Raw genomic sequence first — 144,179 nt, 5'->3', positions numbered from 1 at the left:
TGTGTGCTGATATTGGAGATAGTAGTAGTTGTTTTGGTTGTTTTAAAATTGAATGAAACATTTAATTTCATTGTAAATATTCTTTTATGGTTGCCTTTAGTTTAAAAACTACTCTGAAGTGTCTTTTATCTATGTAATTTATGTATAATATATTCATAGCCTGCTTTTACCAAGATGAGATCTCATTTGAAAAAAAAATAATAATAAAAAAAAAAAAAATAAAAGAAATTGCCTGTCAATGTCACAGGGGCCTGAACATGGAAACCCGTTTCTGATCAATAACTTGAGGACCACTTGGCCCAGAATGTTGAAACTTCATAGGAAAACAGTTTCCAACCAATAACTTTAGAATCATTTGACCCAGAACCTTCAATCACGATGATAGGAATTACAAAGCCGGTGACCCTTAATGTTCTGGGGTCACTTGACTTAAGGGAAAGGTCACAGAGGCATGAAGATGGAAACACTCTTTCTGGATCAATAACTTGAGAATCACTTGACCCAGAATGTTGAAACTTCATAGGATAATTGGACATGCAGAGTAGATGACCCCTGTTGATTTTGGACTCACTCGATCAAAGATCACGGTCACAGGGGCCTGAACATGGAACACGGTTTACTTGAGAACCATTTGACCCAGAATTTTGTAATTAAATAGGGTGATTGGACATGCCAAGTAGATGATCTCTATTGCAGCCAAACATTAGTGTCTCTTTGTCTTTCGCTCCTATCCTCTATTGACTTCTTGCCTTTTACGACTATGCATTGGGGGACTAGGGAGACTAGGGAGACATGGGCTTCTTCTAATTTGAAATTTAATTGCCCTCATTCGAAGGAGGAGGGGTATATTGTAAATATTAATGTTTGATGATGGATGTTGGTAGGTCTGTAGACAAATCAGTTTCCGGACGATAACTGGAGAACGCTTGGGCTTAGGATCATGAGATCGGGAGATTTGTCATGACCAGCAAATGACCCCTATTCGTTTGAGTTCAGTAGGTCAAAGGTCAATATCACATTGACAATAGAACTTTTTTGCCAGAAAACTAGATTATGCTTTGGTCTAAGATCACATTTGATACGGAAGTCATTTAAGACTGGTAAATGACCCATGATTATTGATTTAAGATCAATACGTAAATGTCCAGTAGGCAATGACCAAATAATTTCTCTTCCTTGTCTGTTAAATCATGCAAGTGTTCTACAAGCTCTTGTTATAACTAGAATCTCCAAACAAAACATAACTATCAATTAGTCCATGACCTTTGCTCACATTTACTGTTATTCCCGTTGTTCCAGTAAAAGCAGGGTGTTTCCCATTGATTTGTTAAAAAAAAATGCTTATAATTCAAAAAAGGTTTTGAGCAAAATTAACCAAACCTTACAAAATTTTCAATAAGCACACGAGCTTTGCTCATATATTATTTTATCCCCTTTGACAGAGTAAAAGTTTTACCCCTTGATTTGATAAAAGAAAGGTATGAAAATGCTTATTAATCAAAAGTAGTTTAACCAGAATCACCAAACTTAAGCTAACTGTTCATGCCCATTACCAGAAGCTGTCGACCGCTGCCCACATCAGTCCTCTCAGTGCTTTGCTTAATTTTTCCTTACCTACTGATTTAAGTTTTCAAACCACTCAAATCCCTTTGAACGTGTTTTGTAGAGGTCAATGCAAGACAGATTCTGACAAGGAAATTCATTGATGCAAGCATCAAAGACGCCGCCACGTGTTGTATCTGAAGTACATTTATTGCAATATGAGAAATCACCTAATCATTACTTTATTAGTCTGACTGGCTACAAGTTATCAACATTAGCACATAAAATATGTTATAAACTGTTTAAAACATGAAGAATAAACATGATAGAAAAGTTTTACCATGCAATACAAATCCTCTACCTGCAATGACATTAACATTGCGAGTACGGGGTCCCTTTACATACAAAATTAAAGTAATTATTTCACTAACTAAGGTCACCTCCTGTGAAAAGTTCTTATATGCAGGAGCGTGTGAGTTTCACAGAAATGCAATTTGTTGGAAAATGAGGAAATGTTGAAATTATTTTAAATTTGTGGTTCACAGAAACCATTATTTTTATTATCATGTAATGTAATGAGTGTTTTCTATTTACTGATGAAGTTTTATGGACCTTAGTCACCTACATTATAGATTTCAGAATGCAGATTATACACAGCAATTTTACTGTTTCCGTTGCCAAAAACAACCAAAAATTTTGTCCAAGAAAAGACTGATATAACATAAATAATCTCTATATTGCCCCTGTTCACAAAGCATGAATCTTTCTTATATACTTTTGAATATCATAGAATTCATTTTTTTTCCGGATGAACGATAAACTTGAAGTCCTCGTTGAACTGTAAGGTTACTAGGAGTATGTCAGTGTCTAGATTCAAATCTAATATTACAAGAAATTTAGCAAGCATAATAACCCACTGCTAAAGTGTAGAAAATATTTCAATGAAAATGTTTTTTGTTTTTTGTTTTTTTTTGGTCAGGAATGGACAAATACAAAAACTATCTATCACATTAAAAACAAAAAAGAAAAAAAAGAAGCAAGTAACAAGATATAATAAAACCAGAGCAACTGACAAGTCATATAAGATCAATGAACATATAAATTCAACAAGGAATTCTATTTTAAAGTCACTGATGCTTTGATAAGTTATGGTCCCATGGCTTTTGATATTTCGATCTAACCACATTTAAAGAAGTATAAACTTGTCACTGACAAATCCAGCCAAATGCTCTTAAGCCTATTGCACACCTTAGTTGACAGTGTATATTTGTAAACAATGAGTAGATCTATATGACACATAAGCAAAAAAAAAAAAAGAAAGAAAAAAATAGAAATAGGAATTTGCAAAAGTGTGCGCATTCTGAAATTACATCACTGTACCTATCAACAAAGAAAATAAGACAAAAGGTTAAAAATAAGTTAACAGCGGCACTTCCTTCGTTCATTTCAACATATCTATGCTTATTGATTCCTGTATAATTACGTTTTTTTTCCCAAGGAATTTTTATGCAGGCAAATTGTAATTTTCCATATTTTTTTTTTAATATTCTCTTCGAAGTTTACTGCAAGATTATTGTAAAGTACACGAACGCTCCCTTGTCCAGGCGATTCATGGTATATCTGCGGTGTATTCTATTTATAGAAAATGAGATAGGTAAGTAGGTCATTCTAAGAATAGAAATAGAAAACTTGACTTACAGAGTAACCTCCCTTATCAATAAATCGGATCAACATTTTTGACGAAATTGTAAATAAAAAAAATATGTTCTGCTCTACAAATAAGGAGAGGAAAGACAGATAGCATTGTTTTAAATCACATAATAAGTTGCATTACATACATTTTTTATGTTTTCTTTTTGCCATTTTTTTGTTTATTCACTAAAATGTATTGTGCAATATCGTTGATCCTTTTACAAAGTATTCACTGTGTTCAGTTTATCACTCCGAAACTATTCATAACCATCTTTACAGGGTCCGAATTAAAAGTGTATCCCATATACTCGACACCGCCTTCAGGGCGGCGTCGAACAAAGTTTATTCAAATTTTGACCTTTGATGTACAATATGTTTTGTTTACGAAATTGCTGACAGAAAAAGAACGGTTGGCAAACGATAGCTCATCCTAATATGGTAAGAGGTGTTTACATGATGCATATTTTCGATTCATTTTGATCCCACAATGAAAGGAAATATATTATACTACGCATGTGAAAATCCGATAACACGGCGACCATATTGCCAATATGCCAATATTATCAATGCCAAGGCCATAAAGAATGCATAAGCGTAATTTGATTTCATTTTGCTTTTGGTTTATTCATTCTGACAAAACTTGATTTGGGCTACCAAACAAAACCAGTTTGTCTGTCCAAATGACTGGTTAAAAGTTTAGCGATATCTGACATGCTGATGTTTTCATATTATTTATTTTTTTGAAATAATAATTAAATTCTGATTTTTCGATATTTCCAGTCCTGGAGCTTGGTGTTTTCTTAGTCTTTACTTTCTCCACAAGTGACCTAAATCCTCTCTTCTCTATTCTGAAAAACAGGCTTGCGGCAAAATATGGAGTGGAGTCTTGGAGTGGAGTCATATTTAAAACGTTCTAACCAGAAGTCTTTTTAAAGTCCCCATTATATACATATAGGGAAAATAGACCAGGCTCTCTGGCGGCCATGTTTTCTGAGGAATCAGAATAATTTGAATAAACTTGGTAGTAGGTCACCCAAGCTTGTCAATATCTTTATCCAGTCCTTGTTGATGTATTTTTTCGCTCCGTAGTGTATTTTGTAGAAACAGGATAAATCGAAAACACGGTTTCTGTCGAGATGAAGGAAGTTTATCCGGTTCGGCAAGCCTGACCGGACTGACGTCCTGCATCTCAGCAGGAATCATGTATCTCTATATCTTTGATATTTAATGAATATGCATGTATTGCGAAACAATGCTGAATCATGGAAAACTCTTTATCTTTCTTTCATCTGCTATGGACATTTCTTATTTTACGTACATTTCAAAGAAAAAAATTACAAATGTATCATAATTTCCATGAAACGTAAATTTCTGAGACTTTTATATCTATTTTTTAAGTCTGCTCGAATTTAAAAGCAGTCAAGTCTAAACTTAGGATTGAATGTGAAGCTAACTTTTGAAACAACTGAATTACGATCGTCCACGAGCCTACTCGACATTTAGAAAATGTAGCACTGCAAGTCGAACCAGCTAAAACATCAAAATTCAAATTTTCAGTTTGTTTATCGAGCACGTATTGAATTTAAACAAGAAATTCATACTAGCTCGAAATATTTGAATTTCAATCTTCCAGTTGGCTCTATTTTCAATTCTAGCCCGAATATGGTTTTTTCTTTTGATTTTAATTTCGATCTTCGAGTTTGCTCGAAATTCAATGTCAGTGAAACTCAATGTAATCCTTTCGAAAATTTGAATTTCAATCTTCTAACTTGCACGAAATACTAGTATGCCACCTCAAAAACTTGTGATTTCTTTTTTCTTACAGGCTTAATTTTATTTCAAGCTCGAATTCAATTACTTAGATTTTCATTTTCGACAGACTCTAAGTTCAAACCTGACACGAATTTAACACTGAAAATTTTAGTTTCGAGCTTCCATTCAGGTCCAAAGTCGACGTGAGCTCGAAATTCTTTTTTCTGAAAATTTAAATTTTGATCCTTATAAGCTGTTTAAAACTGACTTTTGACTGTTAACGAAATCAGATGATGGAGCGTCCACTCATTGCTTAATCCGTACATTTGTGCAGTTTAGCGGATGAGAAGAAATCAGTTTTTACCGTTAGGGAACCTAATCAGATTCTGTTAGAATTGACGAGAATATTCGAGTCTTGCCGATAACGAAATATTACCTATATTCATCTGCAAAATGCTAACTAAAGACCATATTCTTCTTCACATAGAAAACTGAAATTAATATGAATTCTAACACGACTCTCATTATTTGCTATAATTTTAAAGATATAGCAAACAGCATATATATGCATCTTCGATAAGATATGACTGGCTGATACATTTTACCCCCAATGATTTCTAATTATGTTCCATTACATATAAATTATTCCAGGGCAAAACTACGGTGTTCCGTTAGTATGGTGTTCCGTTAGGGCCAGCGCCTGCTCCCTGTGAACGCGAAACGCGAAGGTACGACGGTGCGATGGTGACAACACAGTGCGATGACAAAGTGCGACAGTACAATGGTGACAGTCCGTCGTACTGTCGCGCTTCGCCATCGTACTGACGCGCTTCGCCATCGCACTGTCGCGCTTCACCATCGTAGTGTCACCATCGTACTGTCGCGCTTCGCCATCGCAGTGTCGCACTTCACCATCGTAGTGTCACCAACGTACTGTCGCGCTTCGCCATCGTACTGTCACTCTTCACCATCGTACTGTCGCGCTTCGCCATCGCACTATCGTGCTTCATCATCATAGTGTCACCATCGTACTGTCGCGCTTCGCCATCGTACTGTCGCGCTTCAACAACTTTTCTCTGTTTCTTTCTCTGGACCTTTCTAAAGTTTTACGGTTATCTAGCTTTTGAGGTATGTATAATGATGTATACATTTCTCTCGATACGACATCGTTTATGAACATGACAGAATAATTAATTGTAGTATGGTTATGTATAATTATGTGACTATGTAGATGCCACACTTGCTATTAGAATTTTATGTTTAGCAAAATTACATGTAACTTTTTCCGGCTATTTAGAACAGTTGTTATTAAGCTTCGAATAATGTTTGTTAATATCATTGTTCGTCATATTATTATCATACAATGCTTGTCTTGACGGGCTTCTTAGTCTAATGGAATGAAATATGATAAACTCAAGAATTATTTTCACTCGTGCGAAAAATAGATGTGTCTAATTTTCCCATATGGACACATATCACACAAATGTGTTTTTCTGTATGTTCCATCAATATGACATATTTACCAGGACCAGAAGTACGTAAGTGACAATAGGTCAATAAAAATGTTCAGTATAATGAGAAATGGGCATACATCGTAGTAAAGTAACACAAGGTAACTTTAATCAATGAAAATATTATTTTGTTCATATACCCATGCGCAATATTTTCTTCATGAAAACTATCCCCGGTACAGTGTACGGCTATCCACGTTACAGAATGGTAACATTTTGGTCAGTTTAAAAGTTACAAGGTCATTTTTTCAACAAGAAGTTTGGCCGTTGCACGTGATATTGTACGTTTCTTCAAAATATTTCTCATCAATATTTTTACAGCTATACCCTGCCTCTCTAGATGAACAAAAAATGACGGCAGGTCTGTTTGTTTATGTATCATTTTGGGCTATAACCAGTGTATATTTCCCAACCGTGATAATAGAGCTTTTTCCTGCCCTCGGCACCTTTCTTTGTAGTAAATTGGATCTTTATTCCAGTGATTACACGAAAGAATGTTTTATCGAAGGTATCCTTCGTTTTATTCACATCAACAGCGCCGTTCGACTCATTGAATTGTATCAGACCTCACAGAAAACTTCGAAGCAAAATGAATGTAGATAACAAGTGTATGTTCTAACAGTCTTTCTAATAAAACTTTCGTAGATGTCTCCTTTTTTCAGACTGTAGTATTTTTATACATTTTAAAAGATTACAAGCAAATTAAATCATTATCATAAGAAATTTCTATGTGATGTTTATAGGTTTTGTCTTAGAATTCTTAACCATAAAGCCAACGTAACTAAGATTACAATATATTTACATTAACTATATGTTTTGCATGAAAAGAAAACAAGAGATCACAGAGTGATCTTGGCACCCACCATTGAGCCATTTTTGAATGTTCCAAATTTCAAGACTAGCTCAAAATCAAGGTCAAAGTTCATTTCGGTACACAAAATTGTGCATGTGGTCCATGCATGTGGTCCAAATTTGAAAGCTGTTGCTTGAGAAATGTTAAAGTAGGTCAATAGATCAATTTCAAGGTCAAAGTTCATTTCGGTACATAAAACTATGTATGTGCTTCAAATTTGAAGGGCGTAGTTTGAGAAATGTGAAAGTAGGTACTAGGTAAAAATCAAGGTCAAATTGCAATTCAGAACACAAAATTATGCATGCGGTCAAAATTTGAAGCCTGTGGCTTGAGGAATGTTAAAGTAGGTTACTATGTCAATCTCAAGGTCAAAGATCATTTCTGTACACAAAACTATTCATGTAGTCCAAATTTGAAGCCTGTAGCTTCAAAAATGTGAAAGTAGGTCATCAGGTCAATGTCAAGGTCAAAGTTTATTTCGGTACACAAACCTATGCATGTGGTCCAAATTTGAAGCCTGTACATAGCTTGAGAAATGTGAAAGTAGGTCATTAGGTCAATCTCAAGGTCAAAGTTCATTTCGGTACACAAAACTATGCATGTGGTCCACATTTGAAAGCTGTAGCTTGAGAAATTTGAAAGTAGGTCACTAGGTCAAAGTTAACTTTCATTTCAGAACTCAAAACTATGCATGTGGTCCAAATTTGAAGCCTGTACCTTCAAAAATGTGAAAGTAGATCACTAGGTCAATGTCAAGGTCAAAGTTTATTTCGGTACACAAACCTATGCATGTGGTCCCAATTTGAAGGCTGTGGCTACAGAAATGTGAATGTAGGACACTAGGTCAAGATCAAGGTCAACTCATGTCAAGGTTCATCTAGCCACTCAAAACTATACATGTGGTCTAAATTTGAATGTTGTAGGTTATTTTAAAAAAATTTTCCTATATAAGTCTATATAAACCATGTGACCCCCGGGGCGGGGCCATATTTGATCCTAGGGGGATAATTTGAATAAACTTGGTAGAGAACCACAAGATCATGCTATATTACAAATATCAATCTAGGCTTTGTGGTTTTGGACAAGAAGATTTTCAAAGTTTTTCCCAATATTTGACCCTAGGGGAATAATTTGAACAATCTTGGTAGAGGAGCACTAGATGTTGTCACATACAAAATATCAAAGCCCTAGGCCCTGTGGTTTTGGACATATTTCCCTATATAAAATCTGAAATGTAGATCCCTCGGAAGCACTGAGAACAAGGCAAACAATGAAAATTGCAGACTCGGTTTGGTTGAGTCTGTTCATGAGCAGTAATGGAAAATGCAACACTGCCCACGCCCCCTAGCACCGGCTTAAGCAGTATTCAATCTTCAAATCTAAACCAGTTGAAATCAATGATCCCGAAGGACCAGAAAATAAGTCTATATAAACCATGTGACCCCCGGGGCGGGGTCATATTTTACCCTAGGGAAATAATTTTGAACAATCTTGGTAGAGGACCACTAGATGATGCTACATAGCAAATATCAAAGCCCTAGGCCCTGTGGTTTTGCACAATAAGATTTTCAAAAAAATTTCTTATATAAATCTATGTAAATTATAAAAATAAACAAAGGGCCATAACTCACTCAAAAATTGTTGAACTAGTCTGATTTTCAGGGGGACACAACTAGGGTACCAATACATCATTCTGACAAAGTTTGGTCAAATTCCCCCAGCAGTTTCTAAGGAGATGCGATAACGAGAAATTGTTAACGGAAGGACGGAAGGACGACGGACCATGGACGCAGAGTGATTTGAAACTTTATTTTCATATGATAATATCAAGTGTGACCTTTTTCGTGAGATTATACGCGCCATCTGACGTCATTCATAAACAAACAAACAAAAAACATGAAAAATGGCGCCGGTTCGAAAAAATATTTCAAAATTGGACATCAAAATTTCAAAAAGAATATTGTATTATAGCTAAAACTTACTTTTCAGACGGTAAAGTTCATAACTGATACAACAAAACTATTAGAAAACTAAAAGATTTTCCTGAATTTAAGGATATTATAATAAAAATAAAAGGCAGAAACTGTATTTTCATCGGAAGGCGAATTATAATTTGGTTTAAACATATTTATTCCCAACAATACACATAATTGTATTTATATACTAACATTACAAGTACAGTTTGTGGAAAGGATTAGTTCTCCTAGAATTTAAAGTGAACTGTTCTATTTTGATGTTGAAAGATCCATATCCTGACATTTATTTTGATTTTCTAATACTCAATAATAAGGAATGAATGATGTTTTTGTGCGTTTAGACGATTTAGAGATTTTTTTACTTGTGTGGACTAATTAAGATGTTTTTGTCAGAAAAATTTTAAGCGACAAAGCAAAAATATATGCTTATAGATAAAATAAACAATTTTAACAGTCTCGAGAAAATTAAAAACCAGACCAATTTATTTCTTGGAAAGCTATCTTTGAGTACCTCGATAGATACGAGTCAAATAATACTTACCTAAACTGATCCGAGGAGGATAAGGCATTTAAGAAACCATTACAATTACAGCTTATTAAAAGTAGCTGTTTGATAAAGGTTTTCAAGTTTTTGATGTTTGTTTTCTGTCTGACGTAATTGTTAGAAAATAAAAAGACAAAAGCCGTAAGATCGGGGCATTAAAACTATCAAACGCGTTTATTTTTGTATCATTGCTCTTAATAGTCGCCTTCCACGTGCTCTTGCAATAGGTTTTGTAAAGATTCTAACTACTTAACTTATAATGGGGAGTGAGCCATTTTTGTCTTCAAATCAAACCCGTTAACGTTAATACGGTCTTTTTTGAATGCTTTATGTATTAACACCTGTGTTACACTCTTGAGATAATTGTTTCTCTCTCAATCCACCGTAAATAAGCCGCAAAATTAAACTTTAACAAATTGTTTTATTTACGATCATCAAAAGCTGCGTGCGGTAGGTAGAAAATCGGGATGGTAGAAAAATGCCTATATTGAAAAGCCTGAATTACATTACGGTCAAAGTATTAAAGTACCATAATAGAGTCTAACCGCTGTATGTTGCCCTTCAATGTCTTCATATATTTTTATGAGCCTTACGTATGAATCATGACGTATTTTGGAGTATGTGATGGTTGGACAATGGACTGATATGCATGTGTTGAATTGGTCCTCTGCATGACTAACAGATTTAATCTTGCATAGTGAGCTAAAATATTAACTGTTACAACATTACTGGTATTTTGAAATTTATGACTGGTCCAAGTGCTTAGTTACCCTGATTCATTGTATCTCAATAATACGTTAACAAATTTATCATTATATATGTTTTACAGCTATATTGCTTTTCTCCGTAAAATTCCCTATCACAATATTATTATATTTTATTGATCATAAATTTTAATGTAAACTTGCCATTGTCTGTCACAATAATAAGGTACAAAGTTCATTTTTGATAGATAATTTTCATTGTCAGTCACAATAATATGGTACAATGTTCATTATTATGATGTAAACTTGTTTTTCTCTGTTACAGTAATCACAATCTTTGGGTAAATCTTTCATTCTCAGTCACAATTATTTGGTAAAAGGTACATTATTTAAGAAATAAAATATAGCATGACCATTTTCTAACATAACGACACAATACGATGAGATTATATGCTTGCGGAATAATTTCACGAGGGCCTAGCCCAAGAATTATACAGGCGTTGTATAACCGATTTTGTTGAGATGTTCTGCTGTATATCATTTCGATTCTAATAAGCAAGTAGATGAAGTAGAAATAAGGAGGCACTATTTCATATATGGCGCCAAATAGAATGGGTCGACGTGACGTCAACGCATTAGGCCAGAGACCACTAATACAAAAAAGTATACTTACTTGGAATAAGGTAGCCGTATACCTTAGTAAAAGGTAAAGTTCAGTCAGTTCTGATTGGTCAGCAATGTAAACAAACCCAAGAGTGATTTATTTTTCGAAACTGAGACCTTTTCGTGCGTTTAGAGTATTTTAATAAATGAAAATATTTGCAACATTTGATTCGTACTGAAAAAAGTTTCATGAAACGGTTTTCTACCTCCATGCCAACGATATAAACAGGGGGTCATATCATTTACAAGAAAAATACTCGAATAAAGTATCACTATTCATTTTGTATATATTTTTCATCTGTTATTTTGGTGGAACTAAAGTAGTGTGATGTTAAAGATTTAAATGTTTCGGTTTATGCAAGGCCATACACGCCATAATATTATAATGAAAGTATATGAGAAAACAACTGGTAGTCTCTTACTTATATAAGAGCTAAACCATGACTTTTGTCGAAAGCCATCACAAAGGTGTAATTGTTCACAAATGTGTTGCAAATTATGTAAAAAGGCGTTTCATGCAAAAAATATGCTGAAATTTGAATACATTTTTAATGACCCCTTTTTGTGACAAGTATGCTTATTTTAAACTTTTTTACTAAGTCAAAATAATATGATACAAGATTCATAATTTTGATGTAGAGTTGTCATTGTCAGTGATAAAACTATGATACCAGATTCATAACATTGATGTACACTTGTCAATGTCAGTTACAATACTATGATACAAGATTCATACCTTTGATGTAAACTTGTCATTGTCAGTCACACAGCTATGATACAAGATTCATAATTTTGATGATACAATATTCATATTTTGAAGTAAATATGTCAGTCAGTCACAATACTATGATACAAGATTCATAACGTTTTATGTAGACTTGTCACTGTCGGTCATAATACTATGATACAAGATTAATACATTGATGTAAACTTGCCACTGTAAGTTACAATACTATGATACAAGATTCTTATTTTGATGTAAACTTGACAGTCAATCAAACAACTGTGATTCAATATTCATAATGTTGATGTAAACTTATCACTGTCAGTCACAATACTATGATACAAAATTCATAATTTTGATGTAAACTTGTCATTGTCAGTCACAGTACTATGATACAAGATTCATAACGTTAATGTAAACTTGTCACTGTCAGTCACTATACTATGATACAAGATTCATAATTTGATGTAAACTTGTCACTGTCAGTCACAATACAATAAAACAAGATTCATAACTTTGATGTAGACCTGTCACTCTCGGTCACAATACTATAATACTAGATTCATAACGTTGATGTAAAATTGTCATTGTTAGTCACAATGCTATGATACAAGATTCATACCTTTGATGTAGACTTGTCACTCTCGTTCACAATACCATAATACAAGATTCATAACGTTGATGTAAACTTGTCACTGTCAGTCACAATGCTACGATACAAGATTCATACCTTTGATGTAGACTTGTCACTTTCGGTCACAATACTATGATACAAGATTCATAATGTTGATGTAAACTTGTCATTGTCATTCACAATACTATGATACAAGATCCATAGCTGTGATATAAAATTGTCATTGGCAGTAACAATACTAGGATACAATATTCATAACGTTAATGTAAACTTGTCACTGTTAGTCATAATACTATGATACAAGATTCATAACTTTGATGTAAAGTTGTCATTGTCAATCACAATACAATAACACAAGATTCATAACTTTGATGTAGACCTGTCACTCTCGGTCAAAATACTATGATACAAGATTCATAACGTTGATGTAAAATTGTCATTGTCAGTCACAATACTATGATACAAGATTCATAACTTTGATGTAGACTTGTCACTCTCGGTCACAATACTATAATACAAGATTCATAACTTTGATGTAAACTTGTCACTGTCAGTCACAATACTATAATACAAGATTCATAACGTTGATGTAAACTTGTCACTGTCAGTCACAATACTGTGGTACAAGGTTCATAACTTTGATGTAGACTTGTCACTTTCGGTCACAATACTATGATACAAGATTCATAATGTTGATGTAAACTTCTCATTGTCATTCACAATACTATGATACAAGATTCATAGCTGTGATGTAAAATTGTCATTGGCAGTCACAATACTAGGATACAATATTCATAACGTTGATGTAAACTTGTTACTGTCAGTTACAATACTATGATACAAGATTCATAACTTTGATGTAGACTTGTCACTGACAGTCACAATAAGTACTGTCAATCCGCATAAGGATTTTACATGCCTGCTTTTGTAAGACAGTGCGTCCCCTACCCGATGGACAGTGTGGAATGAAAAAAAAACGAGCGTTAGCAGGGTTTTTTTTATCCAAACAGTCCCGAGGGATGAGAAAACAGCTGTCTTACACAGGCAGACGTTCAAAATAGATCGTGGAGATAAATAGATTTGGGTATTTCCTGGCTTTATATATATGTATATAGAATATGATGTCATTATAGTGTCAGTACTGTGTGACGTCGCCTTAGTGCACACTATTTTAGACAAAACTTTCCGTAGCGAAGACATGAATATCTATCCCTGGCTCGTGTTCGGACAAATGTTTACTTTCCCCGCTAGGTAGGCAAGAAAATACTATCATACAAGATTCATGATTTTGATGTAAACATGTCATTGTCAGTCACAAAACTATGATACAAGATTCATAATTCTGATGTCAGCTTGTCAGTCAGTCACAAAACAATGATACAAGATTCATACATTGATGACAACTTGTCACTGCCAGTCACAATACCATGATAAAAGATGCATGACTTTGATGTAGACTTGTCACTGTCAGTAACATTAAGTACTGTCAATCACTATAAAGAATTTTCATGTCTGTCTGTGTAAGTCGGTGTTTTCCCTACCCGAGGGAAAGTGGGGAAAGAAAAACATAGCATTAGCGAGGTTTTATTCTTTTCTTTTTTTTATATCCAAGCTACCACGAGGGATTAGAAAACAGCTGTCTTACACAGGCAGACATGTTAGATCATTTTTCTTGCCTATCACGTTTAAAATAGACCATAAAGACAAGTAGATTTGGGTGTTTCCAGGTATATTTATATATTTTATGACGTCATAATAGTGTCCGTACAATGTGACGTCACCTAAGTGCACGGTAGTTTAGACAAACATTTCCCTAGGGAAAGACATGAATATCTATCCCTGGTGCGTGCAAGAAAATACTATGATACAAGATTCATAATTTCGATGTAACTTGTAATTATCAATCACAATACTATGATACAGGATTCAAAATTTTGATGTAAACTTGTCACTGTCAATCACAATACTATGATACAGGATTCAAAATGTTGATATCAACTTGTCACTGTCAATCACAATACTATGATACAAGATTCATAAATTTGATGTAAACTTGGTCTGTCAGTCGCAATACTACGATACAAGATTAACATTTTTCATGTAAACATGTCTCTGTCAGTCACAATACTACGGTACAAAATTCATCATTTTGATGTAAACATGTCATTGTCAGTCACACTACAATGATAAAGATTCAGAAAATTGATGTAAACTAGTCATTGTCCGTCACACGCCTATGATATAGGATTCATAACGTTGATGTAAACTTATCACTGTCAGTCACAAAACAATGATAAAAATTCATAACTTTGATGTAAACTTGTCACAGTCAGTCACACAGCTAGGATACAAGATTCATAACTTTCATCTAGACTTGCCACTCTCGGTCACAATACTATAATACAAGATTCATAACGTTGATGTAAACTTGTAACAGTCAGTCACAGTACTATGATACAAGATTCATAATTTTAATGTAGACTTGTCACTCTGGGTCACAAAATTATGATACAAGATTCATAACGTTGATGTAAACTTGTCACTGTCAGTCACAATACTATGATACAAGATTCATACATTTGATGTAGACTTGTCACTCTCGATCACAATACTATGATAAAAGATTCATAACTTTGATGTAAACTTGTCACTGTCAGTCACAATACTATGATACAAGATTTATATCCTTGATGTAGACTTGTCACTCTTTGTCACCATACTATGATACAAGATTCATAACGTTGATGTAAACTTGTCATGGTCAGTCACAATAATATGATACAATATTCATGATTTTGATGTAAAATTGTCACTGTCTGTCACAAGACTATGATCGAGACTCATAGCTTTCATGTAAAATTGTCATTATCAGTCACAATACCATGATACAAGATTCATAAGGTTGATGTAGACTTGTCACACTCGGTCACAATACAATGATACAAGATTAATTACTTTGATGTAGACTAGTTACTCTCGGTCACAATACTATGATACGAAATCATAACGTTGAGGTAAAATTGCCATTGTCAGTCAAAATACTATGATACCAGATTCATAACGTTGATGTAGACTTGTCACTGTCAGGACCAATACTAAGACACAAGGTTCATAACGTTGACGCAACTTGTCACTGTCAGGCACAATACAAAGATGCAAGATTCATAACGTTGATGTCGACTTGTTAATATCAGTCACAATACTATTGAACAAGATTCATAACTTTGATGTAGACGTGTCACTCTTAGTCACAATACTAAGATACAAGATTCATAACGTTGATGTAAACTTGTCATTCTCAGTCACAGTACAATGGTTGAAGGCTCATAGTTTTGTAATTTTGATGTAAAATTGTCTCTGTCAGTCATAATACTATGATACAAGATTCATACATTGATGTAAACTTGTCACTGTAAGTCACAATACTATGATACAAGATTCATAATTTTGATGTGAACTTGACAGCCAGTCACACGCCTATGATACAGGATTCATTACGTTGATGTAAACTTATCAAAGTCAATCACAATACTTTGATACAAAATTCATAACGTTGATGTATACTTGTCATTGTCAGTCACAGTACAATGATACAAGATTCATAACGTTGATGTACACTTGTCACAGTCAGTCACACAGCTATGATACAAGATTCATAACGTTGATGTAAAATTGTCACTGTTAGTCATAATACTATGATACAAGATTCATAACTTTGATGTATAACTTGTCACTCTCGGTCACAATATTATGATACAATATTCATAACGTTCATGTAAACTTGTCACTGTCAGTCACAAAACTCTGGTACAAGGTTTATATTTTTGATGGAGACTGAAACACTCTCGGTCACAATACTATGATAAAAGATTCATAACTTTGATGTGCACTTGTCACAGTCAGTTAAAGTACTACGATACAAGATTCATAACGTTGATGTAAAATTGTCACTGTCAGTCACAATACTATGATACAAGATTCATAACTTTGATGTAGACTTGTAACTCTCGGTAACAATATTATGAAACAATATTCATAACGTTCATGTAAACTTGTCACTGTCAGTCACAATACTATGATAAAAGGTTTATATCTTTGATGTAGACTGAAACACTCTCGGTCACAATACTATGATAAAAGATTCATAACTTTGATGTGAACTTGTTACTGTCAGTCACAATACTATGATACAAGATTCATAACGTTGATGTAAACTTGACATTGTCAGTCACAATACTATGATATAAGATTCATGATTTTGATTTAAAATTATCACTGTCAGTCACCATACAATGATACAAGACTCATAGCTTTGGTGTAAAATTGTCATTATCAGTCACAATACAATGATACAAGATTCATAACATTGGTGTAGACGTGTCACTTTCGGTCACAATACAATGATACAAGATAAAATTCTTTGATGAAGACTAGTCACTCTCGGTCACAATACTTTGATACAAATTCATAACGTTGATGTAAAATTCCCATTGTTAGTCACAATACTATGATACCACATTCATAACTTTGTTGTTGATTTGTCACTGTCAGACACAGAACTAAGACACAAGCTTCATAACGTTGATGTCTACTTGTTACTGTCAGTCATAATACTATGGCAAAAGATTCATAACTTTGATGTAGACTTGTCACTCTTAGTCAAAATACAAAGATTCAAGATTCATAACGTTGATGTAAACTTGTCACTGTGAGTCACAATACTATAGTTCAAGATTCATAATTTTGATGTAAACTTGTCTCTGTCGGTCATAACACTACGATACATGATTCATACATTGATGTAAACTTGTCAATGTCAGTCACAATTCTGTGAAAAAAAATTCATAACTTTGATGTAAACTTGTCATTGTCAGTCACAGTACTATGATACAAGATTCATAACGTTGATGTAAACTTCTCACCATCAGTCACCCAGCTATGATAAAAGATTCATAACTTTGATGTAGACTTGTCACTCTCGGTCACAATACTATAATACAAGATTCATAACGTTCATGCAAACATGTCACTGTCAGTCCCAGTACTATGATACAAAATTCAAAACGTAGATGTAAACTTATCACTGTCAGTCACAATACTATGATAAAAGATTCATAACTTTGATGTAGATTTGTCACTCTCGGACACAATACTATAGTTCAAGATTTCTAACGTTGATGTAAACTTGTAACTGTCAGACACAATACTATGATACAAGATTCATAACTTTGATGTAGGCTTGTCATAATACTATGATACAAGATTCATAACTTTATGTAAACTTGTCACTGTCAGTCACAATACAAAGATACAAGATTCAGAACTTTGATGTAGACTTGTTACTCTCGGACACAATACTATAATACAAGATTCATAACTTTGATGTAAACTTGTCACTGTCAGTCACAATGGTAAGATACAAGATTCATAACTTTGATGTAGACTTGTCACTGTCAGTCACAATACTAAGATATAAGATTAATAACGTTGTTGTAAACGTATCATTGTCAGTCACAATACTATGATACAAGTTTCATACTTTTGATGTAAGCTTGTCAGTCAGTCACAAAACAATGATACAAGATTCTTGACGCTGACGTAAACTTGTCACTGTCAGTCAAAATACTATCATACAAGATTCATAATGTTGATGTAAACTTGTCATAGTCAGTCACAATACTATGATACAAGATTCATATTTATGATATTAACTTGTCATTGTCAGTCACAATACTATGATACAAATTACATTACTTTGATGTAAACCTGTCATTGTCAGTCACAATGCTATGTTACAAGATTCATTCATTGACGAAAACAACTTGTCACTGCCAGACACAATACTACGATAAACGATCTATGACTTTGATGTAGACTTGTAACTGTCAGTAGCAAAAAATACTGTCAGTCACTATAAAGATTCTTTCATACCTGTTTGTGTAAGACAGTGTTTTCCCTACCCGAGGGAAACTGGGGAAAGAAAACCAGTGCATTGTCGAGATTTTATTCTTCCTTGTTTTAATATCAAAGCTGACACGAGGGATTAGAAAACACCTGTTTTACTCAGGAAGACATGTTACATCATTTTTCTTGCCTATCAAGTTCAAAATAGATCGAAAAGACAAATAGATTTGGGTGTTTCCAGGAATATTTATATAGTTTATGACGTTATAATAGTGCCAGTACTATGTGACGTCACCTAAGTGCACGCTAGTTTGGACAAACATTTCCCTAGGGAAAGACATGAATATTTATCCCTGGAGCGTGCAAGAAAATACTATGATACTAGATCCATAATTTTGATGTAACCTGTAATTATCAATCACAATAAAATGATACAGGATTCAAAATTTTGATGTAAACTTGTCTGTGTCAATCACCATACCATTATACAGGATTCAAAATGTTGATGTAAACTTGTCACTGTCAATCAAAATACTATGATGCAATATTCATAAATTTGATGTAAACTTGTCTCTGTCAGTCGCAATACTACGATACCAGATTCACAGTTTTGATATAAACTTGCCTCTGTCAGTCACAATACTCTCAAGATTCATAACTTTGATATAAACTTGTCACTGTCAGTCACAATACTATGATACAAAATTCATAACTTGTCATTATAAGTCGAACTCCCATGATACAATATTCATAATGTGGATGCAACCTTGTCAAAGACAGTCACACAGCTATGCTACAAGATTCATCACTTTGATATAGACTTGTCACTCTCGGTCACAATACTATAATGCAAGATTCATAAATTTGATGGAAACTTGTCGCTGTCAGTCCCGATACAATGATACAAGATTCATAACGTTGATGTAAACTTGTCACTGTCAGTCACAATACTATGATAGAAGATTCATAACTTTGATGTAAACTGGTCACTGTCAGTAACATTACTATGATACAAGATTCATAACTTTGATGTAAACTTGTCACTGTCAGTCACAATACTATGATACAAGATTCATAACTTTGATACTGACTTGTCACTCTCGGTCACAATACTATGATAGAATATTCATAACGTTGATGTAAACTTGTCATTGTCAATCTCTATTCTATGATACAAGATATATGATTTTGATGTAAACTTCTCACTTCAGTCACATTCTATGATACAAGGTTCGTAAGTTTGATGTAGACTTGTCAATGTCAGTCACAATAAAAAGATACAAGATTCATAACGTTGATTTAAACTTGTCACTGTCAGTCACAATACTATGGTAGTTGATTCAAGAATTTGATATAGATTTCACACTCTCGGACACAATACTAAGATACAAGATTCATTAAGTTGATGTAAACTTGTCATTGTCAGTCACAATACTATTGTACAAGATTCATAACTTTGATGTAGTCTTGTCACTGTTGGTCATAATAAAATGATACAAGATTCATACATTTATGTAAACTTGTCAAAGTCAGTCACAATACTATGATATAAGATTCATACATTTGATTTAGACTTTTCACTCTCGGTCACAATACTATAATGCAAGATTCATAAATTTGATGTAAACTTGTCGCTGTCAGTCACAATACAATTATTCAAGATTCATAACGTCGATGTAAACTTGTCACTGTCAGTAACAATACTATGATACAAGATTCATAACGTTGATGTAAACTTGTCACTGTCAGTCACAATACTATTATACAAGATTCATATCTTAGATGCAGACTTGTCACTCTCGGTCACAATACTATGATAGAAAATTCATAACGTTGATGTAAACTTGTCATTGTCAGTCTCAATTCTATGATACAAGATATATGATTTTGATGTAAACTTCTCACTTCAGTCACATTCTATGATACAAGATTCGTAAGTTTGATGTAGACTTGTCAATGTCAGTCACAGTACAAAGATACAAGATTCATAACGTTGATTTAAACTTGTCACTGTCAGTCACAATACTATGGTAGTATTGATATCAAGAAATTTATAAGATACAAGTTCAGGATTGAGAACTTTCACACTACAGATACAGATTCATAAAGTTGATGTAAATTGTCATGTCAGTCACAAACTATTGTACAAGATTATAACTTTTGATGTAGACTTGTCACTGTAGGTCACAATAAACATAATACAAGATTCATACATGTTGATGTAAACTTGTCACGTCAGTCACAATACTATGATATAAGATTCATACATTTGATTTAGACTTTTCACTCTCGGTCACAATACTATAATACAAGATTCATAACTTTGATGTAAACTTGTCGCTGTCAGTCACAATACAATTATTCAAGATTCATAACGTCGATGTAAACTTGTCACTGTCAGTGACAATACTATGATACAAGATTCATAACGTTGATGTAACTTGTCAACTCAGTCACAAAACTATATACAAGATTCATATCTTAGATGCAGACGTTGTCCTCTCAGTCACAATACTATGATAAAATTCATAACGTTGATGTAAACTTGTCATTGTCAGTCCAAATCTATGATACAAGATATATATATGTTGATGTAAACTTTCACTTACAGTCACATTCTATGATACAAGATTCGTAACGTTTGATGATAGACTTGTCATGTCATACAGTCACAAAGATACAAGATTCATAACGTTGATTATAAACTTGTCACTGTCAGTCACAATACTATGGTAAAAGATTCATAAATTTGATGTAAACTTCACACTCTCGGACACAATACTAAGATACAAGATTCATAAGGTTGATGTAAACTTGTCACTGTCAGTGACAGTACTATGATACAAGATTCATAAAGTTGATGTAAACTTGTCACTGTCAGTCACAAAACTTTGATACAAGATTAATAATTTTGATGTAGACTTTTCACTCTAGGTCACAATACCATAATACAAGATTCATAACGTTGATGTAAACTTGTCACTGTCAGTCACAATACTATGTTATAAGATTCATACATTTGATATAGACTTTTCAATCTCGATCACAATACTATAATACAAGATTCATAACTTTGATGTAAACTTGTCGCTGTCAGTCACAATACAATGATACAAGATTCATAACGTTGATATAAACTTGTCACTGTCAGTAACAATACTATGATACAAGATTCATAACGTTGATGTAGACTTGTCACACTCAGTCACAAAACTATGATACAAGATTCATAACTTTGATGTAAAGTTGTCGCTCTCAGTCACAATACTATGATACAAGATTGCTATCTTTGATATAGACCTGTCACACTCAGTGACAAAACTATGATACAAGATTCATAACGTTGATGTAAACTTGTCATTGACAGTCACAATACAGTGATACAAGATTCATAACTGTGATATAGACTTGTCGTTATAAGTCACAATACTATGATACAAGCTTCATAACTTTGATATAAACCTGTCACTCTTGGTCACAATACTATTATACATGATTCATCAATCAGATAGAAACTTTTCACTGTCTGTCACAATACAATGATAAAAGATTCATAACTTTGATCTAGACTTGTCACTCTCGGACACAATACTATCATAGAAGATTCATAACTTTGATGTAAACCTGTCACAGTCAGTCACAATACTAAGATACACGATTGATAACTTTGATGTAGACTTGTCACTCTCGGACACAATACTATCATAGAAGATTCATAACTTTGATGTAAACTTGTCACAGTCAGTCACAATACTAAGATACAAGATTCATAACTTTGATGTAGACTTGTCACTGTCAGTCACAATACTAAGTTACAAAATTCATATCGTTGTTGTAAACGTGTCATTGTCAGTCACAATACTATTATACAAGTTTCATAATTTTGATGAAAGCTTGTCAGTCAGTCACAAAACAATGATACAAGATTCATGACGTTGATGTAAACTTGTCACTGTCAGTCAAAATACTATCATGCAAGATTCATAATGTTGATGTAAACTTGTCAATGTCAGTCAAAATGCTATGATACAAAATTCATAATTTTGATATTAACATGTCATTGTCAGTCACAATGCTATGATACTAAATTCATAACTTTGAAGTAAACTTGTCACTGTAAATCACAATACTGTGTTACAATATTCATTACTTTGATGTAAACTTGCCATTGTCAATCAGAATGCTATGATACAGGATTCATTCATTGATGAAAGCTTGTCACTGCCAGTCACAATACTATGATAAAAGATCCATGACTTTCATGTAGACTTGTCGCTGTCAGTAACAATAAGTACTGTCAGTCACTATAAAGATTCTTCATACCTTTCCGTGTAAGTCGGTGTTTTCCCCAGCCCGAGGGAAAGTGGGGAAAGAAAATCAGAGCATTAGCGAGGTTTTATTCTGCCTTGTTTTGATATCCAAGCTGTCACGAGGGATTAGAAAACACCTGTTTTACACAGGAATACATGTAAGGTCATCTTTCTTGCCTATCAAGTTCAAACAAGATCGAAAAGACAAATAGATTTGGGTGTTTCCAGGAATATTTATATAGTTTATGACGTCATAATAGTGCCAATAGTATGTAACGTAACCTAAGTGGACGCTAGTTTAGACAAACATTTCCCTATGGAAAGACATGAATATCTATCCATGGAGCGTAAAAGAAAACACTATGATACAAGATTCATAATGTTGATGTAACTTGTAATTATCAATCACAGTAAAATCTTACAGGATTCAAAATTTTGATTTAAACTTGTCAGCGTCCATCACAATACTATTATACAGGATCCAAAATGTTGATTTAAACTTGTCTCTGTCAGTCGCAATAGTACGATACAAGATTCACAGTTTTGATGTAAACTTGGCTATGTCAGTCATAATACTATGATACAAGATTTATGGTTTTGATGTGAACTTGTCATTGTCAGTCACAATACTAAGATTCAATGTTCATAACGTTGATGTCAACTTATCACTGTCAGTCACAATACTATGATGCAAAATTCATAACTTTGATGTAAACTTGTGATTATTAGTCACACTACCATGATTCAATATTCATATCGTTGATGTAACCTTGTCAAAGACAGTCATACAGCTATGCTACAAGATTCATAACTTTGATATAGACTTTTCACTCTCGGTCACAATACTAAGATACAAGATACATAACGTTGATGTAAACCTGTCACTGTCAGTCACAATACAATGATACAAGATTCATAAAGTTAATGTAAACTTGTCATTGTCAGTCACAATACTATGACACAAGATTCATAACTTTGATATAAACTTTCACTGTCAGTCACAATACTATGATAAAAGATTCATAACTTTGATGTAGACCTGTCACTCTCGGTCGCTATACTATAATGCAAGATTCATAACTTTGATATAAACTTGTCACTGTCAGTCACAATACTAAGATACAAGATACATAACGTTGATGTAATTTTGTCACTGTCAGTCACAATACAATGAAACAAGATTCATAACGTTGATGTAAACTTTTCAATGTCAGTCACAGTGTTCATAATACAAGATTCATAACGTTGATGTAAACCTGTCACTGTCAGTCACAATACAATGATACAAGATTCATAAAGTTGATGTAAACTTGTCACTGTCAGTCACAATACTATGAAACAAGATTCATAGCTTTGATATAAACTTGTCACTGTCAGTCACAATACTAAGATACAAGATACATAACGTTGATATAATTTTGTCACTGTCAGTCACAATACAATGATACAAGATTCATAACGTTGATGTAAACTTTTCACTGTCAGTCACAGTGCTATGATACAAGATTCATAACGTTGATGTAAACCTGTCACTGTCAGTAACTATACTATGATACAAGATGCATAACTTTGATATAGACTTGTCACTCTCGGTCACAATACTATCATGCAAGATTCATAACTTTAATATAAAGTTGTCGCTCTCAGTCACAATATTATGATACAAGATTCCTATCTTTGATGTAGACTTGTCACACTTAGTCACAAAACTAGAAAGAAGATTCAAAACGTTGAGGTAAACTTGTCATTGTCAGTCACAATACAATGATACAAGGTTCATAGGGTTGATGTAGACGTGTCACTATCGTTCACAATACATACAAGATTCATAACTTTCATGTAGACTAGTCGCTCTCGGTCAGAATACTATGATATAAGATTCATAACCTTGATGTAAACTTGTCACTGTCAGTCACAATACTATTATACAAGATTCATATCTTAGATGCAGACTTGTCACTCTCGGTCACAATACTATGATAGAAAATTCATAACGTTGATGTAAACTTGTCATTGTCAGTCTCAATTCTATGATACAAGATATATGATTTTGATGTAAACTTCTCACTTCAGTCACATTCTATGATACAAGATTCGTAAGTTTGATGTAGGCTTGTCAATGTCAGTCACAATACAAAGATACAAGATTCATAACGTTGATTTAAACTTGTCACTGTCAGTCACAATACTATGGTAGTAGATTCATAAATTTGATGTAGACTTCAAACTCTCGGACACAATACTAAGATACAAGATTCATAAGGTTGATGTAAACTTGTCACTGTCAGTCACAGTACTATGATACAAGATTCATAACGTTGATGTAAACTTGTCACTGTCAGTCAAAAAACTTTGATACAAGATTCATAATTTTGATGTAGACTTTTCACTCTGGGTCACAATACTATGATACAAGATTCATAATGTTGATATAAACTTGTCACTGTCAGTCACAATACTATGATACAAGATTCATAATTTTGATGTAGACTTTTCACTCTGGGTCACAATACTATGTTACAAGATTCATAACGTTGATATAAACTTGTCACTGTCAGTCACAACACTATGATACAAGATTCATACATTTGATATAGACTTTTCTCTCTCGGTCACAATACTATAATACAAGAGTCATAACTTTGATGTAAACTTGTCCCTGTCAGTCACAATACAATGATACAAGATTCATAACGTTGATGTAAACTTGTCACTGTCAGTCACAATACTAAGATACAAGATACATAACGTTGATGTAAACCTGTCACTGTCAGTAACAATACAATGATACAAGATTCGTAAAGTTGATGTAAATTTGTCACTGTCAGTCACAATACTATGACACAAGATTCATAACTTTGATGTAAACTTGTCACTATCAGTCACAATACTATGATAGAAGATTCATAACTTTGATGTAGACCTGACACTCTCGGTCGCTATACTATAATGCAAGATTCATAACTTTGATATAAACTTGTCACTGTCAGTCACAATACTAAGATACAAGATACATATCTTGTAGTGTGAAATGTCATTGTCAGTCACAATACTATGATACAAGATTCCTATCTTTGATGTAGACTTGTCACACTTAGTCACAAAACTAGAATACAAGATTCATGACGTTGATGTAATTTTGTCACTGTCAGTCACAATACAATGATACAAGATTCATAACGTTGATGTAAACTTCTCACGGTCAGTCACAGTGCTATGATAAAGATTCATAACTTGATGTAGACTGTCACTCGTACATAATACTATCTATGACAGATTCCAAATGTTGATTTAAATTTGCTCTCAGTCCAATATAGATACAAGATTCACATTTTTGATGTAAACTTGTCATCTAGTCACAAACTAGAATACAAGATTATGGTTTGATGTAAACTTGTCATTGTCAGTCACAATACAATGATTACAAGTGTTCATAGGGTATGTAGATGTCACTACGTTCAATCATGTCATCATCATTACTATGATTGGCAAAATTCATAACTATTGATGATAAACTTGTGATTATTAGTCACACTACTCCAAAACTATCAATATTCATACGTTGATGTCACCTCTGTCAAAGTACAGTCATACAGTAATGCTACAAGATTCATAACTTTGTATTAGACTTTTCAATCTCATGTCTAGTAACTTAAGCTCAAATATCATTACAGTTGAAGTGATGTAACTTGTCACTGTCAGTCACAATACAATGATACAAGATTCATAACGTTAATGTAAACTTGTCATTGTCAGTCACAATACTATGACAAGATTCATAACTTTGATATAAACTTTCACTGTCAGTCACAATACTATGATAAAAGATTCATAACTTTGATGTAGACTGTCACTTCGGTCACAATACTATAATGCAAGATTCATAACTTTGATATAACTTGTCACTGTCAGTCACAATACTAGATAAAGATACATAACGTTGATGTAACTTTTTCACTGTCAGTCACAATACAATGAACAAGATTCATAACTTGATGTAACTTTTCATTCAGTCACAGTATATGATACAAGATTCATAACTTTGATGTAAACTTTTCACTGTCAGTCACAATACTATGATACAAGATTCATAAAGTTGATGTAAACTTGTCACTGTCAGTCACAATACTATGAAACAAGATTCATAATTTGATTAATCTTGTCACTGTCAGTCAAATACTAAGATACAAGATACATAACGTTGATATAATTTTGTCACTGTCAGTCACAATACTATGATACAAGATTCATAACTTTGATGTAAACTTTTCATTCAGTCACAATGCTATGATACAAGATTCATAACGTTGATGTAAACTGTCACTGTCAGTCACAATATACTATGATACAAGATCATAACTTTGATAAACTTGTCATCTCGGTCACAATACTATCATGCAAGATTCATAACTTATTAAACGTTGTCGTTCAGTCACAATCTATGATACAAGATTCCTATCTTTGATGTAGACTTGTCACACTTCGTCACAAAACTAGACAAAGATTCATAACTTTGATGTAAACTTGTCATTGTCAGTCACAATACTATGATACAAAGTTCATAAGTTGATGTAGACGTGTCACAATCGTCACAATACATGATACAAGATTCATAACTTTATGTAGACTGTCGCTCTCGGTCAAATACTATGATACAAGATTCATAACTTGATGTAAACTTGTCACTGTCAGTCACAATACTAATATACAAGATCATAAATTTGATGAGACTTGTCACTGTCAGTCACAATACTAGATAAAATTCATAACTTTGATGTAAACTTGTCACTGTCAGTCACAAATCTATGATACAAGATTCATAGATTTTGATGTAAGCTTGTCACTTCAACACATCTTTGTACAAATTCGTAATTTGATGTAGACTTGTCATGTCAGTCACAATACAAGATACAAGATTCATAACTTTGAGTTGTCACTTGTCACTGACTAGTCAAGATACATAATGGTATAGTAGTCAAAACTTTAGATGTAACTTCAAACTGCTCGGAACAATACTAAGATACAAGATTCATAACGTTGATGTAAACTTGTAACAGTCAGTCACAGTACTATGATACAAGATTCATAATTTTAATGTAGACTTGTCACTGTCAGTCAAAACTTGATACAAGATTCATAATTTTGATGTAGACTTTTCACTCATGGTCACAATACTATGATACAAGATTCATACTTTGATATAAACTTGTCACTGTCAGTCACAATACTATGATACAAGATTCATAATTTGATGTAACTTTTCACTCTGGGTCACAATACTATGATACAAGATTCATAACGTTTGATGTAACTTGTCACTGTCGTCACAATACTATGATACAAGATTCAACTTTGATTAGACTTTCTCTCTCAGTCACAATACTATAATACAAGAGTTCATAACTTTGATGTAACTTGTCCTCGTCAAAAATACAATGATACAAGATTCATAAAAGTTGATGTAAACTTGTCACTGTCAGTCACAATACTAAGATACAAGATCATAACTTGATGTAACTGTCACTGTCGTACAATACAATATACAAGATTCGTAATACTTGATGTAAATTGTCACTCTTCGAGTCACAATACTATGACAAAGATTCATAACTTTGATGTAAAATTGTCACTTTCAGTCACAATACTATGATCAGAGATTATAACTTTGATGTAGACTGACACTCTCGGTCGCTATACTATAATACAAGATTCATAACTTTGATTAAACTTGTCACTGTCAGTCACAATACTAAGATACAAGATTACATATACTTGAGTGTAACTGTCATTGTCAGTCACAATACTATGATACAAGATTCCTAACTTTGATGTAAACTTGTCACTTAGTCACATACTAGAATACAAGATTCATGACGTTGATGTAATTTGTCACTGTCAGTCACAATACAATGATACAAGATTCATAACGTTGATGTAAACTTTCACTTCGTCACAGCTATATACAAGATTCATAACGTTGATGTAAACTTGTCATGTCAGTCAACAACTATGATACAGATTCATACTTTGATGTAGAACTTGTCACTTCGGTCATAATATATCATGCAAGATTCATAACTTTAATAAGTTGTCAGCTCTCAGTCACAATACTATGATACAAGATTCCTATCTTTGATGTAGACTTGTCACACTTAGTCACAAAACTAGAAATCACAAGATTCTGACGTTGATTGAACTTGTTGTCTCCTACCACTGATACAGTGATATAAAGGGCGTTAACGAGTTTTTCGATCCAATACAGTCCTAAGGATGAAAACTGCAGTTAACTAGCGCATCGTCAAAACAGATTAGATTAAACTGATTTGTATTTCCTGCTGTCACATACTATATAGAATATTATCTTATATGTAACTGTCGCTCCTCAGTAGTCACATACTTGTAGCAAATTATAAGATTAGCATGTACTTTGGTCTTTAAAATAAGTTTACTTGTCACTTGTCAGTCAGTACAATACTATGATACAAGATTCATGATTTTGATGTAAACTTCACTGTCAGTCACAATACTGTGATACAAGATTCATAATTTGATGTAACTTGTCAGTCAGTCACAATAACAATGAATACAAGATTCATAACGTTGATGTAAACTTTCTTGTCAGTCACATACTATCATACAAGATTCATAATGTGATATAACTTGTCATGTCAGTCACATACTAGATACAAGATTCGTAATTTTATATAACTTGTCATGTCAGTCACAATACTATGATACAAGATTCATAACTTTGATGTAAACTTGTCATTGTCAGTCACAATACTATGATACAAGATTCATAATTTGATGTAGACTGGTCACTTTCATTCGCAATATTATTATATAAGATACATAACTTTGTTGTAAACATTTCATTATCAGTCACAATACTATGATACAAGATTCATAACTTTGAAGTAGACTTGTCACTTCAGGTACAATACTATGTCAGATCCTATAAACTTTGCTGTTTGTACACTGTTTCACCAAATAAAGATAATACAAGATTTCATAAGTTATGTATCTTTGTATTTTATGTCCAACTAATATATTGAATACAGTAGTTCTAACTTTGAAAGAAAAAGTTTGCATGTTGTCCAGTCAATTATATGTATACAGATCATAATTTGATGTAACTGTGTCACTTCAGTCGCAATACTATGTATATAGACATATTTTTGTAAACATGATTCTATCGCACAATACTATGATACAAGATTCATAATTTGATGTAAACTTGTCACTGTCAGTCACAATACTAGATACAAGATTCTAATTTGATGTAAACTTGTCATTGTCAGTCACAATACTATGATATAATGATTCAAATGTTGAGTAAACTTGTCATTGTCAGTCACATACAGTATACAAGATTCATAATTTTGATGTAACTTGTCACTTGTCAGTCACAGTACTTGATACAAGATTCATAATTTGATGTAACTTGTCACTGTCAGTCACATACTATGATACAGGATTCATAATTTTGATGTAGACTTTTCATTATCAGTCACAATACTATTATACAAGATTCATAACTTTGTTGTAGACTTGTCACTCTCAGTCACAATACTATGATACAAGATTCATAACTTTGATGTAAACTTGTCACTGTCAGTCACAATACTAAGATATACAAGAATCATAACTTTCATGTAGACTTGTCATTGTCAGTCACAATACTACGATACAAGATTCATAACTTTGATGTAAACTTGTCACTGTCAGTCACAAAACTATGATACAAGATTCATAAATTTGATGTAAGCTTGTCACTGTCAAACACCATACTATAATACAAAATTCATAATTTTGATGTAGACTTTTCATTATCAGTCACAATACTATGATACAAGATTCATAACTTTGAAGTAGACTTGTCACTCTCGGTCACAATACTATGATACAAGATCCATAACTTTGATGTAAACTTGTCACTGTCAGTCACAATACTAAGAAATACAAGAATCATAACTTTGATGTAGACTTATCATTGTCAGTCACAATACTAAGATATACAAGAATCATAACTTTCATGTAGACTTGTCATTGTCAGTCACAATACTACGATACAAGATTCATAACTTTGATGTAAACTTGTCACTGTCAGTCACAAAACTATGATACAAGATTCATAAATTTGATGTAAGCTTGTCACTGTCAAACACCATACTATAATACAAAATTCATAATTTTGATGTAGACTTTTCATTATCAGTCACAATACTATGATACAAGATTCATAACTTTGATGTAAACTTGTCACCGTCAGTCACAAAACTATGATACAAGATTCATAAATTTGATGTAAGCTTGTCACTGTCAAACACCATACTATAATACAAAATTCATAATTTTGATGTAGACTTTTCATTATCAGTCACAATACTACGATACAAGATTCATAACTTTGATGTAAACTTGTCACCGTCAGTCACAAAACTATGATACAAGATTCATAAATTTGATGTAAGCTTGTCACTGTCAAACACCATACATAATACAAATTCATAATTTGATGTAACTTTCATACAGTCACAATACTATGATACAAGATCATAACTTTTGATGTGACTGGTCACTCTCTGTCACAATACTATGATACAAGATTCATATCTGATATTGTCAGTCACAATACAATGATAGAAGATTGATAACTTTCATGTAGACCTGTCACTCTCGGTTACAATTATATGATACAAGATTCATAACGTTGATGTAAAATTGTCCTTATCAGTCACAATACAATAATACAAGATTTATAAGTTTGATGTAGACTTGTCAATCTCGGTCACAATACTATGATACAAGATTCATAATTTTGATGTGAACTTGTCAATGTCATTCACAGTATAATGATAGAAGATTCATCACTTTGATGTAGACTTGTCATTCTCGTTCAAAATACTATAATACAAGATTCATAACTTTGATGTAAACTTGTCACTCTCGGTCACAATACTATGATACAAGATTCACAACTTTGATGTAGACTTGTCACTCTCGGTCACAATTATATGATACAAGGTTCATAACGTTTATGTAAAATTGTCCTTATCAGTTACAATACTATCATACAAGATTCATAACTTTGATGTAGACTTGTCACTCTCGGTCAAAATACTATGATACTAGATTCATAAATTTGATGTAAACTTGTCACTGTCAGTCACAATACAATGATACAAGATTCATAACTTTAATGTAGACTTGTCACTCTCGTTCACAATACTATAATACAAGATACATATCTTTGATGTAAACTGGTCACTCTCTTGATCGCAATACTATGATACAAAATCCATTACGTTGACGGAAAATTGTGTTAGACTGTGTGTCTCCTACCCGACGGAGAGCGTGAATGAAAAGACCGAGCGTTAACGAGGTTTTTTATCCAAACAGTCCCTAGGGATGAGAAAACTGCAGTCTTACACAGGCAGACGTTCAAAACAGATCGTGGAGATAAATAGATTTTGGTATTTCCTCGCTTTATATATATATAGAATATTACGTCCTTATAGTAACGTCGCCTAAGTGCACACTATTTTAGACAAACTTTTCAGGAGAAAAGCATGAATATCTATCCCTGGCTCGTGTTCGGACAAATGTTTACTTTCCCCGCTAGGTAGGCAAGAAAATACTATGATACAAGATTCATGATTTTGATATAAACGTGTCATTGTCAGTCACAATACTTTGGTACAAGATTCATAAATTTGATGTAAGCTTGTCAGTCAATCACAAAACAATGAAACAAGATTCATGACGTTGATGTAAACTTCTCACTGTCAGTCACAATACTATCATACAAGATTCATAATGTTGATATTAACTTGTCATTGTCAGTCACAATACTAAGATACAAGATTCATAATTTTTATATTAACTTGTCATTGTCAGTCACAATACTATGATACAAGATTCATAACTTTGATGTCAAGTTGTCACTGTCAGTCACGATACTATGATACAAGAGTCGTTACTTTGATGTAAACTTGTCACTGTCTGTCACAATACTATGATACAAGATTCATTACTTTGATGTAAAATTGTCATTGTCAGTCACAATGCTATGGTACAAGATTCATGACTTTGATGTAAACTTGTCACTGTCAGTAACAATAAGTACTGTCAATCCCTATAAAGGTCTTTAATGCCTGTCTGTGTAAGTCGGTGTTTTCCCTACCCGAGGGAAAGTGGGGAAAGAAAAACAGAGCATTTAAGGTTTTATTCTTCCTTGTTTTTATATCCAAGCTGTCATGAGAGATTAGAAAACAGCTGTTTTACACAGGCTGACAAGACAAACAGATTTGGATGTTTCCAGTCATATTTATATAGTTTATGACGTCATAATAGTGCCAGTACTATGTGTGACCTTACTGCACGGTAGTTTAGACAAATATTTTCCTAGGGAAAGACATGAATATCTATCCCTGGCGAGAGCAAGAAAATAATATGATACAAGATTCATAAATTTGATGTAAACTTGTCTCTGCCAGTCACAATACTACGATACAAGATTTTTGATTTTGATGTAAACGTGTCATTGTCAGTCACTATACTATGATATAATGTTCACAATGTTGACGTAAACATGTCATTGTCAGTCACACTACAGTAATAAAGATTCATAATGTTTATGTAAACTAGTCATTGTCAGTCACTCGCCTATGATACAAGATTCATGATTTTGATGTTAACTTGTCATTGTCAGTCACATTACTATGATACAGGATTCATAATTTTGCTGTGACTTTGTCACTTTCAATCACAATACAATAACACAAGATTGATAAATTTGATGTAAACTTGTCTCTGTCAGTCACAATACTATGATACAAGATTCATGATTTTGGTGTAAAGTTGTCATTGTCAGTCACACTACAATGATACAAGATTCAAAATGTAGATGTAAATTTGTCATTGTCAGTCACACTACACTGATAGTAGATTCACAATATTGATTTAAACTAGGCATTGTCAGTCACACTGCTATGATACAAGATTCATGATTTTGATGTAAACGTGTCATTGTCAGTCACAATACTATGATACAAGATTCATAACTTTGATGTAAACTTGTCACTGTCAGTCACACTGCTATGATACAAGATTCACAATGTTGATGTAAACTTGTCATTGTAAGTCACACTAGTACGATACAAGATTCACAATGTTGATGTAAACTTGTCATTGTCAGTCACACTACTATGATACAAGATTCACAATATTGATGTAAACTTGTCATTGTAAGTCACACTACTATGATACAAGATTCACAATGTTGATGTAAACTTGTCATTGTCAGTCACAATACTATGATACAAGATTCATAACTTTGATGTAAACTTGTCACTGTCAGTCACTCTACTATGATACAAGATTCACAATGTTGATGTAAACTTGTCATTGTAAGTCACACTAGTATGATACAAGATTCACAATGTTGATGTAAAGTTGTCATTGTCAGTCACACTACTATGATACAAGATTCACAATATTGATGTAAACTTGTCATTGTAAGTCACACTACTATGATACAAGATTCACAATGTTGATGTAAACTTGTCATTGTCAGTCACACTAATATGATACAAGATTCATGATTTTGATGTAAACCTTTCATTGTCCGTCACACTACTTGATACAAGATTCACAATGTTGTTGTCAACTTGTCATTGTCAGTCACACTACTATGATAGAAGATTCATGATTTTGTGAAAACTTGGCATTGTTAGTCACAATACTATGATACAAGATTCACAATGTGGAGTTAAACTTGTCATTGTCAGTCACAATTCTATGATACAAGATTCATGATTTTGATGTAAACTTGTCATTGTCAGTCACAATACTACGATACAAGATTCCTATCTTTGATGTAAACTTGTTACTGTCAGTCACAATACTATGATACAAGATTCGCAATTGTAATGTAAACTTATGACTCAGTCACAAAACTATGATACACAATTCAAAACTTTATGTAAACTTGTTACTGTCCGTCACACTATGATACAAGATTAATACTTTTGATGTAAACTTGTCATTGTTGTCAGTTATAATACTATGATACAATATTCACAATGTTGATGTAAACCTGTCTCTATCAGTCACAATACTATGATACAAGATTCATATTTCTGATGAAAAATTGTCATTGTAAGTCACAATACTATGATACAAGATTCAAAATGTTGATTGTCAGTCACACTACTATGATAGAAAATTCATACATTGATGTAAACTTGTCACTGTTAGTCACAATACTATGATACAAGATATATGATTTTGATGAAAACTTGCCATTGTCAGTCACAATAATAAGATAAAAGATCCACAATTTTTCTATAAATTGTCAGTTACAATACTATAATACTATATTCATGACTTTGATGTAAAACTGTTACTGTCAGTCACAATACTAGGGTTGGAGATTCATAATTTTGATGAAAACTTGTCACTGTCACTCACAACAATATGATACAATGGTGAACTTGTCATTGTCAGTCACAATAATATGGTACAATGTTCATTATTTTTATGAAGGATGTTACCAATATTTACTAATGACATATTTTTCAGTCATTATGGAAAAATCTTAGGAGCGTTACATACTTACACTTGAAGTATTTCGAACATTGAAATAGGAACTGAAATTGAAGCAAAATGTTAATAAATTCAAGCAAAATGTTGGTAAATTTCTTGACTAACAAAGAAATAAACAACTGACAAACATAATAATTTATTTATTGACTATTCTTGAAAACAATGATCAACTGATACATAAACATGGCAATGAGGAAATGAACCCCTTTTTAATTCGTTTAATCATTAATAAATCTATGTTTATCATGGATCCAAATGTGAATAAATTCATGTGTTTCTGTTTTGATCTCATGATACATCTGTTATACAATTGCAGAAATTGCATGAACATATTATTTCACAACAAAAATATACAAGGACATGATTTGCTAAAATATTCAGTTTGAACAATGATGACGATGCAATGCATGAGACGACTATTATTCTACAACAGCTAGTTTTAATGACAATGTTTAGCTTTAAATTGCAGACCTGAAATATTTACCAGATTAATCGTGCAATTAAAAATGATACTGGATAACTATTGATTTCTTTTTTACAAAATGAAAATAGATATTGCGAATTTTACAGAAGTAGTAAAGAATAATTCCAAATTATTTTCAAAATAATATAAGGCAACAGATAAATGATATCCGACATTTTCAAATTCGTTTTGTATAATCATTAAAAGCCTTTTAAACGTTTCAAACCTAATTCCTAATGAAGACTGAAATACGAATAGTTTAAATTCAAATCATCTAGTATTTAAATGTATTGACTTCAATATAACCTTTGACAAACAAAATTATCAATGTTTTTATTGCTTCTTTTGGTGCTTTTTACACGATTGTTTTAAATAAGTCAGGTAATATGGACATAAGTCAATACATTTAGCTTTTTTTAAATATTGCACCTCAATTTTATGCATATGTATACTAGTAAGCGATAAAACTATTTTCCTATGTTTTAGCCCACCAAACTAGCGACTGCTGCCAGTGGTGTTTTTCATTTAATTAGGTAAAACATGGTATAAGAAGACCAAAATTCCTGAAATAGTTTATACTTTGAGTAATTACTCCGGTGTAAACACAAATTATGTCTATCATAACAATAAACAATATGTTCATATTTTGAACAGCCATCCTTTATATCGTTTCTTCACAGAGAATCCCAGTCTTAAACAGCCAAGCTCTGTGGAGTCTTCATCGCGAACTTTTAATGTTAACCCGTAATCACCCTGAAAGTAAACAAAAACTAACAAATAGAGTAAATAAATGAGGTTTAAACATATCTTTTTTATTAAAAGGTATGTTGAATACTGACAATCATATTAAGTTATACACATATGCGTGATCGACTTAAAGTACGGGCTCTTAATTCTATAGGTATGCCTTTGTCTATAACAGCTTGCTTCGATATCAGATAACAAATGAACATAATGTAAACGAGCAAGGAATTGTACATTATGCAAAATATAGGTATCTTGTAGGTATTGTTAACATATATCTAGCTTGCAGTTTCAACAACTGTTTTAATTTTGAACTGCATAAAAGATACTTTTTTTGGATAAATAGCTGCCATTCAACAATTGATCTCTCATAATATCAAAAACAATACCAGTTTTGTTTATGTTGAACGCTTTAAAATCTTAATCTAAAACGCAAACCAGTATTCAATAAGAGTACAAAAAAGCCATGCGAACTTGTTTTAAATGACAGTATGATTAGAAGGAACTGGCTCAGTTTTGGGTCAGTGGCATTTTACATAGTATTTTTTGCATATTTTAAGTACTTGTGATTTTAAATTGCAACATCAAAGGGAAGTTTTGGACAAATAAAGGATAAAGGCACAATAGTGTTCGTACAGAGAAAACATCTTTACAAAAACGTTAACAAAAGTGCGATGCATCAAACCGTGGCCAAGCTATACTACCGCATTAAACCTATCAACGCCGGTGGTCCAATTAGTTTACAATAAATGTTTGGCAAAATTAAATACTACAATGTCAAAATTGTCACTACTTGAACCATCAGCGGGACGGAGATCTATGTTGACGCTTAGAGTGACATCCTCGCTAGTGCGTCAATTGGTGTTTTGTAGGGTTATTACTTGGATAATCACAATGTCAATAAAACGTTAATATATGATCAACTGGTTCAGTTGAGGCACGTGTAGGGAGAAAAGCAAGCGTGGCTTTTTTTTAACCATACATTTTGACTAAAATGAAAAACAGATATTGTTATTTGTATTGACTTGTATTTATCATTGATGTTCAGTTTGAGTATGGGTGTACCACTATGCCCTTCGCAAAAACATTTCATATTTTAGTGAGGTTCTTTGACTGAAAATATTTGAATAAATTAAATAATTTAGGGATATGTTATTTTATTTGGCTCATAGTGATATTTGTGTATAATATATAAAATTTTATTAATTGTAAGAAATGCATGTACATCCAGTTGGCGTTCTATGGGCCCTACTTATGGTAACATAGAAAAAAAATCAATTAGAACTAATGGCTAAAATAATAAATTAGATAAATATTGGATGAAAATAATCTAGTAATTATACATTGCTCACGCACATTAAGAAATAAAAAGCAACTTACACATGATTATTTGTATGAAATGTTTTTTTTTCAAAGGGGTATGAAATGAATATTTTGGTTTTCACTCATTGTCTATTTTACATTTATCATGTATTATGAGAAAACAGCTTGTATGTTATTCAACATGATAAAGAAATATAATGTAAATAGCTTACTCTTACACGAATAAATGCACGTGCGAAACCTCGAACTTTAGGAATATTCAAAGGAAGATTGCGGACGTTAAATTCCCCCGCTTTGAATGGACAACTGCATTGCACACCATATTGTTTTACTGTCTTTGGACACCCGAGTAATTCATACTTTTGTAGATTATCACACATATTATAGTACGAACTGAAATAAAAAGAAAACATGTCGACATTAAATTTGACAACTCACTAAGTGAATAAACATGATTATTTGACTATTGCAAATAACGATACAGAGAAATCAGTCGTCAATTTACATGCATCTATCAACTTGTAGATAATTGTGAGCAATGTTTTAAATTTAGCTTCCATTCTTATATGAATATTGTATTTTTGTGATTTTATAGAAGATTAGTTAGATCTAAATCTTTAACAAAAGTTTAGGCTTTCGTTTATATTAGTTAGCCGCTGAAATTGCTGAAAAAAGGAATTTTATTATGAGCGAAAACATGCAAATGACATAGTTTACAAGTTTCAAATTTATACAATTGTAAAAATCCAATTACCCATTGTCATCAACGATGTGAACGTATCACCGAATGACATGTTTCATTGAAGGAAGCTAATGTCACAACTGATGAGTAAATGTTTCATTTTCAAGCAAATCAATAAAGTAATAAATATAGTTCAAGAACTTGTATAAAACCCGGACGCATTCATGGGTAGTAAATACAATTTTCCATGGGACATGACTGCCGGAGCACTGTACAACTGCCGTTTCGTAGTATCCGTTTACATTCAAATATTGCAACAAAAATAGATTTTTCAATACGGCAGAGCAATAACGCCGTAAGCTTAATTTAATTAGAACTGGCTGACATTTTCAACAAATTTGAAAGCTGTTCGTATGTTACTTTTCATTATTTCTGTTCATAGGAAAAAAAGTACGTGTAATACTTTATACAAAATTTCTTTACTCATTGCTTAGGTAAAAGTTGAACAGTTTTACGTAAGATATAAGATTTTTCCAAGTATAGTTTCAGTCTCGCGTTATACTCAGAAAATGGCAATGCTTCATTCATATATTTATGGCTTGTTCTAATACGTATATTGATACAAATAAACATTAAGTCATCAAGCAGATGTAAAAATGATTAAACTCAAGAAACACTTCCTTGGTTCACTGGGGTCTGAGGAAATATGTGATTTTAACAAACATGTCCTATTTTAATGTCGTACATATGATGAATTAAGGCAACAAATGTTTTAACCAAAGCATCAGATATAAATTCAAATGTTGTTAATTTAACAGAAGATCAAAATCTGGTCTTTATACTCTCCAACAAATATAGGCAAAAACCTGCTACAGTATTCTACAACTTAGATTCAATATTCTGTATAAATTTACATATGAGAAATATTTGGATGTAGTAGACAGTGTGTCTGTGAGAAAAGACATGTCACGTTTTAGATTGTCATCTCATAATCTAGAAATTTAAAGTGGTAGATTTGCAGGTATTGATAGAAATGGTCGAATATGTAAACTATGTACTAAAAATGTCGAATCTGAGTATCACTTTTTATTGTGCTGTCCAATTTATCATGAGCTACATCAGAAATATAACATTGTTTCTTCTTTTCCTACTGTTAATAGATTTGCTAATTTGTTATCTAGTAAGAGTATCAAAACTATTAGAAATTTGTCTAAATTTGTTTCCATTGCTATGAAATTTCGTTTGGAAAAACTTGCTACTATTGCTGCGTCTTAATGTAATATTGAATGTATTACTTTTAGTGTTTGTATGTTGATGAATGTATGCTTTATATGATGTTTAATCATGTATGATTTGTATGTAGATTGTATGTCTTGGCCAAGATATTGTAAAAGGCATGTTACAATGCCGATTGCCTAATGAACTTGTTGTATAAACTTGTTGTTATAGATAGGTTTAATGTTTTAACAATACATATAAAAACATTGATGTTAGATATCATTACAAATTATGTCTGATATAACATTTTTGTTTTATTAAGATCCGAGTGTTTTGACGATTCTAAGAAGCAGCTTTTAATTAGTTCATACTAGATCTGACCCAGGATGATAACTGATTTTTAAAACCATTTGAAACTGAATAATTTGATTAAACGCCTATTTCTATACAATGACATATTCAATGGCGTTGTACATTATAATAATAATAATAATAATAATAATAATAATTAATAATAATAATAATGATGATGATGATGATGATGATAATAATAATAATAATAATAACTTTATTTAAAAAGACAGTCATGACCGTACCCTGCCCCTGAGGCAATTTTACCCCTATTGCCGATTACCAGTGATTAAAGCCTTCGTTCTGACCATATTACTTTTCAGATTCGTATTACCTTTAGTTTGGTTTTACAGCTTTTTAAACTTTTAATAAGTAATTGCTCCTCAGTTTTATCATAAAAATAGGAGTCGACATAAAAAGGCATGTGATGTATAAATTATCTGTGATAAGAATTCTTTTATAATTCAAAAAGTTATACAATTATTGTACAATGATGAGACATGAAATAAAGAATGAAATAGGTGTCTTATTTTCTTACAAAATCGGTGATTGAATTTGTTACCTTATTTCATGTTTAGAATATTTTGAATAAATTCCATATATGTAAATCCACAATTTTTCTGAACTTCCAAAGGTGAGCTTTTCAAATGATACTGAAGAAGCAATATACTTACCATGAACCTAGTCTGTTGTCAAAACATGGTAATGGAAATGGAATACCAACAAAATATTTGACAAGACCCAGTTCTATTGCTACAGACCGTGGCAGCTCCCTGCTAATATTGCCTTTAAATGAAAGGTAAAGCGTGCCTGGAGTTATTATAGGAATAGGATGTGCCTTCACGTCGTCAAATCGAAGTGGTCTGTCCGGATCAGCGCCTATAATGTAAAAACAGAACCACATGAACGATTTATAAGTAGTATGTGCGGATCTGCGCCTAAAATATAAAATACAGGTTCGCATGAACGATTTATAAATAGTCTGTGCTGATTTGCGCCCGGAAAGTAAAATACAGGCTCGAAAGAACGATTCATAAGTAGACTGTGCGAATCTGCGCCTGAAATGTAAAAACAGAACCGCATGAACGATTCATAAGAAGTATGTGCAGATCTTAACCTGAAATGTAACAAGCTCGCATGAGCAATCTATAAGTAGTCTGTATGGATCTGCGCCTGAACTGTAAAAAAACCCAGAACCGCATGAACGATTCATAAGTAGTCTGTGCGGATCTGCGCCTGAAATGTAAAATACTGGCTCGCATGAACGATTTATAAATAGTCTAAGCGGATTTGCGCCTGAAATGTGAAACACAGAACCGCATAAACAATCTAAAGGTAGTTTGTGTGGATCTGCGTCTGAAATTAAAAAAAATAACAGAACAGCATGAACGATTCATTAGTAGTCTCTGCAGATCTGCACATAAAATGTAAAATACAGCTTGCATGAACAATCTATAGGTAGTCTGTGTGGATCTGCGCCTGAAATGTAAAATACTGGCTCGCAGGAACGATTTATAAGTAGTCTGTGCGGATCAGCGCCTGAAATGTAAAATATTGGCTCGCAGGAACGATTTATAAGTAGTCTAAGTGGATCTGCGTCTGTGCAGATCTTGGCCTGAAATGTTAAACACAGCTCGCATGAACAATCTATGGGTAGTCTGTGTGGTTCTGTGCCTAAAAAGTTAAAAAAAACATAGAACGGCATGAACGATTCATAAGTAGCCTGTGCGGATCTGCGCCTTAAATGTAAAATAAAAAGAACCGCATGAACTATTCATAAGTAGTCTGTGCGGATCAGCGCCTGAAATGTAAAATACTGGCTCGTATGAACGATTCATAAGTAGTTTGTACGGATCTGCGCCTGAAATGTAAAATACAGCTTACATGAACGATTTAAAAGTAGTCTGTGCGGATCTGCGCCTGAAATGTAACAAGAGATCACAGAGTGATCTTGGCACCCACCATTGAGCCATTTTTGAATGTTCCAAATTTCAAGACAAGCTCAAGGTCAAAATCAAGCTCAAAATTATTTCGGTATACAAAACTGTGCATGTGGTCCAAATTTGAAGGCTGTAGCTTGAGAAATGTGGAAGTAGGTCACTAGATCAATTTCAAGGTCAAAGTTCATTTCGGTACACAAAACTATGCATGTGCGAAGCCTGTAGCTTGAGAAATGTGAAAGTAGGTCACTAGATCAATCTCAAGATCAAAATTCTTTTCGGTACACAAAACTATGCATGTGATCCAAATTTGAAGGCTGTAGCTTGACAATGTGAAAGTAAGTCACTAGGTCAAAATCAAGATCAAATTTCATTTCGGGACGAAAAACTATGCTTGTGGTTTAAATTTGAAGCCTGTACCTTCAAAAATGTGAAAGTAGGTCACTGGGTCAATGTCAAGGTCAAAGTTTATTTCGTTACACAAACCTATGCACGTGGTCAAAATTTGAAGGCTGTAGCTAGAGAAATGTGAAATTAGGTCACTAGATCATGATCAAGGTCAAAGTTCATTTCGGTACAAAAAACTATGCATGTGCTTAAATTTGAAGCCTGTAGCTTGAGAAATGTGAAAGTAAGTCACTAGATCAATCTCAAGATCAAAATTCTTTTCGGTACACAAAACTATGCATGTGATCCAAATTTGAAGGATTGTAGCTTGAGAATGTGAAAGTAAGTGACTAGGTCAAAATCAAGATCAAATTTCATTTTGGAACAAAAAACTATGCTTGTGGTCCAAATTTGAAGCCTGTACCTTCAAAAATGTGAAAGTAGGTCACAAGGTCAATGTCAATGCCAAAGTTTATTTCGGTATACAAACCTATGCACGTGGTCAAAATTTGAAGGCTGTAGCTAGAGAAATGTGAAAGTAGGTCACTAGGTCATGATCAAGGTCAAAGTTCATTTTAGTGCACAAAACTATGCATATGGTCCAAATTTGAAGGATGTAGCTACAGAAATGTGAAAGTAGGTCACTAGGTCAAGATCAAGGTCAACTCATGTCAAGGTTCATCTTGCCACTCAAAACTAAACATGTGGTCAAAATTTGAAAGTTGCAGGTTATGGACAAGAAGATTTTTAAAGTTTTTCCTTAAATAAGTCTATATAAACCATGTGACCCCCGGGGCGGGGCCATATTTGACCTTAGGGGGATAATTTGAACAAACTTGGTAAAGAAAAACTAGATGATGCTTGATTACAAATATCAAAGCCCTAAGCTTTGTGGTTTTGTATGTGACGATTTTCCCTATATAAGTCTATGTGAACCATGTGAGCCCAAGGGCGGGGCCATATTTGACCCTAGGGGAATAATTTGAACAATATTAGTAGAGGACCACTAAATGATGTCACATATAAAATATACAAAGCCCTAGGCCCTGTGGTTTTGGAAAAGAAGATTTTCAAAGTTTTTCCCTATATAAGTCTATATAAACCATGTGACCCCTGGGGCGGGGCCATATTTGACCCTAGGGAAATAAATAGGATAATCATGGTAGAGGACCACTAGATGCTACATACCAAATATTAAAGCCCTAGGTCCTGTGATTTGGAGCAAGAAGATTTTCAAAGTTTTTCCCTATATAAATCTATGTAAATTATAAAAATAAACAAAGGGCCATAACTCACTCAAACATAGCTATATCAGTCTGATTTTCAGGGGGACACAACTAGGGTACCAATACATAATTCTGACAAAGTTTGGTAAAAATCCCCCTGGTAGTTTCTGAGGAGATGCGATAACGAGAAATTGTTAACGGACGGAAGGACGGAATGACGACGGACCACGGACGCAGAGTGATTTGAATAGCCCACCATCTGATGATGGTGGGCTAAAAACAGAACCGCATGAACGATCTAAAAGTAGTCTGTCTGTGCGGTTCTGCGCCTGAAAAGTAAAATACCGGCTCGCAAGAACAATTCATAAGTAGTCTGGGTAGATCTGAGCCTGAAATTTACCCACAGAGCCGCAAAAACGATTTAAAGGTGGCAAAAAAGTGAAATACAGACCACCTACGATTCAAAATGTCCGCTATAAATACAGTCATCATTATTCCAGTGTATACATATACGGTACACAACGGAATCCTAAAGGTGTCAGCCTATTTTTCAAGACCCAAGTACAGGTCACATAATGCAAGATATGACAACAATGTACATAATGTTGAATAGCAAGACAAAATACACGATTTTTTCTTATAAACAAGAGATCACAGAGTGATCTTGGCGCCCACCAATGTGCCATTTTTGTGTGTTCCAAATTTCAAGACTTATTGACTAGCTCAAGGTCAAATTTCATTTCCGTACACAACACTGTGCATGTGGTCTGAATTCGAAAGCTGTAGCTTGAGAAATGTGAAAGTAGGTCACTAGATCAATTTCAAGGACAAAGTTCTTTGTACACAAAACTATGCATGTGCATCAAGTTTGAAGACTGTAGTTTGAGAAATCTGAAAGTAGTTCACTAGGTCAATCTTAAGGTCAAAGTTTATTTCGGTACACAAAACTAAGCAAGTGGTCCAAATTTGAAGGCTGTAGCTTGAGAAATGTGAAAGTAGGTCACTAGGTCAAAATCAAGGTCAAATTTCACTTCAGAACACAAATCTATGCATGAGGTCCAAATTTGAAGCCTGTACCTTCAAAAATGTGGACGTTGGTCACTAGGTCAATGTCAAGGTCAAAGTTTGTTTCGGTACACAATCCTATTCATGTGGTCTAAATTTGAAACCTGTGGCTACAGAAATGTGTAAGTAGGTCACTAGGTCAATCTTAAGGTCAAAGTTCATTTTGGTACACAAAACTATGCAAGTGGTCCAAATTTGAAGGCTGTAGCTTGAGAAATGTGAAAATAGGTCACTAGGTCAAAATCAAGGTCAAATTTTATTTAGGAAAAAACAAACACTATGTATGTGGTCCAAATTTGAAGCCTGTACCTTCAAAAATGTGAAAGTAGGTCACTAGGTCAATGTCAAGGTCAAAGTTTGTTTCGGTACACAAAACCATGCATGTGGTCCAAATTTGAAGGCTGTAGCTTGAGAAATGTGAAAGTAGGTCACTAGGTCAAAATCAAGGTCAAATTTTATTTCGGAATACAGAACTATGCATGTGGTCCAAATTTGAAGCCTGTACCTTCAAAAATGTGAAAGTAGGTCACTCGGTCAATGTAAAGGTCAAAGTTTGTTTCGGTACGTAAAACCATGCATGTGGTCCAAATTTGAAGGCTCTGTAGCTTGAGAAATGTGAAAGTAGGTCACTGGGTCAAAATCAAGGTCAAATTTCATTTCGGAACACGAAATTATGCATGTGGTCCAAATTTGAAGCCTGTACCTTCAAAAATGTGAAATTAGGTCACTAGGTCAATGTCAAGGTCAAAGTTTATTTCAGTGCACAAAACTATGCATGTGGTCCAAATTTGAAGGTTGTAGCTACAGAAATGTGAAAGTAGGTCACTAGGTCAAAATCAAGGTCAACTCATGTCAAGGTTCATCTTGCCACTCAAAACCATACATGTGGTCCAAATTTGAATGTTGTAGGTTATTGACAAGAAGTTTTTAAAAGCTTTTCCCTATATAAGTCTATATGAACCATGTGAGCCCCAGGGCGGGGCCATATTTGACCCTAGGGGGATAATTTTAACAAACCTGGTAGAGAACCACTAGATGATGCTACATTACAAATATCAAAGCCCTAGGCTTTGTGGTTTGGACAAGAAGATTTTCAAAGTTTTTCCCTATATAAGTCTATGAAAACCATGTGACCCCCGGGGCGGGGCCATGTTTGACCCTAGGGGGATAATTTGAACAATCTTAGTAGAAGACCACTAGATGATGTCACATACAAAATATCAAAGCCCTAGGCCCTGTGGTTTTGGACAAGAGGTTTTTCAAAGTTTTTCCCTATATAAGTCTATATAAACCATGTGACACCCGGGGCGGGGCCATATTAGACCCCAGGGAAATAATTTGAATCATCTTGGTAGAGGACCACTAGATGATGCTTCATACCAAATATCAGAGCCCTAGGCTCTGTGGTTTTGGGCAAGAAGATTTTCAAAGTTTTTCCCTAAATAAATCTATGTAAATTATAGAAATAAACAAAGGGCCATAACGTACTAAAAAATTGTTAAACCAGTCTGATTTTCAGGGGGACACAACTTGGGTACCAATACATCATTCTGACAAAGTTTGGTCAAAATCCCCCTGGTAGTTTCTGAGGAGATGCGATAACGAGAAATTGTTAACGGAAGGACGGACGGAATGACGGACGGACGGAAGGACGACGGACCACGGACGCAGAGTGATTTGAATAGCCCCCCATCTGATGATGGTGGGCTAAAACTAGATAGACTTTAAGCAATCTTCAGACCTTAGAACTGATGCATTCAGTAACTGTACAAGGAACAGAAATTATTTGGTCACTGTGCACTGGATGTTTGACGTACTGACCTGAAATCAATAATTATGGGTCATTTACCAGTCATAAGTGACTTCCGTACCAATTGTGATCTGAGATCAAAGCATTCTCTAGTTATTTGGCAAAAAATGTTCTACTGTTCTGGGTCAATGTGACCTTGACCTTTGACCTACTGATCTCAAAATCAATAGGGGTCATTTGCTGGTCATGATCAGCAAAATAATATACCCCTCCTTCTTCGAAGGGGGGCATCAAAATACCTTGTGACATAATTCATAACCTCAGCGCAAAAAGTGGATGAGTGTATTAAGTTTCGCTAAGGTGACAAATACTATGATCTTAAAGAAGGTATTACCAAGATATGCATAATTTTGTTACAGTAATAATTGCGTCCCAAAGTTTAAGAATTTGCTTAACAGACTCGCGTGTGTCAGGTTAGGATATTAATTCAACATATGATGAATTCTTACGTGTGATTAACACCAGCTGTATCGAAATTAAGAAATAATAAGAAATACTAAATATGTCCCTATATTTTATCAGTAAATAAAATATAGGCAGCAGAAGCGCAATAATTAAATCACGAGTGTGTAGCACGAGTCGTTTAATTTTCGCATCCGAACGACTGCCCATATTTTATTAACTGATAAAATTATTGGTATATATTTATTATTTCGATTCTAACCACGCAAATACTTCGCAATTAACAGCATTACATTTTATCCCGATAGTCATTCGGCGAGCCATATCACGGGCTGGATCCCTCTCTTTATGGAGATGTGTTAAAAAAAGAGCCAGTGATACTTCCGGAATGACCGGAAAAATACGAGAAATGTAAACAAAGAAAGAGGGCGAGTTTATTTTTCACTTTATGTAACAGATTTAAGACCTTATTTCAAAAAAAAGGCAATGTTATTCCACTCAGAATTAGTTGAACTATTTATGTATGCAGGTTGATCTGCACAGCGAAGGCATTTCTTGACGTGAGAATTTTTGAAAGTTGTGAAATAGAACTTCATATTTCGCTCTAATTTACACAAGTTAGATATTTCAAAGTCACCGTACTTATGTTGCTAAAAAGAATGTCTTATAACTGTATAACCTGTGTGATTTGTTAACGGGTTATATCCGTCTATGTGTATTTTTGGCCAAGAAGAGGAGCCAGTGCCGCAGAGGAGGCGCTAGAACCAGATTGGGAGCCAATGCACATTTAATATCAGGGCGTTTAACGCTTTTAAGTTATTAGCAAACGATCTGCTTTCCTTAAACAGTATTGAGATATATATGCTCCCCTTGACTCTATTGTAACATGTGTAATGTCGAACATAGTGGCATTAGTTGTATAAATTTGATACTGCAAGGGCACTTTCCCATACGACAACAGTCTTCATGACCAACGAGCTTTAGAATTTAACTGAGTGTGAAAACTTTTTGGCAATCAATATGATTACAAATTTTATTACAATATTTTCAATAATTTTCAATTTTTGGTTTGTTTAAGAAATAACATATCTCATTTAGTGTTTTGTCGCTGAATAAATCATTGTTTGGAGTTCAGATGCGAAGGAATTATATCACGAGGGCGCAGCCGTCGTGATATAATAATACGCATTTGAACGACAAACAATGATTTTATTCAAGAGCAAATCACTAAATGAGATATATTATTTTGATTCTAACACGTTACCAAGGACTTTAAAGTACATCCTTGACAGCATTCATTAAATATTTGCCCGTTTTCAATCGGTTTCTTTTCCAGCGCGCCGCTATGCCGTTTGGCACTATGACGTCAGAACAGTGAATTGTTGTATAATTATTCACTGTTTTCAGCCTTCTTTGTTTAATAGGAAAATGAATCGGGTCGTGTTAAAATGTGTGTTTAATCATGCTTTTAAACTTAAAAGATTTACTGAAAGTTTTACTAAAGAACTTGTGAAAAGCCTTGATTTAAATAACATTTCTAAATTTTACAGCTAAAAGTTATTATCTCACATATTCGAAAGGTAACAAACAAACAGAAAACGGCATGTTTTGGATATATTTATTCCCTGATTAAAATCGAAGGGATGTTGTCTTGTCATTGTCCGTGTCCGTGTCCGTGTCCGTTTGTTTTGTCTGTCCTTCTGAAGCCATAGCTGTGTATTAAAAGTCATACTGGGTTTAAAAAATTATTATCGTATTTATATACAGCTTTAGAACGACAGAGAAATGTGCACGGACTATGTCAAAACAATCTCCCTCCAATTCAAATACCTCAAAAACATGACATTTTCAATTTGATAGTTATCTTTTTTTTTATATAATTCATTTTTTCTCTTTTATGACATACATCATACAAACACGTTACACTTGTTTTTGTACAATTCTGCAGACCTATTAAATAATAATAAAACAGAAATAATATCTTTGAGATACATAAAACAATTGCAATTATTTCCCGTTCAGCTTTGTTTATAAAATCGTTTTGTATGTCAAAAAAAGATAAATAAATGTATCCACTTTGCATGATAAGACGCTTAAATTGAGAAGAAAGTTAACACTATATAAGATATAAGTAGAGAAAAAAATAGAGTATACCCATGTGCGCTCTTGATTACCTTTAAATAGATTATTTCAAATATTTTTTCATGTGTCTCAGTGATGTACTTGGTAAGGATGCATACTAAAGATTTAAGAAAGACCATTTCTTTAAATGATAATCAATTTTATTTTGCATGATTGCTATTTCTTTTTCTAGACAAATTCGGATATTTAAATAGGATAAAAACTGGTTGAATACGGGAACCTTTTGTCTATTTTTGATTTGAAAAATAAAATATTTCATCAAAAAAAATCATGAAATTTAAGATATTGCTTTTTAACCCCGTTTGCACAATGCCAAAACTTATACATTCTAGATTGAACAGGCACGATATTCCATTTTCTGCAAGAAAGTTACTAAGTCTATTCCACAAAATTTGAACATGATTACATTCCCAAAATAGATGTTCTATACTTTCCACTTACATGTTACAAAAATCACATAAGTTTGTTCTAGACAATTTCATTTTGTACAAGTACTTATTTGTTGGAACTATTCGCATTAAAAATTTATATTGGAACTTTCTAATTTTTGTGTCTATCGTTGCTTTAAAAATTTGTCCATAAATTGTTCCATTTTATGTTATTGTTTTCAACAGTAGATCCCCATTTATTTTCTGATTTTGTTTCTGGTTTAAGTTTTACGTTTAATTGTTTGGTGTATAGTAATTTGTTTGGTGCTTTTGCTGCCTGAATTTTATTAAGCAGGTTGTCTGTAGTAGTGTATATAATGTTTTCTTTTTTAAGTGATTCTTTTAGGTCCGGCTTAATGCTGGTTATAATTTGATAATATTTTAGGAATTCATTATCTTCCAGACTGTATAAGTACTTGAATTGTTCATAAGAATAAAAATCTTTTTTCCTGTAATCAAATAAGTGTTCTAAATATTTTATTCCTTTTTCATACCATTCTTTGTAATAAAATGTTTTATTCCCATTCCTTATGTCAGAGTTGTTCCAGATTATCTGTTTTCCACTTATGTCATTTAATTCAACCTTCTTAATGGTATGCCATGCAATCAGAACATCTTTAAGAAATGCGTTGTTTTTACATATGTTTCAATGTCTTTATCATTTAAATTACATTCAAATACTAACTTCCTCCCTGCTGTTTTGAGAATTGCATTATAGAAAGTACCCCAAATCACACTTTCACTGTTATCCAACAGGCTTTTATCGAGTTCAAAAAACACTTAATATTTATCATTTTTAGTCCTCCTCTCTCGTAATCAAGTTGTAGTACATCTCTTTTTATTTTTTATTTTTTGATAGTTATCTTTTAAAACATATGTGGTTTTAACTTTAGCGGTAATTTTAGTAATTTATTTTCTTTATTCAAACTGTACTAGGCTACTGTAATAAGCATGTCCATCCGTAAGACTTTCTGTAAAACTTATAAGTGACTTTACACACAACAATGCAAATATTCAAAACAAAAATAGTAATTTCAAGAACAAATATAATTTATAAACAAAACCACTGCCATATAGTATATACACTACTCAATGGGAGACTTTGGTCAGTTATCTCCCTTTCATACTCTCTAAAGTAAGTAGGTCCTTTCACTTGGAATACTTTGTTGTTATCGCTATGTTATTTGTAACAATATGATGTAAATGAAGCTAAGATATTGATCATCATGTCTATTGATTTAATAATGCCTTTAGCTACATATTCTATAAACACACATGTATCTTAATTTTGACATTTCAGACATTTAATTTAAGAAATATGCAAGATATCTCACACCTTAGAACTGATATCTCACAGACAAAACAACGATAAAGTCAGAGGATTCCAAATGATGGGACCAACAAACAATTTTATTATATTGGACATAATCCAATAAGGGAGACAATTTGAAACCCACTAAAGTCCCTCATTCTATTTCAAAATGCATTGGCCATGGAAACTTTTGTCGAATAGGAAAATCCTTTTACATTGAAAATATAATATACAACTATAACCCTATGTTCGATGGCTATTAGACATGTAACAATAAAGATAAGAAGAACAACTGTCAAGAAAAACGAATACCTTGGTGAAAGCTTAAAAGAGTTAAACACCCTGAAATTGAAATGTGTATTGGCAACCACTCTGGTTCTTAACGCCCCCCTCTGCAGTGCTGGCTCCTCCTCTTGGTCACAAATGCACACAGGTGGGTGAGATCCGAAGGTTATACAGTAATAAGATATTCTTTTCAACAAGATCCATACGATGCCGTTGAAATCTCTGTCTTGTGTAAATTAGGGCGAAATATCTAGACATATGTCCATTTTCGGTTTTGAACAAGTTCTATTTCACAACTTTCAAAACTTCTCACGTCAGGAAAAAACCTTCACTGTGCAGATCGACCTGCATACATAAAAAGTCTAACCAATTCTGATTGGAATAGCATTGCCCCTTTTTTAAAATAAGGCTTTTAATTTGTTAAAGAAAGTAAAAAATAAACTCACCCTCTTTCTTTGTTTACATTTCTCGTGTAGTTCGGGTCATTAGCGCCTCCTTGGAAGTATCTCTGACTCTGTTTTAACTCACCTCCATAAAGAGACTGAAGAGGGAGCCAGTGTTTACAGCCCGTGCTGTTATAAACACCTCCACATGGTTGGAAAATGTTGCATATGGGAATTTTCTAATATTTACTAATTTTTTTATTAAAGTATGAAGTAGTAACAACTGCAAAAATATTACCGTCAATAACATTTCAAGTCTGATTTGTAAGAAAACAGAAGTAAGTTTGTGATCTAAAAATAGTACACGTCACTTATGACGACACTACACTTGAATATACAAATATTGAAAACACCAGGTTATTTTGGCATACAAACTTCAGGACGATTGAAACATGGGTGATAAATTATTGACTGTTATATTCGATTTCTATTTGATATTCATCGTGTCTGCATTCAATGCACTGGGGAAATTGTAAAATACACAGCCAGATAGATTGCACTGATGTTGAAATGGCAGTCCAGACCTGTAAACGTTTTTCCACAGTAAAAATTGCTTCTCAGTAATACATGAATATCCGAGTAAAAAAAAAATTGTTTCAGAAAATTTGATGTTCTTTGTATTGCTACTATTTTGCACTGAAAAAAAAAATGCATTAATATAAACGGCATAGAATGGAAGCAGAGTAGAATCTCTTGAGTTATTATTCATGTAATTTCGCTGTACGTTTATATAGCAATTGCTGCGGATCGTGTTAGAATATTTACTACATACTGAATAATATTCAGATATCGACCCTAATAGCTGATTATTTATTGTTCAAGTGACTCGTTTTATTTTGCCATTAGTTCATTTTAATAAAAAAATCTAATGGATATTTCCCTTTTACATAGTCCAAAATATGACTAAGACATATAATCTAATAATATTCACAAGTACACGGGAATCTAACACTTAAATTATGATTGCAAATAAACGGAAGTAAGGAATATTCAGAAAAAATAATTGTTACCATAATACATAAAACTTCCTTAAATTCTTTGAAAATGAAATTGCTTCGTTATAATCGTCAGGAAAATAACTCCCGATGTTTGAAACGTTTTCAAACGGAGTTTAAGTTTTGTCTGTGTAAATGATAATAATATATCCATTTATCTAAGTTGTTCCTTTGAGCGCAGCTTCTGAGGGAAATTATACATTACTTGATATAAAATGGAAATCTTTATTCAACGTTTTCCGACTTATGAAGATCGTGTTTCAAATATCTTATATGTGATGTCATAGATTTGTTTTTTGGTATACAACTTTCTGTTTTGTAACGTTTTTATCTATTTGTGAAAACTGTTTGTCTTACTTTCCCCATATATTGTATATCACCACTGTTCGTTTATATTATGTATATTGTGCCACCGTGGGCTTATAGCCCAGTGGAATATATTTGAATAAACTTCTTATATTTTTGTGTATTTTCACATTTTAAAGACAATATGCAAACATTTAAAACTGTAACGATTACTGAATGCATAAAGGGAAGTAATTCCATTAATATGCAAATTTGTAAACCTGAGCTAGCTTTTCACCGACGGGATTTGTGTGGCACTAAAACGTTACAAAACCATCATTGTGATGGGTAATTACCTATGTTTCACATTTTCTTTGACGCAAGCTTTTAACAGCAAAAAGTGATATGTTATGTATGGTGATGTGAGCGAATACAGGTACGTAAGCCCAAAAAATGATTACCATTTTACTATGAATCAGCAAACGTTACAAAAATAATAAGTGGCAAGTACAGATATGGACCTTGTTTTTATTCTCTGTATCTGGTCTGTCATTTTTTCCAATCATAATGTGGCAGGTACTCATCTTCTGAACTATGTGAAAGAGTCACCAAATCATAAAATAAAGTGAGTTTAGCGCCGTATGGGCTTTTCATATGTTAAGTTACATTAAAGAAAGTTATATTTTCAGGTAAAATATTATGGTGTTTTTTTTTTGTAATATCAGACACGCTTGTGAGGATTGTACAATGAAAATTTTATTTTAAATTATCATTATTGAATAACTTAGATAAACTGATTAGCAAAATTTACTTTCACATCATAACAGATGTGCAGTCTGTCTTCGGGAAAGGCTAATCTGCAGTCTGAGGGATATTTTATGTAATATGTGTTTAATACGTGAAAATGTAGCCATGGTCGGTAGTTTTGAGTCAATTGTTGGAAACCGTTTATTGTTAAAGTTCTAAAAATGCAGACATAGGCAGATTCGAAGTAATAAGACACGTGTTGTTTTCGCCTCTGTTCACTGTTTTTAAAATTTAGGATTGTTGTATCCTTGTTTTAAAACTAATTGAAAATACTATCAATTTCACCTCTCCAAAACAACAACCTCTACATAACAGTCAATATTTGTATCTCCGTATCTCCCAAAGGGTGTTGCTCTACAGAGGTTGCACTGTACATATAAAACATAATGTACCAATCACTTGAAATTTGACATACATACAAATCACATTTATAATGCAAAAACAGTACAAATATAACATTACGATTCTAAAATTGTTCCTATAACACCAGATCTTAATGCAAATGCTTTCTCTATAAATTTACATAGTTGCAATATTTTACCTTTATTTTTCGTTGACATTATATGGCAGAACTTATTCAATGTTGGAAAAGATACAGGTTTTATAAATGATTTTCTTAGCTCTGAATATACAGCATAATAAAAAGTCGTATTCCGATTCAACGTTCTTTTGTGTACACATTTTACAAAGTCTTTTGACCCACTGATCTCAAAATCAATACGGGTCATCTGCTGGTTATGACCAACCATCCTATCAACTTTCATGATCCTAGACCCAAGCATTCTTGAGTTATCATCTGGAAACGGATTGGTCTACATAGAGTCATTTTACCTATGCTCGACCAGCCAAGTGCTCGATCACTATTTATAAATGTACATGTTTATTGAAAAACACATTACAATTTACCAGGTGTTGGCAAAATTTGTCATTTTTGTGCACATGCCTTTACACAAGAAAGAAGTCCGAACTATAGGTATGGTGTGCGAAAAGGGCCTGGGCGCTTACGTAGTGCTCATTTACAGGGATTGAACTGCTGAGATAAATATATTTATAACTTTATCATATGTCCGCAAAGTGCAACAAAAGAAATAGCAGTATTAATTTTGTAATAATATTATTTATTTACAAGGTATGTCTGACAAATGACCTCGAGAATTCTAACTGACCTTTTAGAAAGCTGCATTTTCAAGTACCTGAAATTTTCCACTTTGGTTAAAAAAGATTTTTTTACAATAGATAATGACTGACTACAGAAGGTATAAAAATACCCTTGACCTAAAGAATGCTACAACCTACTAAACTTCAAAGTTTAAGTTTAAAATTATATTGAACACGTTTGCTTTAATTTAAGGTAAAAAATAAACTAGAACTCTATGATAAAAACCGAATAGATAATTTCGGACATGTTAGACAGTGAGAAAGGTAAAGGTAATGGTAAGTTTTATTTACCGTCGCTTGGTGAAACAATTAACATAAGCTCTATAGAGCTTTTCTGCGACCCTATATTAAGAACAGTTAAAACTAATTATACCTCACCCCCAGCAATTTGCTGGTACCCATTTACAGCTGGGTCGACTGAGGCAATCGTGATAAAGTGCCTTGCCCAAGGACACACCGCAATGGGAGAAGCCAGGATTCGAACCAGGGGCCTTCACCTCCGTAGGAAAGCGTCTTAGCCCTCTCGACCAATGCGTCCACATAAAATAGGAAATATATCGTACGTATTATTTAGCATGGATGATTTGCACTGTGAATATATACCTTTTACACTTAACATTTAATTCCACGAATACACACACACATATACATATATATTTACCTTTACCCTTTATACATTAGGAATATGTTTGTTTTACATGTAATATGAAAGCATTAACCCCTCGTGAAAATATAATGCATGTGGCGTTCACTGTTGATATATAATTGTAATATTATATTTTGACGTTACACTGAAACGAAAAAACCCTTTTTGCATATTCATTTATATAAAAATATAAACAACAAACAAACAAAAACGGGAAGAATGCTTGAGAGTAACACCGAAACGACACAATGAACTTTTCCCAGGTTTTGTTGGTGGGGGAAAGGCTCCAGGTGCCCCTCCGGACTTTTTTTGGGGGCTCAGACTAGTACCTAGATCGAGACACTAACCTCAGTCGGATGGCTTCCTTGCGTGAAAAGTTTTACACCTCAAGTGAGTTTTTGATCCCACGTCGGTGATGGGCGAGGAATTCGAAGCCAGCGACCCTTCAATTAAATTTCGTAAACATAACTGATACTCTCAACGACATTTACCACGTCGGAAATTATAAATAGTTTACCGAATACACCCTACTTTTAATTACAAAAGTTTACACACAATGTGGGTCGGAAAGCACGAAATTTACGTTCTTTAACGTATGTGAATCGTCATGTTTGAAATGTAAACAAAGGCATAAAAGTAACTGTTTTCATGTTCGTGGTAAGGATCGACTTGTGATTGTCAATGTTCCTGATACGGAATATATATGAATGTATAAACACGAGCCGTTTCATCTTACAGGACTTACAAGAACATAGTAAGCGGTTGTTTATTTATTGTATTTATGTTCTAGTAACCTTTGACACTGATTTCGATGACAGGCCGGGTTTGTGACATATACATGTCTGTTGTTGGGCTGGAAAAAGATAGGTCCAAAATTTAAACTAAAAGCTATATTGCATAAATTTTTCGTTATTTCTGTGCATACAATTCGGTTGTTTAAAGGTTAGAATATCAGAAAAATTACAGGAAATAAAACATATCTTTGAAAAAGTCCCGATCTTTCATCAAATGTTTGGTTGGCGCATGATTACAATGTTAGTAGGCCGTGCAATCTGACTAAAGTACTTGATCTTCTAAACGAAGATCTGAGAACGACCCATTCACATTCGTCTTCTGTATATTTTGGATTTCCAGTATTGCTATTTTTATTTTATCCAATCAGACGACATGTTCGAATGTCAAAGAGTAAGAAAAATGTGCAGTTATTCCAGGGCTCGAACCCAGGACCCCTCGCTTACAAAGCAAGTGGCCTACCGACTGAGCTAACCGGCTATCTGATACATTATGACATAAGAATTGTAAATATCAAAAGTCAAGGCTACAGGTAGATTTGCAAGATGTTGTAAGTTAGGCTCTGATTGGCTAGCGAAAGGGTCGTCAGAACGAGGCAATGAATAGGTCGTTCTCAGATCCTATGCGTAGCGTAATAGGATATGTACTTTAGTCAGATTGGTAGGCCGTGATGTCCATGAAGCCGTGTAAAGTGATAATTTTGATGACGCGTTGGTTTTATTTTGTAATTGTGAGTGATCGTTAGGTGATCATCAAGATCGGACAGTGGGATGTTATAAAAACGTGATGCTTTATTTAGATTAGAAAGTCAATCATACCCTACAATAAGGAAATCTAAGGTAAAATACTCCTTTTATTTCGTCCACTGAAGAAAACATGGCGGACATATTTTTGTAAAAGAGCGGTGCACGTGTGATTCGTGTATAACAGTTTTTCGACGTTTTCTTAGAAAACTAACGCTCAGCTCATTTACACTGACATATCCTTGATTGAAGAATATATATATTGTATATATATGAGAGACTTACGGTATCAAATACTTACCCTGAAAATTTCTATGCATTTTCTACTAGTGCACTGTTGGGACATGCTTTTGAGTGTCAGTGATACTTTATAATTATTCGGAGATACATTTTTTTTTATTATTATAAGTTTCTTTTTGATCCCCGTGCATTTCTCGCGTTGTTACGACAATCTCAGCTTTACACAGGAATTTTGCATTCGCAAAATAGCATAGGCCTTAAGATAGAGTGAAAGTGCATCAAAATTTTAACCTGAAATTCTTAGTAAAAAGGGGGGGGGGGGGGGGGGGGGGGGAGATAATTCATGAAATATTGGTGTGACAGTTATTGCCCTTGTAAAGCTTCGAATTTCAGTCTTTGCGTTCATTTTACAATGTGACATGTAAATAGGTCAATGTATATGACTGCATGTATTCAGTTTTAAATATCTCGGTCATTTGAAAAGCAATTTGCACGAAATAAACGGATATCGTTAGCTATTGGTTACACCATTCAAGTGCAATGAAGCGTTTTAAAAATACATGGGATAAAACTACGGAAGCCCATTATTGACAGAACTTTTTGCAGGACCCTCGTACAGTTGTCCGAAGATAATTACATCACCGATACTATTGCGCGCAGGTAATTATATCACAATGTGTTGTTCATGTAGACCGATTGTGTTGCGTGTGGATAATTATATCATGATGAGGTAATGTTCACCGATACTGGTAGGCACAAATAATTATATCACAATGAGGTGATGTACGGCGATACTGTTTCACGTAGATAATTTTATCACAATGACCTGATGTATGCTAGTTGTGTTGCACAAAGAAGGGTGTTTTTATGTAACATGTGTTTAATACTTGTTAACGTAGTTATGGTGATTGTGAAAAATGTTTTGAGTCAATTGATGATAGAAAAAAATGAAATTATCGGATCAATGTAAGAGTCAGTGCGAACTGTTCTAAAATTGCTGACATAGCCAGGATTGCAGTAGGGAGACACCTGTCTCGTTCGCCTCTGTTCAATTTCCTATTTCTAAGATTTAGGATTGTAACTTGATATGGCTTTGCGCGCAGGTAATTATATCACAATGAGGTAATGTACGCCATCTGTGTTTTGCGCATATAATTATACAACAATGATGTGATGTACGCAAATATACTAGTAGTTTTACACGGGTAATTATATAACTATGAGGTGAGGTATCACAGCTGGTGTTACGCGTAGATAATTGCATTACAAACAGGTTCTGTACGCAGATGGTGCTGGGCGCAGATAATTATATCACAATGACTTGATGTACGCCGATATAATTGCGTGCAGGTAGTTATATCATGATGAGATGGTGTACGCCGATGGTGTTGCGCGCACATAAATACATGTACCCCATTTGTGTTGAACGCATATAATTTACATCACAATGAGGTGATGAACGCCAACTGTGTTGAGCGCAGGTAATTTACATCTAAATTGGGTGATATATGCCGATGTGTTCAGCGCAGATAATTACATCATTATGAGGTACTTTACGTCAATACTATGTTGATCGCAGATAATTACATCGCAATGAGGTGATGTACGCCGACAGTGTTGAGCGCAGATGATAACACCAAGATGGGAAGATGTACGCCGATGGTGTTGTATTGTGCGCAGATAAAAATATTACGATGTACTCCGATATAATGCGTACATGTAATTATATCATAATAAGGTGATGTACGCCGATTGTGTTGTGTGCGGATAATTACATTAGGATGAGGTGATGTACGCAAATATTGTTGAGTGCAGAAAATTGTACCACAATGATGTGATGTACACCGATTGTGTTGCGCGCATCACAATGAGGTGATAATTATACGCCAATTATGTTGCCCTAAGAAAATGATATCATAATGATGTGATGTATGCAAATTGTGTTGCGCGCAGATCATTACATCACAATGACCTGATGTACGCCAATTATGTTGCGCGCAGATAATTATGTCACAATGAGGTGATGTACACCAATTGTAAGTCAGTAAATTGTTTATTATAACAGTAATATGTGTAATCAGTTTTTCAAAACTAGGTCATACAAATACATACAAAATACACCTGGCCAAATGTGCCTATAAGTCACCTTGAAATTACAATACGGTATTTACATGAAGTCACAAATGAATACAAATACATACAATGTAGCAAGAGCTCTGACTTCAAAATGAAACATGTAATAGTGATGTAATATGTTTGTTAAAACTTGGAACTCATATTTACGTAATAATATGATAAAGGTAATATTATCTCTACCGTTTTATCAAGTTATGAGAGTCAAATTATCTATATAAACTATGACGCCTGCACAAGTATGCTTTGACGATGTACTTAGCAAGTGTGCGAGGTTTGTTTTTAAGCAAACATATCAATTTTCCAGAATCAGTCTTTGAATCGAAGTCAGTAGTATCATATAGTTCTCTAAAATATCCATGACATATGTGTCTATAGAATAAGCAACATATCACAAAATGTGTCTCGTTTCCAATAAACTGATCATTGCATTGTCTTCTTCTCGTTCCCCAATATATCGACCAGTCTCAACACGTAGTGGTTGAATACCACATCTTAGCTGAGCAAGAAGTGATCGTTCATGTAACATAGTTTTCTGTCTCAAATTTGGTTTTGAATTAAATATAAGGTCTCAATTTGCACACACTGTCAATTACGTTTTTCCAAACACAGCTATAAGAATGGTTAATCTTTGAAAGTGCTAAGACTAGATTGATACCAGTTTTGTTGTTGAAAGATTCTTCTAAATTACTGCATCAGTTATTTGTGCACAAATTATAAGCCATATCTAATACGTCCCTTGACAATCGGTTCTCACTAAACGATAATTGCCTGTGCCAATAACGGATAATATTCCCGGGAGCCATGCGACGTCTCCTGTGATGGCAAGTATAGGTGCGAAACGATGGACGCCTAGGTAAGTATCTGATTGTCCGGTGCTGAATGCTTTCGAGACATCGAAATTTGGTATCCCCAAACACCAGAACAGTAATCTAATATTGGGACTACACACGGAAAATATAGTTTTTCAAAGGTTTTGATACCGAGAGAATTTAAAGGGTGAATTTTAGAAATATTTATTTTCCAAGTGTGTCAGCGTTGTACATGAAGTATCCGCTTCTGTTGAATACTACACCCAGATATTTATATGTTTGAACAGTTTCTATGACATTGTTTCCTATTTTGAAAACATGATTCGTCTGTAATGTTCTACCTTTCCGGAGATGAATACATTTCGATTTTTCAGTGTTAATTAGGACATGCAGTCGCTTAAACCAATTGTGTAAGGTATCGAACAACTGTGTTGCCCGCAGAAAATTATATCACAAAAAATACGCCGAATGTGTTGCGCACAGATAATTACATCACATTGAGGTGATGTACACCAATTGTGTTGCCCCAAGAAAATTATATCACAATGAGGTGATGCATGCAAACTGTAATGCAAGCAGATATTTACACCTCCATGAGGTGATGTACGGCGATGGTGTTGCGTGCAGCCGATTATATCCGGATGACATGATATACGACGATGGTGTTGCGCGCATATAATTACATCACAATGAGGTGATGTACGCCGGTTGTGTTGCACGCACATAATTATATGTTATCAACATGATGTACGCCGTCTGTGCTATCAATTTCAGATTATGACCCAGATAAATGAAAATGGTCTCATCAGTATAAGATATGATATTTTGCTATTTTGATATTATGACAATGCTGCTTGCCATAGGCTATGGTAGCCTGGAAAACCTGGGATGGGCTCGTGGGATGGGCTCATGGGATGGGATGGGATGGGCTGAAGGTCATGGGATCGTGGGCCCAAGGTCAGAGATATATATAGTGAGAAACATGAATTAAAAGTTCAACTGGGCAATTAAGAGGTCAGCTAAGGATAACAGGGACACAGCCAGTAATTACAATTCCCAGAGTGAGACTCACACTGTATTGGCTGCCAAGAAGGGAAACAAAGAAGGAAAATACAAACACTTAGTCTTCTAACTTGTTAGAATGTACTTCTACGGTTCCAATATAAGTGATGAAAAATTTATGGACTGTATTTTTTATCATAAGTAAAGCAAAAGAGCAATTATTTTGAACAAAATATGACCATTTATTGTCCATTTGGTGTTAATATAAACATCATTTTTTATTATATTTAAAGCAAAAAAAAAGCAATTAATTTGGATAAAATATAATCATTTATTGTCCACTTGGTGTTAATGTAAACATCAAAATCTATTACCAATAAATTGAAAACTGTGAGAATCCCCCTTTTCATATGTTATAATATGTCTAATATATTAAATTCATTTCTGTCATCTTTTTATTCTGAAATTTGTCAATTATTGTTTTCTTTTCAGTAACTTTTTTTTCAGAACTGATTTATCATAAGTTCCATTTCATATTTTCTCTCAAAATGAATTTTCATCAAACATTAATGTTGTAGGTTCATTCTCTTACTTGGGTTAGAGGTCAACTGCTGAATTCATCATTTTTCTCCCTGTGACATATATACATGTAATTCTACCCTTTATCTTCGTAATTCTTCATTATATCAAATTGTTTTGTTTTGATATTCAACTTCTTCTGCTATAATAATAAGTCTACTTTTATTTCATAAAGGTATCAATTATAAATACACATGCAAGAAGTATATATTTTTTAATTTTCATAATATTACTTTAAAATTATTACTGTCCTACGTGTTTTTATTTTTCATAATATTACTTTAAAATTATTACTGTTTTATAAAGTGTACTACTGACTGAATCAAGAGAATTAACAATAATAATGATAACAATATACTGTTATTAGCCTACAGAATAAGACATTAACCCATTTTGTTACTCTCGGCCAGATCTTATTGACAGTATGGCATGAATTCCCAGGAGTATCATTTATTTTATAGAGAACTGTTCACCTTAAGAAACCTTCGAGAATCTGAGAAAATTTTAGGGGCAAATAAGTTCAGCCCATGTCCTTGAGCCTATCCCATCCCATCCCAAGAGCCCATCCCATGAGCCCATCCCAGGTTTTCCAGGATCCCATAGGCTATGTAGGTTGGCAGAATTAAAAGAATGATTAAGTGCGGTTTGTTACTACATTAAAGTTTATTTCGCTATGAGTTATAGCGAATAAACAACGAGTGAAATTGTTGCGATACACAAAATAAAAGTACAATCTGCCACATTAGTTTGGCACATTAGTTCCTTGTGCCGTTAGACTGAAATAATTGTTATCTCTTCTTTTGTCAGTTATTGCCCATTTAACAATCGCGATAAGCAAATAATGAGAAAATAACTTAAAATATCTCCAAATCGCAACGTATAATAATCATATCAAACGATACAAGCGCTACAAAACTCCCATTTCATTAATGAAATGTGCCATTTTACTTGGGAGGTCCGAGATTCTATTCTCTAAATTACCTGTAACTAGATCAACTTTCAATTCAATACAGTGTTCAGTATAAATAGAAATTTCTATAGAAAAGAATATCCCTCCGTAGTCACCTATTGAATGGGCTGATAGCTTCTTTCTACGGCAACAATGATTTGTGTTTATTCCGCAAACACTAATGTTTCAAAGGAAGATGTCAATCGTACATAAGCATTGTCGCTAACACCAAGCTGGTTGTATCCTTTATATTGAATTTGACTCTTGACAGATACTTGAAAAATTGCCCCCGTTGTAGAGACAAATTAATAGTGTATAATACGGTTTCACACTTCTTTGTGAGCATAAATATTTGATTTATCATTTTAAAGATAAAGAAGTGCCTTAAGAACACTAGCAATATGCGGTTAACCGATAAAGGTGTAATAGGAAAATACATTAAACAGACATCTGACAGAGCGAGAGTTGGTTGATGTCTTTTAAACGGCCCATGTTTCTGTTATCAAGAAGGTCTTCGATTTATCATATCAAAACATGCACATATCAAAGACATTAATGAGTTAAATGCATTCTTTCGCTCGTAAATAGTGTAATGGTTTAACCTATTCAATTCGCTCAACATTAAAACATATTATCAGTTCTTAAATCGATGAGGATGGTCAAATAGAAAGTTTGAAAACTAACCGAAACGGCTTCTTTATGTACAACGACGAGGATAACTACTAAATAATAATAATAATAATAATAATATAACTATTATTATTAATAATAATTATCATTATTATTATATTATTTATTACTATTACTATTATTACTATTATTATTATTATTATTATTATTAAGCCTTCCATTTAAACCAATGAAAATATAAAGCAAATGGATATTAAAACAAGAATGATCTGCGTATACATTCATACTACACAAAACTAGCGGCAATATAGATATAGTTTACAGTTATACCCCAGTCATACATACAGCGCAGATAGCTACGTCTAGTCACCGACAGAAACGTAGTAATCCGTATCGAAACGTATCGATCCGTACCGGAGCCGTACTTTAAAGTAGTATCCCGTATCAGTCCGTACCAATCCGTACGGCTCAGGTACGGATCGGTACGAATTACTACGTTTCTATCCGGAGCTAAGCCGCATGTGTGACTGTGGTATTATAGGACAAGGGTAGAGAGGGAATTTCTCTTAGATTGCTAAAATGATGCATGTGATTAATTTTAGCCCCCAAGTCAATAAAATGGACATTTAAACTCAGCAGTGGGGCTATAAATTACAACAGTGGTCAAATCTGGACAATGTGTGAAATGATAAGAAGGAATGTGTAAAACATGTAAAACCACAACATTGTGATACCATACAGTATAAAATGGCATAGCTCATGAATTTGAAACAACTCTGTTCAAGCATCAGTAAAGTCATTAAAAAAATGAAACAAAAACTTGTGAATTAAAATATATTTAACATGTAAACTGAAAAAATTGAAGTAGACAGTCATACAGAAAAGTACTTGTAGCTTAAAACTTTTTATATAGATTCAAGTGTAACTCAGATACTAAATCAATTATTTTTAAGCTCTGAAATTACGAAAAACGGAAACATGTAACTGTAATTACTTAAACAAGTGATTTTTGTTATAAGTGTGCACAGTTAACAAACTGATTTAACATTAGAACACATAAAAGGAAGTGTCTAAGGGTACGGATCCATACCTCTAGACAATCCTGTTTTGGATTTTCTAGGGGTACGGACCTCCATTATTTTAGAGATTCGGGGTTACTTACATAGATTTTGTTGAAAATGAAATAACAAATAAGAATTAACCAGTGTTCAATTAAAACTTGGATCTAAATGGTTTACAGATACCAGCGTTCACCTGATTTTTACCTTCTCTTTCAAAAGCTAAATAACAAAGGAACTCCAAATTAATACACTGTTCCATGCTGATTATAAACTGTTGATAACAGATTAATGTCAAAAAAGGGCTAAACTGGGCTAAAGTCCTTGTCCTAGTTATGAAGTCTTGCCTACATAATTATGTAGACTATGATGGTAAACAAGTGGTCAAAGTTTCAAAGCCATATGGCAGACAGTTTAGGCAAAATATGGACTATTATAAAACAAATTAACTGATTTCCAAGTCCAAAAAATGCCATAACTCAGCCAAAATAGTTGACAGAGTTATGTACTCTTACCTACAGATTGAAATCATGATGATATTAAATAAGTGTTCAAACTTTCAAAGCCACGTGTCAAATAGTTTTGACAAAACGCTGACTTGTCCGAAAAACTGAACCGATTTCCAAGTTCAAAAAGGGCCATAAGTCCATTATACAGCCAAAATAGTTGTCAGATTTATGTACTCTTGCGTACAGATGGAAATCATGATGATAAGCAAATGTTCAATGTTTAAAAGCCATAATATGTCAAATAATTTTGACAAAACATGGACTTGTACAAAAACTGAACCAATTTCCAAGTCAAAAAAGGGCCAAAATTCAGCCAAAATATTTGTCAGAGTTACGTACTCTTGTCTACAGATAGAGGCTGCTATGATGAACAGGTGATAAAAGTTTCAAAGTCATATGTCAAACATGTTACACAAAATATGAACTGGTACGAAAAACTTAATCAAGAATTTCAAGTCAAAAGGGGCTATAATTCAGCCAAAGTCCTTGATGGAGCTATGTACTCGTGCCTATATATGGACATGGTGATGGTAAACAAATGTTGAAAGTTTCAAAGCTTCATCTCAAAAGACTTTGTCAAAATAGGGACTGTTTTGAACAACTTAACCAAGGTGTGACCCCGACGCCAACGCCGACGCTGAGGTGAGTAGGATAGGTCTACTTATTCTTCGAATAGTCGAGCTAATAGGCATAATAATATGCACCTATTTATTTGTTATTTAGGAAGAGATAATAATAATAGACAAGGAACTGATTGTTTAATAATCCATTAACCGTCATTAAGTAAAAGAAACTGTTTGTGAAACCGTCCCTTGTATCTCGTAACGGCTACCAAATGTGTGGGAAACATAAATACCATACGGGTTAATTATCATTAAAAATAGTTTTTTCACAACATATTTAACATTATTTTGTTTAATCTTCATATTTTTTTCTGCCAGTTCTAATCCTCGTGACTTATTTGGTGATTTATTTGGTGTTTCTCGGTTATTTACGTTTTGAAAGATAGGGTGAATATTGTTATCTGTAAACCATTAATAGATCCAAGTTTAAGGTGAATACTGATGAAGTCTTATTTGTTATTTCATTTTCAACAAAATTTGAAATGTAAATGATCCTTAATCTCTAAAAAACAGAGGTTCCTACCCTTAGAAAACCCCTTACAGGCTTGTCTAAAGGTACGGAGCATAGGTATTATAAATTATTGTCAGGTAGAATCAACAAAAAGTAATATTCTGTATTAGCAAATTCAAAAGACTTTTAAATATTGTACATAATGTTAAAATATAAATTGAATATTAAAATACTTATGTTATTTTTTCACTAAATGTGCATGCAGTTTTATAGAAAGAAAGGGGAAATATATATGTGTATTAAATATAACATTAGCATATTTAATTTTGAAAAGAGGCAATGCGAAACTATATCACTATTATACACTGGCCATGCATTCTCTTTCCAGGGTTTCAGTCTGCAGCATTGACGATTTAAACAACGGAAAGGTTACAAAATGCGCCAAGACGCACCATTTTACATTTAGAAATTAACTAAAAATGTAAAATTTTTCCAGGGGAGTATGCCCCCTAACCTAGAACAATGGCTTACATTTCCATTTTGGCCATGCTACATTGACACAGGTTTACTTTCTCTGAGGTACAGTAGTTGCCCCCGACCAACGCTTCATTAGGAAAAAATTTAACGTCATGATATACACCCAAAAAATGCACCACTTTGTATCTATAGTGTAAGAATTCTACAGGGAGCCATTCTCGCATACCAGAGGTCTACCGTGGTTCCCTGGATGTTCGTCTCGGGATTTTGACGAACATCTGATGGATGAGAATGACAGGGAGCATGCTCCCAAACCCTCCTAGGACAGTGTCTTACACTTCCATTTTGGCCTAGCTACGCCCATTAATTATGAATTTCGTCAGATAGCACCATATTTTGCATTTAGAATGTAAAATTTTCCGGGGGAGCATGACTGCACCCCTCCCCAACCAAACACCCTAGAACAGTGGCTGACACTTCCATTTTGGCCCTGCTACGCACTTGACACTGGTGTACTTTCTATAAGGTACAGTAGTTCCCCTGGGTCTACACTTTATGAAAAAGTTTAAAGGCCCAGTTACACACACACACAAAAAATGCACCGCTTTGCCTCTATGATGTCCAATTTTTCCCGAACCCTCTAGGACAGGGGCTTACACTTCCATTTTGGCCTAGCTAAACCCCAGAATTATGAATTTTGCAAAAATACACCATTTTGCATCTAATTTGTGCAATTTTTACGTGGGAGCATGCCCCAGGACTCACAGGACAGTGGCATACACTTCCATTTTAGCCTAGCAACGCCCCTGAATTATAAACTTCACCAAAACACATCATGTCTTATCTAGAATGTATTTTTTCAGGGGTAACATCGCCCATCCCCCTTAGAACAGTGATTCATACTTCCATTATGGCCCAGCTACGCCTTTGACACTGGTGTACTTTCTAAATTGTACAATAGCTCCCCCGGGTCTACACTTCATTTTGAAAATGAAAAACATAAAAGTCCAGATATAAACCAAAAAGCACCATTTTACATCTACAATATGAAAAATTTATGTGGAAGCATGCCATACTCTCCTTGGACAGTGGCCTACAATTCCATTTTAGCCTAACTACGCCCCTGAATTATAAATTTCAAGCTTTAGGTCTTGTGATTCAAAGTTGCATTTATATTATAGTATTATGAAATATTGCCATTTACAATGTATATTATATTTTATCACAAGTTACAGTATAAAATGATTACATTGTTTATTCATAATTTCATTATGTAAAACAGTTCCAATAAAGATTTTTAATAAAACACTTCTCAAAATAAAACAACTATTGGGTATTCATTCTTGTTGTGAGACACAAACTTTAACATTGACTAAAGTTTTACAATCATTGAACATGTTCTAAAATTCTCAAACCCACCATTAGAACAGATTCAAAGCTTATCAAATTGGTCAGTGCCATTAATTCACATTACCTGATTCTTAATGGGACATCATGCTGACAAGACAACAAGCCTGAAAGTTCCAAATCAAAATTGATTCTCCAGCTACCCCTTGTCCTATAACTATTTATACTGTATGGCCGAAGCGGAAAGCTAAAATATATCAAGGCACATTAATACATGCCAGAGATACACTGACACGACTGTTTTTCTTTCCAGTTATTATCTATTTACCCCAAACATCGTTGTCAAATGCATGATCATAACAACAGTTCATTGATTTAGTTGCACAACTTGTCATAATTTACACGATTGGCATACTATTTGTAAATACAAGGAGGAAGCTCTAGGAACTGGCATGCACCCGTATGTAAGCGAAACATTCCCGAGACTTAACATCACAGGCGTTTACAATATCTTGTGAGCAGTGCAGGGCATCTGTACAAATACAATGACTGGTTCATATTTTACATTCAAGATAATGTCTGTTCTGCCTGCCACCTTTCTGTATATTGTGTGGTATATATTCACACCATTACAGACAAGTCACGCTAAATGTAGCGTGAAAATAGTAAATGATGTGCAAATCATAAAAGTTAATATGCACATTAAATACAGTGAAACATGGTGCCACTGAAATGGCGATTTATCGCCCACCGGCCATCAAAAAAATCATTTTCTACAAGTATATCAGATGTTAATACTGCTGTTACAGAAAATCCAAATTTTCTTATTTGTAATAAGGATGTAGTAAATATGATTGTCTAAATTAAAGGCGTTCAAAGCTGGTGCGACTATGTGACAGGATTTGACAATACATGTTCTTAAAATACAAGTAAAAGACTATTAAATTCTTTTTGCATTACCTTTTAAGTAACAGAGTATATTTATATTTGATTGACCTAAATGTTATGACTGGATAATGAACTCCAATTTAACCTGCAAAATCAAATTTGTCAATTAAACTGATCGCCAGAAATCCTATCATTTTTATAAAATTATGGAAATGGCAAATTAGTTTGTCAATTAATGTAAAAACTGTCAATCGGTATACTGTATGTTGACTTGTTACCAACAGAAGTAACAAAATATCCAATGTAAAACACAGAAAACAAGCTAGGACAGTAGCAGTTTGGTAAAGTATCAATATTTCTCAGGATGGCATCGGCAAATTTCATGAATGGAGCCAAAACATTAACAATGCATTTATCAGGTCGATACGCAAGAAGAATAAAAATCCATAGCAGATACAGACGTTAGCAAGGAATACATCTGGAGATTGTGTTCAAACTGTAACGCATTTATAAATTGCAAAGGGCTTATGTAGTTTGACAGTCTCTGTTGAAGCAGATGTTTAAGAGGGAGAGGGAAAAACACACATGGAATACTGATCTTACAGGTTTCATGATTTACATCTACACAATATAAACACTGTCTATAATGAAGCTCTCTGTTTAGTACGATTGCAAAGCTTACCTCGATCTGGCATTATGTAACACCTGTGTTCGCTACAGGAAGCAGATGTCTTGAAATGAAATTTCGATTGGAAATGATCAATTTATTGTTTCTTTCTCATGAATGCTTCAGTTATTATTTCACGGCGTTATTGTCGTGTATTTGTTCCAAATTTTATGTATATTGTCTTAATTCATTGTTTGTGATTTAAACAAGACATCTTTTCTGCAGGAAGTTCAATTCTGTGCCACGCAAATTTATCAAATTTTCTTCAAACATTAAAAAGATCTGTACAATTATTTGAGTTGCAAGTATGTACAAATGTAAAGGAAAAATAAAAAAAAATGTTACAACTGTTTCTAGACTCGGAAATTAACGCGTTAAAGTTTTTGCCTTAACTACTTTAAGGTATATGTCATTATGTGATAGATACTAGTACAGTCTTTAAAAATAAAGTGAAAATAACTTTTGTACATTCATTTGTTTTGAACCGAAACCTTTGCATTACATTTTGATGTCTATTTTTTTTTTAGAAACATACGAAACGTGTTGATTTGTTTGTTTAGGTTTAACGCCGTTTCTAACAGTATTTTCAGTTATGTAACGGCGGCCAGTTAACCAAGCCGTGTTCCTGGATTCTGTACCAGTACAAACCTGTTCTCCGCAATAACTGCCAACTTCCCCACATGAATCAGAGGTTAAGGACGAATGATTTTAGACACAATGTCTTTTATCAAATCGTCAGAGAACAAGGATCGAACTCACGACCCCGCGATCCGTAGATCGGCGCTCTCCCTATTGAGCTAAACGGGCGGGTTAAAGATGTTGAATTCGTTCACATGCATGTCTGTTTAAATATCCTGTTTTATAAAGTGAACTGGATAGTGCGCGAAAATTCAGTTTATGCATACTGTTATATTTTAAGTTATTTTTATCTACCTTCATCTATTTTGATATAATATATAAGAGTTGACACAAGAAGTTATTGAAAGTATGTGATACCTGAAAATGTTTGGAAAGTATTAAAATTGTTTTGATTCATTCATATTTAGGACATGAATAAGAAAGAAAGATGAACTATAACAGAATAAGACTGGTAATCAAGTTAAGCGAGAAATACGTAAATCTTTTCCGAAAATAAGATAATAATAAGATTTTTAAGTGCATTCATGTTTAAGCTTCATCATACTGACATTTGCAGTTTGTTAAGTCAGATATGGTACCCTTTAACACATCCACTTCATTTTTCACTGACTATTAAATTCCCCACCTTGTTGATGTATGTAAAATTCTAATTCTATCAACATTTTCATCAATATATCGCCAATGTGCTAGAGAAAGTGTGGGGGTTATCCTAAGCAAGCTCTGTTACAGACAGAACGAATGGATTTGTCGCAGGTCCAAAGCATCAGCTTGAATTCATAATTTATTTCATGAGGATGAAATATGGAAATAGTGGACTATGATAAGGCATAAATAATTTAAAATGTTTTATTGAACTTTAGGAAGACGCGACAAATATATATAAATTGTATTTTAAGTTGAAATGAATGAAGGAATAATGTAAATAATAATAGTTATATGATAATAATATTTTCAACATAATTATATCTCCTCCATTAACATGCCCTGTGATAGGTCCAAGATCGGTGACCGATATTCAAGATATTTTAAGGGGCCATTGTGAGTTAATTTTATTACATGATCAATGTAAATGTTTTGAATAAAATACACGACATTGAAAAAATCTTTTTGCTTGGATAAATAAAATAAAAGGCAGCGTTAACATTGTTACTGATGTTTTAGAGGCAGTGTAAAAGTTACACCTCGTGAGAAATGAACGGTTGAATTGGCATTACGAAAGACTGTTGCCTATGAATATGTCAATAGTGTTCATGTTGAAATAACTGTAATAATAAGGTCTGTATAATTGTAATCGTGTAACTAATCGCTTATATATAGCTGCAATAATAAAAGTGCTTGTTATATTAGAGAATATCTACGTGAGTTCTAAAAGAGACAGTTCACTTTGTACGATCTATACAGGAAAGTTCAGGATCATTGCAATAGAAAAAAGAAAAAAGTACCAGTTAACCTTCTGTCAAGAAGCAATAAATGGAACCAAAAAGCGATCAAAGTTCTCAGGTAATAAAGCATGCCGGTGGTCTATACTAATGTTGTTTGTTTGGAAGAACTTGTTTACACTTTCCCAAATAGTGCGAGTGTTAGGCTAGGGGTATCCGCAGTATGAGGAAAATGTCGAAAGTGTGTAACACTAATCACACGGCATTCGCTCCACACTTAAAAATTCGTAAAAGATTCATAATTGTAGAGTATTTAAATCGCACCGATTTCATTTAAGCTTTAACAGTGAAACTTATGGAAGCGTCCTGGTGCCAGCAGAGAGATTTAAATTTGTCTTACGTACGACTTATAGTTAGTATCTCCTACGTAGGACATAGTATCTCCCACGTAACTGTTCCTATTTTGGGGCGCTGCAGTGTTCTGTGGTCCTACTCGCGTTTCCGGTACATGTGTTAATTGAACATTGCTGGTTGACTTTTTAATTGCGTGCTGATAAATGGCATTTATTGCAATATTTAATTTATTTTGTAAACTGTTTATATTCTTGTATTTTATGTGTTGTCTCCAGAAGGGGCTTAAATAAATAACTTTCTCTTAACCACTGTTTCTAACCAGTAACAAAGACTGAATTTATATAGACCTGATTGCATGACACGATTATCAATGTTCTATAAGATTTAGTTAGTTTCAACTAGTCAATTATTCTTTCATCTAGTCACTCTGATCAAACAAAATTGTAAAGGTTATTTCGCATGAAATTAGCTCTTATATTTAAAAAATAGCCTCTACTGTGAAGAGCGATTAAGGGGAATAAATCATGTTTACCAAGTTACTCGTCCTTAATTTCTTCTCTCTAGGCATACACTGAACAAAACAAAGGATAACCAGATTTAATGACTGAAACCTACAAATTCGCCGTGATATTCGGTAATTAAAAGATTTTACTGTCAAAAAATGCTTCACTTTATTTAAATACTATTCTATTCTTCCTCTTTTTCACAACATATACAATATATAGAAGATACACACACCATGTTAAAGAAAGCAAAACCGGTCGGACCACAAGCTGATTTGACATTAGTTTTTCGGAACACTATAGACTCGCATCAGTCGTTAGAGTCATTAAATGTTAAGCACTTGATCATAAAATCAATCCTCTCCGATACCACTTTCTGAAAAAAAAAAGCAATACCTCTTACCTCTGACTCTAACGACTGGACAAATGCGATCCGAGCTAGGCAGTTTTCATCCCAGTGCCCTGGATCATAGAATATCCTTTATGACCTTCACAGTCTGTATAATGAAGTGCTTGCCAATGAGTACCTTTTATTACCAGATGAATTGGAGAGGTGTTAATGACCTTTATACTTTAATAAACTTCGTAAATGTATCATCTTTAATATGCAAATAAAGTAGAAATGAGTGTTTGAAACAAAAAAGTATCAATAGTTTATTATTATGTTAAACAGTTTCCTATAACTAGTTAATGCTTGACCTGAATGTAGAAAAAGAAATGAGTCGTGCCATGAGAAAACCAACATAGTGGCTTTGCGACCAGCATAGATCCAGACCAGCCTGTGCATCCGCACAGTCTGGTCAGGATCCATGCTGTTCACTAATGGTCTCTCTCTAATTGCGATAGGCTTTGAAAGCGAACAGCATGGATCCTGACCAGACTGGATCCATGCTGGTCGCAAAGCCACTGTGTTGGTTTTCTCATGGCGCAGCTCAAATGATGATAACACCTAATAGATATTGATTATTAAAAGCACTGTCCTTCAGATCATACGACAACAGAAAAAAAAGAGAAATTGTAGGTACCAGTATCAAGAAATTAATGCTATTACCGCTTATGAAAGCTCTGAATTAATTACTGACAGATTATATGTTATTGAAACACATGAGAACTAGTTGTCTTAACTAACTTTTACACTGGAAATTGAAAAGCGTTTGTAACGTTTTACTGAGGTAAACTGCCTAATTATTAAATATCTACATTCAAGGGTCATTGTATACATATTCCTCCGTGGTGTATACTGTAGAATCATTTAATTTCACGGGCATAAAATTTCGTGGTTTTGGTCTAAACGGAAATTTTGTGGGGATATGAATTCGTGGATTTCAACTTTTGGAACATAATATTTATGGGAATAATCTTGTTCGTTGGGATAAAATTTCGTGGATTGACTCAACCATGAAATTCACGAAATTTTGTCCCCCACGAATATTAATGATTTCACAGTATTGTTAAAGACAGCAGGAAAATTCATTGCCGTGGCGGCCCGGGTTCGATTCCCGGCTCTGGCATCTTTTTTTCTTGAATGAGTAGATTAAGGATAGTTTAGAAACAAAAACTCGAATTTTAATGTCCATAGTATGACCGAGAGGCCTCCATAGCCGAATGGTAAAGGTTCGAAACCTCACATGACATGTTTCAATTCTTCGTGCTCATAAACCGCCCGGTTGGCTTATGAAATGTCGGCGGTTGTAACCTGATGTCTGCCCATGCCTGGAGCAATGCCTAGAAGTGCCCCTTTGGGGTATCGCAGTGTGACTATACCCAAACTACATAGTCCCCCCTCCCAAAAAAAAAAAAAAAAAAAAAAAAAACAACAACAAAATAAAATGTTCAAAAATAACTGTTAAAACAAATTTATTGACTACTTCATCTGTCAAATTCAGAACTTGGTCAAATGTGTCTTTAATTCATACTTACGAAGTTTGTGTGAGACATTGAAAGAAGGGAGATGTTTAATTATTTAGCACGCGTTGGACAGCCTTGCAAACGTTTCACAGCATTCATAAAATAACCAGCAATTATCTTAGGATCGCTGTTTGTTTTGTGCACCTCAAGCCATATTATGAAACGAGAAAATCCATCGATAGCTCCGTTGATACACAGCCCGTACGGTTTCAATGTATCATACCCGTCGATATGCCATAAATAATTAGGTCCAAGATTCAGGTACATCCGACTTTGAAGACGAGTTCTCCTTCTCTGTTCAATACCTTCTTTGTCACGAATATGCATCATCAGGCGAATTGTTTCCTGTGCAACAACATATCCCTCTTGAAGGGGTTTCTGATGCATCATCTTGTATCCAAGTTGTTTGCTGGATGCCATTACATTTTCCATGACATAGAGAGCAACACTATTATTAAAGTTCATCACTTTTATTTATGCGTCTAAATAACTTCATACGTGACAATATCCGTTTAAGGCTTCGTAAAGAAACTTTAAACCCATTTATTTTTTCAAGACAAAGTAACATTTCACGGTATTTCATGCCAGATGCAAAATATGTTTTTATAAAGTCATCCATGCCGTGTAGTTTTAAATTACACACGTTTCCTTACTAAATAATAGTACACACGAATATATTGTTCCACTGCGCATGCTCGAGAGTCTTTAAGTCAGTGACATACGTCAGAGTTACTAACTCCTACGTAGGAGATACTAAGTCCTACGTATGAGATACTAACTCCTACGTAGGAGATAATATGTCCTACGTAGGAGATACTAAGTCCTACGTAGGAGATACTAACTCCTACGTAGGAGATACTAACTCCTACGCAGTACTTAATATGTCCTACGTAGGAGATACTATGTCCTACGTAGGAGATATTAAGTACTACGTAGGAGACAGTAAGTCCTACGTAGGAGATACTAAGTCCGTAGGAGTAGGAGATAGTAAGTCGTACGTAAGACAAATTTAAATCTCTCTGCTGGCACCAGGAAATAAAATTGAGAAAAATCTCACTGAAAAGAGAGATTAGCTTCTTTACCGAAGTAAGGAAGAAAAAAAAACGAGTTTCTCTCAATAGTCTTTATTGTTTTTATGTTATAGTGTGAAGAAAAAGGACAAGAAAGAAAGAAACATGTGCTAACTAATAAAGAATACCTCTTATAAAATAATAATATAAATACAGACAAATAAATTGAGGTTAGTGTTGTGAGGGTTCCAGTAAAAAACATTGAAAGCACTATCTGTTCTCTATCTTAACCAATTCTTTAAAGAAAGAACAAAGCATCTCATAAATTAGAAAAAAAATGCATGTTTAAGTGTTTCTATTAATAAGTTAATTGGAAATAGTTAATATAAAGAGGAATGTACTTTTCCAAAGATTTACAATTATTTCATAGTTTAAATAAAGTTTCATTGATACTTCAACAACTTGTCTAATTAAGAATCAATTGAATGAAACTGTACGATAAACCTTTAGCCTGTGACCTAGCTCCTACCACGATTATCATGAAATAACTATATTTTTTTTTAAAGCACGCATAAACATATGTAACAGTTAGCTGTGTTCTAGTTTGTTTGCTGACTACATTTTATAGTAAAACTGGTACTTCATAAACAATAGGATTATATTATAAAACACATCATTCCATTAAAAAGTAGAAAATCCATACATTTCGTCTAAGGATATTTCTATTACAATAAAAGTCCGTAATCTGTAAACATATAAAGTCATGCAGTACGGCCTTTTTTTGTGTAATCTTAAACTGTGACACAGCTAGGCGAGAGGTATATTCTGCTGATGCAAAATCAGAAACACGGATATGTTTAAAAACATCTCTCAGCAAATACTAGGTAACACACAAGATCCGTCAATGTTGTTATACTTTTGTTGATTTTTTTGCCTGGTCATACTGTCTCTAATTTCATGTGTGGCTGCAAGAAACAAGTTTACCTCGCCCTTTTTCTTCCAATCAAAACATACTGTTCACATTTTGATTAATCATTACATAGATATAGAGTGCTGGGAAAATAATAATAAAACATTAACATTGATTTGTCTAGGTGGTCTCTTGTGTTGTAAGTTTCAAGTGCTTCGAAATGGTGAAACTGCTTGTGTAACATGTTCAACAAATGTCGTGATAAATAAACTGAAACAAAAGACAGAACATAATTATGTGGAGACAAAAAAATCCTCCTCCGCTTGTAGCGAGTCTCCGTGGAGGTGAGAAGACAGTGGTATCAATGATCAACGACGAGGTGAAGTTAAGACCCACCACAAGGTATTACCACAACGCTGCTTTCCATCAACATAAACAGAACAAATCAAATTTTTTTTATTGCTACCTTTTGCTTTTGATAGTACGATTCTCCAGATGACTGTTTGTATTATATCTACAGTACGTTGCAGTTGCTTATCTTAAGCATTTACATATGTTAGAGTTTAGTGTTTTTGAGTTGCTGTATTTGCTCTAACTCTTTTCTACGTCATGTCTTCCTCTTCCTGTACTTAGTTTCCACTGATTCTTACTGTTGACACGTTTTTTATGCTGATTTTTTTTCCATTTGCTTAAACAGTCATTCTATACCTAAAAGTTAAATAGTAAATACTGTTCTAGCCAAAGATACATTACAATGACACGATGGTGAATAACAGTCTTTGGCCACTTGTTTCTGCTTAACAGTCGCACACTTCAACTTCAGATTTTGCTGAAGTTGGCGGCCTAGCCTGAAGTGGCAGCCTAGTGGCCTAGCGACCTCGCGGCCTGGTTGGTGGCATATAGGCATAGCGGCCTGAAGCCTATCGGTCTGGCGACTCGGCAGATTCGTGTATTTATTGTAAAAGAATGTTTTGGAATACACGATAAATATAAAGAAAACTGTGAAAACAAACGCTAAAACTAAATAAAGCACAAAAAGAATGTTGCTTAAAACTATGAAAATTTGCAACGCAGTCTATGAAAATAGACTTACTATAAGGAAATCAAGAAACAATCATATCTGTGGTTACTTTATGATCAAAAAAGTGCAATTAACATTTTTTAATTACTCTGAAAATTTCCTATCCAGCGGCCTGGCTGTCCGGCAAACTCATGTATTTATTGTAAAAGAATGATTTGGAATATTCAGAGACAGTTTATACAGTGATACTGTCTCCCTGATCGCTCAGAAAGAAGAATGCTTTTGCACTTGCACGTAACTGTTGCTGATAAAACATTGACTTCAAGTATTTATGTTTACGCACGTCTTCAATCTGACTAAAGTACATCTCCTATTACGCTATGCCTAGGATCTGACAACGAGCTATACGATAGCCTCGTTCTGACAACCCTTCCGCTAGCCAATCAAAAGCTAACTTACAACATTCTGCAAGCTTTAAAAAGCCTTGGTTTTTGATATCTACAATTTTTATGTCGAAAGATGTCAGATAGCCGGTTAGCTCAGTCGGTAGGGCACTTGTCCTGTAAACGAGAGGTCCCGGGTTCGAGCCCTGGAATGACTGCAAATATTTCTTACTCTTTGACATTCGAACAAGTTGTCCGATTGGTTCAAATAAAAATAGATTTGCGAAAATAAAAAAAAGCAATATTGGAAATCCAAAATATACAGAAGACGAATGTGAATGGGTCGTTCTCAGATCTTCGTTTAGAAGATCAAGTACTTTAGTCAGATTGCGCACGTCTTCGCTCGGTCCCCCGACCATGCTGCCACTGTATATATTCCAATCCAAAGTAAATTTAATGAGCGGACAATACCTGTATCTATTTTAAATAACATTGACCTTGACCCTAAATGCAAAACATAAAAGCTACATTTTAGCAAAATTATTTTTATATCCATCCACGAGTCAAATCGTCACATTCGGTTGTGACATTGACTATAAGTTTGTCAAACATAATTTGAACATACGTTTTGCATGTCGTCTTGATGATATGAACATTCTATAAAGACTCAGTAAATATCCTCCGCGGGGTTCATATAAGACATTGAACAGACACACAGACAGACGAGCGGACGGATGGACGGACAACGTGTAAACTAGACGCCTCCATCTTCATTAAGGGATAATAACGTGCAACTTGTTTTTATGTATAATGAGTGGAACTCGTGATACGACACAAAGGAGTTGCTGGCAAATAAGTTATCTTTTAAATTGGTTTATCTCTTGTAGACACGATTTTTGATAAACAATTTGCCCTGATTCATTAGAAAATATTCTTGCCAAACTTTAATTGTTATATTGCGAATGATAGATTTCCTTGGACCTAAAACTTCTTCTGCAATGTAATAGATTGGCTCAGAAATCAAATGGATGCCGAGGTTTTGTCGGCCATAATAGATAATCCAGGATTATATCTTGTCTATTAAATTAGGCAGATGGATAAAGACATTTACGATAACTTATAAAAAGAATAAAGTAGTTACTAGTAGTTCGAAAGAAACCTCTATAATCGATTAGTCGACAATTATACCTTATATTTTGAACTGTCTTTTGCAGATATTATTGTTGTATCGTCATATCTGGGTATGGTTTTAGAAATGTATCTTAAAACAAATTTGCATAACATTTGATTATTTTGTACTGCGTTTATACCTGTATCAAACAACCAGTCAGACATTGACAGGAATTAGGACACAAAATATTCACGCAGGTCTAGATCTATATTGCCCGCATACTTGTCAGTTTATACTAGTATTTCATTGATACCTTAAAATATAATTGATACAATAAATATAATTAATATGAACTTAGGTGCTACCTAGAAGGCAGAGCTCCCTTGAAAAATAACCAGTGCCCCTTGAAAATTAAAGGAGTGTTGCTGGAATTATCTGGATCCGTTTTAGGAAGTTTATGTTCATTAAGATATATTAAAATTTTAAGAAGTGATGATAATTCATGATTTCTGAATGAATGTCTTAGAATGCATTATGATTAAGATTAAATCTTGACAGGCGAAAACTCTACAAATATGCTATATACGAACTAAAGAAAGTTACGGTTCTTTTTAGGAGGAAGAATGTGTCCAACTTTAAGGCAAATATACTGCTATGATAGACGTCTGGTATGGGAAAATGAAAATCATCTACATGTAAAAAGCTTGTTTAAAATCCAAAAGACTAGCCATCTTTAAAAGTTAGTGATGAGAATTTTACCCAGAGAAAATCACTGTTTGCCGAAATTCTCGAAAACTCCTGTTTTATTTACTGAACTGCTAAGTTAACAGTCTATGACATTTTATGGTTAATCTTTTAGCACTACTGGTATAGAATATGAATGGTAGTAGGAGTCTTTTTGATGTTTATTAATAATTCATAGGCAATAGTTTTTTTCCTAGTAATAAATTCTGGTCAGTGATTTTTAAGCTTGTGGATGAAATATATGTGAACGGGGAGAAGAGCATTATGTGCTTTTCACAGTTCAATGCCTGTATATTTTGATCCCAAAACCTTTTTCAAAAATAAGTTTTATCTACAGACAGTACATTGGAACCTGACATCACTAACAGAACACTTGTTAAATTTCAGATGAATGACTTTATTTTTTACAATGCTTTCAAAACTCATAATAAATGAATAAATACAAAAGAAAACTGAAATAAAAAAAAACTGAAATAAAAAAAAATGCATTTGGTGAGAATCGAACTCCCGACCTCTGGTTTTCAATGCGAACTCGCTAACCACTGCACCAATGTGGAAGTATGACGTCATCAACTCAAATATAAGTATATATAATAAATTTCAGTTATGGAAGCGTGACGAAAATCGTTTCGCATTGAAAATATTGTATTTTATCTTTTTTTCTTCGTAGAAAATGTATTTAGCACAAAATTCTTATTATCAGACGCTCATTTACATTTTATTCAACGTTCAAAGCAGTAAGCGAAACGCTTTTGTCAACCGTAAACAGCAAGCGTCTAGTGACGTCTTACTGATTAATTACAATGAGCATTGTGTGCTGGAAGAAACCCGAACAACACCGATTCCAAAAAAGTACCACGAATTTTCAACTCGATAGTAATTCTTTACACAGTTTTATTCATTTTGTTTTTCACACGTTTAACCGTAATGCGACGCTATCGGCGCCGCTTGCGGCGCCGGTAGCTCTGCTATCACTGACTAACAATTCGGGTAGGTTAATCTGTGTTGTCTCTAAAATACATGATAGCATGGCTAATGTTGATTACCACTTAAAGAACGAAGAAGGTCAAGCTCTGTTTATTTAAGAAAAAATGTATAGAAAAAACGTGTTTTAACGTTATTAATTCACGAAAAAGAGGTTAAACGTCCGCTTCTGGCCACGTATAGCCGATTTTGAGTGTATTAATTAGAATAAAATACGATTTTGATATACATTATTTCGATTCTAATATGCCCTTTATCTAACACAGAAGATAAAATATAATAGCGCTCTTTTTCAGAAATCAGGAAAACCGTTTCAAATATATATTTAAGAAATAATAAATCTGTTCCTATATTTTATCAGTTAATAAAATATGGGCAGGAGTATGGATGCGTAATAATTAAATCACGAGTGCGTAGCACGAGTGATTTAATTATTCGCATCGAAACGACTGCCCATGTTTTATTAATTGATAAAATTATTGGAACATATTTATTATTTCGATTCTAACAACGCAAATAATTCGCATTTTACAGTACTACATTTTCAGCGTAATACGTCATTCGGGTCATATGCTGTTACAATTTACCCCCTATGGTCAGAAAGTGTTGCCTAGCCAATGGAACGTATAGATATTTGTTTCTTTTTTATCAGAATTTTGAGAAGTATTTATGAATTAGTAATCTAACAGCTCGCAAACTAATTATGAAGAGAATCATCAAATTAGGCGAGTTGACCCTGTGTTACGAGTTACAAGCTTAACTTTATATGACGTCACATCATTATGACGTCATACTTTATGTCATACATTTATGACGTCACCGCTGAATCATAATTAAGCTAACTGAATTCGCTCGTAGAGATCAAAACGTGTTTTACGGTCCTACACAAAGGTCAGTATGACTTTTTATCATATTTATGTTTTTGAAATGCTGTTTTCAACCGTTTTGCCCTGAAATAATTCGTATGTAATGGAACTGAAGTAGAATCTCTCACAATCATAGAGAGAGGGGGCGGGGGGGGGGGGGGGGGGAATGTAACAGTCAACCATATTTTATCTTAGATTCATGTATACATAGGCGATTTCGCTATATGTTTCGCTAGATGTTTATATAGCAATTGCTGCGGATCGTGTTAGAATTAAAGTTTTTTATTCAATGTGCTTGATATTTTGTCAAGTTCGTTTGCATGATTTGCATTTTCTTTGTGAAGTACAATTATTATGCTGAACATCTGAAACGTAGACTGTCATATTTAGTGAGAAAATGCTGAGAATACGAATTACTGTTTGCATATGGATTTATTTTGTGCTAGAAATCTATAGTCTATTTTGCTATGTCATCGTGACTAGTCACCTTTGGCGGATATTGAACTTGATATTCGGCAAAAATGGCTTATTTCAGCAGGTCACACATAACGTAAAAAAGGAATATTTCGAGTGTTTTTTTGCTGATTTTTTTTTTTAAATCAACGGTCCACATTTTTCATGTGTATAAGTTAAGTAAGTACATCTATAAGTTAAATAAACAGCTCACAAATATTTTGTGATGTTATTTTTGAACAGAGAATGCCGTGGTTTACCATTTTCACCCAGTCTTTTTTAGCAAAAAAACCTGCCTTGCTAAAACTTAACGGATTAGTGAATCTTTGCAGTTTACAACAGTCTGTGATTGGCTGTTTTGTTTTCTGAAATTGAAACTGAGATAACTCACTTTTGGATAGCATATCAGAACAATAATTTTGTCTTATTACCTTTAGCAGGTATAGGTCGTGTAAAAGCGATCTGTATGTGATGGTTGCATACATGAATTCACGTAGTTATTCCTTGTCAAAAAACAACAACAAAAAAAACGTGTATTTTTTGTTAACTGTCGACGTGTCAAATATATCTGTACTTTAATCCCTGTTACCTTCAAAATACTGACATATCAGTAAATTTTGACTGACACGGGGGTCGTGCCTAGTAGCTCTTATGGATTTATAATGTGTTGACACTTCTGTCAAAATTTGAAACGCACATGCCAGCCATATTAACACCGATTAATGTATCCCCTGATAAGATAACCTTCATACATTTGATACCGATTAATGAATTTCTACCGTACCACAATTTGATACTTTTGAATGTTAATGATATTATACACGAAATTGTCAGTAATTAGAATTTGAATGAAACCAGTTTTCTTTAAACGGTACATGAACTATCGCACAAAATATAAGATAACCATAGGTATTCTGGGCGATTAGAAATTCTATTTAATGTACATTTAGCCGGGAGATGCCGCTGTGTGCCATCGAGGTGCTGATACGAACGTTGATCCCGAAATGTTTATGCCAATATGCAGTCGTTGCAATAAAGCGTTATTTGAAATAGATATTATCTGGCGAGACCTATGACTGCCGTAATCACGGTACGTGGTAAGTATTAATTAAGTTGTCTGCATTTTTTTTTTGCCCTGCAACTGCTTCTCGCTACCTCCTGCGTATTTGGACACTTTGAATTTCCATTGTTATCATCGTTCCAAAACCATGAGAAGCATTTGGATGATGCATATTTATTACAAACTTATTAGGCCCCTATAGGGGTTTCCTAAAACACGTGTTGTATTTTAAATATTTTTTTCAACTACTTTTCAAACATATTTATAGCTGATGGGAATCAAAAAATAGTTCAAAGTAATAGTCAATTTCAGTTGATCTAAACCGTATCCAACTTGAGATTTGTTCGGCTATTAATGTGCAAAGAACTTTAACACAGATAAAAAAAATAAGTTATGGGGTCGTGTTTATTTTTGCACGTTATATGTGGGTAATTTTGTTGACCCTACACAGTGTTGAAATTAATGGCACGCGCCAAACATTCCTTGCGTAAACCCATTCATAAGTTTTTACGTTGTTAACATGTCAAACATGACATGAAGGTACATGCACGCAGCAAATCTACTCTGTTATCAGAGAGACCGCCAGTGGTTTTGTTTTACTCTAAAATCACCTGAAGGTTTGAAATGTGAATGGAATATTGATTTAACCGCTACAAAATCACTATTGAGGAACGGATGTTTTAATCTTTACCTTTCATTAGTTCTGCAAATTTGAATGTAAACATTTTTTTTAAGATCGCATTGTCCTATTAAAAAAAAAGAAAAAAGAACAAGACGGGTTCGCTTATGTTTTTGTTTGACAATTTTTTGTACTTCTGTTGTTAAGAGAATAAAGTATGTTTGTTTTTATTCATGACATAATTATACACTTGTGTGTTTTACTTTGAAGTGTTGTTGTAAATTGCAATAATTTATGGAAATGTCATTTATCATAATGTTTATCTTTACCACCAAATAATATATACCAGGTCGTGTCCGTTAATTGTTTCAATCCATTAACACAATAATCATGTTAACACAAGTACGGATCTCATAAATAATTATGTCGAGCTTAAGAAAATGTATCTAGACCAACGAAATCCTTGATTCTCTTCTGTGTGTACTCTATGGTGATTATATTTCAGTTTCATTTCAGTCCTGTCATACTACAAACAACACACATGATTAACAACGAATTGTTAAAAAATCACATATTATGTTTATTATAATAGTTGCATGAAGAAAAAAACTCGTTGTTTTGTCTATTTCTGTAAACAAAAATTAATTCCATGGAAAGGAATTGTTAGTCTATCTAAAATATGCCAAAACCCAAACAAATGTCACTCAATGAAACACGTTTCAAAACACTTTTACAAAGTGAGGTGAAAACTTGATTGAATTACACGGCAAATTTTAATTTAGAATTACACGGCAAATTTCAATTTTATAACCAAAGGTTGAGATCTTTTTTTTTTTACATATAGCATGGAATATTTAGTAAAGTTAAAATGTAAATTTAGAAAAGTATATTTACCACAATCTGAAAATTTAAGTCCATACTTGTCTCTTTTTCTCCTTCCCCGTCTACACTGGATTTCCCTTGCAAATATCACAATCACTAAAAACGTCCACAAAATCGTCAAATATGAACGTTTCATCATTGTCCGCTTTTAGTTACACTTTCCTCATTTAATAAATCTGCATAATTGTGAAATAAATACATCATTGTTTTCACACATATTTACTTCATTTAATTTTGTTTCTCTCTTTTTTTCTTTGGAATATGAAAATCAAATCACGTTTTCCTTTTTTTTTGTATATATATTACTCTTTGACTACATCAAATAACACATTTCAATGTTAAACGGAAGTTTTTTTCCATCTTATTACGTTCTTGATAAAGTTATAAATGAATGAAAACATCCTGAAGATTATCATTTTATGTATAAACCCCTAACGTTTTTCCTAAACTGCACGTGGAAAGTCAAAGTTTGACAGATATGATTATTTGTCAGTTTCCAGCATAAGCTAATCGCATATACCTTCGTCCATTAAACCGTTCTCAATCCAAAATTGCAAGGCAAATATTTACGTATAAAACTGGCATAGGACCCCACACATCGCCCTGCCAGGTTTAAACGTCAACTTTTAACAGTAGCCTGACATCATTTGTATTGCTTTAACTTTCTCCTCTATGTACAGATGTACCGCCGTAAACTGACCAATGCATGTTCATAAAATGCAGCGTTTTAATATCGTAGGTTGGATTAACTTAATACTTTTAAATTCTTCATAGATAGAATGGCAAATCTTTTTAAGAATATAATGATTAAAAAAGAATCTACGAAAATCATTTCATGGCCGACTTAACAATTTTATTGATATTTTTACACTAAATTAACTTGTAAGAGTATAGTAAAACAGTGCGACCAGCCAGTCTTTAATTTCAAATTTTCGTCCGAATCGTCAGGAAAATAATAAACAACTTCGATTTGACTTGAAATAAATAATCAAATTACTTGAAGCATAATATTTGAAGTTTTTCGTTCTGCATTTTGCGGCAAGATGAGTGCAGTAATAAAGAATTTCTACGTATAAGTTCACCCTTTTACACACATGATTTAGAACAATGAAATCAACGTTAAGCAAACCTCAAAGAATATTGGTTATGTACCGTAGTACATTCGATGGTCAACTGAGCGCGCCCGATATATTTGCTACCGCTGTTTCGAATAAAATGGACCTCACACATCGTTCAGATAGAATTTGTAGTGTAGTAAAGAAGTTATAGATGTATTCTCTTACCTAACGTGTACAGGGAAGATTTCACGCATTTCACATTATCTACAAAATGGTGAACTTGTTTGAATTCATAGAGGCCTTACCTACCTGTTATTTCAGATAATTCCGTGTCTTGGGAATAGTTTTGATTAATTGTAGCGTTTGTAATACACTGTAGGCAACAATGTTGGGCATATCCGATATACTTTATGAGTGTAAAGAATTGATAAGCATTTGAAACACGGTGATGAGGAATTTGATTGATGAAACATGATGTATTTACCGTACATAATTGTTTCTGATAAGCAAACTACGAGGTTGTTTGAAATATACTTCATTCTGCATCATAGTATAAAAATGGAAAATGTTCTGTTCTATTTCTGCATAAGAAATAAACAAATAAACTAATCATGAGTTTGGGCGGAACATGGACAATTAGACGACGCACAATAGCCTCGTTGAAAAATATGAGCCTGGAGGACGGATTATCGGACCAGTATATAAACATTTCACAATTCCCTACGATTACAAAACTCTTTCGCTGGTTATAAGTGCAGATTTCGAATGCCCAGCGTTAACGAGACTCTATCGAGTTACAACATGAACAGTTACCCCGAGAGCCGGATGTTCTCATCCGCACACACAGCAAATGATATAATCTTTTTCTTGAATACAATATTCAACAAATAATTGACTGATGGCTGACAATTTACGCTTGACTGAGCTGATAATGGATACAAGGGTACTGTCAAAGGCACCCTATTCTCATTACCAGTAGGGCGCCGCCATCTTAGACTCATGCATATTCATTACGAATACCCTCTATGCCAATGTGTGTTTATGCGACTTTAAGTCCAACATTTGTGAAATGCAAGTTATTAACAGCAGACCGACAAGGAACAATAATTCGTATAGAGCTTGAATGTTTGATAATATAGATTAGAGATTAATATAATTAATATGTATGATCTGAAAAATAGATTCCCGCCAAATAAATTCGTAATAAAATATAATGTTTCTTATCTTCATAACTGCAAATGCCTCTTTTTTATTTATTATGCTCCCGAAGGTGGGCATTTTAAAAAGGCAAAATTTCCACCATTTTACCGCCATGTTTGGATATTCGATAAGGGTAACTACGACAGACTTAGGCAAATAACATCAACATTTTACTGGGACTCTCTCAAACATGAGGATATTGATAAGTACACGGAAAACATTGCAAATAAAATTATTGAGAATGCCAAAATATGTATCCCGAACAGAAAAGTACTGATCAGAGAGGGTGAACCATCTTGGTTCACGAATGAAATCAGATTACTAATTAGGAAACGTAAACGTTACTATAGAAAGGCAAGACAAAGAAACACTCCGTATCACTGGGAAAAATTTCGAAACCTCCGCAATCTTATAGTTAACAAAATCCGTGTTGCAAAGAGTCAACAGTTGGATCTTCTTTCTAAAAAGTTAAAATCAGAACCTCAAACCAACAAAACTTGGTGGTCTTGTTTGAAATCTTTCATAAAACCATATTCATCCTCCTCTATTCCTCCCTTGTCATATGATGATAAAATTATTGAAGATATGCCTGGTAAAGCCAACTTGTTCAATGACTTTTTTGTTGGTCAAACACGTATAGATGAGAACTCAGCACCCCCGCTGCCACACCCACAAGCTGTTGATCACGACCTCCTTGTTATTATTACTATTTCCCCAGATGAAGTAATATCTGTTTTACAATTTCTTCAACTAGGTAAAGCTGCAGGCCCTGATAGTATAAATAATCGTATCCTTCGTGAGCTTTCTCTAGAACTATCCGGCTCCTTGTGTGACCTCTTTAATTACTCATTGCGTATTTCTAGAGTTCCAAACAGTTGGAAAAACGGGCTAATGGTACTTTGCGGAACGGAACAAGTTAAGAGGCACCCCACGGGGTATAATCAAAATGTAAAAAAAATTGCTTTCAAACTAATCAGACCACCATCTTTGATAAAAATAACCTAGCGCATTCGATTCATTGTCCTGGTATAGTCGCATGTTAGTGACAAATGAAGACTGTTCTTCTTTTCACTTACAGTTTAATTGTAGCTGTATCAATATAATTGTAACTCTATGTACTATCTACAAAATTTGTCTCAATGCTTGCAAAACATATGAGCTGCAGAATCAGTGCACGAAACTACTCAGTTGGTTGTCTGTGGTACAAGCTGAAATCGCATCAAGTAAAATATTTCTTGTTCCGTTCCGTTCCGCAAAATACCATTACCTATATAGCTAATGGTACTTTGCGGAACGGAACGGAACCAAGTCAGGAATAAAGCTCAGTGCATCTAATGTAAAATGACTATCCGAATATGTTATAAACATCAACCAGAAGTTAAATCATAAGTGTCAGTTGAATCTTACTTGACAGATTACAGCAAGACCATTCTTCTTTTCACTTACATGTTGTAGGTGCATACTTGTTACTCGGATTCTATGTACTATCTACAAAATTACAAACTGAGAACTGGTGCCAATGCTTGCAAGACTTATTTGTTGCAGAAGCAGTGCTTGAAACTAGTCAGTTGGTCGTCTGTGGTACAAGCTGAAATCACATCAATCAAATATTTCTTGTTCCGTTCCGTTCCGCAAAATACCATTACCTATATAGCTAATGGTACTTTGCGGAACGGAATGGAACCAAGTCAGGAATAAAGCTCAGCTGCATCTAATGTAGAACTGACTAGTCTGAATATGTTATAAACATCAACAGAAGTTAAATCATAACGTGTCAGATGCAATCCTTACTTGACAATTACAGCAAGACCATTCTTCTTTTCACTTACAGATTGTAGGTGTATACTTGTTTACTCTGATTCTATTTACTATCTACTAAATAACAAACTGAGAATGAGTGCCAATGCTTGCAAAACGTATTTGTTGCAGAAGCAGTGTTTGAAACTAGTCAGTTGGTCGTCTGTGGTACAAGCTGAAATCACATCAATCAAATATTTCTTGTTCCGTTCCGTTCCGCAAACTACCATTACCTATATAGCTAATGGTACTTTGCGGAACGGAATGGAACCAAGTCAGGAATAAAGCTCAGCTGCATCTAATGTAGAACTGACTAGTCTGAATATGTTATTAACATCACAAGAAGTTAAATCATAATTTGTGAGATGTAATCCTTACTTGAAGATTACAACAAGATTATTCTTCTTTTCACTTACAGATTGTAGGTGTATACTTGTTACTCGGATTCTATGTACTATTTACAAAATTAGAAACTGAGAATGGGTGCCAATGCTTGCAAAACGTATTTGCTGCAGAAGCAGTGCTTGAAACTAGTCGTTGGTTGTCTGTGGTACAAGCTGAAATCACATCAAGTAAAATATTTCTTGTTCGTTTCGTTCCGCAAAATACCATTACCTATATAGCTAATGGTACTTTGCGGAAACGGAACGGAACCAAGTCAGGAATAAAGCTCAGCTGCATCTAATGTAGAATGACTTATCTGAAATGTTATAAACATCGAAGTTAAATCATAATTGTCAGATGTAATCCATTACTTGACGATTACAGAAAGACCATTCTTCTTTTCACTTACAGATTGTAGGTGCATACTTGTTACTCTAATTCTATGTACTGTCTACAAAATTAGAAACTGAGAATGGGTGCCAATGCTTGCAAAACGTGTTTGTTGCAGAAGCAGTGCTTGAAACTAGTCAGTTGGTCGTCTGTGGTACAAGCTGAAATCACATCAGGCAAAATATTTCTTGTTGCGTTTCGTTCCGCAAAATACCATTACCTATATAGCTAATGGTACTTTGCGAAACGGAACGGAACCAAGTCAGGAATAAAGCTCAGCTGCATCTAATGTAGAACTGACTAGTCTTAATATGTTATAAATAACACCAGAAGTTAAATCATAATGTGTCAGATGTAATCCTTACTTGACGATTACAGGAAGACCATTCTTCTTTTCACTTACAGATTGTAGGTGTATACTTGTTACTCTAATTCTATTTACTATGTACAAAATTAGAAACTGAGAATGGGTGCCAATGCTTGCAAAACGTATTTGTTGCAGAAGCAGTGCTTGAAACTAGTCTGTTGGTTGTCTGTTGGTACAAGCTGAAATCACATCAATAAATATTTCTTGTTCCGTTCCGTTCCGCAAAATACCATTACCTTTATAGCTAATGGTACTTTGCGGAACGGAATGGAACCAAGTCAGGAATAAAGCTCAGCTGCATCTAATATAGAACTGACTAGTCTGAATATGTTATAAACATCATCAGAAGTTAAATCATAATGTGTAGATGTAATTCATTACTTGAAGATTACACATGATTATCTTTTCACCTACCCAGAGATAGTTAGCAACTTGTTACCACTGATTCTATGTACTATTTACAAAATTAGAAACTGAGAATGGGTGCAAATGCTTGCAAAACGTATTTGCTGCAGAAGCAGTGCTTGAAACTAGTCTGTTGGTTGTCTGTTGTACAAGCTGAAATCACATCAAGTAAGATATTTCTTGTTCCGTTCCGTTCCGCAAAATACCATTACCTATATAGCTAATGGTACTTTGCGGAACGGAACGGAACCAATTCAGGAATAAAGCTCAGCTGCATCTAATGTAGAAATGACTAATCTGAATATGTTATAAACATCACCAGAAGTTAAATCATAATGTGTGAGATGTAATCATTACTTGAAGATTACTACATGACCCTCTGGACGGGGCCTCTTTCCCCCCACCCCCAGGAGCATAGCTTGAGCAATCTTGTTAGAGAGCCACTAGGCAATGCTACATACTAAATATGAAAAGCCTAGGCCTTGAATTTTCAGTCAAGAAGATTTTTAAAAGTTTTTTCCTATGTAAGTCTATGTAAAACTTGAGACCCCCAAAGCCTCTTTTTACCCCAGGGGCTTAATTTGAACAATTTTGGTAGGGAACCAAAAGGCAATGCTACATACTAAATATCAAAGGCCTAGGTCTTTTGGTTTCAGACAAGAAAATGTTTAAGTTTTTTTCTATATAAGTCTATGTAAAACGTGGGACCCCCGGGATGGGGCCTCTTTTCATCCCAGGTGCTTATTTTGAACAATCAATCTGTATAGAGGACCATTAGATGATACCGCAGGCCAACTATTAAGGCTCTATGCCTTGTGGTTTTGGACATGAAGATTTTCAAAGTTTTCCGTTAACACCCCTGAAACTAGTACAAAGATGCCCTTTTTAATTATCTTTTATAATATGGGAACACTTAAATAAATTTTACATACTGAATAAAGTTTAAGATATAACAAGAAATTTCAAGTAGTTCTCACATGGTCTGATGCCCAAACAAACAAAAAAAAAGTTTGTCTACTTACCTACCCTATTTTTTTTCAGAGCCGTTAGCGGAAACAAGTAACTTTTTCAGGCCTTACAGGTTTCCATTTTTCATATTTTCAGTGATTTTTTTATTTAAATATGTAATGAAATATTTTCATCAAGTAAGTTGAAAAAACGACAGTGTTCATTTTACTTGATAAAATAATATACGAGTCGAATATTCTTAAATTCTTAACACATAACTAAAACACGTACCCAAAGAAACGTCGCAGGAACCGAATTAGATCTGTATAATAACTATGGAAGCATATCTATGTAGTTTATTCAACTTAATTTCTTGTATTAAATCAAATCACGAAATACTGTTGCTGTACGTACACCATGGGTGGTTTATAGTACAGAAATATGCATTCATTTGTAAAGCGTTTTAATGAAAAAAAAATTGTCAAAAGTGTTGCAAACTTCTGTCAACAGTTTTACAAAATAAAAGCAGGTCATTATACTGAAGTTACAGTTGAATGTGATATCTTTTAAGTTGGTTCCGTTCCGTTCCGCAAAATACCAATACCAATATAGGTAATGGTATTTAACGGAACGGAACGGAACAGGATAGATTTATTTTAATGACACTATTAAAATAATTTAATTGAGTTAATATATGGTATTATGGAATTCCGTATACAGTCGACATTGTATTAAGAGACCACCCAAGGGACTGCTAAGAAGTGGTCTCTTAATGGAATGGTCTCTTAATGAATTTCAGTCAGATACTGTTAATGTAACTGTATTTATTATGAACATACATGTATGGTTTCAAAATCTGTTTTAACATCGTGAACACTTTTCCAAGTCCCCAAACCGTGAAAATTATGGCTAGTTTGTTTGTCAGTTTGACTGATACAAAGGTTAATTGCATTCAGTCACGTGCAAAACGTACTCGCTAATTATACAAATGAAGAAATGCGGAAGAATTTTGATACCCGATCGCTTAGTAGATACTTTTGTCGAATAATTAATAACATGATAAATTTATTTCTAATAGGACTATCAAATACTTCAATTAAGTGAATTGATGATATAATAACGGAACTCCGTATAGCAGTAAAAGGGTGGTTTCGTAATTTTCAAGCCTATTTTAACATATCATTATTGTAACAATTTGCATTGGGGGTCAGGTCATGGATGATTTGCAGCAAAAGAATATGTGTATTTCAATTTGTGTTTTCAGTTGCGTACTTTTTTTATACGCCCGAATGGACGTATTATGTTATGACGCTGGTGTCCGTCTGTCCGTCCTTCTGTCCGTTAGCAATTTCGTGTCCGCTCTGTAACTCTTGAACCCCTTGAAGGATTTCAAGGAAACTTTACACAAATGTTCACCACACCAAGACGATGTGCAGAGCACATGTTTTGGATGTCTCGCTTCAAGGTCAAGGTCACACTTAGGAGTCAAAGGTCATATCAGTTTGTTTCGTGTCCGCTCTGTAACTCTTGAACCCCTTGAAGGATTTCAAAGAAACTTGACACAAATGTTCACCACATTGTAACGATGTGCAGAGCGCATGTTCCGGATGACTCGCTTCAAGGTCAAGGTCACACTTAAGGGTCAAGGGTCATATATGACTTTCCTTTGTGTGTATTGCTCTGCATTGCAGTGCTCTTGTTTTTATTTGGCATATCTCTTTTTTTTGTACTTACAATAATTTTTTTTGGAATTACTTCCCTTTTATGTTACTATAAATAGCTTATTTTGAAACTTTTTTATTATTGGCGGTAGGGAAAAACCGAGACCACTTTTCTGTGGTACAACATGGATGTTACCTCCAATTTTAAGGTGTATTTTTACATACCTGTACCTGATAAGGATTTTTTTGTAGACTTTGATTATTTTTTTTGTGGACTTAGATTTGTTTTTTGAAGTTTTCCTTTTGTTGTTCCAGTCCTTTGGGGCTACAACAGTCAAGTTCTTAAAATTTTGCTCCCATCCTATGATGTAAGCCTTCGGGCGTATATTGCCCCGCTTGGCGGCGCTCTTGTTTACTATATTCTGGAGTGTGATGTTTGGTGCAGGTCTTAAGACGACGTACATAATGCTTTGGTTTTAGTTGTTTTAAACCTTGATGGGCTTCCCTAGTCGTTGAAGAGTTAGCTCCCTTATATAGTTTCGACGCCATTTGCTTTGCTTTACTGGGCGAATTTAGTCCATTTATACGGCCCCATGGTGTAAGTAATGACCCTTTTTGTTTTTCTACAATGAAATATGCATGTTTACGTTTAAAGGTTAATTAAAATGAGTGAATGCTGAAAGTACACAAAAAACATACCAATCACAAATATAAGGTTCACAAAAATAAGTCATTACAATTTACAAATTTCATCATTTTTCAGACCGAGTAATTTTTGCTATGGGAGGTAATCCACCACTTCGCGATGATAACTTGCCACAGGTGCCCGTTATATTTTGGCCTCATTTTCTTGGTAATTATCCCTGCAGATATACATTTATGTTACCAGTTTAATATATTTCATATATCTGAGGGTGCAAATGGTTTCTGATGGTGATATTCGAAGGCAGAACCACCAGAAATCTTGTTCTTTTTCCACGGGCGTTTCGTATCCTAATTTACTCGAACCTAACAGTATTTGCCAGTTCGGTAGGTTCATTGATATGACGAATCACGGTTTTCATAGTCTTTAATGTATTTCTTATATCATGATATTGATAGTTTGAAATACAGGTGTACATTAAATAACCTAAAATTGGAAAAGACAATGATATTTTGATCAACAAGCATAACAAACAATATAAATAATAATATCATCATATATCATGTATGTTTTTAAGAAAACAGTTACTGAATTTTAGCAAAAGTTGGAATGGAAGAAAAGGTAGATCTATAAAAATATTTTTACAGGTGTTTGTGTGTTAACTAATGACGACTCCTTATTAAAATGATGCTTATTTGTAACAAAAAACATTCCTGACTTTTTTAATTGATAAGTATTGTACACATCAGAAAACATAGCCTACATTTTTTCAATGTCAGTTCAAGGAAATCCTGTTCCTTTAAACTTTCACATATTGGAATATTTTGACTTTCTTTGCAAACTTTCATAAATTGTTACAAAGTTTGCCTGTTTCTGTTAGACTGTCAAGAACACATGATGTCAGGACATAGAGTGCAAACAGAAGTATTGAAGAAATTGAAATACATTGTATAGCTTTATCTTTTTCATTTTATCAAACCTGGCAATTTTGTTTGTCGATGAACAACTGCTATTGAACAAGACTAGATTTTTTATCTTTACCTTTTGAACAAAATATAGAAGTGTATTGAACACAAAGTTAATAAATTTTATTGTTGTGCATTCTCCATTTCTTGCCACACACAAGTGCATTACATAATGCCTGCATGTACTTCCCTGACATGAATGGGTTACATCAAGTCTTGAAACTGCAAAGCATTGCCCCCATCAGTCCTCTCAGTACTTTGATTCTATACGTTTTCCTTAACAGCAATATTTGCTCCAAAATTTTCATAAACTTCAACAATACTACAAGTACCATTTGACTAATTTTGTGAGAATAAATATTGAAGAGGGGTTCAAATTTTTAAAACTTCTATATTTAATTCTCTGTTTTTCATCCTTATGGGTATTGTTATTTATGACAATTGAAATGATGTTATGGCAGTCACTAGTACCTGTACTGAAATTCAAGGTATTCATACATAGAATTTTTGAATTCGTTAAAATTACATCAATCAATGACGGCTTAAAAGTTTTCATAGGACATGATGGTTTGTGTATAACATCTTTGAATCAAATAATTCTGACCGATCTTGAAGCGGTTTTCCTTTCTTAGTATAGTCCAAATCATAGTATATCATGAAATAATCATAAAAGACAAACGTTTATCTAAACGTTTTGTAAAACAGTTACTAAGTTCACTTTCTAATGTTTTAAGAGGTCTGTACATACATGCAATTTCCCATTTTGTTTTTACTAGATTTACCGCATAGGTAATTTTCCATCGCCGTGCTGGAAGGTTTGCATTCATCGCCCTGCTGGAAGGGTTGCATTTATCGCCGTGCTGGAAGGTTTGCATTTATCGCCGTGCTGGAAGGTTTGCATTCGTCGCCCTGCTGGAAGGTTTGCATTCATCGCCTTGCTGAAAGGTTTGCATTCATCGCCGTGCTGGAAGGTTTGCATTTATTGCCATGCTGGAAGGTTTGCATTCATTGCCGTGCTGGAAGGTTTGCATTTATTGCCGTGCTGAAGGTTTGCATAATTTCATCCCCGTGCTGGAAGGTTTGCATTTATCGCCTGGCTGGAAGGTTTGCATTCATCGCCTTGCTGGAAGGTTTGCATTCATCGCCTTGCTGGAAGGTTTGCATTCATCGCCCTGCTGAAAGGTTTGCAATCATCGCCGTGCTGGAAGGTTTGCATTTATCGCCCTGCTGGAAGGTTTGCATTCATCGCCCTGCTGGAAGGTTTGCATTCATCGCCGTGCTGGAAGGTTTGCATTTATCGCCCTGCTGGAAGGTTTGCATTTATCGCCGTGCTGGAAGGTTTGCATTTATCGCCCTGCTGGAAGGTTTGCATTCATCGCCATGCTGGAAGGTTTGCATTTATCGCCCTGCTGGAAGGTTTGCATTCATCGCCGTGCTGGAAGGTTTGCATTTATTGCCCTGCTGGAAGGTTTGCATAATTTCATCACCGTGCTGGAAGGTTTGCATTTATCGCCCTGCTGGAAGGTTTGCATTTATCGCCGTGCTGGAAGGTTTGCATTTATCGCCGTGCTGGAAGGTTTGCATTTTTCGCCTGCTGGAAGGTTTGCATTCATCGCCTTGCTGAAAGGTTTGCATTCATCGCCGTGCTGGAAGGTTTGCATTTATTGCTGTGCTGGAAGGTTTGCATTCATTGCCGTGCTGGAAGGTTTGCATTTATTGCCGTGCTGGAAGGTTTGCATAATTTCATCCCCGTGCTGGAAGGTTTGCATTTATCGCCGTGCTGGAAGGTTTGCATTCATCGCCTTGCTGGAAGGTTTGCATTCATCGCCGTGCTGGAAGGTTTGCATTCATCGCCCTGCTGAAAGGTTTGCAATCATCGCCATGCTGGAAGGTTTGCATTTATCGCCCTGCTGGAAGGTTTGCATTCATTGCCCTGCTGGAAGGTTTGCATTCATCGCCCTGCTGGAAGGTTTGCATTCATCGCCTTGCTGGAAGGTTTGCATTCATTGCCGTGCTGGAAGGTTTGCATTCATCGCCTTGCTGGAAGGTTTGCATTCATCGCCGTGCTGGAAGGTTTGCATTCATCGCCTTGCTGGAAGGTTTGCATTCATCGCCCTGCTGAAAGGTTTGCAATCATCGCCATGCTGGAAGGTTTGCATTTATCGCCCTGCTGGAAGGTTTGCATTCATCGCCCTGCTGGAAGGTTTGCATTCATCGCCCTGCTGGAAGGTTTGCATTCATCGCCATGCTGGAAGGTTTGCATTTATTGCCGTGCTGGAAGGTTTGCATAATTTCATCCCCGTGCTGGAAGGTTTGCATTTATCGCCCTGCTGGAAGGTTTGCATTCATCGCCGTGCTGGAAGGTTTGCATTCATCGCCGTGCTGGAAGGTTTGCAGTCATCGCCTTGCTGGAAGGTTTGCATCATCGCCGTGCTGGAAGGTTTGCATTCATGGCCGTGCTGGAAGGTTTGCATTTATGAATGACACAATGTATTTCTTTCACGAAGTTTCAAACAGGTTATTTCTCCTTCGTCTAGTTTAATTTCTGAAATAAAGAGCAGATCTACAATTTTATCATTTATCATAAATTTTTACAAATTTTGATTTTCAACTGCTCAACAATAAATTTCTTCCTGTTTGGTTCTGACTGAATTCTTCGAAAACAGATGGCACAATTGTAGATTCCTTGCTACTGTCAAGAAATGATTCACTTTTTGTGGTCACCATCAAAAATGGAGTCACTAAATTGAAAAGAGGGCACATTTTATATGCCACCATTCCATACAGCATTCACATGAATAGCACGATTGTTTCTGGCAACAGGTTTCTTGCATTTGTCACATGAGAATCAGAGAGGACCGGGATTTACAGAAATGTCTCCAGCAATCAATAACATCAAAATATGCTGTGTATTATCTGATTACAGTTTATTGGAATCGATGGTGGTTGATATCCACAGTGTTTGATAAGACAGTACACCGCATATAAAGTACTAAATTCATTGTTGACAAATAAGTAGGGCTCGGATATTCTATGAAGTAATTTTGTTCATTAGTGACTCTGTTATCTTAGGTTAAGCTCATAGTATACATTGTATACCTCGTTACCGTGGAAGGACGACTATTGCTCCCTTCTTTGTATAAAAGAAAGAGAAATGTAAATAAAAGTCTTTGAACCATCTTCAACGTTTAGCCGGAAGTAAAAATCTGGCAAAATGGATGTTGATATATCTCTAGTCACATATATGTCTAGATGTATTGGTTTGAGTTCTAACGTTCAAAAGATAATAAAAAATACCAATTTTGATTCCTCAGCATGCGGGTTTGTCTTAAGCAAAATCGTAGAAATTTTCATTTCGGGTCCTACAGCTAGTCCAAACAGTATATCTGTTTCTTTGTGTTTTTTTTATTGTGTGATATATTTTTGTCAAACTTGTTCGAACTCAGTCCGTTTAATAACAAGAGTGTCATGATGACCCTGGATCGCTCACCTGAGTAATATGAGCTACATGTTTCAAATGTCAAAATGATGATAAAATATTAGCAGAGCTACCGTCGCCCCGAAGCGGCGCCGACAGCGTCGCATTACGGTTAAACGTGTGAAAAACAAAATGAATAAAACTGTGTAAAGAATTACTATAGAGTTGAAAATTCGTGGTACTTTTTGGAATCGGTGTTGTTCGGGTTTCTTCCAGCACACAATGCTCATAGTAATTAATCAGTAAGACGTCAGTAGACGCTTGCTGTTTACGGTTGACAAAAGCGTTTTGCTTACTGCTTTGAACGTTGAATAAAAATGTAAATGAGCGTCTGATAATAAGAATTTAGTGCTAAATACATTTTCTACGAAGAAAGAAAAGATAAAATACAATATTTACAATGCGAAACAATTTTCGTCACGCTTCCATAACTGAAATTTATTATATATACCTATATTTGTGGTGATGACGTCATACTTCCACATTGGTGCAGTGGTTAGCGAGTTCGCGTTGAAACCCAAAGGTCGGAAGTTCGATCCTCACCAGACGCATTTTTTTCAGGTTTTTTTTTATTTCAGTCTTTTTTTGTATTTATTTACTTATTATGAGTTTTGAAAGCATTGTAAAAAATAAAGTCATTTATGTGAAATTTAACAAGTTAGTGGTGTCAGTTTCCAATGTACTGTCTGTAGATAAAACTTATTTTTAAAAAAGGTTTTGAGATCAAAATATACAGGCATTGAACTGTGAAAAGCACATTATGCTCTTCTCCCCGTTCACATATATTTCATCCACAAGCTTAAAAATCACTGACCAGAGTTTATTACTAGGAAACAAAAAAACTATTGCCTATGAATTATCAATAAACATCAAAGATGCTCCTACTATCATTCCTGTTCTATACCAGTAGTGCTAAAAGATTAACCATAAAATGTCATAGACTGTTAACTTAGCAGTTCAGTAAATAAAACTGCAGTTTTCGAGAATTTTGGCAAATAGTAATTTTCTCTGGGTAAAATTCTCACCGCTAACTTTTAAAGATGGCTAGTCTTTTGGATTTTAAACAAGCTTTGTACTTGTAAATGATTTTCATTTTCCCATGCCATACGTCTATCATAGCAGTATGTTTGCCTTAAAATTGGACACATTCGTCCTTCTAAAAAGAACCGTAACTTTCTTTAGTTCGTATATAGCATATTTGTAGAGTTTTCGCATGTCAAGATTTAGTCTTGCATTCTAAGACATTCATTCAGAAATCATGAATTATCATCAATTCTTAATATTTTAATAGATCTTAATCAACATAAACCTCCTAAAACGGATCCATAATTCCAGATAATTCCAGCAGCACTCCTTTAATTTTCAAGGGGCACTGGTGATTTTCAAGGGAGCTCTGTCTTCTAGGTAGCACCTAAGTTCATATTAAGAAAGTCAGTAGGTCAATTCATGGTCAATAAAATTCAGTTTTATGATTTGTGTGCAAAACTGCGTATGTCATTAAAATTTCAAGGCTGCATCTTAAAAAACAAGAAAGTAGGTCTGTAGGTCAAGGTCACAGTCAAGTGACATCATATTACTTGGGGTTATCAGGTAATTATAATTAAACAGTCTTGGAAATAGGATCAGATGATTTTTTAAGTATTTTTGCTATATAACTCACATAATAATTAAGTGACCCCAGGATGGGGCCTCTTTTAAGCCCAGGGGCATAATTTGAACTATTTTGGTAGAGGACTACTAGACAATACATTATACCAAATATCAAAAGCCTAGGTTGTATGGTTTCAGACAAGAAGATTTTAAAGCTTTTTCCTATATAAAACTTGGGACCCCCAGGGCAGGTCTCACAATTTGAACAATTTTGGTTGAGGACCATAAGACAATACTACAAACCAAATCTCAAAGGTCTAAGTGTTGTGGTTTCAGACAAGAAGATTTTTAAACTTTATTTCCTATATAAGTCTATGTAAAACTTGGGACCCCCGGGGCGGGGCCATATTTGACCCTAGGGGGATAATTTGAACAATCTTGGTAGAGGACCACTAGATGATGCTACATACCAAAATATCAAAGCCCTAGGCCATGTGGTTTTGTACAAGAAGATTTTCAAAGTTTTCCCTATATAACTCTATATAAATCATGTGACCCCGGGGCGGGGCCATATTTGACCCTAGGGGGAAAATTTGAACATTCTTGGTAGAGGACCACTAGATGATGCTACATACCAAATATCAAAGCCCTAGGCCATGTGGTTTTGTACAAGAAGATTTTCAAAGTTTTCCCTAGGCTTTTGATATTTGGTATAATGTTTTGTCTAGTAGTCCTCTACCAAAATTGTTCAAATTATGCCCCTGGGCTTAAAAGAGGCCCCATCCTGGGGTCACTTAATTATTATGTGAGTGATATAGCAAAAATACTTAAAAAATCATCTGATCCTATTTCCAAGACTGTTTAATTATAATTACCTGATGAAACCAAGTAATATGATGTCACTTGACTGTGACCTTGACCTACAGACCTACTTTCTTGTTTTTTAAGATGCAGCCTTGAAATTTTAATGACATACGCAGTTTTGCACACAAATCATAAAACTGAATTTTATTGACCATGAATGTGACCTACTGACTTTCTTAATATTTTATCATCATTTTGACATTTGAAACATGTAGCTCATATTACTCAGGTGAGCGATCCAGGGTCATCATGACACTCTTGTTATTAAACGGACTGAGTTCGAACAAGTTTGACAAAAATATATCACACAATAAAAAAAAAACACAAAGAAACAGATATACTGTTTGGACTAGCTGTAGGACCCGAAATGAAAATTTCTACGATTTTGCTTAAGACAACCCCGCATGCTGAGGAATCAAAATTGGTATTTTTTATTATCTTTTGAACGTTAGAACTCAAACCAATACATCTAGACATATATGTGACTAGAGATATATCAACATCCATTTTGCCAGATTTTTACTTCCGGCTAAAAGTTGAAGATGGTTCAAAGACTTTTATTTACATTTCTCTTTCTTTTATACAAAGAAGGGAGCAATAGTCGTCCTTCCACGGTAACGAGGTATACAATGTATACTATGAGCTTAACCCAAGATAACAGAGTCACTAATGAACAAAATTACTTCATAGAATATCCGAGCACTGTAGGGTTAACGCACGTTTTTTTGTGTAACAACATCTGCAGAATCCCAAGGGATTGGTTGGTGCACGAGCCCGTAGGGCGAGTGCACCAACATAGCCCGAGGGATTCTGCAGATGTTGTTTCACGAAACAAACGTGCGTTATCGCTATTCTTGCATAAAACACAACTTAAGTGCTGGAAATATCGAAAAAACAAGACTATCCAGCTGACATTAGCCGATCGAAGTCGGCCGTTTCAGGTTGTTATGGACACATGTTTTATTTATGCATTTCCAGGGCATACAGAAACAGTGCGTATTTTATACATGTCGAACGGACATTCTTGTTGTGGTAATTTCTTTAATATTAAATATATGTAAAATAAGCATGACTTCCCCTTTTTCCGATATATCGGTAGGAACTTTAGCTTTAGAGGCTCGGAATTATGAGAAAAGGGCATAACCCTACACGGCATCCTGTCTTTACACAATCTGCAGATGAGGTGCCGACAGAACACAATTCTGCTTGGTTTAAATTAATAGTCTGCCCCTTACGCTTTTTAAATGTAAATATTACCGTTTAATAGAAACTGGTATCAATACCTATATTCTTCATGTCGTTAAGAATGAAATCTCTAGGCCTATAACTAGAAAATTTTGCTTTGCACCCCACCCCATCGCGATCAAAGTTTGATAAACACAAAAATTTGAATTTTTCCAACATCGATATAATCAACTTAGATTGGATTTATAAACTCAAACATGGTTGGTGAGATCTACAAATAAATTGAAAAATATATAATAAATACCTTCAGTTCATCAAATGTTCATTAACTGTGGAAAAACGCTTCGTCATGTTTATGCTTTACATTACACACCATCACTGTATCAGTAGACTGCATAGATGTGTAAAGTAGACACAAACATTTTTTAAAAGTTTTAGTGTAAGATTTAAAGTTAGCATGTCAGCTTTCTCGACTCAAATTAATTTGGAAAACGAAATTGTATTTTTGTAAATTATTGTTTGCCTATCATTTTCAGGGATTAAATCGCGGCGTGTAAACTTACTTTGAGTCTAATACGCGTAATAATACAATAATAAGGAACGTCAATTCAGTCGCGTATCAAGAGAGGTAGCGCTTATTACAAGTTAAAGTAAAGTTAGGTTGAAAAATGATATTTTTAATAAATATGCAGATGAAAAGATTCCATAAATCTCGGACCTTTCGACTTCGGCCAAAATTGATTCGGGATCCATAATTTGCTTACGTTGGACCCACAACAGCATATTCAAAACGTTCACCAACAGCGCGTGCTCACGAGAATCTCCTTGTTTGTACACGCTTTTTCCCTGTTTGTGCATGCCCAAAATCGGCAAAAAAAAAAGGTTTTATGCAAGAATACTTATTTGTCAACAATGAATTTAGTACTTTATATGCGGTGTACTGTCTTATCAAACACTGTGGAAGTCAACCACCATCGATTCCAATAAACTGTAATCAGATAATACACAGCATATTTTGATGTTATTGATTGCTGGAGACATTTCTGTAAATCCCGGTCCTCTCTGATTCTCATGTGACAAATGCAAGAAACCTGTTGCCAGAAACAATCGTGCTATTCATGTGAATGCTGTATGGAATGGTGGCATATAAAATGTGCCCTCTTTTCAATTTAGTGACTCCATTTTTGATGGTGACCACAAAAAGTGAATCATTTCTTGACAGTAGCAAGGAATCTACAATTGTGCCATCTGTTTTCGAAGAATTCAGTCAGAACCAAACAGAAAGAAATTTATTGTTGAGCAGTTGAAAATCAAAATTTGTAAAAATTTATGATAAATGATAAAATTGTAGATCTGCTCTTTATTTTCAGAAATTAAACTAGACGCAGGAGAAATAACCTGTTTGAAACTTCGTGAAAGAAATACATTGTGTCATTCATAAATGCAAACCTTTCAGCATAGCGATAAATGCAAACCTTCCAGCACGGCGATGAATGCAAACCTTCCAGCACGGCGATGATGCAAACCTTCCAGCAAGGCGATGAATGCAAACCTTCCAGCACGGCGATGAATACAAACCTTCCAGCACGGCGATGAATGCAAACCTTCCAGCAGGGCGATAAATGCAAACCTTCCAGCACGGGGATGAAATTATGCAAACCTTCCAGCACGGCAATAAATGCAAACCTTCCAGCAGGGCGATGAATGCAAACCTTCCAGCAGGGCGATAAATGCAAACCTTCCAGCACAGCAATGATTGCAAACCTTCCAGCACGGCGATGAATGCAAACCTTCCAGCACGGCGATGAATGCAAACCTTCCAGCAAGGCGATGAATGCAAACCTTCCAGCACGGCGATAAATGCAAACCTTCCAGCACGGGGATGAAATTATGCAAACCTTCCAGCACGGCAATAAATGCAAACCTTCCAGCACGGCGATGAATGCAAACCTTCCAGCAGGGTGATCAATGCAAACCTTCCAGCAGGGCGATCAATGCAAACCTTCCAGCACGGCGATGAATGCAAACCTTCCAGCACGGCGATGAATGCAAACCTTCCAGCACGGCGATGAATGCAAACCTTCCAGCACGGCGATGAATGCAAACCTTCCAGCAGGGCGATAAATGCAAACCTTCCAGCACGGCGATGATTGCAAACCTTTCAGCAGGGCGATAAATGCAAACCTTCCAGCACGGCGATGAATGCAAACCCTCTAGCAAGGCGATGAATGCAAACCTTCCAGCATGGCGATAAATGCAAACCTTCCAGCACGGGGATGAAATAATGCAAACCTTCCAGCACGGCAATAAATGCAAACCTTCCAGCACGGCAATGAATGCAAACCTTCCAGCACGGCAATAAATGCAAACCTTCCAGCATGGCGATGAATGCAAACCTTCCAGCAGGGCGATAAATGCAAACCTTCCAGCACGGCGATAAATGCAAACCTTCCAGCAGGGCGATAAATGCAAACCTTCCAGCACGGCGATGACTGCAAACCTTCTAGCACGGCGATGGAAAATTACCTATGCGGTAAATCTAGTAAAAACAAACTTTGTCAATGATGGGAAATTGCATGTATGTACAGACCTCTTAAAACATTAGAAAGTGAACTTAGTAACTGTTTTACAAAACGTTTAGATAAACGTTTGTCTTTTATGATTATTACATGATATACTATGATTTGGACTGTACTAAGGAAGGAAAACCGCTTCAAGATCGGTCAGAATTATTTGATTCAAAGATGTTATACACAAACCATCATGTCCTATGAAAACTTTTAAGCCATCATTGATTGATGTAATTTTAACGAATTCAAAAATTCTATGTATGAATACCTTGAATTTCAGTACAGGTACTAGTGACTGCCATAATATTATTTCAATTGTCATAAATAACAATACCCATAAGGATGAAAAACAGAGAATTAAATATAGAAGTTTTAAAAATTTGAACCCCTCTTCAATATTTATTTTCACAAAATTAGTCAAATGGTACTTGTAGTATTGTTGAAGTTTATGAAAATTTTGGAGCAAATATTGCTGTTAAGGAAAACGTATAGAATCAAAGTACTGAGAGGACTGATGGGGGCAATGCTTTGCAGTTTCAAGACTTGATGTAACCCATTCATGTCAGGGAAGTACATGCAGGCATTATGTAATGCACTTGTGTGTGGCAAGAAATGGAGAATGCACAACAATAAAATTTATTAACTTTGTGTTCAATACACTTCTATATTTTGTTCAAAAGGTAAAGATAAAAAATCTAGTCTTGTTCAATAGCAGTTGTTCATCGACAAACAAAATTGCCAGGTTTGATAAAATGAAAAAGATAAAGCTATACAATGTATTTCAATTTCTTCAATACTTCTGTTTGCACTCTATGTCCTGACATCATGTGTTCTTGACAGTCTAACAGAAACAGGCAAACTTTGTAACAATTTATGAAAGTTTGCAAAGAAAGTCAAAATATTCCAATATGTGAAAGTTTAAAGGAACAGGATTTCCTTGAACTGACATTGAAAAAATGTAGGCTATGTTTTCTGATGAGTACAATACTTATCAAATAAAAAAGTCAGGAATGTTTTTTGTTACAAATAAGCATCATTTTAATAAGGAGTCGTCATTAGTTAACACACAAACACCTGTAAAAATATTTTTATAGATCTACCTTTTCTTCCATTCCAACTTTTGCTAAAATTCAGTAACTGTTTTCTTAAAAACATACATGATATATGATGATATTATTATTTATATTGTTTGTTATGTTTGTTGATCAAAATATCATTGTCTTTTTCAATTTTAGGTTATTTAATGTACACCTGTATTTCAAACTATCAATATCATGATATAAGAAATACATTAAAGACTATGAAAACCGTGATTCGTCATATCAATGAACCTACCGAACTGGCAAATACAGTTAGGTTCAAGTAAATTAGGATACGAAACACCCGTGGAAAAAGAACATGATTTCTGGTGGTTCTGCCTTCGAATATCACCATCAGAAACCATTTGCACCCTCAGATATATGAAATATATTAAACTGGTAACATAAATGTATATCTGCAGGGATAATTACCAAGAAAATGAGGCCAAAATATAACGGTCACCTGTGGCAAGTTATCATCGCGGAGTGGTGGATTACCTCCCATAGCAAAAATTACTCGGTCTGAAAAATGATGAAATACGTATATGTACGCGCAATTATAACAGTATTTAGGGCACTTTTAACGTTAAACGATAATTTTACTGCAGATAAATACCAGTTTGATCAGCGTATATGGCGTTTTTTTTTAAATAAAAATCTGGGAATGAATGTTTTCTTCGATCCTTTTTCAAGGATTTCCCGAACATTATAATTATGTTAAACAAGTCATATACATAATGTTCTGATATATAGACTAAAGAATCTGGCACATGTTCAGTTTGGGAAATGCTGTACTTTGACAACATCTTCATGGATTCAAACCTTCCCTACATGACATGCATATTCAGGATGCTCTCTCCAATTCACAGTACATATCCATATCGACGCACTCTTTGCGACATCTGCTATATCGGCGGTTTTTTTGCGTTGGCACCGGCTATTTTTTGCTATAAACAGTGCCCAGGTTGGTATGGGAGGCGAAAAATCGAGCTGCCATCCATGATCATAGGTATGCTGCTCAAAATAAGTAGAGCACATTAGAATGTCTTTTCTATATTTTATAGTGTTAACTTTTTAATTATCAGCGATTTTGCTCGCAACCCGATGAAATTTGTTGATGGTGTACTGACATGGAACATTAGCCCGACTTTTTCCACAGCCTTTAACCAGTTTTTGCGTTGATATCATACATATCAAGCGCACTATTTGTATTCGTTTATCAATATTCTTCCAAATAATAAAGATAAATAGGCAGAAATGTAAATGGAATTTTTCAAAACTACTTACATTCGGTTTTGTCGTGGCACCGGCGGTCTCTCTGCATACCAGTTTTTCTTTCTTTCTTTTTTTTTCTTTTTTTTTTTTGATGCACAGGCAGGCTCCCTGCATTACGCACAGAGAGGCTCTAGGCTAATGAATATCTGGAAACAGTATAGCTTAATTAATTTGGTGTGTTTATCTGACTTTTTGTAACTGCCAACCTGTTTATAGCAAAGAATCGCCGGTGCCGACGCAAGAAACCGCCGATAAAGCATATTTCGCAAAGAGTACGCCAATATGGATATGCACCGTGCAATTGTGTATTTAATTTTAGTAACTATTTGAAATTCAATTCATTTTTATGCAACTTCTGTGGACAAGACATTTTGATTTACGATTTACAGCTGATTTCGAGATCAAAATATATAATAATTATACTTAATAAATAATCACGAATAAGGACGGTCCGACCAAGTACATAAATATGCCTTTAAGCTTTAAAATGTTCTTAATAGTTGGTGTAAAACAGAAGTAATCTGTTCATAGTTGATTTTACGAATTCGAACAATGAGAGAAAAAATCTACTGACGATTATTAGATTAGATAATAATTACCAAAAAATCAAACTGTCAAATTAATCCCCCCCCCCAACTACGAACCAAATAAGTCATAAATTCAAACTGACGAATAAGTAATGAATTTTTTCTACCTATTCTATTTCAAGTAAACCACTATTTTTTAATTTTATTTTTATTATTATTATCTTTTATATGGTATTAATTTTTATAAATAACATATCTCTTGAAAATATTTTCTTAGACATGCGAAAAGTATTTCATTTCAGCACTCTATTTTCTGAAATAATATTTTAGAAATAACACTTGCACAGAAAAGATATTTTAACTGATTTTGAATCGGGATCTCTAGGAGGTTGCCGCATATATAGATTCGCCTACTGATAAACGATACTGATCGCCGCAAACTGATAAAGTTTCTCCGTAATACACATTCACAACAGTGTTGAGGCACGGTAATGAAAAAATCAATAATCTGTCGGCTTATCAGTGGCGTTGCAATTCCTTAGTAGTTGCAATTTTCACGCAGAATCATGAACACATTTTTTTTGAGCGTATTGAAACTAGTTATTGGATTTCAGAATAGGTCACATGATCAAAACAAGTGTTGGTTTCAGAATCGATCACGTGGTCAAATCAAGCGTCTTTATTATTCTTACGCTTTAGAAGATATATTATAATTTATATTTATAATGCAGTTTAGTTTTCTTCACATGCTGTTGTTGATATAAAATGTGTAGATCTATTTAATCATATCTGGATCGAAAATATAATTGCAAAATGCAATATGAAAGTTATGTTTGGTAAATACTTTGGAACTTGTTTTCTGTGTGTTGTCAGTTTGGTCATAAGCTCGACAAGAAAATTGAAAGACGGTTTGTTAAATCTGGGGGCATTGCCCCCAAAAAGTAAATCTTGCTTAGAAAGGCTGTATACAATAAGAAAATGGCTCATCATAAAACAATATACAATACAATATAAAAATTAAAAGAATGGGAAAAGTATAGGATTTGTAGAAATTTGGTAAATAAATTAAAAACCAAATTCTTCAAACAATTATTTTCAGGAAATGTGTATTGAAGGATGTGAGTCCACAGATTTCAGATTTCTGGGATACTATAAAGCCACATTTATCAAACAAATCTGGCAGTACACAGTTACAAACTAACCTTATGGATAAAACCAAATCCAGTCTGAAACTCGGTTGTTGCAGATTGTTTTAATGATTATAATGTTAATGTAGCCGATAGCACTGTTTCTAAATTTACGGATAATTTTAACTCTTAGAAAGCTACTGCTGCTGACAAAATATCACTAAAATTACTGAAAGCCGGTAAACTATCTCTTCTTTCTCCCTTATGATTTCCATCTCAAACTTCAAATTTCCAAATAGGCTTAAAGATGCATAAGTGACTCCTCTCCATTAGAAAAAAATGATAATATGGTAAATTCTTAGTATCCTTCATGTTCCCTCAATCATATTTGAAACGCAACTATTAGAATATTTATTTCATGTGCATTCAGGAAAGGTCATGGGTGTCAAACCACATTACTCAGACTATTGGAAGACTGAAAATAAAACTTGACAATAATAAATATGTTGCAGCTATTTCAACTGACTTGTCGAAAGCTGTATGAAGTTGTCAGCTTATGGCCTATCAGAAAGTTCTTTTAGAATATTACTCTATAAGTAAATGGAAATAGTTAGTAAATGGGCAAGCATTGAAAAGGTGTCCCACGAGGTTCAACCTACGGGCCTTTGATCTTTTATAACATTTTTATAAATAATATTTTACTTGAACAATTAAGGTAAGCTTTACAACTATGCAGATGGCAATACACTTTCTTTGACCTCTACAGATTATGGTAATATGATAAGTGTACTCCACAAAGAAAGTCAAGTTTAAACTAATTGGTTTAATTTCAACTGCACGCATGCAGGTAAGTTTCAGGTAATTGCCGCTGGTAATAAAACTAGAAACAAATCACCAGTCTTTCATTTTGTGAATACAAGTATTACATGTGACGCGACTGTTAAATTACTTGGTATTGACATTGATTTCAAACTTACTTTCGACTGTCATATTGATAACTTTTGTAAGAAAGCTGCAAATCAATTGAGTATTTTAAAACGTATTGGAATTTTTTTAGGCAAATTGAATAAGTTTCCTATTTTGCACTCATTTGCTTTGTCCAATTTCAAATTTTGCACGCTGTCATGGTATTTCTGCTAAGAAAGTTAGGAAAATTGAGAAGATACAGGAAAGAGCACTAAGATTTGTTTATGACGGCTATACGTCATCCTTAACTAAACATCCCATACATAAATAAAGTAGTAGCTACGAGTCCAGTTCTTATAATCTTCTGCAGATCCCTCAGGTGAAATCAACCGAATCCTGTAAGAATTCCTTTCGGTATACAGCCTCTGTACTCTAGAACTCTCTCCCTGACTCTTTGCACCAGTAGAGTAATTTCATAAATGTCAAACTAGAATGGTAAAGATTTCAAATGCTCGCCTATCATATACAAACAATTTCAGAGTTACAGAGTCATGGACTACATGCTTAAAATGACTGTTCTACGAAATTATTATAATTCCAATGTGTTTATGTTCCTTTTTTGTTTTGTTTATGTTCTAGCTTGTATGTGCTAAATATGTAGCAGTAGCAGATTAATCCTTGTACTTTTGTTGCTGCTATGCTTAAATGAAACTTCTTGCCATGTTAAAAATCCCTTTTGTTATATATGCTTGAATGCAAGTCATATGTGAGTACGTAGCAGCCTTTTCTCCTGTATGGCTTTCGCCTTCTGTCGCTCTTTTGTATAATTTAACGTTTTAGGTACACATGCTTTTTGTGTGTGTGCGTGCGTGCGTGCGTGTGTGTGTGTGTTTTTTGTTGTTGTTGTTTTTCTTGTTTGGTGCTTTTAGTTTTCTTGTATGTGTTCACACTTCTCCTCCAATCACTGGTGCCTTTTGTGCTTTCTGTTTTTACCGTAGGAAAGCGTTTCTGTTTTCAACTAAACGAGTAGACTGGTTGGCAAATTAGACACACAAACGTCAGTAGGAGTCTATGGTCTGATTGCTCGGGAAATATAATATTATTGTTATGTGTGTATTTAAAAACGCGATACATGTTGTGATCTTTTGTATCTGGGTGGAAATTTGTCTTTTCAAAAATCTATGTGATGTGCAATATTTTAAGTTTATAGCCTAGCTTACTGTCTGTCGTATCTTTAACCTTAATGGAGTATGCTGATAATTTCACATTAAGACCATTTCCGGGAGTTGTTACTGTGCAACCTTTTGTGCAGTTGCCAATCTGTTACTTACTGATTTTCCTTTTGGCTTAAATACGAAGTTGAATAGTCGCGGACGGTATCGGACAATTCTAGATAATTGAGCAGAAAAAAAATACACATTAAAAATCCTGGTTTATAAGAAATGGAAAGGCAAATGCATGAAAAACAGAGATGTCTGTGAAAAAATAGTTTTTTTATGCAAGAATACATTAACAATCATGTTTAATATATGTATACTAATAGTTAGGGTTTCAGAAATCTGCAAAAATTTACTGGAAGCCCATTGGGCTACCAATATTTTTGTCTGGTAGCCCGAACATTTTAGTTAATTCGGCAATGACCGTTTTGGATTATTTGCTAAGTGCTTGTATACTACAGTCTACATTTGGGTTGGAATGCTTAAATTAATATAGGGTTCTTTATTCCAGCCATACGCATATGTTGTTATAGATTTTGTTCTCTAAAATAGCAATTACTAGTATCATCATACACTGTTTTCTCATTTTTCTCTTTTTTCTTCATTTTAGAAGATAAAACTATTTAAATTGGGAATTCTTCTCCCTCTAATTATTGTAATATTAGTAATAGACATATTTAATATGAATGCACCAATATACAAATAATCGTGTTTAATGTCTGTTACAGAAAATTATAAAAAATCATGTATAATATATGTGTGCTTATGTACTATTAATCATGTTTGATATATATGTATCAAAATACTAATAACTGTATTTAATATGAATATAGAAATATATCGATAGCCATGTTTAATATATATTTACATATATGCTTAATAAGAATATTTCAGAGTGTCGTTGAAAGCAATTGAAACGACAGAGAATCTGAAATGCGCGGGAGGGAAGCATATTTTCATTTCGTTTTATGACTGGATTATGACGATAAGAAATGTTTCAATTACCGACGAAAACTAGAAATAAATCACTTTGGATAAAGTGGTCTTAAATCTGTTTAAACATTCAGTCTATCTTAATAACCTAGGGGTTTATCACTTTGTGGTCGCCCGATACTAATTTTATTGGCAATAAAACTTTAGAAAACTGTGAATGTTCAATAATCTCTCTTATATCAAATATAGGATTGCTTCTGATAATTTTGAAAGGTTATCCTTCCTAAAATTACTTTGTTCAGATATCATTCTATGTAGCCCGACAGTAAAAGTTTAAAACTCTAAATCTTCATAAATCATAACTGCTAAATTGAGCCTTTCCAATTCGACGCAATTTACTTTTTATTCTTTCAATTATTAATGTTAAACTTTATGGTCCGTGGAATTACAAATGGCGCTCACCAAAGGCTATGAAGAAATAGCAACTGGATTGGAAATCGTCTTGTGGGGCCTAGTGATAAAACATAATTTCAATGTAAATCATACTTATAATAAGGTAAGGTGATATATAATTGACTTAATTGACTACGTGCAGTAAAACAAGAAAAAAAATGAAATACCTAATAACTATGTAAGGAGACGTGACGTTCACATAAGCTTTTTAATAATTTCACTCTCAATAAAAGATAATTTTCTGATAAAATTGTAATTAAAAGGCATTATAATACAAGAAATAACATGTTTTGGTTGCATTAGAATCTATTAAGTTTCAAAAAACAAAGAGAAACAGCGACTCAGTTATCTTAATAGTAACTGCTCAACAAACATAATATTCAGCATGCTGCATGTTTAATGGAGTCAAGATTTATTATGTAATGAATGTTTCATGAATTTTGCGTTATTTCCTGAACTATAGTTATAAAAAACAATGGAATGTCGGATAACGAAAACATAATTTGTATTGAGTTGAGCGCACGATGTCATAATATTTTGTATAATATATTGTTATGTACATGTCATTCCCCATTATGCTTCATTTATTATTTTTTTATATTGATGAATTATTGTTTACCGTAAAGCCTGTCCTAGTTTTGAGACATCATGTATGTCGATAAGTTCTTTATATTCTATGGTTTTCTAGAAGGTTCCATCAATAAAGTGTTAACACTATTTTAAAGTCTTGGTTATTCTGGCTTCCAGAATTCTTTTTTCTATTCTTGTGATATATGAAAGTGCTGGAATTTTCCACGATGCTTTAAACAGGAAGCTGTTTGAGGACAGAGCAGGACTTAAGTAAGATCTTATTGAATTTTTATAACAAAATATCACCAGTTTGGACATTATCTTTGACGGATATACATTAAGATTGTGGATTAATCTTTTTTATCTCTTCAAGAGAAGATTCTCTGGGAAATTTGGAATTAATACTGATTGGATTTTAATTTGTTCAGGACAGGCTTTGGACTATTCTTGCATATTATAATTGGACTTTACGGCTAGTTAATATTTTCAAGGTATTTGAATTGTTACTTTTTAAATTAAACTTTGTTTTGGGTTTGTTTTTCTGTTACTTTTAGTATTTTAAGTAACAAGCTATTGTTACCCTTAGACTTAACAATATACAAAAAGAAACTGATAAATTCTGTAAAAATTGATATGATTGCATAAAACATTACATATCGTTTTAAGTAAGATATAATTTTCATGATAGAAAATAGATTGAAATTTAAAGTTATGTCCCATTAAAGAAGAATGTGATTAATACACATTGATAAATACTCTTATGCAACAACTATTGTTAAAATGCCGGTCAATTTTGATTTTCCACATAATAAGTGTACAATTCCATACTGACATTGAATGTTGAAGCATGGCATCTTCAGTCAGTTCACTGAGAGAGTTTACAGTGCAGTTCCGCAGAAGCCAGTGCTAGGGCAGGAGAGGTGTTGAACACTACCTCTCATGAATATATCCGATCAACCCAAATATGTAATTATGTTGCTAAGTATTCTGTGCTTCTGAATGATATTCTTTTAGATTTAATTGACATAAGATTATAGAAAAGGACATGAACTAACACCTGACTCAGGCGCATAGTCTCGTTAAAACTAGTGTGTATGCTCATTTGTTAACAGGGTTTCAGGTTTATGCTCCCCAACATAATGGTTTATTTGGTTCTACGCTGCATTCTAGGAATATCCGAGTTACATATATCTGACAAAACTATGCCTAATAACAAAAATGTAGTGATTCATGTATTTCTTTAATGCCCTCATTGGATATACCATATATACCCTGAAGGACGTTGGAGCGTCTGGACAAAAAGAACAAACGAGCAACAGTGGCAGAACTTGGTCAGTCAACGTTAGTTTAATTTGTATATAGGAAAAAGAGGATAAAATCTTGCTGCTTCCCGAAGGAACGACCATATTTTTTCTGATGTTATTAGAAAACAAAAGAGTTCATGTTTAACGAAAGAGAGGAAAAGCCTGCAGACCGGATATAATTCCGCCTGTAGCAAACATATTTCCGGTGATTGTATCGGGTGCATTTGTTGAGCCGGAATACGTTCTTTAACATTCAGATAGATATAGAAGTATCAAAGACGAAAGCATCTGGTAAGTACCAAAGAGACTTATCCGAGTGACAATGCCCAAACCCGTCATTCTCGAGTCATAAGAATACATCACACGACACATCCTATCAAAACTATATACCATGGACTGCTCTGTCAGTTTTAAATGTGACTGAAAATGTCTGGCTGGCTTTAAAATACAATTGAATGACCAAAATAAAAACTGGATGAGAGTTTTCAGACAAAGGCTCGCCGATGGTGTACATTTTACTACCATAATGAGAGAAAATGTTTCTATCTTAAAACATATCAACATTTTTTGCTATTGTTACCTGAATTTTGTAATTTTGTATAGACAGGTTATGTCATTCTTTTGTTAATGTGTAAATGTTTTAAGTTTTAAGTAATTGTTAAATTCCAAAGTTAAATGATAAACATATTAATTGCTACACATAAAATGAATAGTGTAATATTTCCGTACATGATAATCTACCATATAAGATACAAACTTCTTGAATGTACAGAATGTAAAGCCAGCTGCACATAATAATAAACATTATGCAAGTATCGCTGATAGTACACTGTGTAAGAGGTAACAATAGCAAAAACTGTTGCTATGTCTTAAGATAGAAACTAATTCTCTCATTATGATAGTAAAACGTACCCATCGGCTTCGAAAAAGGGGTCCGTCATGGGATGCCGAAGGCTTCCCGCGAGAGCCTAAGGCACGAGAGGTGGGTTTCCCCTTCTCTCTCAAGTGGGGATCGGGGGTCCCCTTGAGAAAAAATTATGATTTGTGGTGTCATTAAATACGTGTTTTCTTGCATCTTGAAAGCATTTTCGGTTAAGATTTTCAGTCAATTTCGACAATGATTCATCTATGTCCTTAGTCACTTTTGGCAACGTTACCACAACGTTACCGACTCATGATGGCACCTGGACGACTTATGCTATTTGAACGATACGCTAGCACCCTACCAGTCCGAAATTAATAATGAAGGCTTTGTCAAGATTCGAACTTGACGATAAGTTAAGCAATAAGTTTTAGATCTATTTAAACAATTATAATAGATTATTAAAGAAATCGCCCTTTAAACCATATTGGATTAAAGATACATCAGATAATCGTTTAATTATGATTAATCCAATCAAGCAGGGTCGATACGTTTGACACGAAGTGTGCCGAAGTTGTTTACATCGTGACAGATACCGCTCGTTGTGGATAATTACATTAATAAGGCAATATTTCGGCACTTTTAATCAAAGTAAAAGATGAAAATGCGAAAAAATATTGGTACGGCCGATTCCGGCCGATATTATGCTCGGCCAAAAATATGTCCGGATCGGCCGGTCCGTCCGCGACGGCCTTAACACAGAGGCAAAACATCCGATTCATTCGAAATTGAGCTATGCCCTTGCTCATAAGGTTTCCCTTTTCTTGCAAATACAGTGGTGGCCATACGACGAAGTCCATTTCATTTCCAGACTTTGTATAAGCTTTGACATCTTCAGCTTTCACATCAGTAAACTTAATGTGCATGGGCGGATTTTGCACAGCGAGAAACCAGGTCAACTCCGCACATTTTCTGCAGTATGCTTCAACTGGTTTCTGCAGGAGAGCTTTTTCCCATTCTTACTCCCTGAATTTCCTTTTAACTTCATCAAGCACTTTCTGAAACATTCACAGTAAATGTCAATTTGTAATGAAAGATAAAACTTGTTACAGTATCGACCATATAAATCAAAGATTATGTCCCTTTACCATGCGAAAATTGTTTTGGGGGTAAGCGCCGTTTAACAGTAAATTATTTCAGTTATGCAACGGCGGACAACTGACCAATCCAGTGTTCCTGGATTTATTTACCAGTTCATAAGTTATTACAAACTTATCCACATGAATCAGAGTTGGAGGACCAAGGAATTCGATATAATGTTTTCTAACAAATCGTCATGGAGAACATATGCTTCGCGCAGAGAAATCGAACTCACGATTCCAAGATCCGTAGTGCTATGGCAGACGAGCAGGCTGAAACACTTAAGTAACTAGTAACTAACTAATAGGCAGTTCAAAGTTATCCCTGCTTATCATTGACAATATAATGGTGTAAAGTTGATTATAAACGTTTCATTCTTGTTCCTCGAATATGTCCACTGATGAAAACAAGATTTAGTGCCAACTGCATTTCCATGGTTTGTCTTAAATCCAGAAAATTTAATACCGTCAGTACTTGAAAAAAAAACCATTTCAACTGCAGTATACTTTTTAAATCAAATTTGAATACTTACTGAGCCACTTGACACCGTAAATACTAACCATTAACACTTGGGGCCAGGACCCTCTCACCCCCCATCCCCCAACCACACACACACACCCGCCCCTACCAACTTTTAGCCAACATATTTAGCCCCCCCCCCCCCACACACACACCATCGATTGTTACCAGCTATTCATAGATAGATGAAATATTGACTATATTGTTTCCCGTTTTATGATCGTCACCTATGTTCAGTACGTGTTGTAATGTGAAAAAATATTGTCAAACAGTTGGCATGGGTAAAGGGATGTGCGTGCGTGCGTGCGTGCGTATGTGTGTGTGTGTAGGTGAGGTCCTGACCCTAAGTGTCTGTGATACTAACCTTTGATACGTATGCTACTGTCTTCTCTGCTAAAATTTTCCTACTGTCCTTGAATCTTTGCTGACATTTACATCAACAGTTGTCTGCAAGACAAAATTCAATAAATTTCATAAATATAACATAATTAATCTGAATACCAAATCATTTCAAGATTTTTTCTAACTTACATTTTGTACGCTTATGTACATTACGGGAGTTTTAACAAAATAACTGAGCACAAAACGTAACTTCAAATGTCCGCCAGTTTCCAATGTTACGTAAAATTTCCACATCATAACGCCTTTAATCGAACACAAGTTACGATAAATAAAACACGGTAATGTGCAACAATACATAATTCATACAAAAGCGACATCTTTCCTTTGTAAACTCAATCCAGTGTTTCTTGCTTGTAGTCTTACATGATACCAGTTTAGGTGGTCGGTTTTAACAACGTCCCCTTCTGTACTAATATCAACTATAATAATCTATAATAACTAAACAACAAACATCTCCAGTGCACTGAAAGATGGACTAACCATGTGACTTGAACTTTGGATAAGCAAAGTCTCAGTGCAAACCATGCATTCAAGAAACAAACTGAGTAAGATGAATATGTAGAGGGTTTATATACAATGCATTTTGTCATTTGAAAACAAAAGCAAAAAATATGACTGATTAATTATAACTGGATTTGCACCAAGAAAAGTATCTTTTAATCTTCCTCGGTTTTAATTACAAACATCTGGTATGCTCTACCTTAAAAAGAGATTGGCTTCTTGGGTGCCAGACACAACCAATAAGCCGTTGAAAGTAATTGACTGACAACGAAAATAAAATCTGGAACGACAGGTAGTACCACGTCAGTATGCAAACATTAATACTCCTCACTCTTGTTTATATATGATCAGGTATTGCACACACACGTTCAATAAAGAGCTGTAACAAATGGCATTTAATGGTATTTCTGGTTGAAGTAGATTTTTACAAGTTAATTGCTTATATTGTAAAGAAAGCATTATTCATAAAAATACAACTTCCGACATGTTTTAACAGACAAGACCTTAGTCCCGACAAAAACGAAATTCTTTTAATATACATTACTCACATTTGCTTCTGATTCTCCGGGGCAAAGAAACTGCCTTTTTAATTTCTGCAACTGTTGATATGCTTGGAGTTTGCACCATCCGAATGAAATCTAGGCCGGTAGAAAGCAAACAGGTTATACAACACATAGAATACATTAATTATTACAACCGTCATTAAAAAAAAAAAATATGGACTCTAAGCTGGAGGAACAGAGATCTGTAACAAAATTCCTGTTTTTAGAGGGTGAAAAACCTTGCCACATTTTTCAAAGGTTGCAAAAAAGTTAAAGCCTGCATATTCTGTTCAACCTTTTATAACTGGGTTTCATAGATTATGGAGGGCAGGACAAGCGTGAGGAAAAGCCTAGGCATGGGAGGCCCGCTGAGGCAGTGACCCCTACAATGGTGGTGAATGTTGAGCGTTTCCTCACAAAGATCGCAGAGTGACATTGCAGGAGGTAGCTAATCAGTTTAGGATCGGTAAAGCGTCGGCACATCAGATTTCACACGCAAAATAAGGTATGAGCAAGGTAAGCGCTACGTGGGTGCCGAAACAGCTGACAGAAGACCGTTACCATAGCAAAAGAACATTTGGGGCGTTTAACCATGATAAAAATACGTTTTTAAACTGCATTGTCACTGGGGATGAAATGTGTGTTCATGATGCTGAACTTGAAAGCTCAGTCAAAGCAGTGGAAACGAGCTGGTTCCCCAGGCAAGGTTATGCTTGTTGCTTTATTGGAGATTCAAGTGGAATAATACTGGCTCATTTCAAGCCATAAATGCCAAACTGTGACTGCTAGATACTATTCAGAAGTAAATTTGAAAAAAAAAAATAAATTAAACACTAAAAAAGTTGCGTCCCAGGCTAGCCCGTAAAAATAATGTAAATGTTAGAGGAAAAAAAACAAAGACAAATATCAAACAGGGAATGCCACGTACCAAAAACGCAGCCTCCCCAAAACGAAACCCACAGCACGCAGACGCGCACACCACAAACACACACACACATACACATACACGCGAACACACACAAAGCCAACACATTAGGACAAAACGAACAAACAAAGGAACACAGTGGGGCACCGCCTTGGAACGGACAGTGGCAAAAACACCACCGGGGAGCTTAAACCGGTTTATGGTGCGCACCCAACCACACTCTTATCCCCATCATGTTCCAAAGACACGGGACAGTGTAAATAAAAGTAATCCCCTCCAGGTGAATCTCTAACACACGTAATGGAAACAAAAAGGCAAGGCATGTAAAACACAAAAATGCTCGTGTATAAATATATAAAAGGCAAACTTTTAGAACCAAAAATGTATGTACTCGATGCCTTTTCAGAAGACAGAGCAACAAGAGAAACACCCTTAAGGGCCCGACGAGACAGACCAGAAGACAGATATCAAAACAGTTCAGTCCTGGTAGGATTTAAAAACTGCTTATCATAGAGTCCTCCCCCTCTTCCGTCAGACACAATCAAAGAGGGATCCAACTGTAAACGGGTTGAACACTAAACATGCGGTATGTCTCAAAACAGTTGGGTCGTAACCTCTTTTAATAAAACGTTTTATAATTTTACCAAATACATTTGGAAAATTACCATGACCCAAGATCTTACGAAGTTTGTAAACCACATCCCCATAAAAAACGGGTTTAGAAATACCTTCTCGCAGAAGTGTCTTTAAATTACTATTGAATTTTAAAACTAAATCAGAATTACGATAGTAAAATTTAGCAAAATATTTACGCAATTTGTAATAACGGTAGCCTTGCTGAACAAGTTTACTTGTAATATATTGATTACGTTCATTGAAATGCTTGACATGACTACACGCTCTGGCAAACCGAATTAATTGAGAAATATATACCCCATAAGATGTAGCCTGAGGTACATCTCCATCCAAATGGGGAAAATTTACAATACTAAAATTAAAATCATCCCTCTTGTCATAAATTTTGGTATGTATAATATTGTCATAAATAGAGAGATGTAAATCTAAAAATGAAGCATCAGTATCCGAATTGTTAGTTTTAATTAACTGAAGCTCCCTAGGATAAATAGTACCCACCAACTGACCAAAAAATAAAGTGTCTTTCATAACAATATAAAAACAAATCTGCGACAAGGGGTGCACAATTTGTTCCCATGGGAATACCAACTACTTGTCTAAAAACTGCATTCCCAAACCTGATGTAAATGTTGTTCAAAAAAAGGAAAGGGCTTTACAAACTTGAGTCATACTTTCTTATCTACCGAGACTTATGTCAAACAGATAATAAAGTTAGAACTATTCATAGAAACCGGTTATATATTTTTCTAGAAGAAAGTTAATTTTAAATTAAGATTTATAAAAATGTTTGACACTGGTTTTATGAAAATTAAAATAATGAAACTGTAAGCGTTCCCATGACATAATGAATACATTGAAATTATTACATTTATCCGGTTACGTCTGGTATAATATTTATTTCATCGCCATCTTTCGGTGATAAATATTTCTTATGTATATGTACCATTCACACAAACATGCTAAACAATGTAAGAAAAGTATGAGCATAACATACAAATGTATAAGCATTGGTAGTGTTTGTTGATAAATACCTGAATGTTTGATATATAGGAGAAAAGTTTATTACATATCAAAATGAAGAAAGAACAATAGTATTGGCATCTAAGGGGATTTCAAAATATCACACAAAACTATTGTAAAGTATGTGCAAATATAGGATTCGGCTTTGTTATACAGATATACGCTTCAAAACCTTCTTACCTGCAAAACATCGTACAAGAAATGTATTGTCTCTTTTTCCTCCTTACTATCAATAATTTGAAGACTTTCAAAAGCCCCAGTCCATTCATTGTCGTATAGTTCAGATAACTCATCAGCTAATTTTGTCGGTCTCTTCGTATCGCTTAGATTAGCAATGTTCGGATTACCATCCGTAAGTCGGTTCGACATCAGTTTACTCAACCTAAAATAAAATTAGGTATGTCACACACTTGTATTCTAATGTGTATAGTTATATTTCTAAATTACGGTTAATATATCAAAAGCAAAACACGCATTATCTAAGAAAGCTTGTATTTTGATAAAGCGAAATGGGCAAGGCAATCAGAAACTGCGTAGTTATACTCAACCGGCAATTTATGTTGCTTTGTACTCTCACTCGAGTTTGCTTACCTTTGTCAAACCTGATTTCATTATTGATGCAACATAAAGACAGACACACTTTGAAGCGTGTTATGATGCAAAATAATATGTTTGATTTCAATGTCGTTTTAAATTTTCAGTGTAGATACTAAAAGTCATGCCAGTGATATGTGGTATTAAACTGTCATGACTTTTCATAACATTCAAATTTCGATTCTATGCTGTTTGTATCTGTAAAATGTACCTTTGCATAATTATAACAGTGCTCAAGCGACTTTTTTATGTTGTGTTTTATTCCTCAAAATAAAATCAAGTTAAAAGGATATATTCGTTTTTGTTTTTAAATTCAAAATATGCTTGTACATGTACTATTTCCCTTGTGAAAAGAATAGTATGAAACGAACATATCATTTTTCTAAGTTTCATGTTTTTTGTTATGTTGATATTTCATGGTAACGATCTCTGTCAACTGTGAAAAAAATTATATATTTGATAAGTGTAGCATCCTTTTTCAACAGAAAGACTATCAGTAAATTGTTGAACCTTTAGACGTAACAGATACATAACTCTGTAGGTCTTCTTTTTCACCTTTCTCTTCTTCATACATTGCTTTTTGTTTTCGTACTTCCCTCTTCTCCTCGTCAAGCAAAACTTTAAACGTTTCTACTTCCTGCAGAGCGTGCCTTTTCTCTTTATTCTTTTCCTCGTAAAAGTCTTTATACTTCTGTACTTCGTCTTCATTTCCACGCACAGGAGCGTAACCGTTTTGTCTTCTGTAATGTGTAAAATACTCTGCATACAGAATTTGCACCATTCTGTTATTCGTAAAATTATTATTACAGATACTGTCAGTCTACATACTTTCGTACAATACATATTTTAAACCACCGTTAGCGATAAATATCAAGCTTCTGAAGAAGCTATATCATACATATCTTATTCTCCAGATAAGGTATGGACACTGATAATTGTTAAAACTTTTTCCGCGACTATTAAATAAATGGAACTTTAAGCAGCTGAAATACAAATTAAACTGCGAAACTGCGTAAATTGAATATGATGTACAGATATACAACCTACTTCAAACATTCAAACATAGACTAGATCTACTGACATGTTCTTTCTATAATCTAAAACAGGAAACACAAACTTATACCCGACTATCTCACTAACGTACTAAGACAAGACGCTCAAACCTTTTCAGCCTCATGATCCACAATATAAGCATGACACATGCAACTCCAACTATTACAGCTATAGCTATAACGACGTACAAAGCATCCTTGTGACATGTGTATGGTCCTACGGAACCCCTTGTTGTTTCATCTATAGAAGGAGCAGATATACCGGGTATTTGTTGTCACCATGAAATATAAAACAGAAAATGTTTTAAATGAAAAACATGCATTGTTTTGTAAATGCTACGATAACATTTGTACGACGTTACAAAAAAGAGCATAAAATGCCTGTTAGGAAGTGGCTAGAGAACGGGAATCTGTTCCCTAGACAGCGAACTTATATTTTCAATAATCATAAATATAGCACATTCTCCCTAATTAAGATGTTTTCAAAAATATTGAGAACTCTTGTTTCATTATTTGTGCTTAGAACTATGCATGAACCCGGCGAGATTGTTGTTTTTATGCGGGAACACCTATTTAGTATGGGAAGTGTTTTGATTTTATGTTCCTGTCATCGTAAGTTGTCGAAACACGGTTTAATTTGTTACTTCAGAGGGTTGTTAAGAATTGAATTCTATATGTTATATTTTGTGCGTTTCGGCGGGTATAAACCACATTGGAACTTCTTGTAAATCTGTTAATCGTGCTACCAATTATTTAATTGATGATTTGAAAGAAGTGGTTTGCTGTACATGAGTATCAGAAAAATTGAAACAGGAACGTTGATCTTCTTAACATCTAAAATGACCCGCCCACGTTAAATTGTAATTAGCAAGATTCAAGATTTTGTTTCAATCAGGGCCCACTAAGGCCAAGTGATCATAACATGAAAATATTTACAAAACAAACAAACAAGGTGATATGCAAGACAACATAAGTTTTATACATATCATATCAAGTAGTGGAGAATAGATGTACATATTAACCAAAAGCAGACAGTGTATTTCTACAAAAAAAGTGCCAACTTTTTCGATGCATTTTTTTCTTTTTTGTTCATTATAGTGTGTGTAATTGTAACGAGTATTTAGGAGTATTAGGGTGTGTTTACTAGTAACGAGGAAGATTTTTTTCTGGATAAACTGAAATGATTACATTGAAAAAGTTAATGGTCTTCATCTCCTAAGAGATATGGTCCATACACCTGAATTTACATAATAGAGGGTAACAAATATTCAAGTACTGTACAAAGCAAAACTCTTTTTATATATACGATAATTCAAACCTTCCGATTAAAAGATTATTTCGAACGACGCCATTTTATTTTACGAAAAAAGTGTGTGTACGAATGTTTTATGTACGACGTGAGTAGATCGCCATGGTGCAGCAACATGACCGCCATGGTACAGCAACATGACCAAACAATATGGGCTAATTGCAGTTTAGCAGATCAGACTATAATGTTTAAAACGGTATAAGATAAACAAAATCCAAGCGTGTATAAAGATCAATGAATATGCATTATAGATAACATTGACAATGGAATATCTGCCACATCACTTTAGAAAAAAAATCGAAACAAACTTCTTGTGATAATAATACACATAATGACATAAACATAACAATAAGATATTTCATAACTTCGACAAAAATACCAGTAAAAAAGACATAAAAACATTACTGACCTGCCATTTTCTTATCTGCCCTGTAATTTACTTCTCTGTTCTTGTAAATACCTGTCGAGCATGCGTGTATCGTACTAAGGATTTTAAAGGTCAACTTTTATAATGTAGACAAATGGTAAAATAGTTTGTACTATCTCATAGGCCATATCGTAGTAAAAAGTAGGGTAACTTTACAGACTCGATCAAACTGTGTGTGTTCGGTTTAACGTCTTTTTCAACATTTTTTTTACGAATAAACGACGGTGTCTACTTGTAGCAGAACTAAATTCCGAACTGTACAGTGCTGGCTCATTGAAGTATTACGCCATAGACACCTAACATGATATTTAGACCAGCCACTAGACTGATAATAAATATATTTCTACACTTTTTGTCCTTTTATGTCGAATTAATTTTCATAGAGACAAAAGCCAGCCTATTATATATAAGTCTATTATATATATAATAAACAATGAAATTTTTTTGTTGGATTTAACGTCGCACCGACACATGATAGGTCATATGGCGACTTTCCAGCTTTAATGGTGGAGGAAGACCCCAGGTGCCCGTCCGTGCATTATTTCATCACGAGCGGGCACCGTGGAACCACCGACCTTCCGTAAGCCAGCTGGATGGCTTCCTCACATGAAGAATTCAACGCCCCGAGTTAGGCTCGTACCCACATAGATGAGGAGCAAGTGATTTGAAGTCAGCGACCTTAACCCCTTGGCCACGGAGGCCCCCCATAAACAATGAAATATTCATTAAATATTTCATGACTTCGAAATATTCTGTTAAAGTCTATAAGACAGTAAAAATGGTATTTAAAAAAAAAGAAATATAAAAAGTACGTATATTTTTGTTGTTGGATTTAACGACGCACCGACACATGATAGGTCATATGGCGACTTTCCAGCTTTAATGGTGAAGGAAGACCCCAGGTGCCTCTCCGTGCATTATTTCATCACGAGCGGGCACCTTGGTAGAACCACCGACCTTCCGTAAGCCATCTGGATGGCTTCCTCACATCAAGAATTCAACGCCCTGAGTGAGGCTCGTACCCACATAGATGAGGGGCAAGTGATTTGAAGTCAGCGACCTTAACCACTCGGCCACGGAGACCCCCATAAACAATGAAATATTCAATGAAATATTTCATGACTTTGAAATGTACTGTTAAAGTCTATAAGATAGTAAAAATGGTATTTAAAAAAAAAAGAAATATAAAAAGTACGTATTACTTATTTCGTAAGAAATGGTTTCACATAACTGCCAATATGTCACCCCTGCAGAATACAGTGATTTTGTAGCATGTGACGTTTTATTCTCATGGGTGTGCTTGGTCTGTGATGCAGTCAATCGTTCTGCACCATTGTCTCATACGATATCAACCATATCGTCACCTGATAGTTTCAGCGTGCTAGGTGATCTATCAGACATACAGACCGTGGACATGCAACAGGAAGAAAACTACAAACAACGTACCCGGACGTCAACCAGTAAGTTCAAGCAACATCCCAAATTAAAGGTCATATCAGTAAATTGCCAATCCATTGTAAACAAATAAGCTGAATTTCATGCACTATTATTTAACCATAAACCAGACATAGTTATTGGCACAGAATCTTGGCTACATAAGGATATTAAGATATTAAAGACTGTGAAATTTTTCCTAAATATCTAGGTTTTACAACATTTCGTCAAGATAGAGGAAGCAAGGGAGGTTGAATATTTATTCTTGTGAAAGATACCATTCTAGCAACTGAGCAGAAACAATTAAAAACAGTCTGTGAAATTTTATGAGTCAAATTAACCTTAAAATCTTGTAAACCTGTATCCATTTCAGCTTATTATCGACCAAAGGAATCAGATGCATACAGCTCCATTGAATTTAGAAAATCTTTAGATCTGACTAGAAACTTGAAAGGAAACTTTTGGATTTTAGGTGACTTCAACTATCCGAAACTATCTTGGGATACGGAGTTCACACCAAGAATCAAACCTGGCTGTAGTTTTGTAAATCTATATGAAGATTTTATTGACTTGCTTTCAGATCTTATCATTACACAGATGGTAAGCAATGTACGAGAAGTTACAACATTCTGGATTTCTTTCTTACTTCTAACCTCACATTAATTCAAAATGTAAATGTTTTTTCCAGATATAGCAGACCATAATATAGTTTCATTTCTTGCAGACATTAAACCAAAGGAAATCCATCAAAGTCCAAGAAAAATTCCATTGTATAGAAAGGCAGACTAGGACAACTTTAAGCAGCATATGGACCAGGTGAAAATGACATAATGGATAATCATTCTACCAAGTCTGTTGAACAACCCTGGGCTATTTTCTCTAACGCCATATCTAAAGGCATTTCAGATTTTATTCCCGCTAAAAGAATTGGTACTAAAAGATCTTTACCTTGGATTACACAGCCCATTAAAAGACAATTGCGAAAAAGGGATAAATTTTATTTCAGACAAAAGAAAGATAGAAACAGAAAGTCTAGAGCAACCTTTGTTAACCTGTAAAACGAGACCAAGCGACAAATTAAATTATCTTATAATAATTATATAGAGTACACTTTAGGTATGAAAGAACTAGATGAAGAAAAAGACACCGGTTACAGCAAATTTAATACTAAAAAACTTTTCAGTCTCATCAAAAATGCCAAACAGGACGCCTCGGTAATCGCTTCATTGTTTGATAAATCTTCAGGTACCACCAAAACGGAAAACAACAGACAGTTCCAGTCCGTACTCCAATGTCACCTTTAACATTGTCTCAGTCTTGTCATTCAGCTTTTCGAAACATCAACCCTATTCTAGTTTCTACTTCTTCTTTCAGAAAAAAAAGTTACAATTATCCCATCCATTTCCATCACAACAAAAGGAGTTCTGAAGCTTCTCTCCAACCTGACACCTGACAAAGCAGCAGGCCCAGACTTCAAACCACTGGTCTAAAAAACACTTAATCATCAAATTGACCAATAATCTCTCTTATCTTTCAGAAATCTTCAGATACTGCTCATCTTCCGAAAATTTGGATATCAGCAAATGATTTTCCTCTATTCAAGAAGGGAGACAAGAAGATCCTGCAAACTATAGACCTATTTCTTTAACATGTATTCTTTGTAAAGTTTTAGAACATATCTTTGCCTCCAACCTAACAGCTCATTTTAACAAAAACAACAGCATGGTTTCAGAGAAAGACGATCTTGTGAGACACAGCTTCTACAACTAGTTGATCATCTGGCGAGAAATATGACAAACGGACAACAAACAGACATGATTTTATTAGATTTTGACAAAGTCAGTCATCTAAAATTTTTACATAAATTGCAGGAACATGGCATCAACAACGCAGTAATATTATGGATTAAGTCGTTTTTAATAGGTAGAACCCAAACAGATGTATTAGAAGGTGATTCTTCAACAGAGGTCCCAGTAACATCCGGGGTACCACAAGGATCCGTTCTTGACCCCCTACTTTTTCTTTTATATATAAATGACCTACCCGACCAAATAACATCACAAGTTTGTCTGTTTGCAGATGACACTGCTGTATATTTAGCAATTAAAAACATGCTTGACTGCCAAATTCACCAAGATGATTTAGACAAGTTGGTCAAATGGGAAGAAATTTATGCAATGGAATTTAATCCAAGTAAATGTGTTGTTTTGAATATAACTAAAAAGAGGCAACCCTTTTCTTTTAATTACATGTTACATGGACAGACATTAGAAGCAGTTGACAGCGCCATGTTTTTAGGAGTGAACATATCAACAGACCTATCATGGAATAAACATATAGAGCAAATTACTATCAATGCTAATAAAACTCTTGGCTTCCTTCGCAGAAACATCCAGACCATAAACCAAAACACCAGAGAAGTTGCCTACAAAACACTAGTTAGACCACAGGTAGAATATGCCTCTTCTGTATGGAGTCCTCATGCACAATCAAATATTAACAAAGTAGAAATAGTTCAGCACAGGGCAGTTCGTTGGGTAAAAAGAAGCTATTCTAAACTATTCTAATTATGACAGTGTCACCAGCATGCAACATGAACTTGGTTGGCAGACATTACAAGACCATCGTGACATGGCACGGCTGCCAATGTTCTATAATATTTTGTACAGTTTGGTGGCAGTGCCGGTTCCATCATATCTCGTGGTGCATTTGAGAATGACGCGCCACGTGCACCCCTTTCCTTCAGGCAAATTCACACCTCTGCCAGCTGTTATAAGTATTCCTTCTTTCCCTACACAGTCGTTCTGTAGCTTATACCCACTACTACCGTTCTAATATCTGACCTAGAGGGGGTTAGGCGTAGTCTTTACCTCTCTATCATTTCAAAGCGACCCTAAGTACCGGAGACAGTTGTTTTTACCAACTTTTAACCTACAAATACCTTCACCTTGTATTGACACTATCTCACTTTTATTCGTTCTCACTATTTTTACTTTGAAGTCTTCTTTAAATGCTTTTTTAAAAACTACTTTTATTCTTGCACTTGACGCGCACCTGCTAGTTTACCCTAAATGGGCTTAAGCAGTATGAACAGACAGACAGTCAGACGGACGGACGGACGGGACGGACAGATAAATAGAAATCGTATTTTCGCGAAAATAATCTTATTTTCGCAATTTAGTCCTACCGGTATGATACGGGCCAGTACGGACTCTTGGACGGTCTTGAATACTCTTCAAAAAGAGGCAAATTTATAAATATAACCGGCAACATTTCGGTAATTTTTAGTGTTAATTGCGAGGATGGCACTGAATAAATTAGCTGTGGACCAGCTTGAATTAAAAGATAAACGAGTACTCATCAGGTATTTATTTTTTTGCCGTTTTTAACAGAATATCATGCAATTTTCAGAGTTGACCTTCGTTCTGCGTCCTTCACCTTGTAACAAATTTTACAAAGACACTTGGGGAACAGCTCCCCTCCCAGTACGCCCATGTCAGCCTCCAGCCAATTTATTTTCGACTTCTAAAACAAACTGAGCACATGACATGTCTCGATAATGCAACAACTTTTGTTACTATTTCAAAATGTTTAAAAGGCAGGTGCAGTCAACTCGCCAATACAGAATCACTGCCAATAGCGGGTCACTTGAAAATAAATAGAGAATATTAGGTTACTGTCTTATAAATTTAAATTTATTAAGTGAGTCGGAGAAAATATAAAAGTGGAGGCTCTGCCGAGACTTATTTTTTCGTAGACGAACTTAATAAATCTAAATTTATAAGACAGTAACCTAATGTTCTATTTATCCTACCTTCTGATCTAAAATCATTCTTTAATTAAAATTCAAAATTTACCACCAACTAGATCCGAGTCTGTCTTGCACAGAAATTAATATGCCCCACCATTACACAAACAGGTCTTTAAAATAAAAATATAAAATACGAGCCGAAAAACAAAGGCTAACCTGGTTATTAATAAAACCCGACCCGGCCCAAACCACGGAAATAGCCGATTCTGATTGTAGGTGTGAAATAACGACGTACCATTAACTAGCCTGTCCAGTTCTGTTGAAAGTATCCTGCAAACTGCTATCTCGTGTCTGTCCGGTACACAAAATGACACATCGACTGCCGAACGTATTACTTCTTTGATCGAGTGTGATTCAAATATCTTGTTATTTTAGGTCTTTGCTTATGTCAAGTGCAATACTTCATCCAACATACGTATCATCAATATTAAATACTTTGCTTCTACTTTTGTAATAATGAAATAAAATACACATAAATTTGCCTTGATTAAGATGACGGTATCACCATTCGTAATTATATCAGCCTTCCGTCCGTAAGTTTCCGGTGGTTTCCGTACAATCAGAATCGGCTATTTCCGAGGTTTGGGCCGGGCCGGGTTTTATTAATAACCGGCTTACCTTGTTCTGCTTTGTGTCTGACTTATCTGTTCTGCTGAACATTAAAGATTAATTCTAATTTGCTGCCAAGTGAAGTTTTGTCCGAAGTTCAGTTGAATGTCGAATTGCCCATCCTCACCAAGCAAACGATTGACGAGACTTATATACACGCCATATCACCGCTTGACAACAGACCTGGGGTAATTAAAAATGTAATTGTAATTAATTGCAATTAAATTACATTTCCCAAGTAATTGAATGTAATTTGTAATTGTGTCATTTATCAATTACATGTAATTGTAATTTAATTAATTACAGAACAGTTCTAGGGTGTAATTGACAATTACATTTCAATTACTTTCCAATTACATGGCACATGCTAAGCCAGTTTGTTGAACAAATAGTATATATAATTTGTTCAACAAACTGGACTATTATTTTGTGTTTATTACCAGTGACACTTCACTTTAACCTGCTAATATGCATTTCATAGCTGTGAAAAATAACAATAGAATATTATGGTAGGTGTTAACCCCTTGGACATAGCTCCTTTGTTCTGATATTTGTTTCATTAGAACCAACTGGTAATCTTTGATGATGTTTGTCACTATGTTTTTGGAGAAAATGATCAAACTAGGATTTGAAATTGTTATTTGCATAATTATTATTTAGATTTTTATTGGAGCAAAAATTGAAATGCTTAGCATTTAGTTTAGTCATTTTTTATCTGTGATAAAATTTGTTGTATTAAATGATATAAACAACATAGCATTTCACAGTTCTAACAAGATAAAACAAGAGCACCGCCTTGCGGGTGCTGACTCTCATCTGATTTTTTTTGTATAATAGAAATATTGTCCTACCCATGATTTTCTAAGTCTAAAAAGGGCCATCACTCTTGCAAAAAGCAGGATAGAGTTATGTTTCTTGATGTACAGTGTCCACTTATGATGGTGAAAAACTGTTGCAAGTTTTAAAGCAATAGCTTTGATAGTTTATGAGAAAAGTTGACTTAAACATAATATTCAACCAAGAAAATGATTTTTCTAAGTCCAAGAGGGGCAATAATTATTGCAAAAAGCATGATGGAGTTATGTTGCTTGCTGTACAGGGTCAGCTTATGATGGTGAACAAGAGTTGCAAGTTTTAAAGCAATAGCTTTGATAGTTTAAGAGAAAAAGTTGACCTAAACATAAAACTTAACCAAGAAATCTGATATTTTCTAAGTCCAAAAGGGGCCATAAATCTTGCAAAAAGCAGGATGGAGTTATGTTTCTTGCTGTACAGGGTCAGCTTATGGTGAACAAGTGTTGCAAGTTTTAAAGGAATAGCTTTGATAGTTTCAGATAAAAGCTGACCTAAACATAAAACTTAACCAAGAAAACTGATTTTCTAAGTCCAAAAGGGGCAATAATTCTTGCAAAAAGCAAGATGGAGTTATGTTTCTTGATGTACAGGGTCTGCTTATGATGGTGAACAAGTATTCCAAGTTTCAAAGCAATAGCTTTGATAGTTTAGGAGAAAAGTTGACCTAAACATAAAACTTAACCAAGAAATCTGATATTTTCTAAGTACAAAAAGGGCCATAAATCTTGCAAAAAGCAAGATGGAGTTATGTTTCTTGCTATACAGGGTCAGCTTATGATGGTGAACAAGTATTCCAAGTTTCAAAGCAACAGCTTTGATAGTTTAGGAGAAAAGCTGACCTAAACGTAAAACTTAACCAGGCAACGCAGACGCCGACAACCGCTCAAGTGATGACAATAACTCATCATTTTTTTTCAAAAAATCAGATGAGCTAAAAATTAATTATTATTGTAGACATTATGAGTATTCTACAGTTTTAGTGACATAGTTATTCTAGGATGACTCATGAATGTTTTACAACTTATTTTCAATGTGGTCCTTTGGAGAACTTGTAGTGTCAAGGATAAAAACTTAAAATATATGTTTAAAATGTAAATGATTAAATACTGAACTAGACTAGTTAAATTTGAAACATATTGCAGAACCATGATCCTATAAACTTCAGAGAAATTCAGACCTCAGAGAAATACCTGACTTTACATGCATCTTCTCTAACCCAATTCTGCTAGACGATGTATTAACTATTAATTAGGGCTGACTTGTAGCTCCTTTTGCAATAATATTAAAGACAGAGTAATGTTCTCCCGCAAACACAGATTTTACTTTGAGCTTAAATTCAATTTTGAAATAACTGAAATCAGTTTACATGTGGATTATCATGTTTGTGTAGTACAAAGTAAAGAACTTTGCTGCAGTGTTCATGTAAGACGCACCACAGTTGGTATTGTAATTGAATGTAATTAATTACAATTTCCAATGTAATTGTAATTTAATTAATTACATTGCTTAATTTTATGTAATGGTAATTGTAATTTACCGTATTTTCCCGAATAGACGCCCCCGGGGGCGTTACATTTTCCAAAGAGGTAAAAAAATAAAAAATTAAAATTTTTACAAAACTTAAAAACATCGTTCAAACCAACTGTTAAGTGTTTCTGTGTTGTTTAATTCCCCCAAAACGTAATTATTTGGCATCCAATTTAATGCAGTTTGTCTTAAAATTATGCATTTAAATACGGTACCTCATGTATACCGTGACACGCTCGCGACATTACACATTACGTCATCATACCCAAACAGCTGTGTACTCCGATAATATTTTCCTTAGTACATGCGGGTACTGCAATACACAATGTCAGTGGTTTGACACGCTGCTTATGTGCCGGCTTTTAATTAAAAAGTTATTAGAACGCCGAAGAAAAGTTAACACTTTGCCGCAAATTTGTTTAAAGTCGACAGGAAGCTTGTGCGGGCGACTGAGTCTAAAATACAAATCCCCAAAAATGATTTACGTTTATATATTCAATTTGATAGATTGATACGTACTTAATTAGTATTTGTTATAAACGTATTTTGCATTTACGTGACAATTACTGTTTAAAAAAATGTGTTTTAATATTAATAATTTGGATACTTCAGTGTAAATTACTTATTATGTTGACTTAATACAATAATGAGATTGTGATTAATTTTAATTGCGTTATTGTGTAATTGTAATTTAATGCATTCCAATGTAATTGATTATTAATTACTTGTTAATATGACCCGGTGAATACGTAGATTAATTTATTGACATTTCCAAGTTGATTTTTTGAATGCAATTCCATTTCAGAGTTATGGCCCCACCAGCTGACTGCGCACAATAGCAGCTTCATTTATGATTTAATTTTAACCAACTTGCACAAACTTGTTCACCATAAGATCTTGATTCCTTTCTTGAACTGGCCAGATTCCATTATGGGTTCCAGAGTTATGCCCCTGAAGGGCCAGAATTAGCTATTTTGACCTTGTCTGCACAATAGCAGCTTCATTTGATGATTACTGAAAATTTATCACATCAACACTTGCACCAAAATATTGTGTCACCTAAGTCTCGGTTCCTTTCTGACTGGCAGATCCCATAATGGTTCAGTATTTGGCCTCCCTGAAGCTCTAAATTGAGCTATTTGACTGTGCACATAGCGTTCATTTATGACTTGATTTTAAGTCCAAACTTGCACAAAGTTGTTCACATAGACTCTTGTTCCTTTTATATAGACTCTAATGACATTGATTAGTGTTATGGTTATCGTGGCCGTCTTTCTGTTGTCTACATTTGTTGTTATATTCCCTTCTTGTACTATGAACCTTAATTTCAAAAAAACTTAAATTTCACCTAGGAAACAAAGAGCTCACTTCTCGTCTTAGGGTCAATCAATGACTTGGTGTAATTCCTACTTCTCATGCAGCTGTTTTATAGGACACATATTTTTTTAATTACTTCCTTTTTACTTCTTTTAGAACATTATTCAAACCGAGACATTTGGTACTCATGATGTCCATTTTGACAGTATTTGACTATCGTATTGTTCTTTTTCTGATTCTTGATTGACTATTATGATTTTTTGACCTTCTGTCCTTAAGTGCAATGATGACAGGTGAGCGATATAGGGCCATTATGGCCCGTTCAACTGATCTTCATGAAATTTTGTCAGAATGATAACCTTGATGAAGTGTAGGACAAGCTCAAAAAATTGGTCATCTGGGGTCAAAAAGTAGGTCACTATGTCAAATCAAAGAAAAACCTTGTGTATGCGATAGAGGCTGTATTTTTCAACTGATCTTCATGAATTTTGGTCAGAATGATTACCTTGATCAAATTTAGGCCAAGATGAAAATTGGTCATCTGTGGTCAAAAACTTGGTCACTAGGTCAAATCAGAGAAAAACATTGTGTATGTGATAGTGGCTGTATTTTTCAACTGATCTTCATGAATTTTTGTCAGAATGATTGCCTTGATTAATTCGAGGCCAAGTTCGAATATGGGTCATCTTGGGTCAAAAAGTAGGTCGCTAGTTCAAATCAAAGAAAAAGCTTGTGTATACAATAGGGGCTGCATTTTACATTGGATCTTCATGAAATTTGATCAGAATATTTGTCTGGATGAAATCTAGGTTGAATATGGGTCATCTAGGGTCAAAAACTAGGTCACCCGATCAAATTCAAGAAAAACCTTGTATACGCAATAGGGGCTTCATTATTCCTTCTCTTGAGAAGGAATATTACAGTTTAATAAGTCACGCTTGACTGAGCTACTGATACTGAAAGCTGTTGTCATTACAAGCCGACCAATAAATCTCTGTGACCTTAGAAATAACCTCTGATGTTAAACTATTCTTTCTCAATTGGGGGGAATCCATGGGTTACATACTAAACCTGAGGATGATTAATTGATTTCCTCCTGAACTTAACATATGTACATAGACATATATCAGCAAATTTAAATGTAAACAACCAAATATTATCGTTACCTTCAAATGCATGGTTAATATATGAAAACAAACCCCATTGCGACCCTCTAATTATGTATATTGTTCTATTTTATTGACCTGTCAAAACATGTTTCTGGCTTTCATGTTTATCTTATATAGGTGTGAATAAAATATAATGAAAGCCAGGAACAAAATTTGACAGGTCAAATAAATTGTGCAATAACAAATTCCAGGTCAATGTCTTACTGCCGTATTTACTATACTGAAAGAGGTAACAGATTTAATTTGTTGTTGGATTTAACAATTTATGTTAAAAAACTAGCGTAAATACTTACCTGATATTTTTTGGCAGTATAAAACAGACATTGCAACCAAAATTTTACAAGATGGTCATTTTATAAATTTATGTAGATCTGCCCTGGAAGGAACTTTTGGTATGCTTTAACTTGTTTTACACTTGATATTCATAAAATTTAGTCAGAATGATTGCCTTGATGAAATCTAGTTCAAGTTAAAATATGGGTCATCTGTGATCAAAAGCTAGGTCACTAGGTCAAATCAAAGAAAAACCTTGTGTATGCGATAGAGACTGTATTTCTCAATTGATCTTCATGAAATTTGGTCAGAATGATAGCCTTGATGAAATTAAGGTAGTTGTGCACGTTTGGATCAAATTTTTTCTATGATGTAGAATTTGATTTACAATGTAACTCTGATTTTTCAAAACTTCAGAATATACCTAGAAAATTCAGCATATAAAAAGGATAGGTTATGTGCTTGATTTTTTGCTAGACTGATCTGAAAAATTTGTACCCCGGACAAATTTTCATAATGGCAGTCTATGGGAAAATCATACCTTTCAAAACATTTTCGCGAATGGAAATTTTTCTACAATGTAGATTTTGATGAAACTTCTCACAGTTGTAAATAAACATGTGGCGTATAATGTGGTGAAAAAAATGTATAGGTCCGTGTGCTTATTTTTGAGATATTTGACCATGATTAAAGTGAACAGAATATTTCAAGCTAATTTTAAGACATTATTTTGAATTATTTAACGTGTCATATGTTTTAATATCATATTTTGACTTTAAAAACATAATGACAGTGCCATTTTAATAAATTTACTCACAAGTTGCCATTAATTCATAAACTGATTTTCATTTCCGTATGCCGCATCCAGGCTTTATTCTATGTTTTCCGGATAAATGACGTTATTCCATCACTTCCGGTTTATCGTGCAGAACTACCTTAAAGGTGGATAATCGGATTTTGGCCATGTAATGGATTTGTTCGAAACTTTAGCATCTGATCATTTACACTCATTTATGTTCACTTAACACTTAATACAAATTAGATTTTCATTGGAGGTATTTTTAAAATTTCATTTTCCTATCCTGGTTGCCCAACCAAGAGAGAGTTATTTTATCATAAGTATAAATTTGATAAACATACTTTGCCTAAGGAAATGTATAACTATTAGACATATTGTAATATATTTGTAAAATATTTGCATTAAAGATTATGTATTTAGATGGAATTCATTAGAAACGCAAGTTTGAAAAATTATTATTACCTCCCTTTGCCTATCTGTTGCGCAACCAATATAGATTGGAAATAAATGAATTCAGAAGCTACACACAGCTTTAAAACTTGCATTTTGGTTCAGATTGTTCAATAGTTGATATGTCTATCAAATGCAAATGTAAAACTAGACATTGTATCGAAATAAAAAGAAATACCCAGCTTTTTATATACTTTCATATTAAAGGGGAGTAATTACAAAATTTAATAAAAATAATAAAATATACATTTCAAATAAGAATCTAACTCTATGTAATCGGTCTTTTTGTTCCTTATATAATTCTCTACCAGAATATACAAAAAGTAAAAAATGTCATTAAATGTTGTTTAAATATGATTGACCACCTTTAAGGTCAAGTTTGAATATGGGTCATCTGGGGTCAAAAACTAGGTCTCTAGGACAAATCAAAGAAAAACGTTTTGTATGCGATAGAGGCTATAATTTTCAATTGAGATTCATGAAATTTGGTCAAAAGGATTGCCTTGATCAAATCTAGGTAAAGTTCGACTGTAGGTCATTTTGCCTCAGAAATTAGGTCACTAGGTCCAAACAAGTAAAAACCTTGTGCAAGCAACAGGGGCTGCATTTTACACCTGATTTTCATCAAATTCGATCAGAATGTCTATGTCAGGTTTGAATATTGGTCATCTGGGGTCAAACACTAGGTCACCTGGTCAAATCAAAGAAAAACCTTTAGTACACAATAGGGGCTGCATTTTACACTGGATATTCCTAAAATTTAGTCAGAATGGCTGCCTTGATGAAATCTTGGTCAAGTTTGAATATTGGTTATCTGTGCTCAAAAAGTAGGCTGCAAGGTCAAATCAAAGAAAAACCTTTAGTACACAATAGGGGCTGCATTTTACACTGGATATTCCTAAAATTTAGTCAGAATGGCTGCCTTGATGAAATCTTGGTCAAGTTTGAATATTGGTTATCTGTGCTCAAAAAGTAGGCTGCAAGGTCAAATCAAAGAAAAACCTTGTGGACTGCATTTTATAATGGATCTTCATGAAATTTGATCACAGTGTTTGTCTTGAAGACTTCTAGGTCAGGTTTGAATCTGGGTTATGTTGGATGAGAAACTAGGTCATCCAGTCAAATCAAAGGAAAAGCTTGATAACACTTTAGAGGCCATGTTTATGACCTATCTTCATGAAATTTGGTCAAAATGTTTATATTGGTTTTTAAAGTCTTGGATGTTTGTTTGTTTGTTTTGGGTTTAACGCCATTTTTTCAACAGTATTTCAGTCATGTAACGGCGGCCAGTTAACCTAACCAGTGTTCCTTGATTCTGTAGTCTGTACCAGTACAAACCTGTTCTCCGCAAGTAACTGCCAACTTCCCCACATGAATTGTCAGAGGTGGAGAATGAATGATTTCAGACACAATGTCGGGTATCAAATCCTTATGGAGAACATACGCCCCGCCCGGGGATCAAACTCACGACCCCGTGATATGTAAACCAATGCTCTCCAGGGGTCATGCTGTCGATCGCCACTCAAGCCATTTGTGACAAAAAATTAAATGTGGCTTCGAAATTTTCTAATTGGCGAAAATGGCCCAAAGCTATATCTGTCTGCATATTGCCAGTTTTACGAACCAAAAGGTGTGAAAAATCGATAATCTGTGTAGACACTACATCCGTTATTGAAAGAGAGGGAGCCAATTTGCAATTATTTTATTTGATCAGGCAGTTAATTGGCGTTAATTAGATTATTGAATAACAAACTGGATAACTATAATCATTTTGTGCACTTGATATGATTTTATGAGCAGTCGGCCGTTAGGCAAATTTTATTGATTGCCGAGGGTTAGTTTGGGCAAAAACAAGATAAAATGCTTTAGACAAGCAGAAATTGTAAGTATTGAATAGCTATGATGATAGAAAAGCAATAAAACATAGGTATTTTATCAAATATTTAATTCCAACTTAAGTTTTCCGAAATTGTCACCCGTTTTCGTGACCGTGATTTTCGGATATTTCTGTCATTTCTGACGAGATTTTTTAGTGCAATCTTAATAAAAAGCCAATAAAAAGTCTACATTTAAGAAAAATATGACAACTGTTGCAAAAGGAGCTCTTATTTTGAAGTATTTTTCGAGAATAAAACATGAGAAGGCATCCAACCCCACCCACTTATAGGCAATGTGCAAAATAAGACACTGTTTTTTTTTTTAAACATTTTTCTTTTCTTTTTTGACATCTTTATTTTAAATGTGATTTTCAGAATTTTTTAGCTCACCTGTCACATAGTGACAAGGTGAGCTTTTGTGATCACGCAGCGTGCGTGCGTCTGTGCGTACGTGCGTCCGTCCGTAAACTTTTGCTTGTGACCACTCTAGAGGTCACATTTTTTGTGGGATCTTTATGAAAGTTGGTCAGAATGTTCATCTTGATGATATCTAGGTCAAGTTCGAAACTGGGTCACGTGCCGTCAAAAACTAGGTCAGTAGGTCTAAAAATAGAAAAACCTTGTGATTTCTCTAGTGGCCATATATTTCACAAGATCTTCATGAAAATTGGTCAGAATGTTCACCTTTATGATATCTAGGTCAAGTTCGAAACTGGGTCACGTGCCTTCAAAACTATGTCAGTAGGTCTAAAAATAGAAAAACCTTGTGACCTCTCTAGAGGCCATATTTTTCATGGGATCTGTATGAAATTTGGTCTGAATGTTCATCTTGATGATATCTAGGTCAAGTTCGAAACTGGGTCACGTGCCTTCAAAAACTAGGTCAGTAGGTCTAAAAATAGAAGAACATTGTGACCTCTCTAGAGGCCATATATTTCATGAGATCTTCATGAAAATTGGTCAGAATGTTCACCTTGATAATATCTAGATCAAGTTCGAAAATGGGTCACGTGCCGTCAAAATCTAGGTCAGTAGGTCAAATAATAAAAAACCTTGTGACCTCTCTAGAGGCCATATTTTTCATGGGATCTGTATGAAAGTTGGTCTGAATGTTCATCTTGAGGATGTCTAGGTCAAGTTCGAAAGTGGGTCACATGCCATCAAAAACTAGGTCAGTAGGTCAAATAATAGAAAAACCTTGTGACCTCTCTAAAGGCCATATTTTTCATGGGATCTGTATGAAAGTTGGTCTGAATGTTCACCTTGATGATATCTAGGTCAAGTTCGAAACAGGGTCATGTGTGGTCAAAAACTAGGTCAGTAGGTCTACAAATAGAAAAACCTTGTGACCTCTAGAGGCCATACTTGTGAATGGATCTCCATAAAAATTGGTCAGAATGTTCATATTGATGATATCTAGGTCAAGTTCGAAAGTGGGTCACGTGCCATCTAAAAGTAGGTCAGTAGGTCAAATAATGAAAAAACGTTGTGACCTCTCTAGAGGCCATATTTTTCATGGGATCTGTATGAAAGTTGGTCTGAATGTTTATCTTGATGATATATAAGTTTGAAACTGGGTCAACTGCGATCAAAAACTAGGTCAGTAGGTCTTGAAATAGAAAAACCTTGTGACCTCTCTAGAGGCCATACCCTTGAATGGATCTTCATGAAAATTGGTCAGAATGTTCACCTTGATGATATCTAGATCAAGTTTGAAACTAGGTCACGTGCCTTAAAAAACTAGGTCAGTAGGTCAAATAATAAAAAAACCTTGTGACCTCTCTAGAGGCCATACTTTTCATGGGATCTGTATGAAAATTGGTCAGAATGTTCATCTTGATGATATCTAGGTCAAATTTGAAACTGGGTCAACTGCGATCAAAAACTAGGTCAGTAGGTCTAAAATTATTAAAATCTTTTGACCTCTCTAGAGGCCATATTTTACAATGGATCTTCATGAAAATTGATCTGAATGTTCACCTTGATGATATCTAGGTCAGTTTTGAAACTGGGTCATGTATAGTCAAAAACTAGGCCAGTAGGTATAAAAATAGAAAAACCTTGTGACCTCTCTAGAGGCCATATTTTTCATGAGGTCTTCATGAAAATTAGTGAGAATGTTCACCTTGATGATATCTAGGTAAAGTTCAAAACAGGGTCACGTACCTTCGTAAACTAGTCAATAGGTCAAATAATAGAAAAACCTTGTGACCTCTCTAGAGACCATATTTTTCAATGGATCTGCATGAAAATTGGTCAGAATTTTTATCTTGATAATATCTAGATCAGTTTCAAAACTGGGTCACATGAGCTCAAAAACTAGGTCACTATGTCAAATAATAGAAAAAACGACGTCATACTCAAAACTGGGTCATGTGGGAAGAGGTGAGCGATTCAGGACCATCATGGTCCTCTTGTTTATTAAATGGCAGATGTTTATAAAAATGATAATTTTAGAAATTAACACAAATTGATTTTCTAAATAGCTTTTTAAAGGGTTACTAAGAAATATGTTATAACTACATTAATTTCTTAAGTAGTATGAATACTTTTGTACATATAATGTAGTCCTACAAGAACGTCAGTGCTATGCGCTTCGCCGTTGTTGGCCTCATAATTTTATCTTCGGAAAAAGCAGTGGCTCAGAGAAAAAAATTCCCAGTGTGACCCCTGCTCTCTCAACTGAGCTAAGCGGGTGGGCTAAAGTCTTGGATGATTTTCAATGTGGGGCCAAAAAGTAGGTCACTAGGTCAAATCAAAGGTAAAGTTTGCTCAATTCTTCCTGAAACTTTGTCAGAATGTATGTTTTTATGGAATCTTGGACAAGCACGAATCTGGATCATGTGGGGTCAAAACTAGGTCACTAGGTCAAAGCAAAAGAAGAAAAGAAATATTTGAAATAAGTTGCATGGAAGCATATTACTTTTACTAAAAACCAGTCATTCATGTGCATCCTGTATTCATTATTTATCCCCCTGCCAAAGGCGAAGGGGATATTAGAAATGCTCTCCGTGCGTGCGTGCGTGCGTGCATCCGTCCGCAACGATCTTTGTCCGGAGCATAACTCCAAAAGTACTGGAGGGATTTTCTTCAAACTTCATACACTGATAGAACAAATTGGGAGGAAGTGCAGTGTGCAAGAACAATAACTCTACCTTGCCGATTTTTTGAGTTATTCCCCTTTAACTTATTTTCTTAAAAATTTTGTCCGGAGCATAACTCCAAAAGTACTGGAGGGATTTTGTTCAAACTTCATACACTGATAGAACACATTGGGAGGAAGTGCAGTGTGCAAGAACAATAACTCTTCCTTGCCTCTTTTTTGAGTTATTCCCCTTTATCATGTTTTCTTAAAAAAATTTGTCCGGAGCATAACTCCAAAAGTACCGGAGGGATTTTCTTCAAACTTCATACACTGATAGAACACATTGGGAGGAAGTGCAATGTGCAAGAACAATAACTCTACCTTGCCTCTTTTTTGAGTTATTCCCCTTTATCATATTTTCTTAAAAAAATTTGTCCGGAGCATTTCTTCTTCATGCATAGAGGGATTTTGATATAACTTGGCACAGATGTTCACCACCACGAGACAGAGTGTCATGCACAAGATCCAGGTCCCTAGGTCTAAGGTCAAGGTCACACTTAGAGGCCAAAGGTCAGATACAAGAATGACTTTGTCCGAAGCATTTCTTCTTGTTGCATGGAGGGATTTTGATGTAATTTGGCACAATTATACACCATCATGAGACGAAGTGTCATGCACAGTTCCCTTCTTTGGAATTACTTCCCTTTGTTGTTACTTTAAATAGCTTTTATTGTAACTTTTTCATTACTAGTCATAGGGAAAAATCAAGACTACTTTTCTGTAGTACAACATGCATGCTACATCCAATTTTGAGGTGTATTTTGACCAAACTCTACCTGGTAAAGATTTTTGTGTGGACAATACTTTTTTTTTATATATAAAAAAAAACTTCCCTTAGTTATTACTATAAATAACTTATATTGTAACATTTTTATAATTGACTGTAAGGAAAAAACAAGACCACTTTTCTGTGTACAACATGGATGTTACTTTCCAATTTTAGGTGTATTTTAAGATATCTCTACCTGGTAAGGAGTTTTCTTGTGGACTTAGAAAAACAAAAGACTTACAATGATTACTAAACAACCACAAAATTAAAATTTCATTTGCAAATACAGCTGCTAGAGTAAAGAAATTTGCTGTGATGGGCATATATTGTGACATTCTGGCACTCTTGTTCCTTCTTTTTACAGTAGCCATATAGAAAAATATCATTGCTATACTGTTCATGAAAATTAATAAAATTTAGCAGTAAACCACCCCACCACTGACTTATTCTTTCTTCCACATCTTTAAAACCCCTGATGCGGACCACAACTAAATGGTTCTTCAAAACTTTCCCCAAAATTAATACTTTCAGACACTAACTTGCCAGGAACTTTAGCCTTCAGTTATAATATGCCCGGCGGGGGGATTGGCCATGTCTTACATGGCTCTTGTTCCTGTTGTAATCTTGCCATTTAGACTATACTACCAGTACATCAATCACTAGCCGACTCGGGCCCCTCAGGCCTTTGATTTGTTATTGGCCGTAGGGCCATCCTTAAAAAATTGTTTGTTTGCAGTAACGCGACCCAGAATTTTTAGTGTGAGTAGGTAGGTAGGGATTTTTTTTTTTTTTTCGTTTTTTTTTTTTGTATGCTAATTGTACAACACCTGCATTTTCTTTTTAACCCTCTGGTTTATACACCTTTTGGGTACTAACACTTCTCTGTAGAATGCTAACTTGATTGTAACATATCTGCAAGGGTGGTAGTTTTCACATAGTATGAATACTAATATTAATATCACCTTTTTAATAACAATAAAAATAACAGATAGCCTGACACCAGTCAGAAACAGAGTTTATTATCTCCATATGAAACTTAAAAATTTAAGATTATCAATATATTAAACAAAAATAATTGGCCAGACCTTTTGAATGTCCTTGCACTGGCTGGGGTAATAAAAAAACATTACATTCCTTAGGATTCCTACTCCAATGGACAGCATTGAAGTACATAGCAAAATCTTTGATATTTTACCCTGTAGACCTGAGTCTGATTACTAGCACCGCACTCCTTCAAAGCCTATGTATCATGTAATTTTTAGACAATACTTAATTGTTTTACATTGTTTACTCAGGGCTTAAGCTATGCTAATATTTTAGGGAGAAGCCATTTCTTCCTCGGCTAAGATTATGGAGAGGTGGAGTGATTTTAGGGAAACGTGGAAAGAGTTTTAATAGCGCCATGACATGCAAGTTGAAAATGGAACTAAATATACTTTTTTTTATTATTATTATTTCCTGTCTTTGTTTAAGTCTATTGATTTAAAGTAAATAACAAATTCACTGAAAATATCAGTGATTCTGTTTTGTTATCCTTCAATGTAAACCTAATTTCTTATCCTTGTGAATCTAATGTGATTGAACTGCAAATTTAAGTTTTTTTTTCACTCTTGCAATGATTGCCTTAACCAAGAAAAGCCTAATCTGAATGTGAATACAATTAAAAAAAGCTAGGTTAATTCCATATCAGCAAAAAATAAATCAAGCTCCCAGTGCTAATGCACTCAAAGTCAAAACACAAAAACCCATAAAAGCATTACACAGTCACTTCTTGAATTAAATACATGTCAGTAGCAGTGACATCACTATGACATCACACAGAATACACGTCTTCTTTGATCTGCTAGTGTCTTCTTTGATCTGCTACTGTCGGCACACATTAAAAGAAACAGTTGTCAAACAGGTTAAACCCAGTTTCTGATGGCAGGTGTCAAAAATTTGCATGAATTTCAGTTACATTATTTAAGTCACAGAAAGTTTCAGTAATAATAACTATGTTTCTAAAGTCAGGGTTTTCAAAAATAGGAAAAAAGTGGACAAATGGAAATTTAATTTCACTTAAATAGGAAAATCTAGAAATGTAAACATTATGGATTTCTTTCGCTGGTTTTAGTCATTGCATTGAAAGGATGTTTAACTTTTATAAATAAATTTTCAGGTAAGAAAATTTTGTTTGTCTAATACTTTTGACGTTTATTGTGCTCTTTCCAAGTGACTTGTGCAGTGTCACTGCAGTTTTATCCTCGGGGCAGATTAAAAAGATTATGCAATGACAAAAGATCGAAACTAAAATTGTTATTTGTTTGCAAATATGATAGAATGATATCCAAGAATTTATCTATCCCAGATGTTTTACGTACGAGAAAAATCATTATTTTACAAATCTAAAACTCGGTTAAATACGTCTGCAGTATTGCACAGATAACACTATGTACCACGATTTGTCCATGTGGAATTTTCTAAACAACTTTTTTCATGAATTTTTTGTAGTATATCAGGAAATCGGCAGGGCGTTCGGTAGACCCGAGGTCCTGGGTTTTCACTCGCACTTATCGAGAAAAACTCGTACTTAACCCGCACAAAAAATGTCCCGTGCGTCGGCTTGACCCGAGGAAATTTTCTTTTATGCGCTAGAGTTCGAAAGTACTGCCCCTTGTCAATCAAAATCCCGGTGAATTCCAGTATTGTTCGCCGCCATAAGCGGAAGTATGGCAGTAGGCGGAGCTTGGTATATTAATCAGCTTCTGGCAGATGTCAATCATGCCACGCGCCGACTGACACGTGGGCTTCTCGCGGTTTGTATTTGGTACAATAATGTCCGTCATTGCCAAAGGTATTTATTGATCAATGTGTAAAAGTTAATTGATAAACAATGCATAGAAGAGGAGCCTATTATCGTATTTGTTTCACTTGTTAATTAGCGGTATACAGAAAGCGTAACATTCACATATTTTGTTTCTTATCGGTCATATCGATCATTCATGTAGTTGAACCTCAACGAACACTGTCTAGAAAAACTTAGCGATACAAATAGTTACCCAAAAGAAATAACGAAACAGGAAA

The 144,179-nt window shown here is 34.3% G+C and overlaps 3 protein-coding genes across 9 annotated transcripts in view; 1 reads left to right on the top strand and 2 right to left on the bottom strand.

The window, feature by feature from the left end:
• Positions 1–35,543: 35,543 nt before the first annotated feature.
• On the bottom strand, positions 35,544–85,437 carry LOC123557398 (ganglioside GM2 activator-like). 2 transcript variants are annotated; one of them, XM_053543752.1, is made up of 4 exons: positions 84,269–85,437; positions 40,874–41,078; positions 38,161–38,341; positions 35,544–36,634 (listed from the first exon to the last, which is right to left on the bottom strand). In XM_053543752.1, the coding sequence occupies exons 1-4, from the start codon at positions 84,393–84,395 to the stop codon at positions 36,521–36,523; spliced, it is 627 nt and encodes a 208-aa protein (XP_053399727.1). In that variant the 5' UTR covers positions 84,396–85,437; the 3' UTR covers positions 35,544–36,520. The 2 variants fall into 2 exon arrangements, with proteins under 2 accessions (XP_053399727.1, XP_053399728.1); XM_053543753.1 differs by having other exon boundaries at positions 38,167–38,341; positions 84,269–85,434.
• Positions 85,438–113,172: 27,735 nt separating this feature from the next.
• Positions 113,173–123,212, bottom strand: LOC123557397 (uncharacterized). Of its 3 annotated transcripts, none has more exons than XR_006687631.2 (6): positions 121,457–123,173; positions 120,849–121,033; positions 119,880–120,081; positions 117,125–117,214; positions 116,038–116,120; positions 113,173–115,072 (listed from the first exon to the last, which is right to left on the bottom strand). XR_006687631.2 is itself a non-coding variant. In XM_045348842.2 (6 exons), exons 1-4 carry the CDS (start codon positions 123,068–123,070, stop codon positions 120,077–120,079), a joined length of 372 nt encoding a protein of 123 aa, XP_045204777.2. In that variant the 5' UTR covers positions 123,071–123,212; the 3' UTR covers positions 113,173–115,072; positions 116,038–116,120; positions 119,880–120,076. The 3 variants fall into 3 exon arrangements, 1 of the variants encoding a protein (XP_045204777.2); XR_006687630.2 differs by having other exon boundaries at positions 120,804–121,033; positions 121,457–123,160; XM_045348842.2 differs by lacking the exon at positions 117,125–117,214 and having other exon boundaries at positions 120,804–121,033; positions 121,457–121,586; positions 123,064–123,212.
• Positions 123,213–127,719: 4,507 nt separating this feature from the next.
• LOC123557395 (probable phosphoglycerate kinase) overlaps positions 127,720–144,179 on the top strand; it is a 320,014-nt gene continuing 303,554 nt past the window's right edge. For 2 of the 4 annotated variants that reach the window (XR_008371027.1, XM_053543750.1), the window contains exon 1: positions 129,020–129,123. Coding sequence is in view for 3 of the 4 variants with exons in the window: in XM_053543750.1 (XP_053399725.1) it covers positions 129,041–129,123 (83 nt within the window). In the remaining variant the exon portion in view is untranslated. Of the gene's footprint in view, positions 127,880–128,087; positions 128,114–129,019; positions 129,124–144,179 lie in introns of those variants that run through there. The other 2 variants (XM_045348838.2, XM_045348839.2) reach the window with 2 other exon arrangements.

Source organism: Mercenaria mercenaria, chromosome 5 (genome assembly GCF_021730395.1).
Source record: "Mercenaria mercenaria strain notata chromosome 5, MADL_Memer_1, whole genome shotgun sequence".
In the NCBI taxonomy this organism is placed as follows: Eukaryota; Metazoa; Mollusca; class Bivalvia; order Venerida; family Veneridae; genus Mercenaria; species Mercenaria mercenaria.
This window is presented reverse-complemented; position numbering and strand designations above follow the sequence as displayed.

Excerpts from the sequence above, each read along its gene's own strand:
- LOC123557398 (XM_053543752.1), bottom strand. The coding sequence starts at position 84,395 with ATGATGAAACGTTCATATTTGACGATTTTGTGGACGTTTTTAGTGATT. Across the intron at positions 41,079-84,268 it reads ACTTAAATTTTCAGATTGTG|GCGCTGATCCGGACAGACCA; the intron begins GTAAATATACTT and ends TTTACATTATAG. Across the intron at positions 38,342-40,873 it reads GACAACAGACTAGGTTCATG|TTCGTACTATAATATGTGTG; the intron begins GTAAGTATATTG and ends TTTTTATTTCAG.
- LOC123557397 (XM_045348842.2), bottom strand. Across the intron at positions 121,034-121,456 it reads TGGATCATGAGGCTGAAAAG|AAGACAAAACGGTTACGCTC; the intron begins GTTTGAGCGTCT and ends TACACATTACAG.